This window comes from Asterias rubens, chromosome 1 (assembly GCF_902459465.1).
Source record: "Asterias rubens chromosome 1, eAstRub1.3, whole genome shotgun sequence".
NCBI lineage: Eukaryota > Metazoa > Echinodermata > Asteroidea > Forcipulatida > Asteriidae > Asterias > Asterias rubens.
Window position 1 is genome coordinate 4,619,416 of NC_047062.1, and position 101,639 is coordinate 4,721,054.

At 38.2% G+C, this 101,639-nt stretch overlaps 6 protein-coding genes across 8 annotated transcripts; 2 read left to right on the forward strand and 4 right to left on the reverse strand.

The window, feature by feature from the left end:
- Positions 1-2,589: 2,589 nt before the first annotated feature.
- Positions 2,590-6,544, reverse strand: LOC117298242 (cytochrome c oxidase assembly factor 6 homolog). The gene is made up of 3 exons (XM_033781382.1): positions 6,443-6,544; positions 5,058-5,229; positions 2,590-3,079 (listed from the first exon to the last, which is right to left on the reverse strand). The coding sequence occupies exons 2-3, from the start codon at positions 5,220-5,222 to the stop codon at positions 2,984-2,986; spliced, it is 261 nt and encodes an 86-aa protein (XP_033637273.1). The 5' UTR covers positions 5,223-5,229; positions 6,443-6,544; the 3' UTR covers positions 2,590-2,983.
- Positions 6,545-6,663: 119 nt separating this feature from the next.
- LOC117298234 lies at positions 6,664-12,890 on the forward strand. The gene is made up of 4 exons (XM_033781370.1): positions 6,664-7,988; positions 8,589-8,712; positions 9,391-9,446; positions 11,814-12,890. Exons 1-4 carry the CDS (start codon positions 6,930-6,932, stop codon positions 11,949-11,951), a joined length of 1,377 nt encoding a protein of 458 aa, XP_033637261.1. The 5' UTR covers positions 6,664-6,929; the 3' UTR covers positions 11,952-12,890.
- Positions 12,891-26,067: 13,177 nt separating this feature from the next.
- Positions 26,068-27,042, reverse strand: LOC117294573 (dopamine receptor 2-like). The gene has a single exon (XM_033777040.1). It carries the CDS (start codon positions 27,040-27,042, stop codon positions 26,068-26,070), a length of 975 nt encoding a protein of 324 aa, XP_033632931.1.
- A 7,459-nt stretch (positions 27,043-34,501) lies between these two features.
- Positions 34,502-61,433, reverse strand: LOC117297621 (ERO1-like protein beta). 3 transcript variants are annotated; one of them, XM_033780758.1, is made up of 15 exons: positions 61,153-61,433; positions 60,727-60,916; positions 57,003-57,122; positions 53,198-53,281; positions 48,713-48,769; positions 47,827-47,998; positions 47,088-47,208; positions 45,201-45,259; positions 44,315-44,332; positions 42,034-42,126; positions 39,530-39,712; positions 38,662-38,792; positions 36,880-36,966; positions 35,921-36,021; positions 34,502-34,863 (listed from the first exon to the last, which is right to left on the reverse strand). In XM_033780758.1, exons 2-15 carry the CDS (start codon positions 60,841-60,843, stop codon positions 34,764-34,766), a joined length of 1,443 nt encoding a protein of 480 aa, XP_033636649.1. In that variant the 5' UTR covers positions 60,844-60,916; positions 61,153-61,433; the 3' UTR covers positions 34,502-34,763. The 3 variants fall into 3 exon arrangements, with proteins under 3 accessions (XP_033636649.1, XP_033636640.1, XP_033636658.1); XM_033780749.1 differs by having other exon boundaries at positions 60,727-61,433; XM_033780767.1 differs by lacking the exon at positions 44,315-44,332 and having other exon boundaries at positions 60,727-61,433.
- A 4,012-nt stretch (positions 61,434-65,445) lies between these two features.
- On the reverse strand, positions 65,446-80,400 carry LOC117288067 (ras-related protein ORAB-1). Its single transcript, XM_033768766.1, has 7 exons — positions 80,234-80,400; positions 73,164-73,236; positions 72,047-72,094; positions 69,605-69,652; positions 69,113-69,208; positions 67,653-67,784; positions 65,446-67,077 (listed from the first exon to the last, which is right to left on the reverse strand). The coding sequence occupies exons 1-7, from the start codon at positions 80,254-80,256 to the stop codon at positions 66,877-66,879; spliced, it is 621 nt and encodes a 206-aa protein (XP_033624657.1). The 5' UTR covers positions 80,257-80,400; the 3' UTR covers positions 65,446-66,876.
- Positions 80,401-82,456: 2,056 nt separating this feature from the next.
- On the forward strand, positions 82,457-96,959 carry LOC117300676 (adenylate kinase 7-like). The gene is made up of 17 exons (XM_033784400.1): positions 82,457-82,662; positions 83,575-83,751; positions 84,361-84,469; positions 84,863-84,957; positions 85,984-86,094; positions 87,143-87,226; positions 87,659-87,747; positions 88,755-88,845; positions 89,490-89,567; positions 90,321-90,470; positions 91,194-91,322; positions 91,572-91,683; positions 92,884-93,012; positions 93,580-93,843; positions 94,363-94,583; positions 95,182-95,340; positions 96,478-96,959. Exons 1-17 carry the CDS (start codon positions 82,567-82,569, stop codon positions 96,514-96,516), a joined length of 2,133 nt encoding a protein of 710 aa, XP_033640291.1. The 5' UTR covers positions 82,457-82,566; the 3' UTR covers positions 96,517-96,959.
- Positions 96,960-101,639: the final 4,680 nt, after the last annotated feature.

A 101,639-nucleotide genomic window follows, 5' to 3' on the forward strand; every position in this document is an offset into this window, starting at 1 on the left:
ATAGTCACAATATATCGAGTGATTTAATCAACCAGGACGTAAATCCATATTGAAAATGTCAAACAGGAACAGTGCCGGTTCAAAGCTCATAATATGGCGTCAAACATTCTTTTGTAGTGAGAAACTTGATGTATATTTTATGTGTATTTTTATGTAGGGAAGAATTGGCCTAATATAACCATAATAAATAAACGTGCGTTTTTCAGCAGGAGCTCCTTATGGAAATACATACAATGTCAAGTTTTCAATAAAAATCTAACCTAGTGACAAAAAGGCATTAAAGACCCGGACACTATTGATAATTGTCACAGACTAGCCTTCACAGTTGGTGTATCTCAACATATGCATAAAATCATAAACCTGTGAAAATTTGAGCTCAATCGGTCGTCGAAGTTGCGAGATAATAATGAAAGAAAATCACCCTTGTCACACGAAGTTGTTGGCTTTTAGATGCTTGATTTCGATACCTCAAATTCTAAATCAAAGGTCTCGAAATCAAACTCGTGGAAAATTACTTCTTTCTCGAAAACTACATTACTTCAGAGGGAGCCATTTCTCACGACGTTTTATAACATCAATTTTGAAAATTTGTTGTATAAAAGGCCGAAATGAATTTCTCATCTCGGATAATAAAGTGAATTGAAATTGAAATTGAAATCAACCTCTCCCCATTACTCATTGTCAAGAAAGGTTTTATGATAACATTTATTTTGAGAAACTACCAATAGTGTCCACTGCCTTTAAGAGCGGGGATGTACCGCTTGACTGAAAACAATGCTCCAGTTCTACTGACTCCACAGAAGTGCGGTATCTAAAACGCCCTATCAACTCTCAAAATGGGGTTCAAAGACCAAAATGTCATAGGTAGCCGACTGAGTCTAGAATCACAATAAGACTTGTCCATGTTTAAGTGCATCATCCCAAACTGCTGTGCATTAACTGCTAGGGGTTTAAACACAAGCAGACTGTGCTGATAAAGCTCATCAAATGAATTTTTGCTGTAATTATCAGCCGGTTTCCCAAGAAAATCTGTCCCTTCTTATGGGAAATAAAAGAGGGCGCTATATCAGAAGATGTTTGTACGTGGTTTGCCACGACGCCTAAACTTTGCGATACATAATACAAAACTGTGCACATCACAATTTTAAAGTTATTTTCTAAAATATCACTCATTATGCTCCCAGTACCTTCTAGAGACCTAGGACAAAACAGAAAAGGGAAAATAAAAGGACTAGGGAAATTCTAAAGACCGAACTAACACGGTCGGCCATTAATGGGAGTCAAAAATTGGACTCCCATAAATGGCCGACCGTGTTAGTCGACGAGGTAAAAGGAAAACCACGCAATTTCGAGTGATACTTGTGTGGATCATTATATTCTACTTTTAAAATATCTTTCTCATCATATGCATTTTATAACAAACGGTTACAAACGCTTTTCAAAGACCAACTCGTCCTATCCAAGGCAACGTGTTCATTTAAACCTGTGCACGTTATATGGTCACAAAACGCCTAAAATATTAGGTTTTTGCAGCAGGTACATTTTGTTACAAATGTTGGGGTACAAAATTGATTGATGTGCACATCGAGGACGACTTGCTATGGTTGAAATATGGTGAAATGTGTACGGTCACTCTGCGCCTAAAATAACCCTCATTAAACGGATTCACTGTGCGGCAAAAACACGGCGAAAATGTATACAAAGTTACCTTTCCAAGCAACAAGCTTTGTACCGTCCAGGTACACAACACTAAACGGTGTCCCCGGTTAGGGAGACATAAATGTGCACATCCTAACGGAAAAGTTACTTCTCGCATGCAGTGGCTTTGTATCGTACATTTGGACCATTTGGACCTTATTCTACGGTTATTCTATCGTACATTTGGACCTTATTCTACGGTACAAACAAACAAACAAACAAATAATCTAAAAGCAAATAATAAATTAATAACTAGGAATTAACTATGTACAAGACAGGAGCGAGAGCATGATGCTGTTAGAGTAAGCCGAGGCTTGTAGACAACAGCCTTTATACAGAAAAGAAAACACACAAACAAACAAACAAACAAACAAACAAACAAACAAACAAACAAACAAACAAACAAACAAACAAACAAACAAACAAACAAACAAACAAACAAACAAACAAACAAACAAAACAACAAACAAACAAACAAACAAACAAACAAACAAACAAACAAACAAACAAACAAACGAACAAACAAACAAACAAGTCATTTGCTAATGGAGGCAACATTATTTGTAGTACAACTTTAATTACTATAGATGGTGAAATTACAGCATGAGCTCAGTGCATACACTTCATTATTGTTTAATAAAGTGTACACTTTTGTCAAAGGTTAAAGGTACTTTAAATTGTACTTTGGGCAAATTGTTAAATTAATACTAATGATCATTAGCTGTTCATATAATAAAAAAACACTGAAAGGGTCAATACAAAATGAGAAATAAGGTGATGGGATTAACAGGAACAAAAATCCCATTCTTCTACACAAGGGTGTTTTTTCATTCTTTATTTTCTTGCAACTTTGATGACCAATTGAGCCCAAATCTTTACAGGTTTGTTATGTAATGCACACTTTTGGGATACACAAAGTGAAGATACTATTCTTTGACAATATTTGATCAATAATTGTTTTGAAAACTAAGACTTTGTTGCATAGATGTAACTGAGTGAGGACACCCCTGTGTATCAAGGTCTCCTAGAAGGCACACAATCCTCCTGACTTATTTCTGGCACTCCTGCAGTGACACATGAGAAACGAAGAACAAAACTGTTGTTCTTTTCTATTGTTACACCGTCTCTCCATTGTTGATTTGAAGAAACCAACTACTGTTCTTTTCTATTGTAGCATCTTCTGATCTCTAAATTGTTCATTTAAAGAAACCACTATTGTTCTTTCATATCTTTCTTTTCTATTGTTACATCTTCTGTTCATTGTTCATTTTGTTTTATTAAGTTGTTATGTCTTCTCTTCTCCCTCTCCTGGAACAAATCCGTCCTTGTCAACAGTCTCTTTATATTTTAAGAAGTCCCTTCTCCTAAGGAAATACTTCACCTGGGCAGAGGAGAAAAAGATTAAGAAAAAAATGAGGATAGTATTATTTAATTTTCATGAGAGTTCGGCATAGAGATTTTACTGAGAAAACATTGGGCGGCTCTTTGAATGGATTTGTCCTGCATTTCTTAAACGCATCAAAGGAATATACATGTAGGCAGATATTTGGACAGGGCCTGAAATCTTATACAGGGGCCAATGTCATAGAGCTGCTTAAGCAAAAAATTTGCTTTAGCACGAAAATAGCTCGCTTGTTTTACACATGTTACTGGCCAACATTTCATGCCATATACATTGCTTGTGACTGGTATTTAGCTGCTGTTAACTTAGCATAACAATTGAATGGAGTCTTGGCCGGTTATCTGATTTTACTAAGCAAGGATTTTTTTGCTTAAGCAAAATTTTGTGCTTAAGCAGCTCTATGAAATTGGGCCCTGGACTGCAGGCCAGAGGCCAGTGAATTTAGTGTCAGGCCAGTAACTTCACTACTGGACAAAGTACCTTTCAATTCGAGGGAATGAAATCATCCAGCAAATTTGTGTAGCAAAAAGATTCAGACTGAGCTTATTTTTTTGCACACTGATTGCCAATTATTAAGTACCATCTGATACATTTTATGTAATATTTTGCTCTGATATTATAATAACAATAAACGCTGTTTAATGGTACATGACAATGTATAATTCAAATATCAAACCATTAAAAATGACATTAAATAACAATAAATGAAGAGAGAGGATTATAACCAAATCTTTGAAGTAGCAAAAAAAAAAAAAAACATTTAACAATCTTTAGATAATCTGAGAACAACCTCGAACATTAGTAAAAGAGACAACCAAAGTTAAAAGCCCAAAAGTGAGGCAATGCAACGCTGTTCAAAGGCGCACGACAATGTACAGTAAAAAGTTCAACCTTAATTAAAAATCACGTTACACATTGAAACAATAAATACAGAGAGATGATTATTACCAAAGCTATGAAGTAGCAATACAAATATACATTTGTTATACAAGGGAAGTCTCTCGTTGCATTCTGTTGTGTAACGAAGGATTAATTATCCAATGAGATAATGTAAATTAAAAAATCAAATACTAAATTTTGTGGAGAGTTTTTAGCCATAGTTAGTCCAATGGTCATGTGGATTTCCAACCAAATTTGAGCACTGATGGAGACTAGCAGTGGCAACTTTAAGAAAGGAAGTTATTGCAAATTGAAAACTATATAATTTGGGGATTCATCAGGGAATTTGGGGAGGGGAGGGAGGTTTAGCAGGGGAAGGTAAACTGCCTGAAATGCTCCTTATTTTAAGCAGTCATCATTGGTCCTTCTATTACACAAGGTTTCTACTTTGACCTTTGGGAAAAAGGCTGGATCACCAGCGTTCAATGCACTATTTAAGCATTTAAAGGCAGTGGACACTATTGGTAATCACTCAAAATAACTATTAGCATAAAACCTTTCTTGGTGACCAGTAATGGGGTATAAAACATTGTGAGAAATGGCTCCCTCTGAAGTGCCATAGTTTTCGAGAGAGAAGTAATTTTCCAAGAATTTGATTTTGAGACCTCAAGTTTAGAACTTGAGGTCTCGAAATCAACTATCTAAACGCACACAACTTCGTGTGACAAGGGTATTTTTTCTTTCATTATTATCTCGGAAGTTCTATGACCGATTGAGCTCAAATTTTCACAGGTTTGTTATTTTTCGTGACCTCAGATTTAGAATTTGAGGTCTCAAAATCAAGCATCTGAAAGCACACAACTTCGTGCGACAATGGTGGTTTTTTTTCCCATTAATATCTCGAATCTTCGGCGACAAAAATTGAGCTCAAATTTTCACAGGTTTGTTATCTTATGCATATGTTGAGACACACCAAGTGAGAAGACTGGTCGTTGACAATTACCAATAGTGTCCACTGTCTTTAAGTTGTCCTTAGCAACAGCCAAAGCTGCAGCCGCCAACTTTGAAACAGACTTACCCACGTCTTTGAACAGTGCTCATCAAATGCCTGTCTTGTCTCTGTGCATTTTGACATGTCATTACCGTTGTTATCCAAACACTTGAAGAGGTTGTCCCTTGCAGCCCAACACTGCTTTCTGGACTCGGCATTTGGGAATGCTGGTTTGTCCCCTTTGTCGGCCATGATTATTCTACAACAAAAAGTCACACTTTCGTTGTTACTATCAGACATTTTAGTTTCCCCGGGGGTACCTTACCAAGAATATGTGGTCTACAGATACTTGCTTGGTGGCACTTGGACGTTTACTTTAACATGGGTCCCCAACCAAAACTACCACGATTCAATCCTTCATGAGGGTTGAATTGCAATAGTGATGCACATTTCCTTGGGTAATTAGGAGAAGACCATGAACATTTACTATACACGCAGCAAACGAGGTACGTACCCGTAGCAACTGTTCTATCCCATAGCAACCAATTTGTTATATAACAAATATTGAGTGCTTTACTTGTGCAATGGTTAATAACACTACGACTCTCTGCTTGCCTACTAAGGAAAATAGAACATACCATCTGATGACCTCCAACATGGTGGTACCAGCACTCAAGTCAACTCAGAGCAACCAATAGTTGTAATCATTGTATACAGTTATACTCTACCACTACCAAGTACTACCGTACTAAGTTACTCTCTGACTACGATTTAATAATGAATAGAAACGTTTCCGTATCCTGCCTGCCACCACTTTTTCATTCTTCGTGAAATAAAATAGATTCATTCAAATCAGATATTCCTCCTTTAATGTCGCATTGTTGGCAGGATAAGGACAGTGTTCTAGGGGGCCTATCCTATATCAATATCATCCGCCTATCACTGATCAGTATGGTCCCTAGTTCACTAGATGCGATAACGTAACCCTCCTCCCGACGGCGGAGGTCGACCAGGAGGGTTACGTTATCGCAACTAGGAGTAGGAGTATGATGGTCCTTGTTCTAACTAAGTCTATGTGGTATTGTGATCAATTATTCAATCACATGGTTAACTAATTCTTATGTTACTTCAATTTAATCTAATTTACAGGTTACATAATAAACACATGATAAACCCAAGCTTGGATCATGGAGCAATTGCTCCATGCTTGGATAAACCCATGATAAACCTACTTCTAGAAATGACAACCCCATCCCAACTCAGCTCAGCAGTCAAGCTCAAGTCATGAAATTGAAATGTTATGTAACGATGTCGGATGAGTGCCCGGCCCAGACAGAGATCTTTTTCAAAAATTAGTAAAGTTTGTATTGTATTGTATTTTGTTTCCCCTCATCATATGCAAAGTTTGACAAGAGAAACACACTGCAGGTTGGCAATATTTTATATTATAGTTTTCAAGTATAGTTACTTACTGAATGTCAATTCGTTCACAGTCTCCCAGTCACACACGGTCATTAATAGGCTCATCCAAGATGATGATGATGCGCCCCCTCTCTCGGTTTTTTATGCCATGCAAGGTCCGTGACACTTAACCCGGAAGTGATAAACTGATGTTCCATTGTGTGCTGGGATGGGATATGCTTGCAACACTAGACATGCGTAGAAAATCAGAAGGCTGCTGTATTTATTTTGGGCCGTTATATGCTACACGTACGTAAATCATTCTGTTCAAAATTGACGCCGAAGAATTCCTTGAACTAAGGCAAAGAGAACTGTTTGTAAGGGAGTAAACACAGTAGCTTTTATTGGTATGAAAACGTCTGGGCCGAGGCCGAGGGTATCCCGCCGCGCCGCTGCTGTTGGGTCCGGGAGGAGGTGAGTACTGCACGGCAGCCAACTCGATCCACCCACCGACGAGTTGCATTTGAAAACCAAGCACCATTTCATGATTTGCACTGGATGGATAGCGGAACAACTGCACAGCTGCCGGCGGGGAGATTCAACAATATGAATGGTACAGAAATGCAGCATTGCAAGCAACAACAAAGTGACACAGCAGACGACAATAGAACGGCAGAGAATCATATGATTAAAAAACCACTGTCTGAACCTTCAATATTGTCAACAGAAAATGATTGTGTCGAGGTCACACAAATCAGTGACCTGACTTGTCCATGCAAAAACAATAAGGGCCACAACAACAGTAACTCCGGTGTAGGTTTTTCTAATGTTAACGCACATGCAATGGATGTGGGCGAGACAGACTCTTCAAAGATGTCAAAGCTGAAGACGAAAGTATCTGGAGCGGTCCCCGACCAAGGGTTGACAAACGGATGTTGTACCTGTGACGGAAAAGACACATTAACAAATGTTGACGAGCAAGGAAACCACATTAGGAATGTTGTTAATCATAATTTACCTGAATCAAAAACAAAAGGTACTTCAATGCCTAAACCTTTAAAGGATTTAGCAAAGTCGTCTTGCAATTCTCGCATAAACATGATAAACGAACCCCTACTGGATCTCACCAAGATGGTTGAGAATGTCTGTTTGGGTAGTGGAGAAGCATCTCGGGACCTTCAGTTCTCATCAACGATGGACAAATTAAAGCATGCGGACTCCTCAAAAGAAATCGTGCCCTGCAACACTCAAGCTGCTAACACTAACACTAACAGTGATCTACTTGCAGTTGCAGGGATGGATCCCTCCTTCGGTGTTATCGGACCGGCTGGTGCCAATCTTGGAGATGCAGATTTAGAAGAACTCCCAGAATCACTGTCGGACTTTGTGCTTGGTTGCCATGAGAACCAATATGCAGTACTCCCTTGTCCCCCAAACGACAGTGATATCAACACTATACACATTGAGAAAGAGAAGTATCCCATAGTTCTTGTGCCGTACAAGTCCGAGGTACAAATGCCTGACATCATGAGGCTTATAACAAAAGACTTGTCGGAACCGTACTCAATTTATACTTATCGGTACTTCATTCATAATTGGCCACAGCTTTGTTTCTTGGTAAGTATTTATTCCGGCTGTGGTAATAATGCCCCATTGAGGTTATTGAGGTGCCAAATGTTACATGGAGGACTTTACAAAAACTATTGCTATTTTGTTTGCTCCATACTAGTTGCAGTAATCGTAACCCTCCATCCTCCCTCCGGGCTTCCGACTGTCGTAGGATGGTGGGTTACGACACTCGCAACTAGCTCCATACAAGGCTATTAAAAAGCTGCTCCAAACATTTGCTTAAAGTCATTCTTGGTAAGGGGCTAAAAGAAGAAAATATTTGAGATGAAAATAACTTGGGGAGCTGAAGGTAGGAATAGATATTCCTCGCTACATTCTCGATTATACGGAGGAGTGAATTGTACTAATCCTAGAACTATGAGGTTTTTTCCGCTATCGTCTCCACTAATCGCATTTTGTTACTACATACATGTATGAACATTGTGTGGGCTCAAGGCAATGACAAATTGTGTTGAGTTCAACACCCTGGTGTTGTTTGCTCTCTTGGGATCAAATTTAGCACATATATAAATTTTGGATTCATTGTCTTTTCGATGATAAAACAATCAATTGCCACATTTTAAAAGTCATCTGATCTTCACCCCCTAGGCGATGCATCAAGACAAGTGTGTGGGTGCCATAGTCTGTAAACTGGACGTTCACAAGAAGATGGCCCGCCGTGGCTACATAGCTATGCTGGCCGTCGATGAAAACTACAGGAAGCTTCAAATTGGTGAGATATCTTAACAGCTAATAGGATCCATCAGCAGTGTCTGATACTCAGTGAGAGGGTTCACCCAAGGGCTGTTGACTGCAAGTCTTGAATGGAGTGTGACCTATAAACCTACGATCGTGCCAATCTCCCCCCCCCCCTCCCACCTCCCTCACTACATTCAAACCATAGATTCCTGACCCCTCCTTACTAAGACGAGGGTTGTTGACTGCAAGTCTTAGACGGAGTATGACCTATAAACCTAAAATTCCCCCCTCCCCTCCTCCCCCCTCACGCTACCTTTAAACGATAAGTTCCTGACACCTCCTAACTACGACAAGGGTTGTTGACTGCTGTATGACCTACTAACCAGCCGCCCCCCCCCCACCTTACATTTACCATCTTACAAGGGTTGTTGACTGCATGGTGTTCAGTGGAGTATGACCTATGAATAACCGATTGTGCCCCCTACCCCTCCTACCCCGCTACCCCCCCCACCCCCTACCTGACACCTCCTTACAAGGGTTGTTGACTTCAAGTGTTAGAAGTATGACCTATAAATCTACAGTCATGCCGCCTCTTTCTGACACCTCCCTACCAGCTCCCTACCAGCTCTTAATTAGTTTTCTTTTTTCTATGCATATTTTACATCTACATTTATTAACTGACAAAATTGTTCTGCTGTGATTCTTTCTGAAGGCTCAAGTCTGGTGAAGAAAGCCATCCGTGCCATGGTGAGGGGAGAGTGCGATGAGGTAAATTGCGTTTGATATCACAATCTCAGTCGACTTCAAGATATTTGTTGTTGTTGGAATGTACCTGTTGTTTATCTGCATACTTGAGAAGTAAATTTCTCTAGTCACCCAAGCAGTGTTGTAGCTCGACCAATTTTAGTGGCGGGCTCTTAATCCAATTTAGCCCATCAAAGGCGAGCGGTCCACCAAGGGGAGCATGATTAGATATGGGGGCAATCATTGTTAAAGTGCAATCTGGGAGAAATCTGTGCTGGGCAGCACAGTGTATTTTGCCACAAGTGCTGGGCAGCACGGTGTATTTTGCCACAAGTGCTTGGCAAAGTTCTGGGCAGGCCCGTCCTGCACTGCCGACTGTGGCCCAGGCTTACTTGCTATGATACTGATTCTATGAGGACCACAACTGCCAACCAGAAGTACAGGGGAAATACTTAATTTCCCAGGTGGAAGTAAATGTTACACGAGACGACGATTAGTGGAGCCACGTCCCATTGCTCATCCAAAGTACATTCCTTAGTCAGTTGGCGCCCCACATTTTGCAATTGCACATATCGAAGCCAGCAGGACCAGTTATAGTTGTAGTTTGTTATATCACTAGTCTGTCGACTTTTTTGCTAGTCAATATTCCAAATGAGTTATGGAATGCCTTTTCGACACTGAACTTGCCAGCAGGACCACTTGGATTGATTTTGACCGGTCTACATGCAATTTTCTGGCATTTGGTCTCAAAGATTGTAAGACATTGTTTAAAAAAGCACTCATGTGCTTTTGAAATGGTCCTGTAGCCTGCACTGCGGTCGGTTGCCTCCATGCTGCCTTGAAAAGTTGCCTCGTGTGACAAGGCCCTTAGACAACATGGAGTCCCTAAATGCTTTTGAAGGCCACATGATCACACCTGCCAGATCCCATGGATCCCATCACTAGCTTAACCTGTTACTTTGTTGCCACTTCCTGTATTTCTATTAACGCACCTGTCAGGAGGTTCATGTAATAATTGTATTTTTTTGGAATGTTATTTTGAACAACGAGTGTCGGTTGATCAGCTGCTGATTTTTGTCACTTTAGTTAGGTATCTCAGTACTGTACTATTAGGAAAGATTTTGTCTTCCTTATTTTCTATTTTGTTGCGCTTTGCAGGTTTTTGTGCCAACATAACCACCACAGCTGCCAACTCTCCCTGATTCTCAAAAAAACCCACTCTTCTTCCTGTTGTGAGGAACAATTTAAATGTCTTCCTCATAATGAACATTCTATCCCTATTAAAGATACTAGACACTATTTGTAATTTTCAAAGACCAGTCTTCTCACTTGGTGTATCTCAACATATATGCATAAAATAACAAACCTGTGAAAACTTTAGCTCAATTGATCTTCGAAGTTGCGAGATAATAATGAAAGAAAAAACAGCCTTGTCACATGAAGTTGTGTGCTTTCAGATGCTTGATTTCGAGACCCCAAAATCTATACTGAGGTCTCGAAATCAAATTCGTGGAAAATAACTTCTTTCTTGAAAACTATGTTACTTTAGAGGAAGCCGTTTCTCACAAAGTTTTATACTATCGACAGCTCCCAATTACTCGTTACCAAGTAAGTTTTTATGCCAATAATTATTTTGAGTAATTACACGTCATTCTAAATAACTCCCTGATTGTTGTACAAAATCTCTGTGATTGCAAGCTGAAAATGTTGGCAGCTCTGCCACCAAACCTTTGAGCTACAACTTAAAGGGAGTGGACACTGTTGGTAATTACTCAAAATAATGATCATCATATAACCTTTCTTGATTACGAGTAATGGGGAGAGAAACAGCTCCCTCTGAAGTGACGTAGTTTTCGAGAAAGAAGTAACTTTCATCGAATTTGATTTCGAGACCTCAAGTTTAGAATTTGAGGTCTCGAAATCAAGCATCTGAAAGCACACAACTTCGTGTGACAAGGGTGTTTTTTCTTTCATTATTATCTCGCAACTTCGACGATCGATTGAGCTCAAATTTTAACAGGTTTGTTATTTTATGCATATGTTGAGATACACTAACTGTGAAGACTAGTCTTTGACAATTACCAATAGTGTCCACTGTCTTTAACCGACAGCCATGCACATGCGCCTTCTTGAAAATTGTGCATTAATGCACCCTGGAAAGCAGAGTGTGGCTAAAAAAGTATGTCAAGATGCCAAGATTGTCGCTATGCTGTTTACACGTAACTATTCCAGAAATTATTATACCACATTGCGTAAGAATCAGTGCGGCAAGATCGATGCTGGATTTGCTTGGACTCAGATTTCACCCAGAATCTATTTTTGACAATCATGTGCCCTTCCTCACCATGAAGAGGTTTCTGTTTATAATCTTTTTGGTTTTTTATGTCAAAGGTTGTCCTGGAAACGGAGATTACCAACAAACCAGCACTAAGACTCTACGAGAACCTTGGTTTCGTTCGTGATAAAAGACTTTTTCGATATTATCTCAATGGTGTGGATGCCCTTCGTCTCAAACTATGGCTGAGGTAGAATTGCAGCAGCAGTGGTATCAATAAAGGTATTTGCTGAGGCATATCTTAATGTCTAACTTTTTGTTAGGTTGTATATTTTCCACGTTTTAAGAATCTGGTTTCTCTGATAAAATAAAAAGTGTTATTAATATGTCTATAATTTGTTATTTGCTGAGGTTTTCCTAACAGATATGAAATGCATTGAGGAAATGTTGTGATTTTTGATAAATTTGAAGGGTGTGCTTTTAAAGTTGGTGTGTGTAATAATATAAATGTTCACATTGTCATGGTCATGGTGGGATAGGTTATATGAAATGTTTTTCTTTCAAAAGCTGAGGTTTTTTTTTGAAATGGGTAAACCTAAGTTCAAAAATTGGCTACATGTACAAAACGACAGAAGCAGATTCTGAATGCCAAAGCCTTGCATACTTGTAGAATGATATAATGTGTTTGCAGTGAAACATTGTTGTGAAAGTACATCTTGAAGTGTCTTGCTTGAATAGGCTGAACAGTGACTACCGGTACTCACACTAGCGCTTAGTGGATGTTCTTGTGCAGCAATGATGTATAAACCATTATTATTGTGCTGCATGTAAAAAGACTCTTTCAAAATTAAAACTTCAATTCTGACTTCACCTTGAACTGTTACTGATTTTTTTTAAATAATGTGCTTTTAGTAGGATATTGTAAGAAATGAGTGGAATCTATGGCCGCTCATTTTTACACAGCCTTACTTAGCCTTGAAAAGTATTTGCATTTTTCAGTGAAAGATTTTGAATACAAAGTCAAGAGATTTATAAGTAACTCAAAAATACCATGTGCTTGATATGTGACAGAGGGTGTCCCCGTACTTTTCAACACACAGTTTTCCTCTTGCACAGGAGTACCACACCCATAGAGTTATATATATAAGAACTAGAGGGTGCACTGGCCTATATATGCGACCCGGTATGCGCGCAGGCGGCCATTTTCTAAGTTGAAAAACAGGCATCACACAGCGTGTGTTTGTGCGGCCATTTTGTAAGTTGACAAAACATTCAATGCGTGTACAGAATTGCGTGCACTTGTCTCCTTGCGGTCCCGATGCGTTTGTGCAAGAAGCATCACCAGTGTGCCCTCTAGTTCTTATATTTTATCTTCAAGTACGCGCTAATCCTCCAATCAGATTCGCAGAATGGAGTGGTGATAAAAACCTATATTGCACGGCTTATATCACTACCTGTGTCTTGTGTGTTCTATAGTCACGCGCCAAGTTTGCTTGAAAAAAAAAATACGTTATCACACAAGCGCGAGTGGAATACGGAAAAATATAGCACTTTTGTGTCCCATATCCAACAAGGCCGAATAACTCAACCCCACTAAAATCCTCTGAAGAATTCTAAAGGGTACACCGTGCCACATTACATGTATAGAGCACCAAAGGAAAGAAGTTACGTGCATACAAATGCCAACAATGACAGTTAAAATGCTGAACTGCTCAATATGATTGTTTTCTCTCTTTTTGTCTAGCGGCATTGTTTGTTTGCTGTGCACACTAAATTTCTGTCTCACGTACAACAATGGTGAAAATGCATGTCAATATTTTTGTGTTGTGAAGAAAAGATATACCCGTCAACGCGATTTAAAAATAAGATTTGTTATCCGTGACAGTACGAACAGCAATTACAAAGGTATTGTTGGCACAGACACTGCAGCCTTGGCTTTTATCAGATTATTGTGGTTTGGTTTTATATGGCAATGTCTGTCCACTTGTATCTTAGCAGAAAGGGCACCCGTTTATGTAGAATAAATGGTTACTCAATTTATAAATAATATGCAGTTAAAAGAGAAGGAATGCACAGTATTGCAGGCCTGGGGGAAATTTCCACGGTTGCCCTGGGCATGTCCTTGGTGCCCCTCTTCAAAAATTCCTATAAAATTGAAGATTTTCCATTGGAAGTGCCCTTTGCAAAATGAAACAGTCTTACCCTCTCAAAGATGAAACTCTAGGCCTGGTAGTACAGGATTAGAGTTTAGGCAATTAAAACAATTGTTGTGTTGCATTTAATAGGTTGTATGGGAAATGAGATGAAATTAGAAAATCTATGAGAATTATACGATTTTGAGAGTGGATTTTTACAGTTAGTTTTATGAAATAAGATGCAGGGAAATCTTGTGTGGTGTAAGGTATACCAACCATGATTAACCTGGATTAACACGTGCTGCAGAGAGTAGGTTACTAAGCACAGAGTTTGGCTTGATAACTTCAAAATTATTGAATGACCAAGAAACCTGTGCAGGTAATGATATAAACTGACTTGGGCAATTGCATTTGCAGTGTTTGCCATTGGGTCATTCTCACTGCATTGGCTGGATCGCCAATTTTTTTTTTTTCCCTGAATTGACAATTTTCAACCTGTTACATAATTTTTAATGGATTTATTGACATTAATTTGTATTCTTTAGTAACATATTTTCGAAAATTCCAGTATTTTGCAGCTAGTATGAAAATGAAACTGTACAGTATGTCAAACACACACAACTGACTGTGTAAATCTAAAATGAGCATTGTGTTATAAACAACCAAATAATTTGTTGGTGCTAAAAGTTTTGAGTTTAGTCAAAAGACTTGAAAATGTACTACGTTAGGTTGCTGATTTTTATTAATTGTATGAGTTTCTTCCCAAATATATTGTAATCTTTGGTTGAAAAGTGGTTTGGGTAACAGAAATATTTTCTTACTCTTCTCAATTCTTTAAGAATAGTATTTTCTTATCTTAACTGGTAAACCTTAACTGAGCCCAATTTCATAGAGCTGCGCACAAAAAGAAGCTAAGCACAGCAACATCATGCTTACCAGATTAAGATTACCAGCAAAAATACCATGTCACATCATGTAAGATTTGTGACTGGTATCCTGCCCATTTCTGCTAAGCAGGTAATTTTTAAGCAAATTTGTCTGCTTAAGCAGCTCTATGAAATTAGCCCACTTCTTCAGGCAGAGGCCACCATTGGGAATTTTCAATTCTAGCGACAGACTAATTTAGAGACTCATCTGTGCTGTGTTTGATGAATATGTAAATGACATATTGCCTTTGAGAGTCGCCATTTGATTGATGCCAAGATGTAATGTAATATACAGTGGTTTAAAGGCTTGTGTGAAAGGCTAGATCATCAATATTGCCCCACACCACTCTCTGAATGTCCTCATTTCGTCTTGAAATACTGTATTGAGTAACGACACTGCGGGCCTGCGACACTGTGTCCCTCTACTGTCACTCACAATACCTTATCATGCAGTCTTGCTGCTAATTATATGCGCAGAAAGATAAGGGAACAAAGAGGGAAATTTGCACGTTGCATAGGATTTTCAGAAAAGAATTGTGTAACATTTAAATACAGCTATACAACAGCTTGGAAGGGAAATTTTTGTTGTGAAATGTTTCATGGGAAATTGGAAACTCCTATAAAACAAAAGGTCAACATCAATATTCAACTGAAACGGCATTTATAGAGAGTCAAACGATTTTATTAAGACACATTTTAACTCATGCCCAAGTCTTAATTGACGCTCTCCAGAGAAGTAATTTGATTGATGCTGGAAAGTGCACATTAATGCTCAAATTATGAAGGGTCAGGGGTCAGGGCAACAAGCAATCTCAAAGGGACACTTCCATCCGAGTGGGTTCTTTGGGCCATGAAGAGCAATTGATATGACATGAATATGATTTGAAAGCTGTTTAAAAGTAGAATATAATGATCCACAAATATTCCTTAGAAATGTGTGGTGTTTTGGGGGGTTAAATTTTGTTGTAAAAAGCGTCTGACAGTGTTTTGTCTCCACAAAATATTCCCATTCTGTGTATTTGTACATCAATTTGTCTTGCATTATTTATTTGAAAGGAGAATAATGTTGAAGTGTCATTGCTGATTAACACTGTACAATATAAAACTAGTGATTAGTAGAAAAACCTTGTACATCTGGAGTTATTTTGTTTGCGAACTTGTGATTTAAAATGTAACCACATGATGTTTTATTTTTTATATTTGCAAGATGTGCTTGAGATTTTGTGTGGTATAGGCCTACTACTATACAAGTATCGGATGCATATGAGTACAGTTTAGCAGAAAAAACACCTAATGATACCTGGACTGTTCCATTTTACGAGGGAAAGGGGTGTGAAATGGAACAGTCCATATTTTAAGGAGTGGTTATTTTGTGCTTTATTGTTTGAATAAAATGCACCCTATATCTCTTATACCTACATAACTCTCTCACAGATCATTGTCATTTGATATCTTTTCACATCATAATCGTCAACAATATATAATATATGTTTTAAACAAACTTTAGTTTATTTAAAGGCAGTGGACACTATTGGTAATTGGGGAGAGGTTGATAGTATAAAACATTGTGAGAAACGGCTCCCTCTGAAGTCACATAGTTTTCGAGAAAGAAGTTATTTTCCACGAATTTGATTTTGAGACCTCAGATTTAGAATTTGAGGTTTCGAAATCAAGCATCTGAAAGCACACAACTTCGTGTGACAAGGGTATTTTTTTCTTTCATTATTATCTCGCAACTTCGCTGACCAATTGAGTTCAAATTTTCACAGGTTTGTTATTTTGTGCATATGTGGAGATACACCAAGTGAGAAGACTGGTCTTTGACAATTACCAGTAGTGTCCAGTGTCTTGAAACACTGAGGTACTGTATTAAACTGCTGATAAAGACATAGCTGGAGGAGCTGCTGTTTGAGAACTGTTGGCTCACGTGGGTTCGGCTTTCAAAGCCATCCACATAGTGGTGTGCAAACTTACGCACATACTGTTTACTTGTATGCAATCAAAACATATGGTTCTCTGTGTAAAATATATCAGTGTGCGTGAATGTGAGCTGAAAAGCATTCAAAGAGTCCAATATTTATCATTATAGGACTCCTATATTAAATTTCTAGGGTGTCGGAACAGTATACATGGCAAAAAAAAAGTGTGGCACTTTGATGCATGTTTCACAAATCAATTGACAATGATCTGTAAGTGCGGTTTATAGTATAAACGAATTCGAAGTAATTTCATTAGTATTTTATGAACAGATGGCCCTGGAAAAATTATCCATTGAACTGAAATAATGCGATTGTTTGCATTGATTTGATGTATTTGTCGAAATTTAAAGGCTTTTTTTTTTTAAACTTCAAAGGATTTGTTCAAATTGATTCACAGAAAACTTATCATTAATTTGAGACCTTTTAGAGAAAACTTAGTTTTTAAGTTTGCTATATTAAAAAAACACTTTTGAACCTTTGACAAACGGCAAGTTTGTACCAAATAATCCCTCACGGTGATAGTTCCCGACCCCCTGTAAAGAAGACTGGTTTTCATAAAGTCTTTAGTAAACAAAAAAAAGAAAAACAACTCTGTGCAATGAATGAGAAATGATATCAAGGATAGTTATTTTGCTCGAAGTAAAAACAACTATTTTCGTACACCAATAATCTCTGTATATTGTTTATGTTCACTATTAGGTTTAACGATCAGTTTGTTTTGTTGAAACACTTGCAGTGGTGAATGTTTTTATTTTGTAGACTCATGAAAATATTGTTTCTGCTGTAAATAAAGACAAATATTTTCCCTTGCATTGCATTGTTCATTGTTTTCATTGTGCCGTTTTTCTTTTCTTTCGAGCGAATGAATACATATATTCTTTAAACACAGGCCCCCCTTTTTTGAAGACAAGATTTCAGGTGAATTTATGCTGCCAAACAAAATATATTATGGCTTGGATCAGAAAAACCAAACTAGGATGGGATGCATGCAACTGACTTCATTCCTATTAAGTTTCACGCGAAACTACGCACGCCCTCTTGTGACAGTAGTGTAATTGAAACCTGTCCTTTTATTTTTCTCAAAAGAAAATGTGCCTTATTATTCAACAGCCACGGGCCTAGACCACGAGCCTCGAAGTATGACGGCAGATGTTCAGGCTGGCTACCATGGGCCTAATTTCACAGAGTTGCGGAAGCACCTAATGCTTATTGTAAAAAGTTATCAGCTCAAACAAGTCACATCTGTGACCGTTATCGCGCTCAATTCTGCATGCATCCCGTTGTATTATTACCGGTGTGGCGGCCTCGGCGCTCCGGTGGTCTCAGAGCTCCGGGTGACGTCACCGGAGATTTCGGCACGCAGTAATCACGGTCTCAGATCTCTGGCGTGCCAAGCTCTCCGGGATGACGTAGCACGCTGTCGTTGCGGGCGTGAGTCCCCGTCCCCCCTCCCCCCTACCGCCACGAATAAATCTTCGAGACCTGTTTTGTTATCGTACGAGTGCTTTTCCGAGGGGCAGCCCAAAACCCTTTTCTGGCTTTCAGAAGAACCTTCTTTGTAATTCACACTCCTCAAATACTTATTATAAACGTGATTGCTTTTTTTCACAATATTGTCGCATACGCCCCACTCGTTCACACGATATGGGCGCCGCCATGACAGCTACGAGAGTAGACTTGTGGACAAGTCGTTTATGGTCCCACTTTGCAGCGAACTGCTGGTTGCGCGACTACTACGAGCTGCCTGGAGTCGGGCAGCGCAGTGAGTTGCGCAACCAGCAGTTCGCGTGCGGAGAGCACCGCTGCCACTCGGCGATCTCACCGCGTGGGACATGTAAACGACTTGTCCCTAAGTCTACTACGAGAGTGTACTCGGCACGGCGCTAAAATCGACTACTTTCGCTTGGTGTACGCAGGCACGGCATGACGTAATACTACCGTATTTGGTAATCTGGAGCTCTGAGACCACCGCCGGAGCTCCGAGACCGCCACACCGGGATAGAATTCCCTTGGACAGTGAGTGCATGGAGGCTACCTCCATGGTGAGGTGTCCGCCGGAGATTCTGTCCACCATTCATTATCATAGATGAATGGGGGAAGAAAAATATTAACATGATGGGCTGAAGGAGGATGGTTCAAAAGAGGGCGCTATTAACTTCGTCAAGTCCACAGACATAATAATACCATCTTCGTGTGACAAGGTTTTTTTTCTTCATAGTTATCTCGCAACTCTGACGACCAATCGAGTTTAAGTTTGTTATTTTATGCATAGTTGAGATACACCAAGTAAGAAGGCTGGTCTTTGACAATTACCAATAGTGTCCAGTGTCTTTAACGATTGGCTGTTATATGAGTAAAGCGAAGATGCACAGGTGCCATGGGCGATGTGTTTCCTCTGCCATGGGCTAACGCAGAGCCGTATATTGGGACTTGACCACAGATATATTATGTCTGTGGTCAAGTCCCAATATACACATCAGCTGTCGAAATTTGTCATTAGAAATAGAGCCATTTCCAAATATCTTCTTTATTGGAACGAGTTGCGTTGAATCAACGAATTTGAAAACAAATACCTACGATTAAAAATAATTGGAGAATTGGTTTTCGGACTGAAATTGGATGAGTCGAGGGCCCCTACTATTTTACTAAACATTTCCCTTTATTTTTTGGAAAATACAACAAAAACACATTACAAACAAAAACTTGTGTAACCTATAATATATCGACTGTGTAGGCTATGTACGATAGTTATATATAAAAACACACAGCTAATTTCTCTTGGAGTACTTTGCCAAAACTGAAATTAAAAACAAGGCCACGCGCGAGACAAAACATTGCACACAATATTAAGCATAATTTTCTTGTTGTAAGGCCATTTACATCAAAGTCTCTAAAAAAAAGGACAAGTATTATTATCTGTCTATTATTTTTTTTCAAAACCAATTTTTTTTTATGAAGTCAAAGTTGATTTAGTATTGGGTTTCTCAGTTATGCTTGGTTTATTCCTGTGGGATTTGTACGCAATGTTTAACCATTCGATTGAAGTCGATACAAATCTCTGTGAGCAGTTGGGGGTATATCGGTTAAGCCATAGAGCCTAAAAGGGCACATGCAAGAACAACAACTATGCACCACACCGCTAGGTATAATAAATGTTATAGGCTAACCCGTAAAATCTCATCAATTCATAATCGTACTTGATAGGAAAATGTCATCAGTTTTAAGCACAATTTATCCTACACTCTAAGCTTTCGATTAGAATTGGCCCAGAATCAGGGTCACGTGGGGCCAGACCCACCAGGCTGATCAGACAGTTTGTTGTTAAAGGCAGTGGACACTGTTCTACAAATTAATATTGACTGTTTCGAGCGCTATGGTTAAAACTACGACTGATCCCCGGACCGTTCTATTTTCCGAGGCGCAGCCGAGGGAAAATAGAACGGTCCGGGATCACCGAGGGATTCGTAGTTTTAACCATAGCACGAGTTAAAGCAGTCAATATTGTCTTATAACACCCCAACAGACTATTTATCACCTTCGTACACGGAACGTTCGTATGCGCGTTTCAAATACACAGATGCACAACTGATTGGATTCGAGGTGGGTAAAAAGACGTCTGGGTATTGCACGCCATGTGATAGTCATCAGACTATCACACGGCAAACGATGCACTATCACACGGCAAACGATGCACTATCACACGGCCGCCGTCTAGTAAAACTAAGACATATCATGTGACGCGCTTTAAACCAATGAAAAGGCAGAGTCACCACTCCATTTTGTGAATCTGATTGGATGATTGGCGCGTACTTGAAGATAATGGTAATTGTCAAAGACTAGTCTTCTCACTTGGTGTGTCTCAACATATGCATAAAATATCAAACCTGTGAAAACTTGAGCTCAATTGGTCGTCGAAGTTTTGCGAGATAATATTGAAAGAAAAAACACCCTTGTCACACGAAGTTGTATGCGTTCAGATGCTTGATTTCGAGACCTCGAATTCTAAACCTGAGGTCTCGAAATCAAATTCGGGGAAAACTAATTCTTTCTCGAAAACTACTCCACTTCAGAGGGAGCCGTATCTCACAATGATTTATATTATAACACCCCTTACAAATATTCTGCCTTTTCTTTGGTTTAGAGCGCGTCACATGATATGTCTTAGTTTTACTAGACGGCGGCCGTGTGTGATGGTGCATCGTTTGCCGTGTGATAGTGCATCGTTTGCCGTGTGATAGTCCCACGACTATTTTGTTTTTCTGTTCCGAAAGTGTATACATGTAATGGCTTTAAAGCCATTGGACACTTTCGGTACAGAAAAACAAACGTTCACAGACTTACAAATAACTTACAGGGTTTACAGAAGGTATTATGGCGAAAGACTTCTCCTGAAATATTATTCCATGAAATGCTTTACTTTTTGAGAAAACATTAAAACAGTATCAATTCTCGATATCGAGAATTAGGGATTTATTTTAAACACATGCCATGACACGGCGAAACGTGCGGAAACAAGGATGGGTTTTCCCGTTATTTTCTCCCGACCCCGATGACCGATTCAGCCTAAATTTTCACAGGTTTGTTATTTTATAATAGATGTTGTGATACACGAAGTTAGGGCCTTCGACAATACTGTTTACCGAAAGGGTCCAATGGCTTTAAGTAGGATTTTAGGTCTGATTTTGCGTCAAAATTTGGGTCAATTTGGCAAAGATTTGGGGTCAAACTTATATACAGAAATAGGTCAGACCCCATGCAGCATTTCTTCCAGAATCCGACTGAAATAATAAATACATGACCCCGGCGTTTTTAGAGTGTAGTCTTCATTAAAAAATATTGATTTCGGAGAGCAACTACCTTAAGAGAACTTTTCTGATCAGGGTGCTGTTACACCAATATAAAGTAAATAGCGAAGCTTTTATTGGCAATCTGTATGAGTCATAGATACATTTGTAATCAAGAGATGTTAACTGGATGTGCCAAATAAAATAAAAAAATATCAATTAAATGATAAACAAACACATTATAAACAATTTACAACAGCATTTCCGATAGAAACAAAACTCGCTGAGGGTACTATTTAAAAGCATTTTGTTGTCAATAGAATTAGTACGAAACTATTTGCTGAAAGCAATGATGACGGTATCCGAAAATGAATAAAGAAGAAGACAACTTAAATGTTAATAATAGGCTTATAGGTTAAGAGGCATATAGTTCTCTATGCCCTCCCAAACTCGTTGGAGGGGAGCGACAAAGACTGATGGGCAAACAGCTGATGAACTTGTTGGAGGTACCAATGAAGCAGAAATTGGCTCCCAACAAACACAACTCGTTTTAGCCTGGATTTTGACAATCTGTGTCATTTTGCACTGCAGATAAAGATATGTACTGTCGTCATAGATATGTATAGAACTATTTGTCTATTTAATAAAAGCAATTATGACACTATCTAAAAAAAAATCCATAAGAATAGGACAACTTTATGTTAATTTGCATCGGGAATAAAGAATATTCATTTTGGGTTTGCCCATACATTCACCGATGTGTGTTTAGCACTGCATACTCAGTTCTGTGACAACAAATCAAAGGTATACCGGATGGGATTCGAACCAAAATTAATATAACTTAAACTTTGGGTAAAATAGGTCCATGACAGTCAAGTTTACCCCGATAAAGAAGAGGACAACTTTTAAGGTTAAGAAAGTCATAATAGTTCTCTTTATAGGATCAATATCGTGTCCATGGCAGTGTAGTTTGTTTACCCCGATTTAAAGAGCAACACCGCCATGTGCCCAAGGTAGAAATAAATGAAGTTTTTAGTCTCGTGTGTGACGTAGCTACCGAAGTTCTTCCCCACAATGCAATGCCATGTAGTGTTGTATTTCTTGTCGAATTCTTTCTTGATGAAGGCCGCGATGTCCTTCTCTATGTTAAACTTCTCCATGGCTTGCTGAGCGCATTGCACAGAGTCCTCCTGCATACTCTCAGACATGTCGGCGTTCTTGATCACTGCTTTCAAATCACTGCTCGCCATCATGGCGTTTGTTTGCTGGGTTTTTAAGGTTATTCCCCTGAAGAAATCAAAGGCAAAGATGCGAAATATTATTCTTTATACCAGGTATGCTTTTATGATCGAATAAAATATGTGTGTTTTTCTAGCGTGGGTTTATGGTACATTAGAGCCATGATATTATTGGAATATAACGAAGTGAAACCGATCAAAAATCGTGTTGGGTTGTATTTTAAAAGGGGACAACAAACAAGACACACATTAATACGAAGCCCGAAAGTACAGACAACTTGTTCCCCTCTGAAAAGACACGCCCCCGGCACCTGTACACCGTTTAGCCGCACCTCACTCATAATCGGCCTACCACCGGCACATTCCCATGCTTTAATAAACCTGATGAAACAAAACAATGGATTGTATTGTACTTTGTGTTACTGTCAGTCATTAGGGTGAGACTGTTTTTCATGCGTACGAGCGCAGCGAAGGAGCATGAAAGTGAAAGTATTATACAGCTTGCGTGTTTAGTCTTTTTAAGATTTAAATTCCTGTCTGTATGTATTCTAAATCATAACCTCTTGTTGTCGAAAATTAAATAGGCCTATACTTCTACTTTATGGGTATCTTTAGGCTTACCGGTTATACTTTGCAAGATTTCCTTGGTTTCATTTACAAGAAAGATTTTGTGTAAATCACTAATATAAACGGCTCGTCTTCAACTGAAACGAGACATATTGCCTTAAATATGTCATCCACAGTTCGATTGGATTGGAGGTGTTCTGTGTTTACTGACATAGAAAATAATCCGAGCTAGAAAAAAAAGTACGTTTTTCATTTCCCCCTTGCATTATACAGGTTCTATAGTTTAAAACATATGGGCCTTAACAACAGATTGTTAGCTTACCTTAAAACAAAAACGCAAAATGCTCCCTCTGGTTACGAAGTTGTTGTTGTGGTTATTTTCACGATGAAAGTTTACTGGTAGTTGTTGAGATTTTCTAGCTGTTTGTGGTTGAAAAGTGATTATGTTGACTATTCAGCACATAGTTAGTAGTTTGGCAACGCCATGTGACCTCATTGGTTCAGGTATGGCTATAATGCAGTAGTGTATTCAGTAGCTCGACCCCGGTAGCCTGGTCCATCAGTGTAGTTTTCTACCCTCTGTTTGGTGTTTCTTTTGTGATTTTCTCCAATGTGCAATTTTTGATCAACAATACACACTCAGAAATCACGCTTAAAATATTCTTTTCACGTTATTTTCACCCCTGAGGGGCGACTGTGTTGGCATGTAAGCAACACCAGTCAAGCGACACAAAACTGCATGTTTGTTTAAAAAAAAATGAGCACAATAGCTGATTGGCCATTAGGAACACTTTCAGAAGCTCTGATTGGACGTACGTGTTTCCAAGTTTGCGGTAACTTGTAACCGGTAGCAATGAACACTTGCCGCATAAAAAACTGCGAATGTACCTTTCCAATAAAGTGGTTGTGCTATATACCCGTAGGCTTCAACTGATTGGTTACTGTTGATCCGTTTGCATTGTGTGATGACCAAAAAGTTCACTATGTGTGAACTAAATAATTATCGTACTCGTCGGCTACGGCTACGGCTAGATTTCCGCGTCCTCACGCGTTGAGGTATAAGACGTCCTTAGAAACACCCTTAGTAACAGCCGTAGCCGTAGCCGCAAATTCGGAATCGGTCTAAATCTTAAGAAGAAAATTATCTCAATGTCTTAATTTATTCACGAGTCTCCGCATAACGCTACCGAGGTTATTTTGTTCGCAATGAGGATAATTTTTACCGCATTAGATTTTGGGTCATGATGAACACGTGTTCTGGTGAAGCTGTGGTTATTAACACCACAGAGCAAGAACATGTTAAGACAAAGGCAGTGAGTTGTTGATCTTTATTAGGTTGATTTTATTTTGTTGTTTTTAATATTGCAAAAGAGTTATAAATAGAGATCAGTCCAGTATAGGACTCTGCAAATCTCGTCCGTACCGGAACGAGAAAAAAAAACCGCCAAACGACAATATGAAACAATCCAATGTATTTATTTACTGTGCATCCCTAATTAATCTAGACGAATGATGATATTTGTATAGCAATAGTTTTTTTCTTACAGTATTCTCTTGCAACTTCGATGACCAATTGAGTTAATGTTCAGAGGTTTTTTATGTTATGCATGTTGGGATACAGTGAAACTATATTTTTTGACACTTACCAAAGATGTCCAGTGCATATTAACTATACGTATAAAGTGATTCAATAAGTCATCCATTTAGAGTGTGTGTCTTCCCCCCCCCCTCTTTTACACTTTAAATTCAGATGGTATCCTGTGAATACTGTTGATGTTGTGGGAAAACTGGCGCACACACCTTTCCATTAACCAATTTAAAATAAAATAGCACTGATTTGTTTAGTTTTTATGCAAAATATGAATGGTCAGAAACGAGGTAGTAAAGATATTGACAAAAGCAACTACTTTTGGTCTTTGAAAAAAACGATAACTTTTATAAAAATTTACTTCATGAAAACAGTTTTTTTTTATTGTCCTTTCGGAACTTGATACCTTTTGTGTAGATCAATTGTTTTGCCATGACATGAACACCTTTAATATACTCACTGTGATTAAAGATTTATGAATTTACCTTAAAACTTTTAAGTTTTAAAAAGTTTCAGCTTCTTTGTAGTCGTCATACTTTTGAGAGAAAAAAATAGTGAAATCCACAAAGCAATGTTTTCAGGAGAGTCGCGTAAATCCATAGGCCCCCTACACGCTAAAATTATTTTTGTCTCTCCTATTGACGAAACCTACTTTCGTGACATTGTTTTACTAATTTCTCAAAAACTACAGCACCTAATCAAGCAATTATTTAAGGGAAGCTTTCTGTCACCATTATCTTCAAACCGTGTAGTTTAGTGAAAGTATGTGGAAGTTGTGTTTTTGGTCGTACCCAAACCCTTTTTTACCCTAAACAGCTCTATGAAATTGGATCCTGCTTTGATCATGTAGACACAACCCTCTTTAATCTAACAGTGAGGGCAAATGGAACGAGAACGTGAGTTAAACAATCCACAAAACAAGCAGAAAGGCAGATGGATCCACCCCGGAACAAACAATGGGATAAACTTTAAACAAAAATGTTTGTTTTTTGTGGTTTTTTTTCGAGTTGTGTATGTGCAATAATTACGAGATGCTGCATACTAATTATATTGAGAGCCGCGTGCATCGGGGAGTAATGGTGAAGTGGGTGTCCATACTCAAGTTCAGTTGTAATGACATCACAGCAGCAAGAGTCAACTCGACCTTTTACAATCATCCTCGCAGTCCTGTTTCCACGGTTGCAACTGAGTTCTCGGTTGGTCTTCGTCTGAAAAATACCTGCATCACTGCCTTTTGAAACTGTTTGTACTTAAATGCGTAGATGACTGGATTGATGCAGGAGTTGATCGCAACAAGAGCCACGGATACGATGTAGAGGGCACCAGAGAAATCCAGGTAAAGCCAGCCCAGATTGAAGAGCAGAAAGATGATCTCGTTCGGAGTCCAACAGATGATGTAGGCCCCAACGACAACCAACAGGGTCTTGTATGTGTTGCTGCGGGCACGCTTGATGGGATCATCTTGTTGCTGGGCTGCGGGCGCATCGCTCCTGTCATCGGCGGCCGTGCGCCCCATCACGGGGACCACACGATTTGAGCTTCGTTTCAACTCAATGCTGATGTGGATGTAGGCGAAGATCATGAACAGAATAGGGATGAAGTAGTATATACCAATGATGAGTATGCCGAGTACGTTACCACCAGGGATGTTCACGGAGACGCAGTGGTCGTCAACGGGGGCGAAGATGGCGCTACCGTAAACCGCCACCAAGAAACCCATCAACCAGGCGAAGATGAGCATACACACCGGCACGGACTTCTTATAGCAGAAGAGTGGCCCATATTTAAAGGGAAACACGATGGCAAAGTACCGTTCGAAAGTCAGCATCGCTAGGTTGATTGTGGACGCTGAGTACAGGAGCCAGACGATGGAGTCGGAGATCCAGAGGTGGCACAACAAAGTACCGGCCAACCCTGGAGGTAAGGGGTCTGGTACGGGGACGTTGCTGCTCAGAAGAAGCAACAAACAACCGAGAAAGTCCATGACCGCCTGGTTGAAGATGAACATGTTGGTTGTAGTGTGCATGGACTTGACCAAGAAGATAACAATGCAGACGAGTCCGTTGCCAAATATCCCGATGAGTCCAACCAAAGTTTTGGAAACACGGAGAGCAATGATAGGCTCCATCGTGAAAAAAGGCAGATGAGGACTACCGTTATCTCGAGTCGAGCACGGGTGCACGTTCCAGAGGGGAAGAGAGTCTACCACTTTGTACAAATGACTACCTCTGGCACCTTATAAATGGCTCTCTAGAAAACAGCAGGTAAAATGATATGCTTAAACAGTCAGCCACGAATATTACATTTGCATAACTGTGATTGTCATTACGTGATTGGGCATTTCACTCTGACGCAAGCGTTTTCAACATCAGTCTTTACTTCGTTTTCAACCAAGTAGCTAGATCTATGCGAAGCAATCAAAGCAACACAAATCATTTTACTTTATAGACATTTAGTTTGAGAAATCACACAGTAGTTGACAAGTTCTCACGCCGACTCTCTTATACAAGTGACAATCAGACTAATTATCGCAGTGACGTATAAGAGTTAAATTCAAGGATATGACATTTCAAAAAACTAACAATCACATTTGTTGAAAAGGGAATATAATCAGAATTGTAGCATTCGGTAGGTTATGTTTATATCTGATGTTGGATTAGGTTTTTAGATTAGATTGATTGCGGTTGACGATTTTCTGCTGTTAACGGTGAATCACGTTTTACACAATATTCCTCTCTGCCCTTTTCTCTTATCTAAGATGGAACAAAACTTGAGGAGTTTTTCAAATGTTCCGTTCGGTTCATATGGCCTTGCACACCCAATCAGATTAGAAAAATAAGATGAATGGAAAATGTCATTAGTCAAACTGGTAACAAAGTTAGGCACCAAATTCACGACATCATCACGAAGAGTTTTCTTAGTTTGGTTATGGAGGTTGTTTTACTCAATCGTGGAGCCGTTGTAGAAATGAGTAAAGTGTTTAAATTATGTTATTTAGCGGATTATCTGATCTAGGATTTTGAAGGCCGGGAAAATCTCCTTCTTTTCGAATGTTGGCCGAGCATGTTCCATTGATATAGTTTAATGTATGATACACAATATGCTTCCTTTTCTAAAGAGAGTGAAAAGCCACTTATAGTCTAGGCGGATTTCTGGAAAAAGTTACTGATTGAGGCATTTTGGGGTAAAAGTGTGGAACCAGACTTTTTAACACATTTTTGGTGTGCTGAATCCGAAAAAAATGGTTCCCAAGCGAATTTTTGAGTTTTTGACCATCTAATTTGCATAATCATATTTTTGACCTTTTTGAACCATTTTAAGCAAACCCCTGTAACCAGGCAAGCAAAAATGACGAGCGATGAGTCTGTACCTAGATGTAAAAGGTCACAGAATAGGATTGAAACATTTCCAAAGTAATAAGTGGTAATTAATAATCATAATATGCAAATTAGTGCCGCCATTACAGAAAAATCATTTTTCTTCAATATCTCGGTAACTGGGAAAGCAAAGATGACAATTGAAGTGCTATACCCATGTTTTGAAGGTCTCACAAAACGATTACACATTTTATGAAGTTATTATTAGTGGTAAGTAGTTTTAACAAAATATTTACAAATTAGTGGCAGCCATAGCAGAAAAATGAGATTTCTCCAATATCTCTGAAACTAGGCAAACAACCATGATAAAGAAATGTTTTTACCTATGTTCCGAGGGTCAGGTAATGCATGTAGTGTGTTCATTGGCAAGCCAGATGCTTATGCAAATGAGTTGGTACAGCTACACGTGCTTATTTTTGCAAATCAGCTAGTCTGACTACCAATCAATTTCATCATTCATCACTTTTTGCTCAATCGATGCATCCCTACAATAGAGTTTTGCAAAACATTTAAATCTCTGATGCAGTTTTTGCTCAATCGATGCATCCCTACAATAGAGTTTTTGCAAAACATTTAAATCTCTGATGCAGTTTTTGCTCAATCGATGCATCCCTACAATAGAGTTTTTGCAAAACATTTAAATCTCTGATGCAGTTTTAGCAACGACAGTAAAGACAAACCCAGGAGAACTATCCTCTTCTAAACAGACTCCTACTGCTTGGTTTGATGCGCCAAACCCGGTTTTAAACTGATTGGCAGAAGTGTAATAGGCAATTTTAAATGGTGCCCAAAAACCAGATCATTCCGAGTAGGTTAGGCTCGTCAGCTATAGTAGACAGGCCACCTAGGAGAAGAAAAACTCTGATCACACTTCCGGGTAGGTAGAACTCGTAAGCCTAGATTGGTAGTATACCTAGGAGAAGGACCTCTCTGACTTCAAACTCCGGTTTGCAGGTAGAGCTCGTTACGTAACTTAACGTACGTCCACATCCTAGTGCGGACGAGGGCAGCAACCAGGGTAGTCCTGAGAGGAGTGGTGCCCCCTCCCCCCCCCCCAAGTCTTATTATAGCCTGTAAAGGAAGCTAATGGTAAATCTTATGGCAAAGCATTTACTTCAAGTCCCGAGAGTGGACAGGATCGATGCTGCGGACAGGTGTGCTGGCCAGGTCTTGGCCTGACAGAATGGCATTGCTCCACCCCCCCTTCCCAGAGGAGGCCATCCGACGACAGCCCAAAGTCCAATGTGATCTGCGATACAGGAGGCCGCTCATTATGGCTACCTTCAACAAACACAGTGAGGAAGGATGCTAGGGTCAGGGATATGGACCACTGTGCAGTGATCTTGGCAGGAGTCATGAAGGGGATACCCTCCCCCCAATTCATTTTCATCATTGACTTCGCCCTCAGACGAGCTATCGGCAGACACAAGGTGGATCTTGGAATCACATTGATGCCAAGGAGATCGAGCCTCTATCCCGTAGTAGACATGCCCGACCCTTGACTTTGCTGATGACATCAGTCTCTTCTTTAACACCACAGCCCAGGCACAAGAACTTCCACTCAATACTAGAAAGACAGGTGATACCATACAACCTCTAAGACCATGCACCCCTGACCACATTAGAGGTTGAGCTTTGTCATTGTCCTGATGAGAGATGCTGAGGCAGAGAGACCACAGCAGAGTTGGCTGCCTGCATGATGGACAGGGAGGCTGAGAGACGCCGCCGGAGATCCCGACTGCCCGCGACATGATGATAGAGAGCATGGTCGTCCAGTTCACTTGCCGGTTGTCCTAAAGCATGGGCTTCTGCCAAGTCCACTTCACTTGCTGAAAAGTTTGAATAAGGAGATGATCTAACCAAGACAAACTTTGCTGAACCTACCAAAATGTCCTCCTAGAAAATGTCAATGAGCAAAACAAATTGTTAAGTCGGAGAGTGCCAGCAATGGGTATCACTGACCTCGACTGCACTGATGGCATTCTCTTCTACATGGCGGACTTGGCACGAGAATTACCTGCAGCTCCAATTTAGCAGAGTATGACTTCATATAAGAGAAGTTAAGATGATAACTTAAGGAAGACCAAGGCGATGGCATACATCTCGAAAGACGATAAGGATAATGGCGCTTCCGTCATAGAGAAGTTCAAGTACGTTGGTGCCTTCATATGATTGATTGAGCGACATAAAAGTGAGGAACTCTTTGGAATGGAAGGCCCTTCATTATGGCATTGGCGAGTGTGTGTGGAAGAGATCTGGTCTGACCAACAACACCAATATGTTATTTCTTTTTGTGGCTTCAATTGAGTCTGTACCTCTTTGATTTGATTCAAGGTGTAAACTATGAAAGATTGATGCTCTCTGTTACAATTTGGTGCGTACTGCCTATAAATCATTATTTGGTGAAATGTTCACTGCTCCATACCTGAGCTTTCTGAGCCCATGTACAATGGATGGGAACATGGTGACTCAGAACCACAGCCCATACTGATGTCATTGAGTCAAATCCTTAAAAGTTACCTGCTGGAAGATACTTTGTGTTCATGCCAGAAGCATGGGTTTCAATGCACAGCAATGTGTGCATTTCAGCAACAGATTGGTGATGAAACTCGCTGTATGGCTACATGTTCCTAGGCAACAGCAGTTCATTTTATACCCAACTTAATATGAGGGACTGGTGAGTGACGACACCAATTGCTCTTTCGGCCTGTAATAGCATCAAGTAGTATTTCGGTGTAAAGTTAAGGGGTTTTAACATTAAGCATTCATTCATGAATTGTTATGAAATTCATTGGTAGTCATACTAGCTGATTTGCATAAATAAGCATTTCAAGCTATTTTACTCGCTCGTTTGCATAAAACGCATCTTGCTTATCATTGATTACGTTGGTTCAGCCTCGGAACATAGGAAAAACACTTCGTTTATCATGTTTGCTTGCCTAGCGACAGAGATATTGAAGAGAAATCATGTTTTTGTAATGGCGGCCACTAATTTGCATGTTCAAGAGTATTAATTAGCACTAATTACTTCTGAAATGTTTTAATCCTACTCTGTGACCTTCAACATCTAGGTACTGACGCATCACTTGTCATTTTTGACTGTCATGTTACAGAGATTTGCTTAAAATGGTTCAAAAAGGTCAAAAATATGATTATGCAAGTTAGATGGTCAAAAACTCAAAATTTCGCTTGGGAACCATTTTTTCGGAATCAGCACGCCTGAAATGTATTAAAAAGTCTGGTTCCCTGCTTTTACCCCAAAATGCCTCAATCACTCTTTTTCAGAAATCCGCCTAGACTAAAAGGCGGACATTAATACTCTTTCTTAAGAGTTAAAGGAACACGTTGCCTTGAATCGGTTTGAGTTGGTCTTTGAAAAGCGTTTCAAAACGTTTGTTATAAAATGCATGTGATTAGAAAGATATTTTAAAAGTAGAATACAATGATCCACACAAGTATCGATCGAATTGCTTTTCTTTTAGCTCGTCGACTAACGCGGTCGGCCATTTTAACTGACCCCTAAATGGCCAACCGTGTTAGTTCGCAAAGTAAAAGAAAAACCACACAATTTCGAGGCAAATCTGTGTGGATCACAAGGGTAAAACCATGGAGCTATATTATAAGTAGCTCTATGGGTAAAACGAAAATTAATATTATCTATCCCCGATGCAAATTATTTTAACATATATTAAAGGCAGTGGACACTATTGGTAATTACTCAAAATAACTATTAGCATAAAAACCTTTCTTGGTTACAAGTAATAGGGAGAGGTTGACGGTATAAAATATTGTGAGAAACGGCACCCTCTGAAGTGCCATAGTTTCCGAGAAAGAATTAGTTTTCCACGAATTTGATTTCGAGACCTCAGATTTAGAACTTGAGGTCTCGAAATCAACCATCTAAACGCACACACCTTTGTGTGACAAGGGTGTTTTTTTCTTTCATTCGTATCTCGCAAGTTCGATGACCGATTGAGCTCAAATTTTCACAGGTTTGTTATTTTATGTATAGGTTGAGACACACCAACTATGAAGGCTAGTCTTTGACAATTACCAATAGTGTCCACTGCCTTTAAACATGTTTGATATTTTTAATCGCCATCTATGTGTCAACTATAGACCGAGACGTTGGCACAAAGTTGTAATTTTATGATCTTGATTCAATTTACTATTGATGTTATAATGAGCAGTCTATGGTGAACCGCCTAGAAATCTTAGCTCATTTTCAAGTTGCGTCACATTTGCGACCTTTGTGACCACACAACCAGTAGACCAAGTTAATTTCCACCACTATATACTCTTGTGTACACTCGGGTAAACCATTAGAGTACACGTCGATTTAAAGGGACAAGTTGCCTTGGATCGGACGAGTTGGTCTATAAAAAGCGTTTTGTAACCATTTGTTATAAAATGCATATGGTTGGAAAGATGTTTTAAAAGTAGAATACAATGATCCACACATTTATTTGCCTCGTAATTGCGGGGTTTTCCTTTAACTTTGCAAAGTAACATGGTCGGCCATTTATGGGAGTCAAAAATTTGACTCCCATAAATGGCCGACCGTGTTTGTCGACGAGATAAAAGAAAAACCACGCTACTTCGAGTGATACTTGTGTGGATCATCATTGTATTCTACTTTTAAAATATCTTTCCAACCATATGCATTTTATAACAAACGGTTATAAACGCTTTTCAAAGACGACCGATCCAAGGCAACGTGTTCCTTCGCACGCAGTGATGTTTTTACTCAGCTTTTTCGTTCCATCCGAAAAGTACCATTGCACGCTGGCAGCGTGCCAGCGTGCAATGGTACTTTTCGGATGGAACGAAAAAGCACGGCGAGTGACTCAGCGTGCAATGGTACTTTTATTTGCTATCACGTGACGGACAATCCTCCAATCAAATGGCAAGGATCTGCTTGGGTGTTATATAATAGTGTTTAATTAACAACAGGAACCAAGAATATTATTTTTGCTTTCGTCATACACCAATGTGTACGGCTGAAACACAAATAAGAGACTTAATTAAAATGTAAATATACTAGTATGCATAGGCTTTTAATGTCTTAGAACGTAAGTAACGTTTTTTCTTCTTCAATAATGAGTCAATTCAATTAACAAACAATGTTCAACATCACAATAAACAATTCATTGCAAATAATGTTCTAAAAACGAAAGGCATGAAATATGCTAATAATACTCATGGATTACATTCGCCCATACACATATACATCAAACATTAGTTGGCCAAATACCATACATTGATGAGCACAATATGGCAAAAACGCGTATACATCACGCCCTACAGCCCCACAAATAGGCGTGATGTTCTCCAAATTGGCAAACAGGGTTCAATTTCGCAGAGCTGCTAAAGCACAAGTATCTAAGCACAATGGAAATTTAGATTAAGGTACCCAGCCAAAAGAACATTGCCTTTTTCCCCCCAGGAAATTTTTAAGCCATTTTTATTTTTTTCAAGAAGTTCTCAGAAACTGGGCCCCGGATTTGCATATTTCATAAAAAAAAGGTTTAAAGCACAAAAGGGCAGACCAGGCTAAAAACAGAACGTGAATAGAGATTGGGGGGGGGGGGAAACTTGGCTCTCTCCAATCCTAGGCTTTGAACGACACATTTAGGCAATACTCCTTACTCTGTATACTGCACTTTGAAAATTGCAAAATAATTCAAAACTTTAAAACATTAACAAGAATAATATCAATTTGTAGCTTATTATATTTAAACAACAAAACAAACATGTTTTCAATTTGTAAATTCTTTTTGGGGTTGGTGATCATCTCTCTATGGTTCTATGAATGGACAAAGATAATGATGCACCTAAATTTGATGCAACCAGCTGTCCAAGAAAGCCCAGCGCTACTTTAATTTAAAGTCATTGGACACTTTCGGTAAACAGTAATGTCCAAGGCCCACACTTCGTGTATCACAACTTTTATATAAAATAACAAACCTGTGATAATTTAGGCTCAATCGGTCATCGGAGTCGGGAGAAAATAACGGGAAAACCCACCCTTGTTTCCGCACGTTTCGCCGTGTCTTGACATGTGTTTAAAATAAATCCGTAATTCTCGATATCGAGAATTGATGTTGTTTCAATGTTTTCTCAAAAAGTAAAGCATTTCATGGAACAATATTTCAAGAGAAGTCTTTCACCATTACCTTCTGTAAACCCTGTAAGTTATTTGTAAATCTGTGAACTTTTGTTTTTTTCTGTACCGAAAGTGTCCAATGGCTTTAAAAAGAACAGAGTGTAGGTACATGTATATTGCGTATTACCTAAAGACTTAAGGAAAGAATCTTTCTTGAGGTATTGCTTCAAAAGCAATTCAACACTAAAATCCTTACAAATTCTCAAAGTGAAATAAAGGTATCAATAATTTACAGTACCAATGTACAAATACAAATAGGGGAAGGGGGGGGAAGAAAAAAGGAGGGATTGTGATTGACGATGCCTGTCATAGGAAAGGAGACTTCCCAGGGCTATTGACTTTTCTTGAAGTGTCTTCAGAAAGTAATGCTTGAAATTCTTGAACCTTGTGGATGCTGCTAGAAAGCCTGCAAAAAGATTTAAAGAGAAGAGTATTGAGATAGGCAACAAGGGATACAATGCTTGCTGAAAAATATAAATGCTGGAGAACATACACAATACTTTTCACTAAAATATAACATTTATTTCCACATACGCACATGGAGGCATCATCCTAAAAGCAGAGGCTTGTGATGGATGCGCCCGTTACAACAATACTAAACAAAACAGGAGAAACAGCACTAAATTGTAGAACGAGGTTACATAACGCAGAAAGGTTAACAGACACTACTGCTTCATCCGTTGGATAAGACCCTTACGCTATGTTGGTTTAGTGCTTTTTACAATATTAGCAAGCCAGTCCGTTTCTCTACATTTGACTTAAGCGGTCTAAAAATAGGAGGCTTCTGTATCCTGAAACCAAAAACAATTTGCTTCCTGAGGGATTTCAATCAATCCACACAACAAATAAATATAATAATAATAATAATAATAAACCGTATTTATATAGCGCATATCACTAAAACAAAGTCCCTACGCGCTAAGGAAAACAAAATAAAGGAAGAATGAACCATCAAAGAAAGTTACTGAAAAGCGTTGAAAAGATGAGTTTTAAGGCGTTTTTTGAATGTGTCAACTGTGGAAGCATCCTTGACAGACTCGGGTAAGCCATTCCACATTTCAGCTGCAGCTACTTGGAAAGAGCGAGCACCATAAGATTTTGTAACAGGGGTGGAAATGACAAGAAGAGACTTTGACTTATAGCGTAAATTTCTCGAAGGAATGTATTTGTGAACTAAGTCCTGAAGATAAATCGGGGCTGTGCCTTGCAAACATTGAAAAGTTAAAAGGAGAGTTTTGAATTTAATTCTAGCATCAAGTTCTCTTGAAAAATTAATTTTGACCCTTACGAACTAGCTTTTTCCGCGCCAGCGCTGTCTCGTGCCAAGGTCTCAAGGCTAAAAATCAACACAGCCACTATTCTCTCCCTCAAGCACATAATTGGCAAAACGGCAAAAAAGGATTGAACAGGAACTTAATGTTGTCTCTAACATCACTAACTTCAGAGTTTCTCCCAACACCTACCTTCCGAATCCATTAAAGAGGGAGATGATTTCCTGCCGACCAAGGTTGAGTTTATCTGGACTCGTAAAAAGAATCTTCAAAGCAGTGCCAAGACCTTGAATCTGGATGTAAATGTACAGTAAGTTTTGCTCTGTTTTATGGTTAAAAAAATCATTTTATGTAAATTTTGTAAATTTGATGTATAAAAGGCCGAATTGAATTTTCCATTGTATTGTGGATGATAGAGTGAATTGAAATTTTATAAGATTATGGAAGATTAAAGATCGGTTCAAACTTCCTGCGATTGTGAATTCAAATTATTGAACATAAGTTTTGACGTCCTAAATTCACCAAAATGATTTGCAAAAGTTTACTTGTGCTCTGCGAAACATTCACAGTGAAAACAGGACTGTGGCGCCAAAATTTGCACCATGAATAATGAATAGGGCTTTACTGGATTTCAAATACTAACTGCCAACAGAAAAGGGTTGAGTTTTCAATAGAGACAAGACACCAATTTGCCCAATTTCATGGCTCTGCTTACCGCCCAACTCTAGGCTTAAGATCACTACTCTTCGCTTGCAGGGAAAGCGCTGAATTTCTGCGCGAGCTGTTTGAGCGAGGGATGCCTAGTTACGTGGAGTACGCACTCGCACAAGCCAAAATTCCCCGCTAACCCATGAAATACGCTTGACGTAAGTGTGGAATTCCCTGCTTTCGCATGTGCAGATTCTTTGCTTATGGTGAGCAGAGCTATTAAAGTGAGCCCCGGTCACTTGATACTCATAATTTGGTGCATGTTATGATCATAAAAACACACTTCTGCTTAGCGCAAAAATATGCAAACCAACAAACAGCTTTATGACCATTGGGTCCAGGGCAAAATCTTGGGGAAAGAGTGAATGTAAGAAACGGGAGCATTGGAACCTTCTCTTTATCACACCCATTAATATTCACTGAAATATTTCTTGAAAACCTACCTGTAACTTTCCCCATAGTTTGCATTTGTCGCATCCAACACAGTCCATAATGCGGGAAATATTCAAAAAATGATTCCTAAATTCTTCCTGCCAAAAAAAACGTAACAAATTTAAATTATTATTATTATTATGATTGAAATAAAAGACCAATTTATTTACATCGCACCATGGCATAAGGGTAAAAACCCAAAATTATAAATTTGATCCCCACTGCAAATTTAACATCTATTAAAGCCATTGGACCCTTTCGGTACAGAAAAAAAAAAAAAGTTCACAGATTTACAAATAATTTACAGGGTTTACAGAAGGTAATGGTGAAAGACTTCTCTTGAAATATTAGTCCATGAAATGCTTTACTTTTGAGAAAACGGTAAAACAATATAAATTCTCGTTAACGAGAATTACGGATTTGTTATAAACACATGTCATGACACGGCGAAACGCGCGCAAAAACATGAGTGGGTTTTCCCGTTATTTTCTCCCGACTCCGATGTCCGATTGAGCCTAAATTTCCACAGGATTGTTATTTTATATATAAGTTGTGATACACGAAGTGTGGGACTTGGACAATACTGTTTACCGAAAGTGTATAATGGCTTTAAATTGGTACCCGCTGCTAACACATAGGAGTCTAACTGCGTCTGGCAACCAGGCCATCTCGGCAGTCTAGTAAGACATCTGCTCTAGCAATTCAAAGTTGTGGGTTTGAATCCCACATGAGTGAGTTGCCTGTGGTTTTTCTCACATAAATCAACAAATTACTGAGTAAACAGTGCTTAATACACACCAGTGCACAGTGAAAACAAATGTAACAGTGTAGTAGTGCAATCTTCAACCAACCATACCAGAAACCACTTAGGCAAACACAGAGAATTTAGACGTCACATAAGTGTCCTTCCTTAAAGACACTGGACACTATTGGTAATTGTAAAAGACCAGTCTTCTCATTTGGTGTATCTCAACATATGCATAAAACAATTTGAGCTCAATTGGTCATTGGAGTTGCGAGGTAACTATGAAATAAAAAGACACCCTTGTCACACGAAGTTGTGTGCTTTCAGATGCTTGACTTCGAGACCTCAAATTCTAAATCTGAGGTCTCGAAATCAAATTCGTAGAAAATTAATCCTTTCCCGAAAACTATGTCACTTCAGAGGGAGCCGTTTCTCACATTGTTTTATACTATCAACCCCTCCCCATTACTCGTTACCAAGTGAGGTTTTTATGCTGATAATTATTTTGAGTAATTACCAATAGTGTCCACTGCCTTTAAGGACAGAAGTGTGTAGACAAGTACTTGAACCCATGCTGATCATAAACACCAAAAATTTAGTACAGTGGTGAGCTCAGCCACAACACACCACAGTAAACACATACGTATCAAGAGCCGGCCACAACACACCACAGTAAACACACACGTGTCAAGAGCCGGCCAGAACACACCACAGTAAACACATGTGTCAAGAGACTGGGCCCAATTTCATAGAGCTGCTTCAGCAGAAAATACAACTTGACACATTTCTACTAAGCAGAAAAGAGCAGGATACCAGTCACAAAAATGTGACTGCTAACCTGACTCTGGTAAGCATGATTTTTTTTCTTTTTCTTAGCTGCTTTTTGTTCTTAAGCAGCTTTATGAAATTGGTCTCCTGACCAAGGGACAAATCAGCCTACTTGCTTTTTCTCACGACGTGTACCACACAACTAACATGAATAACTTTTCACGTAAACTTTAACCTTGTTCCTTCAGAAGTAAACTAAACCTTGCAGTACATTTCTTACCTTTAATATTTTAGCCTGTAGTTTGTCACCCTGAAACATTGTACTCTCATTAAAATGATTTGGAAATTGTTTGACCACCTCCAAAATTTCTGTGATTTCGTTTTTCAGTTCTGCGTCTTCAGCAGTTTCACCTGAGGAAAAAGAACATTGTAGTTAGCTTGTCATTTCACTATATAGATAGTCAGCTTTTTCACTTGTCAATATTTCAAATGAAATAGGGATGCTTTTTAACATTGATCTAGCCAGCCGGAACAGCTTGGAGAGAATGTTGACTGTTCCTCTTGTGTTATGGGAGAAAGCTGCAACAACTTAAATCAGAAAATTATACTTAATGGTATTGTTTGTTAGAATACATTATTTGGCTGACAGATCTACATGTAGTAAAATGTCTTGTTAAGTGTCACCTAGGCCAGGCAGGTTGGTAACTTTTTACACAACAACCAGGTCTCAATTTCACAATTCTCCAAGATTCATCTTCATATGAAGTGTCAACATTATTACCATAGTAATTTGAATTGCAACATCACGCTTTGCTTAGCAATCAAAATTAATACACATCCTATCAATCTTGGCTCTCTGTTGCATTGTTAGGTGAACTTATTCCCGCCAGCCTTTGCATTGGACCCAGCTCAATGCATAAAAGGCATTGAAGTTTTCTGGGACTGGGATTGCACACAGACATGCTACAGGCATCTAGAACCTTGCTAAAGGCAGAACAGTGCAACAAAGTTTGGGGTTTGATTTGGTTGCAAACCACATCAAAAACCTTGGTGCGTTTTAGCTGTACTGGTATTTGGTAGGACTTAAAGCAAGCAAGTCTCCAATTCGAGAGAGAGAGAGAGAGAGAGGGTGAGAAAAATCCCCAAACCTGTATAGAATGATTCCTGTCCAAGTAGAGGGGCGGTCTTAGCTAGTGCACGGAGCACTACAAGGTAAGTAAAGTATAGGTTTTTCAGTCGTATGGGGCCTTCACCATCTGTTGTTTCTGGATCAAATCTTTTCTGGAACTCGTCCACGCTGGGGCCGAATGTCTCAACACCGAACATCCCACCTGAGAGAAAGCACACAAGGCAAATTATAATGAAAGCAATTCAAACAATATTCATCCTAGATTGTGGGTTTGAATCCCATCCCAGTAATATGACTGTAATTGTTGTCCATAGAGATAGGGAAAGTACTGAGTATACAGTGCCTACACACATCAGTGTATATAGGTAAAACCAAAACTAATCACGATGCAAATTTCCATTGTTAAATTCAAACACTCTTACCACGACCATCTCAAATCATAAACAATCCATCCCATGAATTTGTCTAGAATTTGATGGATTTGGTACTGTTTATCCAAATTGCGCACTTTTACCAGGAGTTTTTGTAAAATTGTTTATACTTGTTTTCTTGTTGGTGTCAGTTTGTATTTAACAGTGGGCATTTTAATGCAAGCCTCCTTTTGTTTACTTTTCTCTCATTTTCACCATTACGAAATGAATCGAATTAGTAACAACAATTTTGGATGTCCATAAAACAGGTCCAGGCCAGAACGGCCAATCGAAGGGGTTAAGATACAAGAACAGGATGGGGATCAGCTCGGAGAATATTAAAAAAAGAAATATCTGCTTCATTTGAGGCGTTACTTTGTTCTTCAGTGTATATGGTATATATTAAATTATCAAGTATGGGATCAGGTTGGCCCAGTGGTTTCTTTCCCCTGCCTTTCACCTCGGTGGACCCCGTTTCAAATCCCACCTCGGACCGGAGCCTTGCATGCGGATTGGTTTTTCAGTCCCTGCCTGATTGCATGGGTTTTCCCCTATCCTCCCACATCTAACACTGAACATTTCTTCTCGTGCCCTTTTCAAAGTTATTAGCGCCAATTAATAATATTAATTTTATATCATACAACGAAAACACTTGACTCAATTGTTTGCCGAATCATTCAAACATTGAGAAAGAGTGTAACCAAAATGCTTTTCAGTTGCAAGGAGCAACGGTAGTAGACGCAATCCAACGTACCTGATAAAAAGTATTATCTTCAAGTACGTGCTAATCCTCCAATCAGATTCGCAGAATGGAGTGGTGATAAAAACCTATATTGCACGGTAAGCTTGGGCGGTTCCTTCGGTTACCCGGTTCTACCCGGTTCCAAATTGAAAACCGGACCGGCGGTTCCACTCTTCTGTGGAACCGGGTACCCGCTTTTGTCGGTTCCGATTTTAAAAGACCGAGTCCCAACTATAAAAGGCTCTGTGGAGCCGATCCTGCGACGAACCGGCTCTAGAAATTGAGGCTTGATGTTGAAAGCGGTGACCGCAGATACAGTGTGCAAAGGCTTCAAGCCGACATGAGTATCAACTATCACATGTGGCTGCATACACAGTGCACAGCCCCCTCCAATGCATAGGCATCTATACATGTATATCTCATGCATATACATGTACATGTACAGAGTCCAAAGTCCAAATAGACAGCACGTTGTGATTGGCTGCCGATATATCCATATTCATAAAAGCTTGCCCCATGCACAAAACACACAGTACTGTATGCATGTACAGGCATGTACAGGCATGTACACTTGTATGTACAGAGACAACACACTGCATGCACTACGGACATACTGCACTACGGACGTACTGCACAACGGACGTACTGCACTACGGACGTACTGCTACACAACGGACGTACTGCCGGCTAAATCAAAGACTTGTTTAAATGCAGGGAGAATAGGTGCTCGGTGGCACGATGTCTGATTGACTTGGGGTGGGTATTCTGGTATTTTCGTTAAAAATAGATCGGCTCCAATTGTGTGTGTGTGAGCTCGGGACCGTTGTCTGATTAACTTGGTTATTTTCAGTTAAAATAGATCGGCTCAATTGTGTGTGTGAGCTCGGGACGGGCGGCTTATGTTTTATATTAATTGGAACCGGGTATGTCTCAGAACCGAGCTTTTTTTCGGAACCGGAACCGAGCCCCAAATTTCTGGAACCGCCCAAGCTTATTGCACGGCTAATATCACTACCATGCGTCTTGTGTGTTCTATGTCACGAACCAAGTTTGCTTGAAGATAAATACGTTATCACACGCGCGCTCGTGGAAATACGGAAAATATAGCGCGTCTGCGTCCCATATCCAACTCGGCCTTCGGCCTTGTTGGATATGGGATGCAGAAGCGCTATATTTTTCCGTATTCCACTCGCGCTTGTGTGATAACTTATAATGTGCACATAGATGAATTTTAAGGGGCAACATTAGTAGGAGCAACGTCAGCAGCATCGATAGTAGTAGACACAATCTAACGTACCTGATAATAAGTAATGTGCACATAGATGAATGTTTGTTAAGGGGCAAATCGGTAGTAGACACAATCTAACGTACCTGATAATAAGTAATGTGCACATAGATGAATGTTAATACTGCTGTGAAGACCTGATATCAGTCTGTAGAATACCCGCTTCTCAAGACACATTCCTGTAATTAGAGCACAAACACACATCATTATTCTGGTTACACTGAATTCCCTCCTACATCACATAGATACCAACAAGAATAGGAGCACAGTCAAATTAAAAGCTAAAATGTTGATAGGGTTTATCAAACAAACGATGAACACTAGAAACCAGAAAAAAATAAATACTTTAACAAGAGGTGACCTGACATATGTATTTATTTACTGGGGTCTTAATCCAAATAAAACTAATTGTCCATCCTCAAAACTAGATCTCAATTTTTATGTCCTAAGAATGTTTTTTAATTTGACAGTAATGTACATGTACATGGTGTTCCCACAAACCTCTCTTAGTAATGTACATGGAGCTCAAATGTCTACTTTAAGGTGCTCAGTGTTGTAGACTGATCCCTTTGCTGTAGCTAACCATGTTATAATGACATGTCTTCAGGGAACACAACCACGATGTCAAAATAAGACAATTACGGACGTGTCCGAAACGGTATTTCGGCTACAGCCTTGGTTAGATCAGCGTAAGCTTAGATCAGCGCGTCTGCCAGTGTGGAGGAATAGGCAGTCGCGACGGCCGCCGTAGCTGTAGTCAAAGTCGCAGTTTCGGACAGGACCTATGGATGTGTCCGAATTTGCGGCTATGTCTAGGGCTGGATTGCCACCGAACATCATCATGCATTGAACTATAGGACATCCTCAACAACCTTTGGCAACAGTCGTAGCTCTAGCCGTAGCTGTAGTCATAGCTGCCAATTCGGACACGGGGTCATACACACATGTGTATCTAGGTCTGTATGTGTGCCTTACATTGTTTCATCAGCACATTGTGGTCATTTCAACCACTAGACCAATGCATTGTACACAATTTGTTAGTTTGGAGAAGACCCGCCCGGCACTGCCCACTATGGCTACAACATTGCTTTCAACTTATGTGCACAGAATTGTTGCAACCAATCATAACGATACCTGAAACAAGGCCAATAGCTTGATAACAATGTTCCCAAACTTAATGTAGAATAATCAAGACCTTAAACACAGTATAAAAGGTACACAGAACAGACTATTATATGGAGGCTATGATGCACTATTGAGTAACTCAACTCCATGGTTGCACTTACAAGCGACTTGGATCAAGTGATCACAATAATACAAAATAACATACAAAAACAAAACTGTAAGAAAAGAGAACAGCCTTTCAACTACAGATGTGCCAACAAAACTACTCTCATCTGCATCTACTGCATCTCACTGCTCCCAACTCGCTATAGGAGACGGTATATTTCCATGAAAAGATTACAAACCTTCAAGACTCTATTGTCTATTGCACAAACACTGCTAAAATGATAAAGAGCATAAAGAGCATAGAAAGCAGGCAAACTTAGTCCTTCGAAACCATTGCTTGGGGCACAGGAGCAAGCTTGAGCTTCAGTCTTTGGTGAATAATTTTTGCTTTGCTGTTGTGTTGTTTTTCTGAGCAAACTGACCAAAAAGTTCAAGTTTCACACAAGAATAGAACAATTTTTTTTTTAATTTAACTTTTTTTCTCAAACATTGATGATTCAAATTCAGTTTTCTGAGTTTTGGAAGGGTAAGTTCAATACGGTGAATATAAAACAAAAGCTGTGTTTGATGGCCATTATTTTACTAAAAAAGTGTTTCTGGTTTGAAAAAACATTTTCTAGCAGCTCAGTTAATTTAACCGCAGAAACAAATTTCTATGACGAATGCCAACCTATGCTCTAAGTGTTGAACGTACAGTCAGTACACAAAATCCAACTCTTCTACAAAACGGCAGACTCAGAACAGAGGAATCTAACTAGCACAACGCGTTGACCAAACCAGAGCGAACAGAACAACAATCAATGCAGTCACGAATATGAGGGCTCACTCTTTTAAAATAAAATGAAAAAGATGAGATTTTTTGGTCCTTGGAACCAAATTTGAGAATTTTGTTGAGTACGAGGGCTGACCTACACGTAGATTATGGTGTAGGCTTCAATAGACTGTCCAGGCTATTTAATCACAGCTTTGCAGATAATTCCAAGGGCAGAGAAGGAAGAATGTTATGCCTGGTTGCATCGATTTCAAAGTTTTTCTTGAATCAAACTCAATCATGTTTAAACGATCTTGGAAGAATGAACCCTCGTATTTTAAACCAATATTTTTTCCATCAGCCAGTCTTTGGGTTTGATGGTTTACCTTTAAGGTATTGGGAAACTGCAGAGGATGGTGATAAGCAGGTTTGGGTGAAACAGAAGTATGATAGGTTAGGTCATGAGTAAATATTGTAAGGTAAATGACGTACCTCCAAAAGGTTTGGGGAAAACAAAAAAGGGGAAAAGAGAGTGGAGGGAAAAATGGTTGGAATTGAATATGCTAGCTCCGAGTTCAGTTACATTTAAACTGCATATAAATATGGCTAGTTAAAGCCATTGGACCCTTTCGGTTCCAAAAAAAAAAAAAAAGTTCACAGATTTACAAATAACTTACAGGGTTTACAGAAGGCAATGGTGAAAGACTTCTCTTGAAATATTATTCCATGAAATGCTTTACTTTTTGAGAAAACAGCAAAACAATATAAATTCTCGTTAACGAGAATTACGGATTTATTTTAAACACATGTCATGACACGGCGAAATGTGCGGAAACAAGGGTGGGTTTTTCCGTTGTTTTCTCCCGACTCCGATGACCGATTGAGCCTAAATTTTCACAGGTTTGTTATTTGATATAGAAGTTGTGGTACACAAAGTATGGGCCTTGGACAACACTGTTTACCGAAAGTGTCCAATGGCTTTAAATAGATTCAAAAAGGTGTTGCAAGTGGTGAATGAGAGCAATTTGCTGCCGTTTACTAACAACCCAAATGAATTTTTGCCAGGATCCCAACTTTCCAAAACAGAATTATGTTGCATTTTGCTGCATTTAGCAGGATTTTTCATCTCAACTGTAATGCATTTTGATGCGTTTAAGCAGGGTGCCTATGGATAAAACCATGATGGCGGATAGGGATAAGTAGTGACAAACAATTGAAAACAAAAATTTTAAAACAAAATATATATACAACCAATTTGAACACCATATTTACCTTTAACTGACTTCTCTGAAAGCAGTGACTTATAACCTTTAGCATTGACTGGCTCCGGTCTGTTGATGAACAAAGAATAATTATAAACGATTATAAACTCAAGACAGATTAACATAAAGCAAAATTTCAACTTCAAGTATTCTCACTCATTAACAAACAAGGTACCTCAGGTAGTGTGCTTTGTAAACACTCTCATTTAAAGGATTCGGGTACTTTTTCAAAATGTCCACAGATTTACATTAAACTTCCAGGGTTTGAAGATAATGATAGTGGAAAGCTTCCCTTCAAATATTACTAACTGAGGTTGTGTAGTTTTTGAGAAATGAGTAAAACAAGTCACCAAAAAATTTTCGTCTCAAAAAGACGAAAATTATTTCAGCATGTAAAATCCCATTATGATATTATACCAAAACCATAGCATAACTGGTTAATACGTTTTAACACGCTAAAACTGAGACGAAAATTATTTGTTTTACTCATTCCTCAAAAATTACAGCACCTCAGTAAGTAAAATTTCAAGGGAAGCTTTCTACTATCATAATCTTCAAACTGTGTAAGTTTAATGTAAATCTGTGGACATTGTGTTTTTTGTTAGGAAAAAGTACATAGACCCTGTAAAGACACTGGACACTTTTGGTAATTGTCAAAGACTAGTCTTCTCACTTGGTTTATCTCAACATATGCACAAAATGACAAACCTTTGAAAATTTGACCTCAATTGGTTGTCAAAGTTGCGAGATAATAATGGAAGAAAAAACACCCTTGTCACACAAAGTTGTGTGCTTTCAGATGCTTGATTTCAAGACCTTAAAATCTAATTCTAAGGTCTCAAAATCAAATTTGTGGAAAATTACTTCTTTCTCAAAAACTACAATACTTCAGAGGGAGCTGTTTCTCACAATGTTTAATACTACCAACAGCTCCGCATTGCTTGTTACTAAGTAGGTTTTTATGCTAACAATTATTCTGAGTAATTACCAATAGTGTCCACTGCCTTTAAAGACCTGCTTGAACGAAAATGTCAAGTCGTGAACTTTGCTGAATTCCACTTAAAATGTTTTCGATGAGTAAGGAAATCGAGTCATATGATTATAAATAGGTTTCAATTGTGTAAAAAAACAATCTTTTTGTATGCCCTTGTCCAGAGCTTTTCTGCGAGATTTGCGAAAAGCCCCGTTACGTAATCACTCTCAAAACGTCATAAGTAGATAAAGCCGCTTTGTTGCAGCGTGGATGTATAACAAAGCAAACTCCCACAAATGACGTCAGCGGCATTGTCCTTTGACGCCCGCTCTCAACGGCAGAAGTGTTTTTAGTTTTTCAAAAAAACCTTTAGGTAGGGGCCTGATTTTTTACTCGATAATTACGAAAAGTTCAGAAGTGTACACATATCAAAATTACGTTAAAATGGTGAACAAGTGCATTATAAACAAGTAAAAATACCATTTCTGTTGAAAACATTCCGCTCAGGTAGCTGTTTAATTAATCTCAATTCTTTTGACACATTGTTGAAAGCAGTAACTCAAGACCAAAGGTGAGGTTTCTATGCTTGCAAATGACACCAAGAGCTGGACCAAATGTCATAAAGCCTGTAAACAGGGCCCAATTTCATAGAGCTGCTTAAGCACAAAGTTTTGCTTAAGCAAAAAATTCTTGCTTAGTAAAATCAGATTACCGGCCAAGACTCCACTCAATTGTTATGTTAAGTAAACAACAGCTAAATACCAGTCACAAGCACTGTATATGGCATGAAATTTTTGCCAGTAACATATGTAAAATAAGCGAGCGATTTTCAGGCTTAAGCAAATTTTTTGCTTAAGCAGCTCTATGAAAGTGGCCCCAGATGTTTCTGCTTCCGGAGTAGCAATTTGCAGAATTTCTACTTACTTGAAGCAGTTCTCATTGTAGATGCTGTTCCATATCCTCCATGCTGATTTGCCTTTGTAGCCTGTATACCTCTCAGGGTTTAATGTCAAGTCTACATACTGCATACCCACGGACTGTTCATCTGAAAAGAGAAATCAAAGACTGCTCATCTGTCTCCTCACAACAACAGCGACATTTTGGTGGTAAACAAAGGAAATTGCTAATGAAGCTACATGCGTATAAAAAGATGGTGGTTTTTACTCGGTGGTCTAGGTGCAAGTTTGAATCCCATCCAAGTAATATGCCTATGTTTTTTTTTCTTCATGTGACTCGGGAAAGTACCAAGTATATACACAATGCTTTATCACACATCTGGTGCATGGGTAAAAGCAATTAAAATACTTCCCCCCCCCCCCGATACAAATTTAACAGCTATGAAACTATTGCTGTACCCATGGTACCCAGCAATCTTTGTGGTTTAGTTGTTAGACATCTGCTCTAGAATGAAAAAGGTTTTTTTTTCACAGGGCTCAGGAAAGTACACTAAGTTCAGCGTGTGGGTAATGTTTCAAAATGTTATGCTTCATACATAGGTATTAAACACAGATTTTAGGCACACAAGACAGTCACTGTTGTGTTTTAAGCCTCCCAACCCCTACACCCTGGAACGTTTAATGCAATACTTGAAAGGTTAAAGGTCAATTAACAACTTAATGCATATTGTAACAGGTAACACCAAATAGCAATGGTCTTAACCTACCGTCCAGCTCACAGAAAGTGACAGAGATGTCATCATGCTCAGTCCACGTCCTAAAGACAGCTTCATTCTCTTTGCTGATTGTCGTATCCAGGGCACTCAGCCGGATCTCTTCATTTGTGCGAGAGTCGCACGACTTGTCAGACGACGATTCCTCATCCGTCTGCGGATAATACTGCGTAATTAGGAAGGGACGGGAAGATGTGAATATAAAGAACTCTTCACTAATATAAAACTGTAAGGTCTAAATTGCTTGCATCTCTTTCTCTGATAAGACCATTTCATTGCATATTGGCTCACGAAAGTTTGAAACTTGTGTGCGATAGTTTGAAACTTAAAAGTTCTAAACTTGCACAAGGAACTACTTTGCGCTCAACATCGCTAGAAATTCAATGCCGAGTCAAGGTTTGTGGTAGCAGCACACAGAAATCTCTTCTGGGCAGTGTTGGTTGGTTTCAGGAAGACAATCTGAGCATACTGATCGAAACATCGAGCTGTCAACCAACACTACTTAAAAGAGATTGACACATGGTGCTACACAGTTTCAAATTCTTCTTACAACATGACTCGATGAAAACATTAACCTGCTGAAACATAGGATTAAAACTGCTGCCTCTAGCCACCGGGCAATCTCGGTGGTCTAGTTGGTAAGACACTGCTCTAGAATTGCATAGGTCGTGGGTTCGAATCCCACCCAAGTAATATGCCGGTGATTTTTGTTCACAGAAAAGTACTGAGTATACAGTGATAACACACATCGGTGTGTACGGGTAAAAAAAAAAAAAAAAAATGAATATTCTTTACTCCAATGCAAATTAAACATCTATTAAAATGACTTGATGATGCTTCCTAATTGATAGATTTTTGTTTTAAACACATGACCACAAACCTTTTCTTTTCCATGAGCTATTCCTTCCTCTTCTTTTAAACCGCAAGGCACTTGCTCCTGCAGGAAAATTAATATCAGTTTAAATTAATATTGCTCCTGAAGGCAAGGTCTAGAATTGGTGATTTGCCAAAGTGGAACCTTTGAGGTTACATTGTTTCAAGGCAGGCAGGTTTCCAGATATTGCTGCACATCTTATTTTATTCTTTGGTTTTTAAATGTGTATCAAACCTCAAATACTCCAAAATCCTTCAATGATGTACCAGGGCTCGAATTTTACACTGGAATGCAGGCAAGAGGCCAGTAGTTTAAGTGTCGGGCCAGTAAACTAATGAATGAACATGTCCGATGTAATTTCAGTTGAATAAGAATACCTTATGTGTAATACCGAGTTCAAATGTTTACTTTTTACTGCAATGAAGTATTAAAGGCATTGGACACTATTGGTTTTTGAACAGCGTTTGTAATCGTTTGTTATAAAATGCATATATGGTTAGAAAGATGTTTTAAAAGTAGAATACAATAATCCACACACAATTGCCTCGAAATTGCGTGGTTTTCCTTTTACTTTGCCAACTAACAAGGTCGGCCATTTATGGGAGTCCCATAAATGACCGACCGTGTGTGTCGACGAGATACAAGAAAAACCACGCTACTTCGAGTGATACTTGTGTGGATCATAGTATTCTACTTTTAAAATATCTTTCTAATCATATGCATTTTATAAGAAACGGTTACAATCGCTTTTCAAAGACCAACTCGACCAATCCAATCCTTTAAGCTGTGCCAGGATGGTCAAAAATCAAAAATAGATCAAAAGTTTGCTTCTAGTTTTCAGGTACTGAAACATATCTTATTCAAAAAGATATAAATAAAATAGCTAAAACATACATGTGCGCACAATTCAATATTTGTAATAAATTATTTGTCGTCAAATATAATCAATACTTCAGAATCTCAGAAACACTGAAGGATGTTAAGCCAAGTACAGTATATTATGTTTTGACCTAACATCTTAAATTTTGAATGTTATTTTGTATCGGCGAATTATTCAAGTTTAGAACATCATGTTGAATAGTTAAAACAGCTGATCCGCCGCCCAGTACTTAACCAGCATGCAGCATCAGAGTCCAGCATTCTCCAGAAGACGATCAGAGCATACTGACCGAAACGTCGAGTTAATCCAACCATGATCCAACGGTTCTCTTCAGAACCACCCCAACTCATTTAGAGATTGTTATTACATGGTGTTACCGCAAACTCTTCTATATATAAAGGTTTTATTGTTATTTATCAGCCAACAACTATCAGTATAATGTTTGACATCACAAACAATGTTAGTTCACAATTTAATTGTCTAAATCAGTTTTCATAAATCAAATAACTACTCAAGGAGTGATACAACCACATTGACTACAAGTATGTAATTTGTGTAAACTTTGTGTTTTAGTTTTTATTGGCAAATTGTACATGTTTAGACAATCACCATGAATAGTTTAGACAGCTGGTTTTTATTGCTTTTAATAACTAACAACTATTTAATATTAATTCACCTTATAAGGACACGTTGCCTTGGATTGGGCGAGTTGGTATGAAAAGCGTTTGAACTGTTTGTTGGTTAAAAAGATGTTTTAAAAGTAGAATATAATGATCCACATAAATATGCCTCAAAACTGCACGGTTTTCTTTATATTCCGTGAACTAACACAGCACTCCAATTTGTGGAGTAAAATGTTTGACTCCACAAATTGGCCGACCGTGTTAGTTCGCCAAGTTAGTAAAAGGAAAACGGTGCAATTTTGAGGCATACTTTGTAACAGTATGGATCATTATATTCTACCTTTAAAACATCTTTCTAACCTGCAATGTATGCATTTTATAACAAACAGTTTCAACCGCTTTTCATAGACCAACTCGCCCGATCCAAGACAATGTGTCCCTTGAATTATTTCATCTTATAACACATGGATCAAACTGATTGGTTCATGGATGTTTTGTAGGGATCATTAACTTGATATATATTCAACAGAAGTAAAACGAAAATTATGAACAGGTTTGTTTTCGTATCCACCCAGGAACCAATGTTGGTCTCTGTAATGTCGTACTGGTAACCCCATTGTTTTTAAGCTGTCCATCAATATCAACATAGATGGAAAACATCGAGTTAATGTTGATATGTAGCAGCAGGCCAGGTAGATGTTGGCTTTAAGCTGGGGTTCTTGATGTTGGCATTACGTCAGCAAAAGATGTTTAGGCAATAGCCAATTCCAATTTAGTAGAATTGTGTTAATGTTTGATGTTGGCACACGGTGCATTTTGAGAATGTTTGATCTGTTCTTACTCTGGCCATTGTTGTCTGTGTTGTGCAGCACTGATTATAGATAATTTATATATTTTTTTGAGATTGTCTCTTTTTAACTCTATTTTAATTTCTAAGTGTTTCAATTTAACTGTCCTGTTATGTAAGTTTTCCCATATCTTTGGACAATAAAGACAATTAATAAATGAATGAATGCATTAATGAGTATCATGTACATGAATTGATAAATAGTTTATGCCACAGTGCTTCCATATGGGTTACCTTAGGGATAGGGACGATTCAGTGCTCGATCAGTTAGAGCCAACTCATTATAATCCTTATAGGATAGAGTGCATTGTCAATTACTGCGCTCACGTGTCTTTGTGTTTGCCAGTCAATCAGATTAGCCAAGTTTCAGCTTGTCGGCTCAGTGCAAATATAAGGTCCTTGATTGCAATTTCATGTCCGTTAAGACGGAAAGGGCATTAAATGAAAAATGTGTGTAACTTTTGGTTAAAAAAATTCAATCAAGATCCACACATAATTATACAATTTTCTTAGAAAATCAATATCTCCAGCTGAGAAAATTAAAAAATGGTTCATATCTTTTTCAGAATTTTTAGAAATATGCTTGCTTTGGGCACCAAGCTGGGGAAAAAAATCATCAAATATTTCCCTGATATATTCACAAATCTTATGACGCCCAAGATTGAGAGATTTCCCAAAGAGGTAAAATAAGTACATGCTGTCCTCGGAACAAAGATCTAGCTGATCATATCAATCTCAATAAAGCCTCTTGTTATCACAGAACGGCTCCCTAGCAAGCAATCGATACTGTAGTGTGATTACCATAGCAACAAAGGACTTCATTACACAGAATGAATAGTAAATACATGGAGATGGGAGCCTCTTTGATAATTAGCCACTAACACAGTTTAAAAACTAGGAACAAAAAATTGCAGCTATGCACAACACTATGCACAATACAGCTGTTATTACTATTATAAATATTATTAGGGGCCTATATCTTACTGGTAATGAAGACCGTAAGAAAGACAAGACCCCAAAAAAGCGACTAGCACTGTAAGGGGATACAAGCCTGACGTTACCTGGGTAGAGAAGTATGTGTCTGTTTTAGATACATTAATAACAGAGATAATCACTGAAAAATCAGGACGGGACTGAAATCAAGTTAGCAGAAAATTGTTACTTGTGCGCATACGTTTACCACGATACTAGGCAATCTTCGCTTACACAGCCAGCGTAGAAATCAACGCTTGCACAGTAGGCAGAGAATGGGGATCGTAAGCGCACAACCTGGCGGTAAGCAGACCAATGTAATTGGGCCCTGACATGTTTACAGATTTTGTTGTACATGTAAATAATATTTTAACCCACTAAAAAGTGTACTTGTCGCAGTTTCTCATGATGTTCAATTAACCGTGAATTATTGTAGTCACATGTTCATGAGTCCTATAATAATCTCTTCAGCGGTTTTGATACAAGATTGTAATCATTGAAGTGGATACCACACGGCGACAGCTAATTTACTTGAATCACGCCTGATTGACTACACGTTGGTTCATACCCAGATAAGATGGACGCAATGACACGACAAATGGTGTCTAACTTTGTAGCAGGCTGCCCTACCAACACTGATAGCGTTACCTGTATAGATTAGTTGTTATCAATCAGTGTTTTGATCAAGAGCATCGAATCCATTCACGTTTAAAACGAAGTGACTGCACGTGCCAACCACTTCTCTGGCGGCAGCATTCACAAATTGACACCATGGAAATTTGAAACCCCAAAAGCCAAACCAATCTTGCCTTAATTTTTTTCGACACAGTGTTTTCTAATCAACGTTAGCATTTCAGACGAACTAGTTTCAGAGGATGCTTACTAACGTTACCATCTTTATACCAGAAGGCTTTCTAATAGAAATGACAGCAAAATTTACATTGTATTACAGGACTCCTTGCCCGGCCTTGGTGCCCCATCAATATTCCAATAGACTTTAAGATTTTCCAATGGAAGTGCCCCTTGCTACATACAAATGACCTTGCCCCTTTTAAAAATGAAGTTCCAGGCCTGTCATTACCAAAGTGTGACCCCTACCTTTAAGTAGAGGAGATGAGAAAGGAGGTGTTGGAAACGTGTTAATAACTACATGTATGGCAACTACTTACATCTGTACACGGACAGACAGCACAGCTACGTAAGGCGCAGACACTATCGTCAGACCAGAAGGGACAGCTTTTATCTAAATTCACCTGTAGGAAGAAAAGAAAAAAAGAAAAAAAAAACTATTAACGACAAACAAAACGAGGAGCAAAATTTTAAAAAACTGTTTTGAAACTTAAATCATCGCTTCTAATTTATCTCTTTTTTTTTAAAGAGTGATTTAAACATTTTACATTATGTAAGGGTTTTCAGTGCCAAGATTTTAATTAAACGATTTGATTGAACTGTTGAGTCAATTATAAAATACGTGTACATTGTACACCCCAGCATTTTAATTATGATACTGAGGATTGGGATTTGGCAGAAGGTCAGGTGGAGAGACTACTAAAAGCATTTTTTTATGGTGATGTTTGCTTCTTATTTTACTTACAATTTTCATAATACACATTTTATAAAATACTTTGTAAATTGTTGTTCTTTTTTCTCCCCACATTGACAAACTTTAAATCCTCTTTTTGGGGACATTGAGGCTATATTCTCCTTGTGTTATGCTGCTGGAATATATACTATAAAGTAAATAAGGGAATCAATGTGTGGTGAAGAGGTTTTCAACTAGTGGTTTAATCCCAACGAGGCCTGGTTCTTGATAATTTTACCGAGACAGAGTCAACGTAAATTATAAAGAACCAGGCCTCGGCGGGTTTAAACCACTTGATGAAAACCGATGCAACACACTTTGATTCCCATTCATAAATACCTTTTCGGTCAAAAACATCAACACTTTTTGGTCAAAAAGTAAAATAAATGCAAAAATTATTCTGTTCAATGATTTCTTTCAACACAACACCCCTCCAGCTATGAAATGGTAAAGCCCTCCACCACCCTCGGTTAACAACTCCTTATAAGGGAATGCTGTGCGCGTCAAACGTATCGCGTAATAAGGCACAACTGTTTTAGCCGTTGCTCTCGACCAATAGGAATGAAGAGACTGTCTTATAAGAACAGGTGCAAGCTCGCGTGTCACGCCCATGTTTCAACACTTTTTACTGGTCATAAACAAAGGTTTATACACACCCACGTGACGCACTATCCACCAATAGGAAGAGTGAAACTGTCTGAGGTATTTATGAATTATGCTTTAATATATTTTTGTCTAAGCTGGATATTGAGACAAACAATTTTAATTATCCTTTGTGTGTGCATTTTTCTGGTGTAAATCCCACTGGAATAACACACTATATTAAGACAAAGGTATTGTATGCTTCACTTCTGTTTGTCTTCATCACTATAGTTTCGATTCTCCTTTTTATGTGCATTGAGAGGTATTTTCTATTATGTAAAAGCTGTTGGAGTTGTTAACTTTTGCCACTATTTCTAAACATTTGACTATCCGTTGCCTAGGCACACATGTAGCATTGGTGGCACTACATTCAATTCAATTCAATTCAATATATCATTTATTTCCATCCTGAACAGTAAATAACAGAATGCAGAAGACAATATTGTGGAGGCAAGATCAATAAATCCAGCTGATGAGAACCCATCGAGCCTTGTTTGCCTTGTGTCATCAAACATCTGGTCAAACATCAAATGAATTTATAGCAGGAAAAAAAAAAAACAATAATATTTTTGTTGTAAATGGTTGCTTTACAACATGTAAATTCTGACAAGCAGTGTCCAAAACAAGGAACTGCATTTCACCCAAAATAATTCCAGTAGGATTTACACCAGAAAAAATGTGTCAATGCAGATAAAGGAAAATTAAAATTGTTTGTTTCAATATGGTAACATTCAGAAACTCAGATTGTGGGGGCCTTTTCTGAATCCTTTTTATGTTAAAAAATTAATTTAATGTTTTATCAAAAGGCACGCAGATCACAAACTGTTCGGACAATGTTAGTTTATTTGACTCTTGTAAGAAACTTTAAAAAAAATGAATTCATTGCGATTAATTTGGAAGGATAAAATACTTAGGAATGATAAAATGTTTTTTACATCTAGGAAGTGTGGGATTTGAAACATTGCATCAAATAGAAATATCATTTGTAGGAACCAGTCCAGGAAATAATTTAACGCTGACTTCCTAGAATGATTTGCGAGGATCTTTCCTCACTCTAACTAATTCAAGCACCATATGGTACAGTAACTCAGCAGTCATCACCCAAGCTGTTGGCCTTAGATTACTGAGGTAAGCTGTGTCATGTAAAGTACAGTTCTAAGTCCCAAAAAATTAAAGGAACGTTACAGAGTCGGTAAGAAACAAAAATCGTGAAGATCACAGGTTTACATAAAACTTGCACGGTCTAATGATGATGATGGTATTTCAGAAAATCTTTCTGAAATGTCATATTTGATGAGAAATAATTTAAAATCTAATTTTCGCATTTGGGGTTTATCGCTCAGTGAGCGTTTTATTCATTTTTTGTTTTGGCATCGATGCAGTGCAAAATTTGTTATTGGATTCACTATTCTCTCGTGGCCTAGATGGGCGATCAATTTTTTAACTTATACAAGTTTGTCAGTTTATGTATTGGTGAATTACATAAAGTGCTTAAACTGCCAGCAACTGTTTCGTTAGCAAAAAAATCAATTCTGTAATGTTCCTTTAAACACAATTTAGAGTTTGATTCTGTCATAATCCTTTTTTCTTCTTCCTATTCCTGATGGGGAAATGCTCACTTGACAGTGTATACAGACAAGTCTCAGGAATCTGCCTATATCCTTTTGTTTAAAGTCAGATGACACTATTGGTAATTTTTTACTCAAAATAATTATGAGCATAAAATCTTACTTGGTAATGAGTAATGGGGAGCTGTTGATAGTATACAACATTTTGAGAAATGGCTCCCTCTGAACTTGTAAGGTAGTTTTTGAGAAAGAAGTAATTTTCCACGAATTTGATTTTGAGACCTCCGAGAATTTGATTTTGAGACCTCCAAGAATTTGATTTGAGACCTCAGAATTATATTTTGAGGTCTCGAAATCAAGCATATGAAAGCACACAACTTCTTGTGACAAGGGTGTTTTTTCTGTCATTATTATCTTGCAACTTCGATGACTGATTGAGCTCAAATTTTCACAGGTTTGTTATTGTATAGATATGTTGAGATACACCAAGTGAGAAGACTGGTCTTTGACAATTACCAAAAGTGTCCAGTGGCGTTAATGATGTACCTTGCATTATGTTTAAAGGATTTGGGTACTTTTTCAAAATGTTCATAGATTTACATTAAACTTACAGGGTTTGAAGATAATGATAGTGGACAGCTTCCCTTCAAATATTACTTACCGAGGTGCTGTAGTTTTTGAGAAATGAGTAAAATAATGTCATGAAAATATGTTTGTAAATGATTAAAATAATTTTCGTCTCATGAGACGAAAATTATTTTGATGACATTGTTCTACTCATTTCCCAAAAACTACAGCACCTCAGCACGTTATATTTTCAGGGAAGCTTTCTACTATCATTATCTTCAAACTTTGTAAGTTTAGTGTAAATCTGTGGACATTGTGTTTTTTGTCCTACAAAAGTTACATAGACCCTTTAATCACTGGTTACTGTAACAGATACAACAATTGATTTATCCTCTAGCAGTGTCTAGGTTTTCAGTCTGAGGGTGTTCTAATTTGCTCGGTCACAACAAATATGAAACCTTTTTTTTTTTTTAAAGTAACAAGGAGGAAAATGGATTAAGAAGAATGCTTCATAAGCAGCAAGGTATCAGACACACAAATTCCTATATTTTAACTTGATTTACAAGCATTTTTACAGAAAGGTTATTACCACTGGTGAATACAGCCAGAACTTACCTTGAAAAATTTGAAGAAGTTTCTGGTCAAAATGATTTGTAACCTCGGTGCGATTTTGATGTTGTTGAAAGAGGCTACGGATTCTACTTTACAATTGCAATCGTCTACTTGACCATCAAGCTACGTAAAGAGGAAAAATTGATCAAAAACCATGTCATGACTCAAACTATCTTCTTCTCTGAGTTATGAAGCAAATTGAGTTATAAAGGGAAAAGTTTAACGTATTATTAAAGGCAGTGGACACAATTGGTAATTACTCAAAATAATTATTAGCATAAAACCTTACTTGGTAACGAGTAATGGGGAGAGGTTGATAGTATAAAACATTGTGAGAAATGGCTCCCTCTGAAGTGGCGTACATGTAGTTTTCGAGAAAGAAGTAATTTTCCATGAATTTGATTTCGAGATCAGACCTAAATTTTAAGGTCTCGGAATCAAGCAATGATCTGAAAGCACACAAAATGTGTGACAAGATACCTCGCAACTTTGACGACCAGTTGAGCTCAAATTTTCACAGGTTTATTATTGTATACAATGTTGAGATACACAAAGTGAAAAAAATGGTACTTGACAATTACCAATAGTGTCCAGTGTCTTTAAATTACTAACAATACAACAAACCGGAAACCAAAGAGTTTTTGGGGAAAAAAGCACCCCAGCCCAAACTAGAATATGAAGAATGCAGTTTTCAAGAATTGTAAAAAAAATTAGAATCAGAACAATTTGGGCTTTCAAGAAAAATTACAGCCTTTATACACAAGTATATAAATAAGTAATAACAGACTTTATGTAAATTACAGGTTTATAAAGACAACATCAAATATTCAATCAAAAATAGCTTTCAGTATTTTTTGACAATTTTACACAAAACTTTATAGGTCTACTGTAGAACGTCACAGAAATCACCTCTTTCTAAAAAACTACATTACTTCAGAGGGAGCCATATCTCACAATGTTTTACTATCATTAATCAACAGCTCTCCATGTAATTGCTTGTTTCCATGTGAGTCTTTATGCTATTAATTATTTTGAGTAAATTACAAATAGTGTCCCAGTGCCTTTAACACAAGACCCTTCTTCTTATATTGAATCAACCTAACAAAAAACAGAACAATCAAATTTTTTAATTTGCAGAAGAAGAATTGCAACTATCGCGGGGTGCAAAAGTTATATTAATTATCATAGTGATTAAAAATACTCTAATCTGTACAGGGTCGTTTTGATAATTAAATTTTTAATTATTATTTTTTAATTTAAATTATAGCGTGGTGTATGCCATTAAATGTATAGGCTACTCAACATATAAAATATTATTCATTATTTGGATCTGACTGACATTAAAAATTAAAAAACAATTAATTATCTAGGAATATTTTAATGAAAGCTTGTCTTTTGTACTTTTAACAAATTGTTAATACATGGTAGAATGGCCTGATACGTACTGGTACAGGTGTACTTTTACACATGTACAACAGGAGTCTTATTCCAGATTGAAATAACCAAAATAGCAGGTTTTTACTCACTAGATTGTTTTTTAATTATCTGACATGCAGACAGACTTTTGCAACGTGTTGATTTCTTGGATTATCAAGATATTAAAGTCACCTGGAAATATAATTTTTATTTAACATTAGAGTGTATGTTTCTGAACAATAAAATAATGTTTTGAGTACCGGTAATTGTTTTTAACGATTGATATGTATAAAAAAAAAAAAAAATTAAAATAAAGTTGTGTGGGGGGGGGGGTGAAGTCAATCGAGGCAGACTTTGCCTCGATCGAACATCGAACACACGTACGTGCAAGTACATTCAAGTCCTAGTCGTGAGTTTGTACGTTTCGAAAAAGGTTTTTTCTTGCATTTTTCCGGCAATTTCGACCAGATGTATTGCTGCTGGATGCAGCAAAACAACTAAAGATGGGGTCACTGTGCAGCAAACACTTCAAGCGTCATGCTTCGAGAAACCGAAATACACTACACATTTTGACATGAAGAGAAAAGTTCTTTTCTAAAACATGACGCCATCCCAATTTTTCCAGCTAGTGGGGAAGTCGAAGAAGGTACCTGAAAGACGTAACGAACCTAAAGGAGCATTTGCATAACATGAACAAAATCCGGTATTGGTTCAACTTTGAGGGCATGTTTTTAGCTTGCGCCAAGCATCACTATCTTGTGTTGGCACTGCATGAGATTCATCGCGCCTCGATAGACGTCACGAACAGCGCCCTCTCGGGTCGGGCTTATTTTCAAATTTGTAAATAACATGGAAACTAATTTTTTTAAACCTTAGTTAATTGTTTATTGATATTCCACTCATCAAAACACATTAGTGACAAAAGCTTTAATTTGACAAAATACCACTTCCAGGTGACTTAAAGCAATATTGTTTGACTTGAATAAAGAAGCAAACTCATCAAACAAGACGCCACATTCATACCACTTGGCGCATTTAAACCACACATTTTTTCACTCAAGATTTACTTCTCACATGGAAATACTTCCATTATGTCGAGTGCTTATGCACTACAAAAAAATATCCAAAGATCATATTATATTTTCAAATTTGCTCTAGCAAATAATCTGACCTGTTTTAAAGACAGTGGACACTATTGTCAAAGACCAGTCTTCTCATTTGGTGTATCTCAACATATACATAATAACAAACCTGTGAAAATTTGAGCTCAATCGGTTGTCGAAGTTGCGAGATATTAATGATAGAAAAAAAACACTGGTCACACAAAGTTGTGTGACTGTGCTTTCAGATGCTTGATTTTGAGACCTCAAATTCTAAACTTGAGGTCTAGAAATCAAATTCGTGGAAAATTACTTTGGAAAAGTTTCCGTATGGCGCCACCACTTTTTCATTCGATATGAAATAATATAGTATTTAATTTACCTCAATGAGATATCCCTTTCTGTAAATATGAGTGAAAAAGTGGTGGCGCCATACGGAAAGTTATCCATTACTTTTTTCTCAAAAACTACGTCACTTCAGAAGGAGCTGTTTCCCACATTGTTTTTTAGTATCAACCTCTCCCTATTACTTGTAGTCAAGAAAGGTTTTATGCTAATAACTATTTTGAGTAATTTACCAATAGTGTCCACTGCCTTTAAAGGATTTGGGAAAAAAAATCCCTCAAAATAGAAAAGGGAAGAAGAACATGTCTTGGATAACTTTCCGTATGGCGCCACCACTTTTTCACTCATTTTTACAAAAAGGGATATATCAATCAGGTAAATTAGATACTATATTATTTTATTGCGAATGAAAAAGTAGTGGCGCCATACGGAAACTTTTCCCATTTCTTTACCACCCCCCCCCCCTTTGAAAATTGTGAGCGCAAACAAAATTACTTACCAAAAGTCTTTAATTTTAAAGCGTAAATACTTTTCAACAAAGTTACAACCGATTCACCAATATCACCAACGCTAGAAGCACCAATGTAAATTTTCTTTCATTTATAGACCCCCCCCCCCCCTGAAACGTTTCCTGGCTACGGGCCTAACAAGGCCCAAGGGAGGAAGATAAACTACCAAATAGTTTTTTTGTTAGAAAAAGTTTCCATATGGCGCCATCAATTTTTCATCCGATATGAAATATTAGACCTATCTTATGATAGTATCTAATTTACCTCAATAATATGAATTTAGGATATCTCTTTATCTTTTGTAAAAATTTGTGAAAAATGGTGGCGCCATTTGGAAAGTTATCCTTGTATACCCACCTCGCAAAAACATCGGTGTGCAGCCCCACTTTTGTTGAGTTGTTTGATGCTGAGCAAAGCTGTGTCCAGTAAACACAACAAGCAAACCCACAAAAACAACCACCTACAGTTGAACATGGTCAATTGTTGCAATTTCAAACATGACAGGGTAGAGTAGTAACCAGCACAACTTCAATCAAGTCAACAGCACCTGGCAAAACAAGGGTTCCAGCAGTACGTCAATGCATAAGTTGTGGTTCAACTTCAGGCAAACTGTAACTTTAAAAAGTGTAGAGGGGTCTCTCATAACATCTCATATATAAATATAGTCATACACACACCGCCAGCCCAAACACACGACGTACGTGCATGACGTGTACTTCGTGAGCTAGCTAGCCGGCCACCGTCCGTACCCCCACATGGACTGCGCACCCCAATGTGTAATACCTGCCTCGCCTGCTGTAGGCCGGACTCGGAGCGGAATGACAGATTGGTGTTTTACCGGTTCCTACCAGCGGACTGTGAACTATTCATTCCTCATAATGCTATAGGAAATAAACGAGTGTTGAACTCTCTCTGGCGTTCTAAGCCTACCACCAGTAGTAACTATTTTGATAAAAACTCCGAAACTCCAACGACATCAACAAAAAATGCCATAAGCTGACCAATCCTTCAGAAAATACACACTGACTGATTTGAGTGAAATTTCGAGAAATAAACTGCATGTTTTCAACACGCAAGCATGGTGCATATACGTACTGTCACCGCATTACCGTTTACTTTTACGCGAGTATTTTTGTGCGAAGATGGAGACCAGACTTTATCGAAAGAGGGCGCTATGACACAAAAAAAAAAAAAGCACGGGGAAAGGGGCGGGGAACTTGGGAAGAGGGCCATTAATTGTTTCCCTTCGAAAATAAGTAGAAATCACAAGGAACATTCAATTACGATTTCCCAACTCAGCACATTTGTCAGTGTTTATTGTACTTTTATAATAATATTAATAATAGTAAAATAAAAACTTGTTTATGATTATAGTTTACTTTTGCTGGTTTTCTACACATTGTCTTCCATTGCTTTATTTGGTCCTGTTATAGGTTTTGTAAAAGACAATTCCAGGACCAATTATCCCTTTATCTAAGCTTCCTTTTAAGCTTACTTTGGAATTTTAATAGAGGAAGGAGTTCTTCAAATGTTTAACTAAATTGCAAGGCTGCTGGATATGCAGCAGATGTGGGAGGCCCCCCCCCCCTAAATGATGCTATACTCCGACACACTCTTCCCTTCTTGTACAGAAGTAACCCCCCATCCCTCCCTTAAAAAACCTCTGAAGAACTTATCAGATTCCAAGAGCACAGTGAAACAACAATCGGAGGGTTGGGGTGGGTAAACCATGCCTCTCAAAGTGAAAGAACAATCGGAGGGGTTGGGTAAACCATGCCTCACAAATCAGTCAACAACCCCCTCCCCCCCCCCCCCCAACAACCCTCTTAATATCATACTTTTTGATAAGTTCTGATCAGTTGAGTCCAGACACTACATCCAGTCTGATCTACCTCTGAAACTTTTTCAACTTTCAGACAGTTTCGGTTTCTTCATTTATTTCCAAACGACACTCTTCACAAAACATTTTACAATTTACAAAGTTTTTTTGTTTTATCTCATTTTTATTATTTTTTTTGTATCTGCAGGACAGGCGCTCAGTGGCAGCCAATTATCATTTATTACAATAATGTACTAAAAGCAAAACTACAGCTGTAATAGTTATCATATAAACTTATAATATGCTTTACAACAACCAGATCACCGTGGTTAGTTATCAACCACAATATAAATTAAACAATCTTATGGACTTTGGATAGTTTATGATAAGATTTGATTCATTATTTCTACAAGTATCAGAAGTTTGTGGTCTCAACGGGCAGAAACATTTAAATATTGACAGGGCTTGTCAATTTATCATCAATTATAAAAGTGCAGATTCCATGCCTCATAGGAAGTTATCTTACAGGAATGGTAACACAGGAACTTGGGACGATAGTTTTTCTTTACTGGGCCACATCTACTTTTGATAAGTGACTCATAAACATATGCTGGAATAATACTTGTTCTTCATAAGACAATTCTTAGGACTGTAGTGCAGTGATGAATCTTCACCAAACTATACATTCAACAAATTTACAAAAAATACTGTTTTGTTATAAGAGAACAGCCTATTTGAGTGCACTATACGAAATGGTTGCACAAAATTTACAAAAAATACTGTTTTGTTATAAGAGAACAGCCTATTTGAGTGCACTATACGAAATGGTTGCACAGGATTGGTACAGATTTTGTACACGAGTGGAACAGGCAGATAAGCCACATTGATCTCACACTAGTAAGCCACTGCAACTTCTTGTGATACCCTGTATACAACCATGACAACGGCAGTTTTAATTCTCATGACATGAAAGGGACCAGACTGTCTTTTCCTTCCAGCCTCCGTTTGGTGTCATTGGGTCGAATAGAAGGAGAGCAAGATGGACGCTCCGCGATTACAGTGAATAATGCAGACACCACAGTTCTAACAAACCAGCTTCATGAACAAGCTATTAAACACAAAACAACAAATTTTATCTGCCAATCGCAAATCCCAAGCATATTCTTTGAACTTGATCATTTTGTGGTTGGAGTAGAATTTGTTGGATTGGTGTTAACAAGTTGAGTGACTTTCTCCGAATAATGTCGACAGTTGTGCCGACAGTACACTTAAGGGAGTCCAGTATACGACAAATGAATCAACACAAAGTACAAACTCCACTGAAATGAACAAAATAGGGTATCTTATGGCTCTCCAGAATGGACAACAAACTTCAAGCAACAAACAGCCAATAATTATTTGTTCAGTAAATATATCCCTTTAACCAGAGTTGAACACTACACAATTGTTACAGTCATCTATGAAAAATGGGCGTTTATTCATTAAATCAAGGATATTAAGAGCTTACAGGGAAAATACAGCTTTGGTATGCAAAGAAAATCTCATAAAAATTAACTGTTACAGTTTATTCACAGGTACTTAACTTTTTGGAAACCAATAAAACAAAAATTGATAAAATAAAAATAGCGACGTGAGGGGGCAGGAGAGCATGATTATAGAGGGTTGCCAGACCACACTGGTTTCATTTGATTAAATGTGTTTCTGAGAAACCTCTCTAAACTGGCACCACTGTAAGGAATGATGTTTCAATGTTTTCATATTATGTATCCTGGTGCTGTATCTGCCACTACTACAGATTCTTCTACTTAAGTTTCTTAAATTACACTTATTTTCAACGTTAATCTTGACTACAACAATTTATAAGTCCAAATAAATGCTTTTAAAGTTCACGTTCCATTTAGCGTGACAATTAATGTACATTGAATCAACTGGGTATCTTCTTCATCAAAGCTTGGTTTTTATTGTGCCATAAACTTCTACAACCATAAGTTTTTTTGTGTGAACTGTATTTTTGAGTGTATTTGTATTTCTATGTGCATTGTATAAAAAAGCTTGAAAGAGATAAAGCAAAAATGCAGGCGAAATTTTTCAAGTAGCCCTTCCACCAAACCCAAAACAACAGGTGAAACAAAACAAAATATAATGCTACATTGAAAACATGGAACATGAATTACTGAATGTACATGTTTGTGTAAAAAATATCACTTGGAGGTCTCAAAAAACAAGAATTTTATTTAACCCCTTCTCAGCAAATTTGAAAGTAACAAGTATTGTATGAATGAAATCCAGCAAAAGCTGTAAGGGTTAAATATAGTAAATGACATAAATTACCTTTTGACATCCACAGACAAACATAAATTAATTATAGAGTTTTTAATAACGTTATTAATTAATTATTACAAACACGTGCACCTATCACTCAACAGGATGATTTTGTAACAACTTCAAAAAAAGTAAATAAAATGGAAAAGTAAAATTTCACTGCATTTGAAAATATCAAACAGAGATTTTAAAGAGAAAAAATAATAAGAACTCGGTGAAACACACATAGGAAATGTTTCATTCATATTTGTGATCACAGAATTTCACATAGATGTCAAACCATTGTTTGTTTTTATCATGAGTTGATTATTTGAAACCGAAAGACCCGGATTCGATGATGTTATTCAAAACTAAGAATGTCATTTTAGGATATCTACCCTTTGTAAGGGCGCAGTGTACATATAGAGGATAACACAGTGTGAACTCTGTAGAATTTGTCTGATTGAAAATTACACACATAAACTCTCCTGAAAGCAGGTGTACTACAAAACCACCTGAAGTCAGCGCCCAATCTCATAGAGCTGCTTAAAGCACAAAAAGTAGCCAAGCACAACACAATTGTGCTTACCAGGATCAGGTTACCAGCCAAAATACCATCTCGAATGTACTACCTGTGACTGGTATCCTGCTTATTTTTGCTAAACAGAAATTGGGCCCTGATCGACACCGACAGTTCACTGACAGTTTAAATTAATGAATGGCATGATCAGGCATGCAGTTGCAGCATGGAGGTAGAAATCTACCTCCATGGTTGCAGCTTGTTAACAAACTAAGAAAGTGGCACAGTAACACTGTACTGTGTTCTTTCTACTGCAGATGAGAATTCAACCAAAATATGATAAAATCTCGGCTGAAAAATGCATGCCTGCATGATGCAATGTACAAATACTGTATACAACATAGTGCACATGCCAACTGACTTAAAGTGCATTATATTTCCTTACACTATCCTGGGCTATAACTGCCAACAAACCTTCAAATTAAAAGGTTTTGGTTTGCCATGGCAGAACTCAGTTGAAATCAGCTCAGAATAAAGCTAGTAATACTGCCATCCCCCTGGTTTGACTGCGGGAAGTCATAATGAAAAATTGATGGACTGCGCAGTAACGTCTGAAATGTCCATACAAACAGAGTCAATCAGTAATGAGTGAGTGACATAGTCATGGACGTGGAAATGGGTCTCACTACTACAGCACAGATTACTTTGGCCTCGCAAATCTAAATGGCACAATTACCATGCTGCCCTCAGAAAATATCTAATAACTTGATTCAAATACTTCAGCTAGCCAGCTGCACCACCTGGCTGAAATCAGTTCTCCAACTCTCAGGAAAGGGAACGAACACCCCCAGCTAGCAATACAACCCCACCCAGTAGCGGCCATTGAGCTGTGAGAGTTAACAAAATCACAGCCAGAATTGAAAAAAAAAAAACTTAACAGAGTCTCCACCTATCCTGATTAAAGCATGAGGTTTCCCACAATTAAAAATGTTTTATCTTGACTCTGAACATGGAAGAATTGCGCATCTTTATACATTCAAACCTACAAAGTGTCTTTGCTTTGCCATTGATCTCGAATCACAAGCTTCCAATTTTACAATCACTGATAAATATTGCTATAATAAATGCACAGTATTACATGCAGAGACAATACGATTTCTGCGATACGTGGAATTCCAAAATCTTCACACAGTCTAAAACACCATGTCACTATCAAAAACCTTCCTCCCTAATCCCAGATATCTCTCACTTGGCTGTCACGGTAGAATAGGTAGCTGAATTTTGGGAATGACAAACATCACACTTTTCTTTGTTTAAACAATTATATATTCCCGTCCTTAGTTTAGTATAATGAAACAAAAAAATTAATATACAACCCCCTTCCCGGTTGACCCTTGGAAGTTTTGTTTAAAAGTGTCACTGAAGCGTATTGTGTCCTTTAAATTGGTGACCTTGTGAGTTATTCTGTTACCGATCCTGAGACCATTTTTTGGGGTCAAGAAACACTGTGCTTAATCACAATAGGAAATATGCATATCCCAGCCTGTGATACAAGTACATATAAGCATTTTCAACAAACATAAAATTGCTTTTGCACAAAAGTAACGCTTTGTTTAATCCAAAGATACACAGACGTTTAATAAAAGAGTATTATATTTGCACGTGAAAATACTTCATTTTATACAGCTTTTATTTTGTAGAGGGGGACACAACAAAATGTGTTGTAATAATATCGTTACACGTAGCATTGTTATAGACAACCCCCCAATTCAAGGACACAATTCCAGCCAGTGCTCACCAACAAACAATAGGCTTTTATTAGACAAACCAGGCTATTTATAATAGTACAAGCCCCCTATTGTTACAATTAAGAGCAGCACCCTCCTCCCCCTTGTTTAACGGGCGTGCTGCTGGGGTTGATTTTGTCATGTTTACTGTCTGAGGGTACAGTCCCGGGTCCCATGCGGTTCTTGATCTCGGCAGCCATTGTCATGAAAGCCTGCTCGACGTTCGTGGCATTCTTGGCACTTGTTTCAAGGAAGGGGATCTCAAGTTGGTCTGCATATTCCTGAAAAGGGAGAAGGTGGCAAGTTATTATTAGGAGAAAAAAAAAAAGGAGAAAAAAAAAAGGAAAAAAAAACCCTATTCTTTGGAGGTGCTTCCAGCTGATCTCCCCACCCTAGCGAGAGTTAGACAAGGATGGGCAAATCTCAACATGATTCCGACCTCTGTCGACTAGAGAGAGAGGGGGCCTCTACTTGACAAGCTTTGCTTTCTAGAGACCCCCTTCCACATCCATGATGGTTCAAGTATTATCTGCTATGGTTCAAACTGTTATTTCATGTTTTGTCATAATTTTGTGGAAAATAAAGAAAACTAAAAAAATTGATTTTTTTTTTTATTTTTTGTAAAGAGAGAGATACTTTGGAGAACCAAAATTAAGATCTAGAGTTTCCTGTAGTTGTCCACAAAATGGCCTTCGGAAGAGGATTTTCATTTCTATCACAAATCTTTTAAGAAACATGTCGAAACAATTTTTCATGGACATTTTAACGTCAACAAGAAAGCAACCTAAAATAACCCAAACCACAATTTGACTTTGAAGAAACAAAACTGACCAGTTTCAGTGAGTTTCATGTTTACCTTTGCCGTTGTGTAGTCCACAACCTTCTTAGTTGTTAAGTCGCATTTGTTTCCCACGAGTAGTTTGTTGACGTTCTCTGACGCATAGCGGTCAATCTCTTGTAGCCATTGTTTCACGTTATTGAATGATTCCTGCAGGAAATAAGAAAGGCTATTAATGAATAAAATTAGACCAATCAATCATCTACATTGTATATGAAGAAGAAGACAACAAATAAAATAAGAAAAACAGTCAACACATAATCAACTGTCAGCCTCGCCATTAATCCTTTGTTTTTTGTTTTTTCTTGTTTCTTTGTATTTGTCTTGGCTTTGTTGAAGGCGCTATATAAATACCTTTATTATTAATATTATTATTATTGCACCGACGTCTTCACAAAGGGCTACTCTCTGCTTACAGTCTGCCATTTTTAAGTCAAATAGGTGTGTGTCCATCTAACCACTTTAAAATTTTAAGGAGTGCTATTTTTGTGCGCTCCTTGGACAATTTTAAGCAGTGGTAGAAGATTGCGATTGCACTTGCTCTTCCCACTCATAAAAGCCTGTTGTATCATAATGGCATCTTAAACACAGAGCCTCTTCAACATCGAGCCTCTGATCTACTCCAAAGGCAAGCAGGAGTATGGTACCGAGTCTGATACTTCACTGAGGCAATGGAGGCAATCACCACCGTTGCCCATTTCATCGCCTTGGTAACTTTTGAAACCTTCCAATAGAAATTGTCAATTTCATCATATAGGTACATGTAGCCTATATCAAGGGAAAAACGCCTCCGTGCTATCAGGCCTATGATACAACACAAGGGCAACAACCTCCCTCTAACAACAGGTAGTCTCTTTAAAGCCATTGGACACTTTCGGTAAACAATATTGTCCAAGGCTCACACTTTGTGTACCACAACTTATATGTAAAATAACAAACCTGTGAAAATTCAGCCTCAATCGGTCATCGGAGTCGGGAGAAAATAACGGGAAACCCACCCTTGTTTCCCCACGTTTCGACGTGTCATGACATGTGTTTAAAATAAATCCGTAATTCTCGCTATCGAGAATTGATATTGTTTTTATGTTTACTCAAAAAGTAAAGCATTTCATGGAATAATATTGCAAAAGAAGTCTTTCATCATTACTTTCTGTAAACCCTGTAAATTATTTGTAAATCTGTGAACTTTTTTTTTTTTCTGTACCGAAAGTGTTTAATGGCTTTAAGGTAATATAAACAGGTCATATGAGACTTATTATTGGAACTGTTATGTTCTCTGAGATAGTACCAGCATGATATTTGGTTCTTGGAAAAAAGTAGGAATTTTTATCAAGTATAAGGGCTTACCTACATGTGCACATGGTGTAGGCTTCAAAAGACATTCCAGGGTGTTTAATCACATTTTGTTTCAGATTTTTCAAAGAAAAAAACAGACTACAGTAGGAAGAAAATCATGCCTGGAGTTACTAATGACTGACCTGATCTGTTACATCGTATACCACTATGATTCCATGTGCTCCTCTGTAGTAGCTGGATGTGATGGTTCGGAACCGCTCTTGGCCTGCTGTGTCCCACTGTTAAAATAGAAAGTGAAAATAAATATAAACTCTGGGGACTGTCTCCAAAGAATGCAGGTCTAAACCCTTAAGAGTAAATGGGACCTTGTCAAACGCATAGATAACGGTTATTAATTTTGGTTTTAACCTTTCACCGATATTTGTGAGCACTGTACACTCAGTACTTTCTGTGAAAAAAAATCACAGGCATATTACTCGGGTGGGACCTGGACCCACAACCTTTTGCAGCTCCAGAGCAGTGTCCCACCAACTAGACCACCGAGACTGCCGTAGTCTAAGAGATAACAGTTGTTGTTAATAAGTGGCGTTCATGACAAAGCAGTTTAGTGCATTGGCATCAAGCTCTGATAGCTTAACACGATTTTTAGCTCCTAGGTATCTATCGTTACTTACGATTTGAAGTTTGATTGTTTTCCCATCTAGTTCAATGGTTCTGATTTTCTGAAAGAGAAAAACAAAGAAAGGATTGTTAATAAGACAAATTTAACAAAGATATTTGATGAAATCCTCATTTTCTTTTTCTATAATAAATAATAATAATAAAAAACAAATTAGTTCATTGCTCAGAGCATTTGACTAAATTATGTTAACCCTTCAGTCTTGAAACCACCCAGGATGTTACCCCTCAAACTGCCCGAACCGCCCAAGAAGTTTAGCAAGTTGTATCGTTCCCGTGAGATTAACACATGAAACACAAAGACACAACAATATTTCCTAGTTTCAGTCGATCTGTCTTACATGTATGTTTCAGTCGATCTGTCTTACATGTATGTTTTCGACCTCAAAGCTTCAATGGTAAAGGAAACAAAACAACCCTGCAAATCATTAGAAAGGTGGTCTCATCCTCTACATGATAAATATAATATTTGTAGTGCATAAAAATAGTCACAACATAGTAATCTAAGGAATTCAAGGAACAGTAGAAAATCTGGTCCGTTTTGGTGCTGCGTTCAAGGAGTACATTATTCAATTGTTGCAAGCTGTGGCAGGATCCATGGCGTTTTGTATACCCAAGAGGACAAATGGCACCAAAGGCCAAGCCGAGGGTGCCATTTGCCACCAAGGATGTATCAAACCCATGGACCCCAGTCAGAGCGTGCAACAATTGTTTTGTTATACCTTGGAACGTTGTTATTCCTCTTCTCAAAGTTTTGGTCGTCATCTTCAAAAATGATTACGCCGGAGTATGCATAGTTTAATATGCATACGAACAGTTCAAATAAGAAACAATTCTGCCGGTGTACACAGCGTTGGAAATCGACCAACGGTGGGAACGATCAAGGTGATGTACACCACTTTTCATGTTACCCGACCCCGAGCCATGTAACATGTGTCTTTTGTGTTATGCACATGATTGCTTCTCGACCAATAAAACTTCACAACTTGTTACCGAAGTATAACAAGACTCAATGTTTACATGTGCTTGAGTGCTAAAAGGTGAAGCAATTAAGAGGCGTTAACCCTCCTCCAATTACATGTCAATTCATTGATTGTCAGTTGACATTCAGAAACTACTATAATATACAGAAAAGTGAGTTCAATTTGGGATTTTGATGCCGGCCAACATTCAAGGAAACATGTTCAACAAGGAAACTAAACAAAAAATAAATAACCCAAAGCCTTTTAAAAGATGAACTATCCTTCTAGCTTAATATAAATAAGATGAGTTCAACAGGAGTGACATAGTTTATTGAGTTTCCTGGAGGGGTAATGGAATAGGTGCAATGCATTAATCAAATCCTGTAGACAGCATTTAATAATTGATGAAATTGTATCGGTGTTCGACCCCTGCGGCGACTGTGTTACCGACTTTAGAAATTGCTACAACCTAGAGAGTAGATATTCATTGAAATGATGCCCGAGACACCATGCTATGAGTTACTGCATTTTAGTATACTGTTACTGTTACATGTATGTGTAAAGTTACTGTATTATAAGCAACAGATGTTGAAAATTGCTTGTGCTTTTTTGTTATTCAAAACAGAAATTATGCAAAAGACGGTCAAAATTGAAGCAAACAAGATCACTGAAAAATAAACCTGGACAAATGCTGTGTTTTGCCTTATTTCACAAAATAGTTGTTTTACAAAAAAAAAATTCCATTATAAAGCCATCTGCATGGGTTTTCTTAGATTTATGGTTATTCTGGAAATGGCAAATATCTCTGTTTATCACTTTACCTAAAAAATGGCTCATACAAGAAAATAACATATTTGTTTACCATGTCCTGGGCTTGTACATTTGCATGTAGTCAAAGTGCAGGTCAGAGAAACACCTGGCTGTGGTTGAATTATTATTGACTCATAGGGAAAAAAGATGCTGGTACCAAGCTTTTGGGCAGCCAGCCAAGCAGTCATTTTTTAGCCTGGCCTAATGAGAGAAATCATGGCCTGCTCAACTTTTTATTGCGACAAAATAATTATTCATTTGTTGCATTTTTAATGATCATTTGATTGAAAAAATTGTACATTTGAGTGAAACTTATTTTTTTTAGAAATAAGCAAGTCAAAACAACTTGTGGATTTACTCAGCTTCCAGAGAGCACGATATAAAAAGAAAAGGTTCTTGATCCCAAGCACAAAGTTATAAATCCTATTTCTTTGCCAGGTGTGATTTTTGAATGTGCATCCAGTGAAAATTAGTGGCTTCTCGCAGGTAAGATTTGAGTTATAAAGCTTTGAACATGTTTTGCACCACATTTGGACCCTCATAACCAGGGCACCACTGTAGTGTTAGTATGAAAGTGGAAGGCCACTTGGGCTACTCTCAAGCCTGAACTAACCAACCGGACAAGGAAAAGGAAAGCATTCAAGTCAAAAACAAAACCAAACTTACAAAGTCTACACCGATTGTGCTGATGTAACTCTCTGTGTAAGTGTCATCCTGTAAAGGGAGGACAATAAAAGAGAGAAGGAGGAAGTGAATGATTAGATGCATTAAAAACGCTGTCAAAAAAACAGAGATACATGTAGGACAGGAAATTCCAAACTAATGTTGTATTAATTATCTGCCAGATCTGATAGTACATGTATGTCAGACTGGTTGCTTATGCTTGGGGAAAAGACTACTTCCTGAGAAATTGACAGTTGCAGTAATACACCATTTTGAATCACATCGGGAACAAATATATTGAAATAATTAGAATTTGAACATTTCATTTAAGAGAGCTTTCAGATGATAATTTCAACATTAGTTGATCAATAGCACCCGCCCCCTGACGCTCCTCATTATGGCCGCTTGCACCACTTGCGACTATTGTCTGCCAAGCTCGCTGTTCAGGAGTCAATGGTAAGCATAATGCTGCCTCGCCTCAAATGTGCACTATACTGTCAAACACAAATTAATAGACATCGACTCCCAATATGGCAAACCAAGATGATTGTAATGACGAAACCAGGAAAACTGCAGGGCTTAATTTTATAAAGCCTGCTTTTTCTTGCTAAGCACAGAAAAACTTGCAAAGCAGAAACAGGTTACAAGCTGAAATTCCATGAAGTTTATAATACTGTTGCCACCAGTGCCACACTCGTTTTTGCTAACCAAAGGAAAAGCTGTATTTTCTGCCAAACAGCTATATGAAATTGGGCACAGGAAAATTGTGTCATTACTTCTGGTTTCAACTGCTATGGTTGCACAGTCTGACCAATTCATGCCACCAGCAGCTGATTTCACTGCGTACGTCCACTTGCGCAACGTTTATGGCACAAGTTGCGCCATAAACGTTGCAAAAGTGGACTTACGCAGTTGCATTAAATTTTGTGAAATTTGCTATAAATGTTGCGCAAGTGGACTTACGCAGGTGCAGAAAGTTTCTTGAAATCGGCTGCAGGAACATAGAATCTAGCTTATAAATATTTGAAGCGAGTGGGTGATGATTTACCATTAGGATAAATGATCCTAGTAGATATGGAATATAGGGTTGAATATCATGTATCCAGGAGCTTAGACTTACCGCAAATCGTAAAAGCAAGCAGGACTTTCCAACACCAGAATCTCCAATCAGAAGGAGCTTAAATAGGAAATCACTGCAGAAGTAAAGGGAAACAAATATTATACAACATTATACAATTTGATACAGCAGAGCAGAAAATCACACTTCCCCCAGCCGAGTTCAGTTTACACACAAAAACAAGTGAGAAAATTATTCTCAAGCCACGCATTCAAAAATGCATATTCACAGAAAGTGTTACCAAGCCTACTATTGACATGAACAATCCCTGGCCTTTCATCCCAAGTGCAACCCCCTCCCCCCCCCCCCCCCCCCATCTAAATTAATATGACACCCTTTATGTATCAGGTGTTCATAGCTTAGTGGAGAAATCGCCTCATTGATTGAAGTTGTAGTTGTCTCAATATGATATGAAGTGGTAGACATGCAATTGCAATATCAAGCACCTGACACTGATTCCTCGTAGAGCTGCCAGATGAGCCTTGGGATAAAGCCTTGACCCGCTTTCATAGAGCTGCTAAGCCCCAAAAATTGCTTAGCATGAAATTTCTTTCTTGATAAAAACAGGATTACCAACCAAATTTCTATTTGTTGCATATTGCTTGTTACTAGTATTCAGGTGTTGTTTGCTTATCCTGAAAATCACGTGGAAATTTGGTTGGAAATCCTGTTTTTATCAAGGAAGAAATGTCTTGCTTAGCCGCTCTACGAAATTTGGGCCCTTGTTTTATTTGAGTTGATAACTCATGCGAACGAAATGCACAGCAAAGCTCATCACACCACATTAAAGGTAGGGATTTGTGTGGAAGATTACACTAACAGCTTTTGCTTCGTGCCTGTGTGTATCAGTCGCTGTACATGTAATACTTGTTTTTAAAAAAAGGTGACCTTAATGGTAGCATTGGAAGCAGTAAATGCCAGGGTTGTTAGTAAGTGTCCTGGGAAACAAATGAGTCAGAATGACTGAAAACCATCAACGTGTGAAAGACAGTCAAGAAAGATACTTTCCCATGAGTAAAAAGGGGGGGGGGTGGTTGTCAGGCTTCACACATAATTTGAACTCTCCGTGAACTCACGAGGTGTATCCACAAATAAGTTTGATCCCTGGAATTACAGATTCTGATCAGCTATTAATGAATATTTTTAACCGTCTTCAAATTATTAAAGGCAGTGGACACTATTGATAATGCCTCAAAATAATTATTGGCATGAAACCTTTCTTGGTGACGAGTAATGGGGAGAGGTTGATGGTAAAACCATTGTGAGAAACGGCTCCCTCTGAAGTGCCATATAGTTTTTGAGAAAGAAGTGATTTTCAACGAATTTGATTTCGAAAACCTCAGATTTAGAACTTGAGGTTTTGAAATCAACCGTCTAAACGCACACAACTTCGTGTGACAAGGGTTATTTTTCTTTCATTACTATCTCGCAACTTCGATGACCGATTGAGCTCAAATTTTCACAGGTTTGTTTATTTATGCATGTTGAGATACACCAACTGTGAAGGCTAGTCTTTGACAATTACTGATAGTGTCCACTGCCTTTAAGTTAAAGCAACAAAATGCAACGGTAGACAGCATTGTTCAGCAATTGAACAAAGTAGCAGGCCTGATACTTCCATGTATACTATGTAAACCTTTAGATGCACATACCGCCCAGGTTAATACTAACTTGACTTAGAGGGACCCATTTTATGCAGATTTCCCGCTAGTTGGAAATCTGCGCGTGGGTCCCTTTAGTCAAGATAGTGTTGAGAAGAAAATTTAGTTCTACATTAGCTTTTGGATGAAAATATCAAAATAAGATATTAACTTTATCAACATAGCATTTAAACAACTCGTCAATTTCTTATAATCAGTAACAAAAGAAACAAGATAAGTTCATTTTGTATCCTTCAACATGTGCAACACACAATAGATAGGATATTTACTTTTCAAAGAGTAATCAAACCAAAACGGTTAAAAAGAGATACTGAAATCCAAAACAAACTGTAACTGGTTGCACCCTGCACATTGAAACTAACCTATCCCCAACTGCATTCACTTTAGAATCAATGATAATTGATTAAATCAAATTGAAATAGATCAGGAATCAACAACTTTGATCTTTAAACTTAAATATTTCCACCTTTCTTGCCTCCGTTGTGGTTATTTTTACAAAATCCCTTTATATTACACAACAATATGTGGACAATACATTGCTAGTGGTACTGTAGTCACCATCAATTGGGTCAGCATAACTTATGTACTTGAAGGGCTACCCTCCCTGACCCTCCAAAATCCACAGCTCAATTGCAGCACTTCAATTAAGGACAAAAAGTAGCCAATCACAAAAACAATTGTGCTTGCTAGATAAGAATAAGGGTACCAGCCAAAATTAAATACCATGTCATGTGTAGTGTCTGTATTTGGTTTTCCTGCTTTGTTTTGCTAAGCAAAAACTGTACATCTTCATCCTCTTTGTGGTTTTGGTTTCATTAGGCTGGTATAGGTTTAGATTCCCAAATTTCCCTGTCCAGCATGTGGCCATGTCAGGTGGTGAAGAGTGGGCAGCTCCAGGCACAAACACAAACAATGAGTGGCTTACATAATTATTGACCAGTTAGCATCAGCTCCTACACTAGAACCATAGAGACATGCATAATAAACTACATGTAAACAAGGCTACAGTACAAGGACTCTCAATGCCAAGGGCAAACCTTAATCCTGAATATTCCCTCATTACACTGCATTACATGTAAGTCAAAGACATGCAGCCAATGAAGAGTTCCAGACCCATCATCTAGCACTAGACTGACATCACTTTCCCAAAAATTTAACACTTACATGTAACTACATGTGGACTGAGCCCTTCTGTAATTTCCTTTCTCTAATTAATTCACTCTGTTCATTTTTTTTTGCCAGGGTTGCAATTTTCTGCCCTCTCACTTTTCACACATTGCAGTGTGGTGTAACTTAAGAGCTCTGTATTTATTTACTTCAGACATTTAGAATAATGTAGAAACAATGTCGGGACTGGAGAAAATGAGATGCACTGATAAATATGTATTGATCTAAATCTATGCAGCTACAATGTACATTGCTGATTATACAAATTGCAAATTAAATTGACTGCTGTAATGTTAGCACTGGTGGCGTCAAATACCCACTGATTTTCTCAATGCAGATAGTTCTGAGCACCAAACACATTGCATGTAAAAGCTCCACACTTTGACAAAAATCAACCTTTGAAGGAGCAAGTCTGCTTTCATTTTGCAAGGGGTGACTTTGACAACAATATCTCTAGCAGTCAGAAAGGTCTTTGAGAAAAGGCTGAAGGTACCTGGGGGATAGTTAAAGCCAGTGCCTGCCAAGATAAATCAGCAGAGTACAAATAATAACAATAAGCAGTTCTTACTAGAGTGCCTTTCCTGCCCAAAGGTCATCCTAAAACGCTCATTATTTTTTCTACAGGTATGCTGAGCTATGTTTTGAATTACATGTAGCACCTTGTTACTGTTCAAAAGGTGCTGTGGGACAAACTTGACGCAGCCAACCATGCCAGATACACTTCTTTTCTCAATAATAAGTGCACTGGAACATTTTTATACATGGATTCACAACACACAGGACCTACAGCTTTTTTGTTGAAAGAATTTTACAAGAATGGAAACAAAAAAAACTTTAGGGTCATACTTTGGCAATGACCGCAGAAAAACAAGTGTAATTTCTATCTGAAAGCTTACTAAGCATCCCACAACATTATTTGTCTGAAATGCCCCAGTTGATTAGATATCAAAGAAGAAGATAATTTACTCAGCTGAAACTTTCATGGGTGAATTTGTTTTACAGTATATTATCTTTCTTGATAATTTGACCTATTACATCAGCACTAAATGTAGTGCACTACAGCGACAAAAAACAATCTTAGACCAGCCTGTAAAGACACAAAATGTCAAGACCAAGACTAACACCGACCGGACCCTCGGCTAATCAGAAAACACCAGAGCTCGAGTCCGATGTGCGCTTGACAAGTAAATTTTAATTGTTTGCTTTAGTTTTGACCTCAATGCATTCCAATCACTTTGAAATTGTTAGTTGGTGACCCATTTCAAATCAATTAAAAAACTTCACTCTATTTGACAAAGAGTCTATAGCTGTAGATGTACATGTAAGACATTGTAATACCAGCTGGTGACCAACTGCTATGGTATGCAAATTTGAAGAGCACTTCCACTGCTGCTAATAAAAACATTACTCAGTCAGTGGCCTTCGATGATTGCATGTTCCAGATACTTTAACTTTGAGTAAAGAATATCAGATATCATTTTAATGCGAAAGAGAAAAACAGTACTCAGTGCCACGCTTCAATCAGGAATTTCAAGCATTCTGCTGACCCAACTTTAACTCCAGACAAAATGAGACAATATCTTTACATGGTGTTACCGCAAAACTTTCTATATCGAGACAATATCTTGTAATAAAAGGCAGTCTTTCATTCAAGAAATACTATTTCCTTTAATTTAATGAGAAGAGCTGTTTTAAAGTCAAACTTCACACAACCGTCTGAAAAGTGTAATTCAAACACGTTTATAAAATCTGAATGTTTGTGATGTTTTAATTTAAGCGCTGTATGCCATGGTGCAGGATTGCAGGACTGGATTGTGGACTGTTATTTGTGTTACAGGATCAAAGTAAACAAGCACCACATCTGTAGTTCATTTGCTACTGACAATACAGTTCTAGCATTTTTTTGTATCCAATTGTTTTAAAATGCACTTGGTGCCAAAAAGTGCTATTGAAATCTGAGTGTTATGAATTTTTTTTTACAAAGGCGAGGGGGGCGTGTGTGTCAGGCAAAACAGAGATGGTGCTCAGTAAGAAACCGCATAATTTAATGTCAGCCTGTGGCGTTGTATTACGACACAGACTATTTGCCCCAATCAAACCCTTACCCACCAGGCCCCACAATCTTGGGACACTAGGTCGCATGGGACCAATAGGGGTTTGGTTTAATATTTAAATGTACACTTCATTTCATGTGTGTGGAATAACATAATAAGTGTTGCTTATCCCATCCACTGAAATAAAGAATGGAAAAGTTTCCGCATGGCGCCACCACTTTTTCATTCGATATGAAATAATATAGTATCTAATTTACCTCATTGATATATCCCTTTTTGTAAAAATGAGTGAAAAAGTGGTGGCGCCATACGGAAAGTTATCCTAAAGAATGCCTTAAAAATGGCAAATCTGATTGTTAAGTTTTCAGTTTCATACATTATGACCAAAAACACTTCCTTGTTTACACATAAACAACAATAAGACTGTGTTTTTGGTCACAACACGTAAACAAGTGGTGGTCTGATGATTACCTGAGTGAACAAGGAAGACTGCCAACAAATAATATACTTTATATAACACCCAAGCCGATCCTTGCCATTTGATTGGAGGATTGTCCGTCACGTGATAGCAAATAAAAGTACCATTGCACGCTGAGTCACTCGCCGTGCTTTTTCGTTCCATCCGAAAAGTACCATTGCACGCTGCCAGCGTGCAATGGTACTTTTCGGATGGAACGAAAAAGCTGAGTAAAAACATCACTGCGTGCGCGTGTCTTTGGTAACGCAGCAGGTGTTACTGCAAGAAGGCATAGTAAAATTACTAGCATTCGGCTTCTACAGTTGAAATTGTTTGTTTTGAAAGTTGTATCTTTCAATCAAAATTACAAAGTTCTACTTGGATGTTATATAAAACAAATAATGAATGTTTTTCATTCGTGCAATGGTGCGAATATGTTAATTCGTTGAAAGCTGGAATGTTCCATTCAACTCGGCTCCGCCTCGTTGAATAGAACATTTTATATAACACCCAAGCAGATCCTTGCCATTTGATTGGAGGATTGTCCGTCACGTGATAGCAAATAAAAGTACCATTGCACGCTGAGTCACTCGCCGTGCTTTTTCGTTCCATCCGAAAAGTACCATTGCACGCTGGCACGCTGCCAGCGTGCAATGGTACTTTTCGGATGGAACGAAAAAGCTGAGTAAAAACATCACTGCGTGCGCGTGTCTTTGGTAACGCAGCAGGTGTTACTGCAAGAAGGCATAGTAAAATTACTAGCATTCGGCTTCTACAGTTGAAATTGTTTGTTTTGAAAGTTGTTTCTTTCAATCAAAATGACAAAGTTCTACTTGGATGTTATATAAAACAAATAATGAATGTTTTTCATTCGTGCAATGGTGCGAATATGTTCATTCGTTGAAAGCTGGAATGTTCCATTCAACTCGGCTCCGCCTCGTTGAATAGAACATTCCATCTTTCAACTCATGAACATATTCGCACCATTGCACTCATAAACATTCATTATGTGTATACCATCTTTCAACTCATGAACATATTCGCACCATTGCACTCATAAACATTCATTATGTGTATAATAGCCAACACTAATTGCCCTTGCTCTTTTCTTTGTTATAACATGGAGGCAAACTACCTACCTCCTTGGTTATAATTTTTTGAGTGTTTGAGGCCTACAGCCAAAAAAAAGTGTGAATTATAAATGAGCGAAAACATTCATTCATTTTAGGTTTACGTTACATGCCTCTACTCAAATTCAAAATGAAAGGGTAATATGCCAAATCCACCCCCGCCTTTTCACTTTCTATGACCAAAAATATGTAATCTTATTTGGTTTTATATAACATTAAGAATAAGATACTAATTTCTGGTCATAAATAATGCGAAAGAAAATGATTCAGCATCTTTTCCAAAACATGAAAATAAATATTTGTGTGTGGACTGTGAAGAATTCTCCAACACTTACACCAAATACTTCGGCAGCAAACATGTTTAACCCCTAATGTGACTAATTATGAAAAAGTTAAATAAATTCGCCGTCTTTAAATCAATTAATATACGAATTGAAAACAATAATTTTATCAATGATGACGCACTACCGGTGGCTACCGGCCCGGTCGCTGCTTTTATACACAGATTGGCCATTGTATTTAATGCAATGGCAATGCACTGACAAAAATAATCAACGATAAACTAGAAACCCCTATCTTTACACGAATGTATTTCCATACTTACTATTCGGGATTCATTGTGGACATGGCAAGTATAACTCCAGATTTATATGTGTATTTTCCGTTTACCAGTGGACGGAAAAAATAAAACAAATTGCTTCAATTTAAAGTGTCTAATGTCGTCGGTAATCAAGTGCAGGAAGTTCCAATATGGCTGCCTGTGATGAAGAAATAAAAATGGCTAAACAGGGGGTGTAGTCATTGGATGGTGATGACGTCATCCAACGACGTGGCATCACCTGACCTCTGTGTAGTATACCAATGCACCACCGCAGCAAGACAATTTTCGAACAGAATTTTAACCGCACTTCAAAAGTTAGTTATGTTTTGTTTTTCATTCGATAGAAAGCAATTGTCTGTGTCTTTAAACAATGAGGTCATCACTTAACTTATATTTCAACATCCATAGCCATGATATTTAGAAGTGACCTCCACGTCGTTTTGTCAATGTTGGAGCATGGGGCAATAGGAGCGGGGAGCTCTGATGATGACACTACTGTCACTTTGAGATGGTGATGGATGGTTTTTTGTATTATGATGATCGAGGAGGATATTCATAAAGCTTTTAAGATATGCCTATGGCTATTTATTAACATGGTCGAATGCGATCGAACTGGTCCTGCTTTATGGTCAAACATACTCCTTGGGGCATAGAGCAATGTAGTTGCGATCCCTCCTCCCGACAGCCGCACAGGCCGGCCTGCCTGGCGGCCGTCGGGAGGAGGGTTACGTTATCGCAACTAAGACCAATGGCCATCAAGTTTTTAGATGACTTGGGCTCCGCGCACGCGACTGACAGAAAGAGAGAGGAGGATACTTCCTAAAAAGATTGATGGAGAACATTATATCACTATTGGTCATCATCAGGTGAAGAAGCAGAGCTCCCTGAAAAAAGGACTTAAAGACCCGCCATTAGGAACTGCTCTGCTATCAAAGATAGGCACAGGGCAACTTTTTTCTTTTTTTTTTTTTTTTTACTTTTGGGAGTGACTGACCCCCCCCCCCCCTTCCCCTCCCCTCCCCCTCCCCCCCGGCTTGGTAAAAACAGGGGAGAGAGATTCACGATGTGTGAGTCGCGAGCGAAAGAAACAACGCCCCGCGAAACGCAGCTAATTACTGGTACCCGGGAAAGAAACATTGTTATCATTAATTTTCTTCCCCACGTTCCCCAAAATAATGATTGGGTCGAAGCGCCTCTTCCCAGAGGTAATTAAATCATTGCTCACTGGGCGGCAGCGATCGCGTGTTGTGACCGAGATAGTGAATGGTCAAGGGGGTTTTGAGACTCCGAAACAACGACAACTTTGTTCTTTATTTTGTTCAATGTTAATAGTTTATCGGAATGAAAACTTCGAAATCATGCTAAAGTGGGGTCCTCCTAAAAAGCTAATTTCTTCGGACTATTTGTTTGATGTGGCATTTTGGTGGAAAATAACCTTTTCAAGATAATTAGATCTAAGAACTATGAGCAGCATTTGAATCTTGAGAGACAAAGCATGTGTTGTCTCTCAATATTCAAATGCTGCTTTGATGAATTTTAAACTGTTCTTTTGCCAATCTGGTGGGCCCAGTGTGCAGTGAGGCCGCTTTGTTGGTGGTGGGAGGTGGGGGGGGGGGCTGTTTGCAACATGAAGAGGAAGTTTCTTTTGTAACGCCGTGCCTTTTCCAACATCTCATAAAGGCACTGGTCGCGGGTGGTTGGGGGGGGGGGGGCACAGTGTCACAGTTTTTAGAATTTCCCGGTGGTTTCCTTTTTGTTTTCCTTCGGGGTACCGAAAACCACTTTGACTGACACTGCACATACAAAGTTTTTAAGCTATCCTGGGGACATCTCAGTTCTTTTCTATGTTTGTCATCATTCCATACACAAAATTCCCCGTGGAGGTTGAGTGCTCTATTCCTCCATTCTGACATCCAGTCTCTTTCAAGAGTATTATTTTGGAAAAACAATACCCCAAATAAATTACACAAATTAAATAGTTCATTAAATAATTTATTCTTTTTCGAAGTGGCTCTTAAACTGTCGGACTTCTGAAGTTCTCGATCGGCACGAAAAGTCAAAAAATTTATGACCGTATTGCATGCAGCAGTCTCGCCCATCATGATCATCAGCCAGCCTCTGGCATGGAGAACACTGCGTTTATTTTGTGATGACTTTCCCACTTTTCTTTTAAATAGCGCCCTCTCTTGATGAAATAGCAATAAGATAGTGTTATGTCACGTGACTTTCATAGCGACAAGGGGTACATCAACCACTTGCGCGTAGTAACTAAAACCTGGTCCTTCATCTCGATTTCGAGAGCAAATTGACAGCGTAAATCACACCTTTCACCGACAATGGCAGACGAAGAGTCAGAGACGACCGCGAAGCCATCAAGCAAGCGCATTTTTGTCAACCATGTCGATTGCTATCATGGCAAAAATATTGGGAAAGTAAGTCAGCAACCAACTGTTTCGTGTTTTTGTATGGTTGTTTCGAATCATTCATCACTTTTTCATGTGTTTTATTAGAGTATTTTAGATGGTTAACCGAAATTTAATCTATATTATCAAATAAAATGAGTATTTTAAAAATAAACATAATAGTGAATAGGCCCAACATGCCCATGGCAAATGAAGCTGCTAACGTGAAAAAAAAATCAATCTAGTTCTAGTCAACCCCCCCCCCTGCCCCCTCTCCCACAAACAGACAGACAACCAATGGAAACTGGGCCCAATTTCATGGCTTACGATCACCATTTTATGATTTTCTGCTTAGCGCTGAATTTCTGCGCTAGCTGTGTTGTGTGGAGCAAAAGATGATCAGTAACGTGGAGTACGCAACCTCGCAATCAAAAACTATGCTTATCGTTGTATTATTAGCTCAGAATATCCTGTTTCCAAAAGCATCAAATATTTTTTTAGTTTGACGATTTTAAATAACACACACTTAGAAAACCTTATGGTCAGATGGTTGTAAACTGTTTCCGTATTTAAAAATTGCGAAATTATGTCAAAACATAATTATCTTGTCTTGTGTACGAATTGCGATAAACAAGTTTTTTTACCTACATCTTAAAATGACAAGAATCTCAACGGTAGAGATGCCCAAGAAAGGTTGCTGAAAAGGCGTTGACGTGTACCAGCATAGATAGATGGGTAGATAAATACTGAAATTCATCACCAATCTGCCTGGCTGATTGTATTGAATGGACAAAAGGTATTGTGGGTTTAATCACAGTTCCTTTTGTCAGTCAGGTGGAAACGGGATAAGGTCTACAGGCATACAGAAGATGTCTTGTTTGTTTTGAGTATAAGGTCCGTTATACGCTTTTACCCAGGTTTTCTAACCTTCCTTGTCTGCAGTACCTATCCAATTGTGTCGTTGGGGCGTCTCTGGAGGAAATAGAGGAGGAAGAAGAAGATGATGTTTCTGTACAGAGCGACGTCGTTGGCCCACCAAAGATAGGAACCTATCACATCATTGGATCCCTCAAGAATCGCAATAAGCCAAAACCAGCTTGGGTGCAAGAAATTGTCAGTGTGAGTTTAAGTTTAGTCATTTTGTCAGATACAGAATAAGATTCGAACTGCCTCTAGCTACCGGGCAATCTCGGTAGTCTAGTTGGTATGACACTGCTCTAGAATTGCAAGGGTCGTTGGTTCGAATCCCACCCGAGTAACATGCCTGTGATATTTTTTCACAGAACTCGGGAAAGTACTGAGTATACAGTGCTAACACACATCGGTGTATGGGTAAAAACCAAAATTAATATTTTGTCATGTTGCCATAATGTCATCCACTCTGTTGTTGATTCAGGGATAAAACTTGGAGATTGGATCTGTCATACCTAAAAAAAGCATTAGCGCTGTGGTCTAAATGAAATAGCGCTATATAAAAGCCCATTGTATTATATTGTATTTGTATTGTGAACAAAAGTTTTGTTAAAATATTTGGTTTGAGTTCTCAAAGAAACCTTTAAATGTTTAATTGGTTGCTAAAAAGGCAAATACCTCTATTATGTCATTGTGCCTAATTTGAAAAAAAAAATATAAAGATTGTATCTGGGACCCAGCATCCTTGTTGAAGAAGTTCTACATTCTAGGTCATTCTAAGTATTCTTATTTTGTTTTGTTTTGGTTTACTTGTAGTTCCCTGAGAAGGAGCACATGTTGGAACATCTTGCAGAGTGTGATGTTGTTGTTTATGACATCAATGAGGACCCTAGTCAGATTGACGAAGCTTCATGGGCTGTTTCAGGTGAGGTTAAAGACCAATGAACTCTGACCCAAAACGATTTTACTGAGAGACTTTTAGATGCTATACAAAGCCAAGACAACCAATGTTCTCAAAGAAAGCACCATGAATTATTGTTTTCAAATTGCCAGTTTGTTAGATCTCCGTTGTGCACTGCATAAGTTTTTAATGGGGGCGTCCGCTGGTTAATGGTTATTACAGTGAACAATTGAAAGTAAATAAAAACGCTGTCCCTCTTTGGCAAGCTCTCCCCTGTCACCTCTCATCTCGGCTCTTTCTAATTCATTTTGAAAGTGGAGCCAATTTAATGAAGAAGCTCACCTCTGAATCTATAGGTCAATCGAATTTTCCGATAATAAACTCACTGTCCTTTTAACTTTCTTTTCCTACATGCAGCATTACATGCAGAGCTGGATCGTTTTGAATCTCCAAAGATGTTTGTGCTGATCTCAAACATCATGACGTGGGCCAAGAGCAAGCCTGTAGATCCAGTAAGCTTTCATTCTTGCCAAGATCTTCTCTATTAACAATTCCAGAGTTAAAACTAAATGATCTTATATTCTTAGTGTGTCCAGTGCATCAACCAAACTTTATTTAACCCTCCTACTCTCTGTCCATTCAACATCATAAAATGCAGATGATATCAGCAGCCTGCATCCGATAAAATTATGTTTAAAAAAGTTGTAGAAATCTCAGTATTGCATTTGCGAGAAAATAGACTTAGCTGTTGCAAACTGCTTACCAACCAAAAGGATCTAAGCTAAAATGCAAAAAAAAAAATAGTTAATGGCCTGATGTTTCGACCCTAGCAGAGTCTTTCTCTCTGTTCATGTTTGTTGTGTTGTCATTTAGCCTTCAAGAAAGACTCTGTCTTATTTAGGCCATTATTTACACTAACTTGTTGAATGCTCCATAATAACTATATGAAGAACTTGAGTTTTAGTTTTACCATACACTGGTTTGTGACACTCAGTGCTTTCCCAGAGTCCTGTGAAATAATAATTCGCAGCCACTCAGGAGGGATTCAGACCCACAACCCCCGCACTTTAGAACAGATATCTTTACTCACAAGACCACTAAGCGTGCCCGGTGATGAAAGGCCATTTCAAAAATCTTGGCCCAGTTTCATTGAGCTGCCTAAGCACAAAAAAGTATCTAAGCATAACAAAGTTACTCTTAACAGATTAAGGTTACCAGCCAAACTACAATGTCACAAGTACCATTTGTGACTGGTATCATGCTCATTTCTGCTTAGCAGAAAATTGTTGAGCATTATTTTCTGCTTAAGCAGCTCTATGACATTGGGCCCTTTACGGTATCAAAATAATTAATTATCCCCAGAGAAATTATTACTTGAAATACCTTAAACCAAAGCGATCAGTCGAAACTCATGTCAATTTACTTGATTTCAATTCGTAGTGAACATGATCATAAAAACTTTCTACAAACATTGCATTAAACAAAAGAATGTTTTGATGAGCAATGAATCTCAATTTTTAAATTTTTTTTCTCACAAGGATGATCCTGAGATCCCATTTACTGAGGAGGATTACAGACGACGGAAAGCACATAGCAACTTCAAGGCTCACACTAGCGCTGAGAAGCTGGTTATTAAACTGGGCAAAACGGTAAGTTTAGAAAATGGTAGATACATGCGCTATATTAAGACTATGATATTATCATTATTATTATTAATGTGAGACTGCACAGTCAGAATTGATTATTGATTTCAGGATGTTTGATTATTAGTCAACTATTTATGAGTAAATGCATTTCATTAAGCTGCGATTGGCTTGCTTTGTGTGCGAACTAAGAATGCGAGATTCCTGTAACAGTTTTTAAGTTATATATTATTTTACACCAACTGTAATGTTTTATAAGCACTGTATACCAAGACTTTTCTTCTGGAAAGTACTGAGTATACATTGCTTATCAATCCTTGATACCATGAGCAGCAAGCTGTATCAGTAACTCTCATCGCTTATCCCTCAGCCTCGCTACCATGGGCAGCGTGCTGTATTAAAGCCATTGGAAACTTTCGGTACAGAAAAAAAATAAAAGTTCACAGATTTACAAATAATTTACATGGTTTTACAGAAGGTAATAGTGAAAGACTTCTCTTGAAATATTATTCCATGAAATGCTTTACTTTTTGAGAAAACATTAAAACAATATCAATTCTCGATAGCGAGAATTACGGATTTATTTTAAACACATGTCATGACACGTCGAAACGTGCGGAAACAAGGGTGGGTTTTCCCTTTCTTTTCTCCCGACTCCGATGACCGATTGAGCCTAAATTTTCACAGGTTTGTTATTTTATATATAAGTTGTGATACACGAAGTGTGGGACTTGGACAATACTGTTTACCGAAAGTGTCCTCTTGTCACTAACCTCTAGAAGTGATTTGCTGAAAAATTACACTAATTGGCTCCCTAGATAAATTAGCTACTTGGCTCGCACGCTTGTTTAAAACTTTTGAGCACTTGTATGGTGCTAAGCACGCACGTGTCACAATGCAAGTAATTTGTACTGTGGGGAAACAATCTTAAAGTTAAGAGTTGTGGTAAACACCATGATAAATCTCTTTGAAGAAATTGTGGTGATTCTAAATAAAAAAAAATAAAAACTCATTGTTTTGATTAGTTTTTGTGATTTCAACTTTATCCCGTCAGAACAAGGCTAAGTTTGTGACCTACGTTGTTGCATCTGGACTGACGTACGGTGGTGGTGAAAACATCTTCCACTATTTGTTCAAGGTAAGCTGTTGTTATAAAAAATAATAATAATATTAGTTTTTTTGCCATAATTTACACCGATGTGAAACAAGCAGTTGACTCAGTAATTTCTGGAGTCCTGAGGCAAAAAAAATCCCCATGCATACTATCAGTTGGGCTTAAGTGTAAGGGCGAAAAACAAATTATATGTGTTATCTCTAATGCAAAATGAACATATTAATTAACAATAATGATAAATGTTTTTTTTTTAAGTGCTAAAAGGCAATGTTTTTGCAACCAGTCAATTGGGCATTGTTTTCAATCTCACTTGGGATTGGGGTGGGGTGGGGTTAAGGGGTTCTGAGAAGGGGGTTGCTGCTCTCCTCCCCCTACGGTTGTGATGCTGGAGAGACGACCTTTTAAAACAAAACAAAAACAGCAAAACAAAATGTTGTTCGTTTTCTTCGGTTGCAGGCTGCCTGGCATGGTGAGGTGGAAGCTCTTCAATGCTTTGGCAATGGAATGAACATCCTCCCCACTATTCATGTCAAAGATCTGGCTGGGTAAGATTGTGAACTCTTATATAATTTTGACGGCTACCCTAGCCACCTCAAAGAAGTTGGCATTATTGTGGCAGTTGTCCTGTGTAATAATAATCATAATAATAACGTATTTATACAGCGCATTTTCCATATACATGTTCAAATGATCTTGACAGAGATATTGGTAACAGAACAGGTGAGTTTTGAGCAGTGTTTTGAACTTGTTAAAGGCAGTGGACACTAATGGTAATTGTCAAAGACTAGCCTTCACAGTTGGTGTATCTCAACATATGCATAAAATAACAAACCTGTGAAAATTTGAGCTCAATCGGTCATCGAACTTGCGAGATAATAATGAAAGAAAAAAACACCCCAGTCACACAAAGTTGTGTGCGTTTAGATGGTTGATTTCGAGACCTCAAGTTCTAAATCTGAGGTCTCAAAATCAAATTCATGGAAAATTATTCTTTCTAAAAAACTATGGCACTTCAGAGGGAGCCGTTTCTCATAATGTTTTATACCATCAACCTCTCCCCATTACTCGTCACCAAGAAAGGTTTTATGCTAATAATTATTTTGAGTAATTACCAACAGTGCCACTGCCTTTAACAGTTGTTGAGTACGAAGAGATTTTGGTAGTTTACTCCAAAGTTTGGGAGCAGCAGTAATGAAGGCTCTATTACTAAGTGTGGGTAGCATCTTGGGAGATGGGTGCTGCTTATTGTTAACCTAGTCCACAAGTCCATTGCAGGCAAGATGAGGAAACTTCAATTAGATTGACTGGCATAAAAGTCAAAGAGAATCAGAATATAAATGAAAAGAAGCTACCATAAAAAAACATAAGCCTGGTTCATACTTCATGTGAATTTTGAAAGCATAGTCAATTTCTCTGTGCCACATTTGACTGACAGGGCATACTGGGTTGTCGCTTGAAGCATGTGAAGTTCGAACCTGACTATAGGCTTTACCATGAAATAATATATAGTAGCTTTGATATTGACACGCTTTGGTCTGTTTTTTTCTGACAGTGTTATCCAGAACATAGCAGACGCTCGACCCAAAACCAGGTATCTCTTAGCCGTAGATGACTCCCAGAACTCATTGGAAGATATTGTCAAGGTAACTACAGATTTGTTTAAAGATTTTATCAGCATCTTCTTATTCTGCTCATATGCTGCTCATGTTCTTCTATTTCAGCATTTATTTTAAGCATTTGGAGATGAAAATAAAGATTTAAAGACACTGGACACTATTGGTAAATGTCAAAGACCAGTCTTCTCACTTGGTGTATCTCAACATATGCATCAAATAAATAACAAACCTGTGAAAATTTGAACTCAATTGGTCGTCGAAGTTGCGAGATAATAATGAAAGAAAAAACACCCTTGTCACACAAAGTTGTGTGCTTTCAGATGCTTGATTTGGAGACCTCAAATTCTAGTTCTGAGGTTTCGAAATCAAATTCGTGGAAAACTACTTCTTTCTCCAAAACTATATTACTTCAGAGGGAGCCGTTTCTCACAATGTTTTATACCATCAAGAGCTCCCCATTATTTGTTACCAAGTAAGGTTTTATGCTAATAATTATTTTGACTAATTACCAATAGTGTCCACTGACTTTAAAGTAAAATTATAGGAGTTCTATTTGTTAGGCAATATAAGTATAATTTGTGTAGTTTTTGTTAAAATGTTAACTACTTTTAATTATGTAAACTGAGGTAACCCTGATTATAAACCTAGTGCTTGTTTGTTTTTGTATCCAGTGCATCAGCACCAATCTGGGAACAGGCAAAGTGAAACACATCACCAAGGAAGATGCCTTGCTAAGCAAAGGGCTTTCGGTAAGTTAAGACCGTTGATTCTTTATGAGCCACTATTAAACCAAAGCTATGAGATCATGTATCACGGCTGAGTCTAGTGTAGTGCAAGACCTAGGATTACAAGGAGGCTGTGGCCTCTTTATAAGTTTCCCAAAGATTTTAAAGATTTTTTCAATGGAAGTGCCCTTTTGCAAAGTGAAAATTATACCAAGTCTGTCATAAAGACAAATATTTAGAGGCAAACAGCTGAGTCTTGTAAAGAATGGAGCATGAAATAAAGCAACTAGCTTATAATTCTTTGAATAGAATATGTAGGCATTCAGTATCTCCCTGATTGCAAGTTGCAAATGTTGGCAGCTCCGCAACTAAATGAGTAATAAAATCCTCTGAAATCCAGGGTTTTGGATTTGATGAACTCCAGTTGCCTTGGGGTTGGGTTTCACAGAGAAAGCTGTCATTCTCTCACATCTCTCGCATTCTCTCATATCTACTTTCTACTCAAGGTGGTATCACTGACGGGTTTTAACAGCTCTTTTCGAATGCTAAATAGAAAAGAAAAATTATTGATGGTTTATGGTTTATTTAAAAACATTTAAAAATTGGCAGTCCAACGACCGAATCACATTCTGAATTTACAAAGTGTGATGTCTCAATACAAATCACCATGATAGTATTGTCTTTCGATTAATTTTATTGCTCTGTGAAACCGAGTCCAGGGTCGACAAACGACCCATTTTGCTTGATCTCATCACATTTGTTGTGTCACCCGTACAGCAACAAGACTTTGACATGTTGTTGACCAATCTGAGGATGGATGGAGTGTACACCAAGGAGAACATGAATATTCATTGGGTATCGGAGAGAGGAGTTATTGAGAATATCATTCAAATTATTCAAGAATTCAAAGCCACCAGAGGGCTCCTGGTAAGTTCAATCATTATTCAAGCCTCTAGGTTTCTTCAAGATTTACACATCTACGTATCAAGGATCCATTAATGGCAGTAGTTTTGTTGATTTCCCCAAATTTTGTTTAATTAGCTATATTTTTCCCAAAATTATAATAATGTATTTAATTGTAGATCTTTTAATTATTCCCATGGCCCACTTCTTCTGCCAGACATCGAAATGTTGCATGATTTGAATAATTTAGGTTTCAATTTCTCCACAAATGAAAGTTATTTTCTCAAATTCTACAAAGCTGGGAACTGCACCGTGTTATTTCATATGTTTAAAATATTTGTATATACCACTATACAAATTTGTTCATTCTGTAGCCTCAGACCGTACCGAATTGGTGGCTACGACTGATGCTAAGGGTGTTGATAAGAACGTCCCTATACTTCAACACATGATAACAATCCAGCCATAGCCGTACCTCAAGCCGTACTGAATTGGTGGCACAACTGTTGCTAAGGGTGTTGATAAGAACGTCCTATACTCAACACATGATAACAATCCAGCGATAGCCGCAGTCGCCAATTTGGACACTGCCGTGGATACAGTTACAAAGCTCCATTCCTATTGAATGCAGAAATACTACTCTGTTTCAAAAACTGCGAAATCTATCCGTATCTTATTGAAGCAGATGCTAATTATTTCCTTTGACCATTGAAATCTTTCAATTCTTTCCTTTTTGTTGCCTTTCAGCCAATGCGAGGTTGTGTTCTGGGCCCGCCAGCCGTGGGGAAGACCTGTGTTACCGCAGCCCTGTGTAAACAGTACAAACTTCATCACATCAAGATTAAAGATGTCATTGATGAAGCCATTGAAATCCTGGTAAGGAGAATATTAATTCTTTATCAACAGTATGCATCATTCGCAAAAAGCCTTTAAATTGAATCATAAAGTAAATGTCATGCTCATAATCTAAGGAGGTTTTTCAAAAACACCTTGCAGTAGACCTAAGTCATTTCCTTAATTGGCCTAGAGGCCTACTTGTTAGTTTTATAATTTGACCAATAAATACTGTTTGGTGAAGAAAATGTAACTTTGATAACTGAGATGGACTTGATATTGGTGTTATAGGAGAAGAGTGCAGCAAGAGCCGACTCTGATGAGAATGAAGATGACGATGGCAAGGCACAAGAAGATCAAGAATTATTGGAAGCAATCATGGAAAGTAAAGAGTCAAATAATGGTAAGACATTCCAAATAAATGAGTTTTGGTTCTCATAAAAAGAGGATTCCTTAAAGGAACATGTTGCCTTGGATCGGACGAGTTGGTCTATAAAAAGCGTTTGTAACCAATTGTTATAAAATGCATATGATTGGAAAGATGTTTTAAAAGTAGAATGCAATGATCCACACAAATTTGCCTCGAAATTGCGTGGTTTTCCTTTTACTTTGCAATCTAACACGGTCGGCCCTTTATGGGTGTCAAAATAAATGAATGGCCGACCGTGTTAGTCGACAAGGTAAAAGGAGAACCGTGCAATTTTGAGGCACGTTTGTGTGGATCATTGTATTCTACTTTTACAACATCTTTTTATAAAAAACGGTGAATAACGCTTTTCAAAGACCAGCTCAACTGATCCAAGGCAAAGGTTCCTTTAATGAAAGACAATGAAGTGGTGGTATGTCCATTCTTGTACAACATATTTGTACAACAAATGGACAAAGGTCTGGAATCGGGGGTTACTTAATACTCCCAGAAAGGGATGTTACAAGCCATGTTTTCCAGAACCTCTTCTTTCTCTGTGTATGAGTGAAATGAAGGGGTATCACGATAGGTGCATGCCTGTTCATGCTACACACTGGATATAAACGTCGAACCCCTTCTCTTGATGATGAGTGTAATGGGATCTTCGCTTGATGATAAGTGTAATGGGAACTTCCCCCTTAAAGGGGTACAGCAATTATCCTCTAGTAAGGGCCACTTCTATGAGGAAAACGTAGACGTGTACACAACAAGTTTAACAGCTTTTGTCCCATCAGGATCAAGCAATCGTAGTAAAGTGTCTTGCTTAAGGACACCAGTGACATGAACGGGACTCGAACCCACTCTTTGCTGATCAGAAACACCAGGGCTTGAGTCTTGTGCGCTTGATTGCTCAGCCATGTCACGCTACAATTAACACTAGTTGGATAATGTGATGAAGTGGATGGCTGAAACCTTTAGGACCTCGGAGGAGCAGTGATGGTGGTGTTTTGAGTGACTGGACTCCGGTAATTACAGTCATGGGGACAAGGCAGCTACAGGACAGTCTGCTGGTTATCATGGCTGGCCATTCTCAAAATCGTCACAAATATTGGATACAACGATCAAAAATAATTTAAACCTATCAAGTTTGTTTTTATTGTGCTTACCATTCAAGCTGTTTTGTGTTATGTTTCTCAGGTCGGATTGAAGATCAGTACATCCTTCGTTTCTATCGGGACAAGCTTCACTCCATGCCGTGCCAGAACCAAGGCTTTGTCTTAGATGGATTCCCCAAGACCATGGAACAGGCCAAGGAGCTATTTGCAGGTAAGACAATGGTCCATTAGACAGTAACAGAGAAAGTTTCAGATACGGATATGATTACCTTATCCGTTCACGTCAGCCGCATGTTGGATTTTGTTATGCAAAATATAGCTATGTGTCACTTGAGTGTGCTTGCATTCATCATGAGTGTTTTTCCCGACAAATATGACCTAAAGAGAGCCCGTATTTTATACACTGCATTTTCTCATCGATTTGCTTGCAAATGACTAACAATTTTTTGTCTGTACCAAGCACGATACCAGTGCAAGCAATTCCATTGGAAATGTTTTTGATCTGGGCAAAAAGACAGCTAAAAGTCTGCAAAACTCTGTTTTTCTACGACGTGTATGAGCTCCATTTCCGTTGAAACATGTGTGCAAAATACGATAGTCGTGGATACACGTCACGTGAACACACAAAGTGTCGACGTATCGGTATCTGTATGTGTATCCATAGACTTGTGAAATCTCTCTAATGCTCAACTTGACCTCCTAAAGACGTGGATCACAGTTAAAGACTTTTTTGTCAGCAATGGCTCTCATGTATTTTCTTTAACCTCTTGTACTACAGCTGAAGATGAAGAAGAACAAGACGATAGCAGCAAAGTGCCTGTCTTTGACAAGCTGTCCATGCCAGAGGTAGTCATCTCCTTGGAGGCCCAGGACGACTTCCTCAAGAAGCGAGTCATGAACTTACCAGAGGGTCTAGTGGCCGGCACCCACAACAACGAGGAAGGTTTGATCCGTAGATTGACAGAGTTCCGGTCTGTGAATGAGGAAGACACAACTGTGCTGAATTACTTTGACGAGCTGGAAATCCATCCCGAGCACGTGGGTAAGTAAAGAGAAAATGTGTGGCTTGTACAAAAGGAACAACCACACAGACCCTGTGTGACATTGGTCTAAGGGGTTAGTATATAGTGATAAAATCTGTCAATGTTTTTTTTGTGTGTCATTATTTTGTTCTGACATGGAATTTTAAGGTGGAACGGTAGGAATGTTGAAGTTGGATCGCATAAGTATTCCAGCCCGGCCTCATGGATCAATCCATTAGACTGGTGGAACAGTCCATTGAAACATTCAAAATACTAATGCGCATATTACTTGTGTAGGTTTGCTCCAATACTTCAACACAATGATGCGGTCAAGCAGAACGTACCAGTGGTCCAATGGATAGTGGGCGTGTGCCTACGGGAACATTATAATTTTGCGCTTTGTCTCAATACTATAGACTACCAAGCATGCTCGGAGACGAAGAGCAAAGGATTTCCATATCATGTAAAGATTTGGTGTCTGTTTTGAGCCTATCAAGTGTCATAAACAAATCTAATGCCAAGTCAACTCTCACTCACAGATGTTACTAAGGAGGTAGATGCCAACAATGCCACTATTGTGGAGCAGATGATTAAGATCATGGGGGAGCCTCGCAACTATGGCCCCACCCCGGAGGAGGTTGACGAGATGGAACGCATTGAGACAGAGAAGAGAGTGAAGAAAGAGCAGGAGGAGAAGGAAGAGAAAGAGAGGCAAGAGGCACAGGAGGTGGCACTCAGGGAGCAACGGGAGAAAGAATGGGTAAGAAAATCATTTATTTTGGCTGTTCTTTATTATAACCCTTTCATGCACATTTACGTTGGTGATAAATTTACCTATGGATGCATATATTGTTTTTTTCCCCCGGTTTTTTTCGCAAGAGGCATTGAGAATCGATAGTTCAGTTTTTAGCAATTTCTTGATCATACCAGCTAAGGTGGATGCCTGAATGTAGCAGCAGAGGTCGAAGTTGCCGCTAGCCCGGGACTACCAGATTTACAGCCGGGCTACTCATTTATCCAGTTTGATGGACCCAATGGCTAGTGGAAAAATAATGCAAAAATCAACATTACAAACAGCAATGAACTGTGCTAATGGTGTATGTAAACTTTGTGCGGTGACTCAAGACATAATGTGTGTTTCGAGGTACCAAAATCTCAACCGTGCTACGCAAAATTCTGGGTTACTAGCCCTGCTGACTACCATAAAAATACACTTAATTTTGACCCCTGAGCAGGGAAGATTGTTCAAAAGGCGGTGGCCAATATAACCAAGACAGTTTTGATGAAGGGTCTACTGCCCTCTTCTGAAAACCACTGAATAAAACGTTCATTGTTTTTCCTCCCTTTCTTCCGTCCAGGCTGAGAGACTCGATGAAGTAAAACGTCAAGAGACAGAGCTTCTTGAGAATCAATCTATCCCACTACGTAACTATCTGATGAAACATGTCATGCCTTCACTTACCCAAGGCTTGATAGAATGCTGTAAAGTCAGACCTGATGATGCCATTGACTACCTGGTAAGCCCTGCATGTAGTCACTCAAGCCAGGGCCCAATTTTATAAAGCCTGGAAGCACAAAAATGAAATTTCTTCCTCGATTACCAACCAAATTTTCATTTGTTGCATATTGCTTGTTACTGGCATTCAGCTGTTGTTTGCTTATCCTGAAAATAACTTGAACATTTGGTTGGAAATCCTGTTTTTTTATTAAGGAATAAATTTGATGCTAAGCAAATTTTTGTGCTTACAGGCTTAATGAAATTGGGCCCTGGAAGTTCCTCTTTGAGAGGGCCTTTCACTTTGCAAAGGGCACTTGCATCGGAATATCTTACAGACTCTGGGAACCTCTTGGAGGGTTACTAAGGCCAAGACCAGGGGAACAGAGGCTGTGGTTTGATTCCAGGCCTGGTCCTATCTTGACTCTCTTGAGTTCTGTAAATCAAAATTTATTTCAGAATGGTTTAGTGTATTAGACCAACAACAGAGACAGTTTTTTTTTATTACGTAATACAAGGGCTCAATTATTTTTTTTAGAGCTGCTTAAGCACAAAAAGTATGCTAGCACAATAAATGTAAGCTTACCAGAAATAGCTTACCAGCCAAAATACCATGTCACATGTATCATCTTATAGGGGTGCCAGTCGGAGGTCATTCAACCTATAACTACCTGTTATTGACCCTTGCACGCGGCGCCTGTGCCACCCTCACCATGTTGGTGGTCAATAGGTTTACGTGTAAACGCCGCGTCGCCTAAAATGCGCACTTCACTGAATAAAACACGTTGACATTGACCATCAAAATGGCGCATCCAAGATTATTCTGATGATGACGTCAGGTGAATTGGGTCAATAGCCAGGTTTTAAACCCACGTTTACGATACAACGTGGGAAGGGGCACCAGAGAGATAACCTGAAGGGAATAACATCAACAGCAATTTCTGAGGTATAAAATTCATTGACTAGAAACGGGTCTTATTATTGATCAAGACTACAAATCCAAGATTATGTACTCACAGTTTGCATATTGTCCTAAACCTTGACTTATTATTTTCTTTATCTTACTCTTCTTTTGTGCCCTTCACCATTTATAACTACATCATTGATTCATTTATAACTAAATCATTGATTCATTATTGTTTTATTTTTGTTTCTACAGGCAGAGTATCTTTTCCGGAATAATCCACAAGTGGATTAGTTTGTCGCCCTCTCCTGTTTTTCTTCAAAATAGGGCGGACACATTCCTTGGAGCAGAAGAGGACAAATTACCAGAGTAGTGTCAATGACTTCAGTTAAGCTTTTACCCACATCCTGGGTTGGTTTATTTCCTCCATTATGGGAGTTATTCTGTCTTACAAAAGATAATCTCAACCCACCTTTAGCGGCCTTATTGCACATGCTTTGGCATTGTTTATGCAAATTTGATAAACAAATTTTTTAATAGTTTCAGAACATTCAGTTCAACAGAAATTTTGCTCTGTTGGCTTTACATCATGTTGTTTATGTTTCAACAATAACTACACAACTTCATGTGTTTCAAGAACCAACTACAAGTAGTGTTCTTCTTTAAAGACATGGACACTATTGGTAATTGTCAAAGACCAATCTTCTCACTTGGTGTTCTCATAACAACCCTGTGAAAAATTGAGCTCAATCGGTCGTCGATGTTGCGAGATAACTATGAAAGAAAAAACGAAGTTGTGTGCTTTCAGATGCTTGATTTCAAGACCTCAAAATCTAATTCTGAGGTCTCAAAATCAAATTTGTGAAAGTTACATGTACTTCTTTCTTGAAAACTACGTCATTTCTCACAATGTTTTATACTATCAACCTCTCCCCATTGCTCATTACCAAGTAAGGTTTTATGCTAATAATTATTTAGAGTAATAACCAATAGTGTCCACTGCCTTTAACAGTGGTCTGTGTAGTCAAAATGCCTGTAAAACACCTTAGGACTAGTCAAATTTCTCTCCGGCATCCCTGTGAAATATGAACGATGGACAATGAAAAGCTAGCAAATGAGAGAAGTGACAAGTGAAGGGGTCCCGCTGGCAAGTCACTGTCAATATTCAAGGCAAACCCTGCTAATTAGCACATTCCTTCCATATTTATCAAATTTTACTGGAACAGACCTGAGTGGGTTTAGTCCACAGTGATTATTTTTCTCTCGGTTCCTTGCTTTAAAGGGGCACACCCGTGTTCCCCTTTAAGGTTAAAGCTTGAATTGTAAATATAATTTGTATAGTTTTCATAATTTAGATTTGTCTTTATCCGTCCACGGAACTAATCCGCTGTATCCAAGGAGACAATGGGAGACAACTTTTACAATGCAGAACTTAATTTCTGCATTAAAACATCGTCAGATTTGTACATTCTGGCCCATTTGTATTTATTATTAATTCGTGGTCATTTTAAGTTTTAAATAGTATTTTATATGCTGTTAAATATAAATACTATGAAGTAATTTTGCAGTTTCCGTCCACTGATTCCTTGATTTCTTCCAACATGTTGATGATATTTAGATAATTTTGTATTATTGAGAACTGTTTACTTACATTCTAATCACATGTATTGCTGCTTGGGTCAGATAAAATATTAATGAAATGTAAATGAAAATGTGTGTTAAGCAGATATATTTGGTGCTTTTTTAGGCACAACACCGTCCAATTTGGTTGTCCAAGAGATATATTTATCTTTTACTGTTATGCGGCAAACATGTTTTATTCAAAATTGTATTTCTGTTACATTTGTTTCAAATATAAATAAACTTTTCAACTTCATCTGAAATCTAAAAGTCTACAGTCTTTATGTAATTGAGTACGTGTTTCAATTCTAACCCTTCCAAATTAAATACAGACCTTGACTACGCTAAATCTAGTTGCACAAGTTTTTCGCTGGAGTTTTAAGGATACAGTACGATTCTAATATACCTCCTCTACTGTCATATTCTTTCTTGCCAATGGTTCTGGCCATTTTTGGATGAAAATTGCTTGTCAATATTGGGGCCTTATTTCATGAAGCTGCTATATGAAATTGGGCAATGCGGTGCAAGTTGCATCGGCATCGCCTCATATGAATACCATAAAGTAAAACAGTAGGAATAACGAGGTTTATCAAGGATGATGTCGGGCGAATTGGGTCAATGGGAGACTTTGTGACGCTAGGTGGCAGCAGACTTACCAGGTAAATTTCCATTGTTTACGTAGTTCTGAGCGTGCGCACATGACCGAGAACAATGGATTTTACCTGGTAAGTCTGCTGCCAACAAGTGTCCCAAAAGTCTCCCATTGGAGATATTGAGATGACTCACAGGTCCTTTTTATTATTCTCGGTGACAATAATAGAAAAAGACCTGTCAGTGGGGTGCCTAGGACACCTGTTAGTCTCAACAAGTCACCAATCGTTCTACTGCCATGAGAAACTGTAGGAATCGGCTGGGTTTAATGTTCCATGTACAGTACCAAGGGAGTTGGAACTAGGTATCAAAGACCACAAAAATCAAATAAATACCCAACACAAAAAACAGCCAAGTCACAACTTTTCTAAAAAATGACATGAGTACACATTTTTATTTCTCATATTTTTTAAACCATCCCATTTTCTATACAAACATCGTACTGATAAAATGTAACATTAAGCTCCACTTCATTATATTTACAAGGTTCAACATAAAATATACACAAATATATATATATAAAAAAATCCATACAAAGAAACGTCTCTAACTAGCACAGTAGTTTTGAGGGGAGCTTTGTGTTTATAAACTTGATTTATCAATCTACCACCATAGTACAACACTATAATCTTTGATACATTAACGTACTTCTAATTTGATCAATTCTACCACCGTTAAGACGATAGGCAATATAACATGTCCTTTCGTAGTGACTGAACATGACTGAACCAAAACAAAAAGGGGATAAATTAAACACATCACAATAATAGTTGGTGAAGCACACAACAATCGCCAGTGTTACTATCATTACCCTGCCCAAACTTCTGATCAATGCCTTTGGACATAAGTGTCGAGGCCACCAAAGTTTTTGTTGGGCAACTTAGAGACAACCAACTTGTCAAACCACTTTGAAAAAACATGCACTCCACAGTACTGACATTATTATCTTCATGCTGACATTGCATTCCACATAAATAGCTGTCGGCAGAAGACGCCGATATTCTTAGATTTTTGTTCCCCAGCTAAGTTCTGAAGAATTACAGTACAATGTCATTCATAAAACTGTTAACTTGCCAGTAGCCAGTAAAGGACAAGCTTGTTTGCTGGGTAATTAAAGGCAGTGGACACTATTAGTATTGGTAATCACTAAAAATAATTATTAGCATAAGAACTTACTTTGTAACGTGTAATGTTGAGCTGTTGATAGTATAAAACATTGTGAGAAACTGCTCCCTCTGAAGGAACGTAGTTTTTGAGAAAGAAGTAATTTTCCACGAATTTGATTTCAAGACCTCAGATTTAGAATTTGAGGTCTCGAAATCAAGCATCTGAAAGCACACAACATCATGTGACAAGGGTGTTTTTTCTTTCATTACTGTCTCGCAACTTCTACGACTAATTGAGCTCAAATTTTCACAGGTTTTTATTTTATGCATACACAAAGTGAGAAGACTGGTTATTGACAATTACCAATAGTGTCCAGTGTCTTTAATGTAGCTCTGCAATGAAATGAATACATGTAAAACTGGTTATGAAGCAGTTCCAGGATTATTCACAGTAAACTCACCAAGGAAATCAGCAATCTAGTTTAGGGAATGACTCAAATTTTGTTATGACAGGATGTGTTGACATACACTTTTGATAATAACAAAAATCTCAACAGATAAAGTCATTCAAAACTAAACTTCTGATTTACCTGATTCAATGCAACGTGATTAATCCTGTAATCGCCCCCACCGATATAAAATACCAGTCTGTGCCCTTATCTTAGAAGCCCCAGTTCCAATATGAGACTTTCTTGAATGCTAGGTGACACCTTTTGCTTAGCAGAAATTTGTTAATAAACATTTTCTGCTTTAAGGAACACGTCGAATTGGTCTATAAAAAGCGTTTGTAACCGTTTGTTATGAAATGCATATGGTTAGAAAGTAGAATACAATGATCCACACAAATTTGCCTCGAAATTGCACGGTTTTCCTTTTACTTTGCGAACTAACATGGTCAGCCATTTATTGGAGTCAAAAAGTGACTCCCATAAATGGCTGACCCTGTTAGTCGACAAAGTTAATTTCGAGGCATGTTTGTGTGGATCATTGTATTCTACTTTTATAACATCTTTCTACCCATATGCATTTTATAACAAACGGTTACAAACGCTTTTCGAAGACCAACTCGACCAATCCAAGGCAACGTGTTCCTTTAAGCTTTCTATGAAATTCCCAATAGAGATACTTAACACTTTCAGCTCAGACTAAAATTGACACTTTCTTGTACTTGCAACATTAATCTGTTTGGACCATTTACATTGTAAAAATGTTTATCTTCTACCTTTTAAAGAAAGACTGGGAGAGTTATTAATAATGTATCCTTTTTCTTTCAATTTTCAGTAATACAGGACACAGAGCCTTCCTACTTCCACATAACGGATCTTACTTTGTATATGTTTGTTCTTCAACCAATCACGAGGCATGACAGTTGGCAAGTCATATTAAAACTACACAGTGCCTGGAATGTCAATAAATAAGCTACCTTGTGATTGGTAGCTGGAACTGCCAATATATGTCACCTCCTTACAGTACTTGGTTTTAACAAGAAAACCACTTTACAAAAAACAGAGACTCTGGCCCAATTTTTTAGAGCTGCTTATTATAAGCACAAAGCACAACAAAAGCATGCTTACCAGAACATGGTTACAAGGTAAAATACCTATTCACATGTAGCATTATTGACCGGTATCCTGCTTATTGCTGCTTAGCAGAAAAGCAGCTTTATGAAAGTGTGCCCTGGTCCAAATGTCATACAGTAAGCAAATCCATGTCTTAGTACAAAATAGCTTATACAGACACCATTTTCGTTTAAGCTGACAAATTTGCTGACCAGTAACCCTGCAATCCGGCTCCAGTCCCCTTAATACAGCCGTGGCAATACTGACCGAACACAATATATATAAACACTATGTCTGGGAAGGTACAACACTGGTAGTACGTAAAAAATGTAACATCAAATTAAAACAATATATGCAACAGTCACTGATGTTATTTATTTTCCGTTATTGTACATTCAATGACCAGATCTGGGGCCAATTTCACTTAGCAATAAAATTCATCCCAAGACAAATTGTCAGTATCACCATAGTGATTTGTATT

Coding starts and splice junctions, on each gene's coding strand:
- LOC117288067 (XM_033768766.1), bottom strand. CDS start 80,256: ATGTCCACAATGAATCCCGAATA. Junction 73,237..80,233: donor TCCACAATGAATCCCGAATA/GTAAGTATGGAA, acceptor TTACTTCTGCAG/TGATTTCCTATTTAAGCTCC. Junction 69,653..72,046: donor GCACAATCGGTGTAGACTTT/GTAAGTTTGGTT, acceptor TTTCTCTTTCAG/AAAATCAGAACCATTGAACT.
- LOC117294573 (XM_033777040.1), bottom strand. CDS start 27,042: ATGGAGCCTATCATTGCTCTCCGTGTTTCCAAAACTTTGGTTGGACTC.
- LOC117300676 (XM_033784400.1), top strand. CDS start 82,567: ATGGCAGACGAAGAGTCAGAGACGACCGCGAAGCCATCAAGCAAGCGC. Junction 82,663..83,574: donor ATGGCAAAAATATTGGGAAA/GTAAGTCAGCAA, acceptor CCTTGTCTGCAG/TACCTATCCAATTGTGTCGT. Junction 90,471..91,193: donor AAGCCACCAGAGGGCTCCTG/GTAAGTTCAATC, acceptor GTTGCCTTTCAG/CCAATGCGAGGTTGTGTTCT.
- LOC117298242 (XM_033781382.1), bottom strand. CDS start 5,222: ATGGCCGACAAAGGGGACAAACCAGCATTCCCAAATGCCGAGTCCAGA. Junction 3,080..5,057: donor AGCACTGTTCAAAGACGTGG/GTAAGTCTGTTT, acceptor TCCTCTGCCCAG/GTGAAGTATTTCCTTAGGAG.
- LOC117298234 (XM_033781370.1), top strand. CDS start 6,930: ATGGATAGCGGAACAACTGCACAGCTGCCGGCGGGGAGATTCAACAAT. Junction 8,713..9,390: donor CTACAGGAAGCTTCAAATTG/GTGAGATATCTT, acceptor TTCTTTCTGAAG/GCTCAAGTCTGGTGAAGAAA. Junction 9,447..11,813: donor TGAGGGGAGAGTGCGATGAG/GTAAATTGCGTT, acceptor TTTATGTCAAAG/GTTGTCCTGGAAACGGAGAT.
- LOC117297621 (XM_033780758.1), bottom strand. CDS start 60,843: ATGTTCAACTGTAGGTGGTTGTTTTTGTGGGTTTGCTTGTTGTGTTTA. Junction 47,209..47,826: donor CACTTTCTGTGAGCTGGACG/GTAGGTTAAGAC, acceptor TTCTCTTTTCAG/ATGAACAGTCCGTGGGTATG. Junction 34,864..35,920: donor CTCTTTAATGGATTCGGAAG/GTAGGTGTTGGG, acceptor ATCTTTTTGCAG/GCTTTCTAGCAGCATCCACA.